Source organism: Nipponia nippon, unplaced genomic scaffold, assembly GCF_047370975.1.
Source record: "Nipponia nippon isolate SJK-2023a ecotype South Korea unplaced genomic scaffold, ASM4737097v1 scaffold_16, whole genome shotgun sequence".
In the NCBI taxonomy this organism is placed as follows: domain Eukaryota; kingdom Metazoa; phylum Chordata; class Aves; order Pelecaniformes; family Threskiornithidae; genus Nipponia; species Nipponia nippon.
This window is the reverse complement of record NW_028262332.1, coordinates 11,675,717-11,819,064: the sequence shown is the minus strand read 5'-3', so window position 1 is coordinate 11,819,064 and position 143,348 is coordinate 11,675,717. Positions and strand designations below refer to the sequence as shown.

At 45.2% G+C, this 143,348-nt stretch overlaps 3 protein-coding genes and 1 long non-coding RNA gene across 16 annotated transcripts in view; 2 read left to right on the top strand and 2 right to left on the bottom strand.

The window, feature by feature from the left end:
- ADGRD2 (adhesion G protein-coupled receptor D2) overlaps positions 1–14,111 on the bottom strand; it is a 30,191-nt gene extending 16,080 nt beyond the window's left edge. For 2 of the 6 annotated variants that reach the window (XM_087753445.1, XM_087753448.1), the window contains exons 1-18: positions 13,233–13,332; positions 11,700–11,777; positions 11,549–11,612; positions 10,602–10,832; positions 9,204–9,857; positions 8,442–8,540; positions 7,908–7,993; positions 7,234–7,515; positions 6,532–6,579; positions 5,805–5,916; positions 5,279–5,413; positions 4,892–5,012; positions 4,004–4,109; positions 3,674–3,729; positions 2,422–2,548; positions 2,206–2,309; positions 1,447–1,549; positions 686–839 (exon numbers count right to left, since the gene is read on the bottom strand). In XM_087753445.1, the coding sequence (XP_087609571.1) occupies positions 686–839; positions 1,447–1,549; positions 2,206–2,309; positions 2,422–2,548; positions 3,674–3,729; positions 4,004–4,109; positions 4,892–5,012; positions 5,279–5,413; positions 5,805–5,916; positions 6,532–6,579; positions 7,234–7,515; positions 7,908–7,993; positions 8,442–8,540; positions 9,204–9,857; positions 10,602–10,832; positions 11,549–11,612; positions 11,700–11,747 (2,530 nt within the window). In that variant the 5' untranslated portion in view covers positions 11,748–11,777; positions 13,233–13,332. Of the gene's footprint in view, positions 1–685; positions 840–1,446; positions 1,550–2,205; positions 2,310–2,421; positions 2,549–3,673; positions 3,730–4,003; positions 4,110–4,891; positions 5,013–5,278; positions 5,414–5,804; positions 5,917–6,531; positions 6,580–7,233; positions 7,516–7,907; positions 7,994–8,441; positions 8,541–9,203; positions 9,858–10,601; positions 10,833–11,548; positions 11,613–11,699; positions 11,778–13,232; positions 13,333–13,645 lie in introns of those variants that run through there. The other 4 variants (XM_087753447.1, XM_087753449.1, XM_087753446.1 and 1 more) reach the window with 3 other exon arrangements.
- A 13,095-nt stretch (positions 14,112–27,206) lies between these two features.
- On the top strand, positions 27,207–54,377 carry PSMB7 (proteasome 20S subunit beta 7). The gene is made up of 8 exons (XM_087753461.1): positions 27,207–27,324; positions 27,455–27,548; positions 27,925–28,022; positions 28,332–28,472; positions 29,755–29,870; positions 37,730–37,788; positions 51,988–52,139; positions 54,144–54,377. Exons 1-8 carry the CDS (start codon positions 27,263–27,265, stop codon positions 54,253–54,255), a joined length of 834 nt encoding a protein of 277 aa, XP_087609587.1. The 5' UTR covers positions 27,207–27,262; the 3' UTR covers positions 54,256–54,377.
- Positions 54,378–54,516: 139 nt separating this feature from the next.
- Positions 54,517–124,277, bottom strand: NEK6 (NIMA related kinase 6). Of its 8 annotated transcripts, none has more exons than XM_087753455.1 (11): positions 123,539–123,666; positions 111,590–111,828; positions 97,816–97,940; positions 88,605–88,745; positions 87,167–87,229; positions 82,792–82,902; positions 79,185–79,293; positions 77,821–77,928; positions 67,630–67,724; positions 61,526–61,639; positions 54,517–57,581 (listed from the first exon to the last, which is right to left on the bottom strand). In XM_087753455.1, exons 3-11 carry the CDS (start codon positions 97,906–97,908, stop codon positions 57,471–57,473), a joined length of 945 nt encoding a protein of 314 aa, XP_087609581.1. In that variant the 5' UTR covers positions 97,909–97,940; positions 111,590–111,828; positions 123,539–123,666; the 3' UTR covers positions 54,517–57,470. The 8 variants fall into 8 exon arrangements, with proteins under 8 accessions (XP_087609581.1, XP_087609580.1, XP_087609584.1 ...); XM_087753454.1 differs by lacking the exon at positions 123,539–123,666 and adding an exon at positions 112,351–112,620; XM_087753458.1 differs by lacking the exon at positions 123,539–123,666 and adding an exon at positions 112,351–112,620 and having other exon boundaries at positions 97,816–97,937.
- LOC148056263 (uncharacterized) lies at positions 61,653–73,991 on the top strand. The gene is made up of 3 exons (XR_015703798.1): positions 61,653–67,436; positions 67,991–68,272; positions 72,509–73,991. It is a non-coding gene; the product is annotated as an uncharacterized LOC148056263 (long non-coding RNA).
- Positions 124,278–143,348: the final 19,071 nt, after the last annotated feature.

Below are 143,348 nucleotides of genomic sequence, written 5' to 3'. Positions count from 1 at the left end.
ATGACCAGACACGCTGCAGCGTGAGCCAGCTTAGCCTCCGAAACCCCATGAGCAACATCAATTTACTGCGGCTGAAATCTGTCCCGGCTCTGCAAGACCAGATTTATACGCTGTCAGCATCACTCTCCTAGGTATAAAGCATTCCAAGTCCTGATCAAAGCAATTTACTCCTCAAATTGCTTTTTTAACAAAATGGACAATCAAAGACATAAACCAATCCAAAATATTTGAACCAGTTGCCCAGTGTCCAACTAGGTGTGTGTTTTGCAAGGCGCACTGACCTAAAGAGGCTCCTCTTTGATATGAAACTCAGCTTATTCAAACGAATTCTATGTCCCTAAAGGGCTCATTCAGAATAAAGAGTGCTTAGTCAGGAACATATTTATATTTTAATTACTATCAGACAGCAGTAATGCTCTCCAAGAACAGGAACTTACCACAAACTTCCTCCTCCATTTTTTTGTATCGAACGCTTGGATTTAGAAAAATAACAGAAATGCTTTTTAACTTATATGCCGACTGGCAATTTGACACAGAAAGGTAAGAAAGCCTCTGCAGAGCAGTGGCACCCGGCTCTCATATTGAATCAAACCAAACATTTGGGCATCTCTCCTATTGAAACTTTTGCTAGACAAAAAACGGACGCATTTTTCTGAGCACCCAGCGCAGAGGAGTCTGTAGATACCCCAGCCTGTCACGTAGTAGAACTTCATTCTCCTGTCTTCACTCATGTTGACTGCTACCACTTTGCTCCAGAGGAGAAGCCCCTCTACCAGCATCCATGAAAAGGCTGCCATGAAGAAGAGATGAAGGCAGGCAGTGACCGTGAAACACACCACCTGGGGAGAGGCGAGATCACACACCGCTTCAGGAGGGAGCCCTCCGGGAGCTTCTGCGTGTGTGTGGTCAGGAAGAAGAGAGCAACCTGCAAACCAGGCTGCAGGACGTGCAGAAATGTATTTAAACATCCACAGGCACTAGGAAGAGTTCTTAAAATTGCAACACATGAACAGTGCAGCTGCTGCAGCTCACACGCATTTCATCTGCGTGACCATCTCAAACCAGAGGGGAGGGAACTGACAGTTCTTGGACTTCCCTTGCAGGTCCCTCATCTCAGAGCTGCTTGATCCAGCCCCGGGATGTGGAAGGGGACACAGAAAGGGACAGAACTGTATGGTGCTGTTTTATAACTACTTAAATTTCCTGAAGGATTTTTTTGTCAGAAACAAACTGTCAGAAGAAAGAGGTGAATTTTCCCGACAGATTGCACAATGTATATATATGTATCTCCAAACACAGAGACACAACTCTTTCCTAGATGCAAGTTACAGGTAATTAATGAACCATTAATAAAAGGGATTACACTTCTTTTCTGTTTGTTCTGACAGTAACGCTTGAGCAGGCCTGCTGCTGCTGGGCAAGCAGGACACGTTCTAGTGAGCTTACCTGGTTGGTCTTGGCCAACTCGCTGAACATGAGCAGAGCTTCTGCTGCAGCTAATGCAAAGATCAGGTTCTTGTGCACAGTTGTTCGTTCGCTCTTGGGGACACTGAGGAAGGCGAAAGGAAACCCTCAGCTGCAGTCAAATGAAGGGGTGCACACGTTCTCACTAGTCCTTGCTGGGCTGTGCAGACCTGCCTGGTGACCTCCTACTCACTGCAGAGATGACAGTCCAAAGAGGCAAGGGACTGCCCCGGCGTGCAAGCTCTTGGTGCCGGGGACGCGCGTGGGTACGGCTGCTCAGACCTGCCTGTTCCTTGGCTCCAAGGAAGAGGCAGCAAGGAGGAGGCGAAGGGAGCCACTGCCGTGCTCACAAGGCAGATCTCTGTGCTTGCCGAGTGACACAGAAGGGTTTACAATTGAAGAAATAGTCTTTGCTCCATTTATTTTGTAAACATTAACTCTAGCAGAGCAGCTTTTATGGTAAACGTTGTCATTGATAAAAAAATGCTTCCATGGGCACTCAGGTGTGTGCACAGCTCACATAAGCATCTCCACAGAAACAACCAGCACTGCACCCCCCAGCCCACGACAACTGCTCTGTCCCTCCCCTCCGCTACCGACGCCAGTGCCGCTCCCCAGCCTCGCCCCGCATACCTGCATCGCCCCACCCTGACCAAGGATACCTTGCTTGGGTACTTGTTCTGAAGCAAAATAGCAAACAAAAAATGCAGAAAAGGCTACAAGCGTCTGGACTTTTCTTACCCAACTGCCAAGAATAAAATGAAGGTAACTATCAAGGCACAGAAGGAAACTCCACATCCAATAAAAGTCAAGGTCTGCAGTGTGAGCTCCTCCTTAGTGGTCCTCTGCTCCAACCATGAAACAACAGAAGACACAAAACCCCCACAAATTAACCGCAGACTGCTCGCAGGTCTGGCATCCACCCCCCCGACGAGCAGAGAAAGGCTCCTCGCTTACCTGCATCTCGTAAACCTGCAGCAGCACAGCAAAATTCGTGGTGTGGTTGCAAAAACAGGCAGTGGAGTCCGGGAGAGATGTTACCACAGAGCAGCCGGCTGTGGACCACATCCCGCCAGCATCTGGGCTAACATGCAGCAAAAACCAGAGAAAACACATGGAAATTACCATCCACTTCAACAGAAAGCCAAGGCGTTAAGGGAATTTTATTCTTCCGGAAGAAGCAGAGCGGAAATGAGGAAAGTATATCAGAGACAGGTCTCCATATGGATTTCCCTTTGGCTTATCCTGCATCTCACCAGATTTGCCTTATCCGTCAGGCAAGCACAAGAAAACAGGTCTAGTATCAATGTGTGTATTAAAAAGCACAGTTCAGCCATCACTGCTTTAAACAGAACTCAGTAGTTGCACAGCTCAGGGAAGAGCTCCTTTTACAGCACATTCACCGAGAGCATCACTGGACCAGACACGTCTAACCCTCTGCATCAGCCTGGCCTGCCGTGTACCCGGTGCAGTTCCACTGGACTCTCGATTCTCAGGACAGGCCAGCGGGTCTCCAGCCAGCCAGCTGCTCTCCGCTGCCGGGCAGCCAGCAAAGCTCCGGACCTGAATTCCCTGTGCAGGGTCCCAGGCTGTGCCGGGTCAGCTCTGTCCTCACCGGCAGCACTGCCCCTCTGAGCCTGCCCCAGCGCCACGGGAAGATCAAATTCAGAGCAGGGTTAGTGGAACTGTTTGTGCAGCAACCATCTGCTTCCAAAACCACCCTCTTCCCACCTTCCCCAAACTGATCCATGCCTGTTACTGAACAGGGACCCTAAGGAGTATTTTTGCACTTGAATGACTTAATTACCAATCCGTGATATATCACAGTCTCAGTGCTCTCACTGCAGTGACATTCAGCAAAAACACTTCTCAATGCCAAGCAGTATTTATGGGGCTGGGAGTCCTGCATATCGGTTGGGCCATATATCTTGGACCAACCCTTCTTTGTTGCAGGCAACGATCATAATTAACTAGGGCTTTCCATTTTAGTTGCACATACCTCATTAAAGGTCACTTGCTTGTGAGTGACTTTTCCAAAGGAAATCTTCCCAGGAGAGCGCTCTACTCCAGCAGACAGAGGATGCCAGCACGCAAAGCAGGCAAAGAATTACAGATCCCTAGTCTTACCGTTACATTTATATTGTTATGTTTGGTTTTCCAGTGGAAATAAAAGCTCATAAATCTGGGGACCCGAACTGAAACAAGGCACCTGAGGCTGAAGTTCCAGAAGGCACAGATGGGCCCCACCAGCTTATCGGGCAGGTCCTGCAGGCAGAGAGAGAGGAGATTGTACAGCCATGCACGTACTGTATGCAGCCCGATGCAGTTCACTCACTAGGCTGCAACAAGGTCTGTCAGCGCAGGACAAACACCTCCCCAGGGAAACCGGAGTCAAGGTGAGAGACCTGGGCACGGGACACCCCTAAGTCCAAGAGCTCTGGGGGCCCTGAGCCAAGGCTGGGCACAGCCTGACGGGTCAGGCTGCGCGATGCTGCCGGCGGGGGAGGCGACTGGGAAGCACAGCCCCTCCTCGGGGTACCTGGACGCGGTGCTGCAGGCGGTAGCGCACAGACGTGCTAATCTCCTGGTAGTCGCTGAGCAGGGCAGATGAGATCACAGCAGTGCCCACCGTGGTGCTCAGGGACCTGTCAGGGAAAGCATGCTGCTCACAGGCACAGGAGCCACAAACTGCGTTTGGAAAACAGGATCTCACGTTATACAGGGCAGCTGGAGAGATCCAGAGCCACTTCTGGAGAGCTTCAGTGCCGCCAGCAAAGGGCCTGGGCATAGGGCAGAAACTCCCTCAGATTATCTGGCAAGCAGAAACCACCACCGCTCCCCCTGCATCTGCAGGAGGTGACCCTACAGATGAGGCACTGGGGCATCCTAAGCGGTTGGCAGCTGAGCGGCGCCATGGCCGAGCCAAGGTCCATGGGCGGTGGGTGCGCTGGATGCGCGGGCTGCCATCCCCACCTAGCGTTCAGCGAGCTCCCGGAGAGCAGCGGGGCTCGGCCTCCCGCCCCGCAGGCACCGGCTCCAGCAGCTGCTGCCCCGGCCAGAGGGGACCCTGCAGCAGCTCCGTCCCCATCGCACCCCAGCAGGGCAGTAACCTCAGGGAACCAGAGGCAGGCAGGACAGACGCCGCGGTGCATCGCGGCACGCAGGCAGCCCCACCGCGCAGCTCAGGGCGAGGTGTGCCGAGGGCCTCTGCCTCCACAAGGCACTGACTCAGGAGCCCCTTTCCATTGCTCGGTCTCCACATGCATATTGGAGAAAGCAGGGACAAGGACAAATGGGATGGGATGGAGCGGGGTGGATGTGGCCCCAAAATAGAGGCACTGAGAGACTTAACGCAGGCTTGGAAATTAATTCTGCTGGGGTGCTAAGAGGGCAGCCCTGGGGCGCGGGGGGGTTCTGTTTCACTCACTTCTGTCCTCCGTCAGAGGCAGCCACGTCCTGGAAGACAGCACCGCTGCCAGCGCTGGACAGGCAGCGCTGCAGGGAGCCATAGCCGAACCACATGTTTTTCACCGTGATGCTGCGGAGACCTGGAGGGACAGAGCATGGCGGGATGGGTGCAAGCACACAGGGCAGCTCTGAGCAGCCCATGCTGCAGCACCGCTGCGCTGCTCTGGGGGTGTGATACTGGGGGTCCGGGGCACCCACAGCTCCAAGCTGTGCCTGTAGAGAGGCTGCAATCATCTCTCCCCCACGGCCCATCTCCCTTTGACCATTCACCTGCCTTGCGCCATTAAGGCAGATGCTGCAGAAGCGCCGAGGGGAGATCCAAGGAAGCACAGGCGTCATAACCTACCTCTGGCTTTCAGCCTTTGCATTTCTTCTGCGGGAACTTCAATGAGGTCGTGCCTGCCTTTCTCGGGGCTCTGGACCAGGTACGCCTCACTGCTCAGCTCCTGCCTGCTCAGCTCCAGCTTCCTGACCTCCATCCCTGTGAAGGGGTAAAATCAGGTACTGAACCAGGGTTCGGCCTTCCTCCAGAGCTACTGCTACAGCAAAGTACCACAAGGACGTTATAACCCCAGCCAAGACCCAGAGCAGCAGCAGACAGATCCCTTTCAGTGCAAACCATGTGCATGTGGGCTCAGTTTGTCTCCTGGGCCCAAAGGTTTCTTGCAATCCTCTTACGATCCACAGTGTGAGAGGTGGCCCCACACTGTGACGCTTCTGCACGGAGGAAACGGGGAGAAGGCTGCAGGGTTAGCAAGAGATGAGCCAGAGGAGGAGAGGTGCCAGGGGTGGGCTTGGACTGGGAACCAGACAGCACGACTAAGCTGGGTCCCGGTGAGATGCCCTCCCCCAGCTCTGCCAGTGCCACTCACCGACATTCCCGTGCTGGATCGTGATCTTTGTCCTCCCTGTGGTCAGCAGTGGGGCTAAGTGTGACACCATTCTGTCGCAGAGCTCAACAACAGCCATGGATCCTCTGATAACCTGCAAACAGGGAGAGAGCAATGGAAATCAGCACCTGCACTGCCTGCTCACACTTCCCACAGTTCACAAGAGTTTTCTTAAATGCTTGGTCCTGGGCAGAAAAAGAGAAGTTGGGACTCAAGGCTTTTGCTTTGCTTTGCTTTCTTCACTAAAGGATGTTCCCTGTTTCTTCAGCAAGGAGATGAGACTGGCAATGAGGGAAACTTGCTAGTCTTTATAAAAAGCCATTAAACCAGCATGGAAATAAATAACTAAATAAGCTTCTGGAAAGAAAGCAGATTTTTAGACCTGACTCCTGATTTTTGCAAAGCTGTAGAACAACGATTCTCTCTTCCTGGAAAAGGTTTCACCCAGAAACAGACTCCGCTGCTGGCTGGGTAGCAGTGACCGGCCCCATCACTCAAGGTCCTGCCCGTGTTGGGCAGCACAAGTGCCTCCCCTGTACTACACAAACTCAAACCCTTTCTCCTTCAGCAGATGGATCTGCTGCACCAGCTACGCTGGGCCGGAGCTGGTTTTATGCCACTATCAAGAAGCTGTGAGTAACTGTGGCCACGGAGACCTAAGCAGCTGTAAGCGACGAGGTAAACCCTGAACTATTCAGCATCCTCTCACCTCAGGAGGTCCCTGGCTTGGTTCCTGGAGCACTGGCCAGGCCAGACGCTGTCACACATTTCCCAGAGACAGGTGGAGAGTGCAGACCATACAACAGACACAAAAGACCCACGTGAGAAGGGAGGAAGCTAATGGAGAAAAACCTAACGGGGGTGGGATGATGGAAATCCCTCACACAAAGCCTGACAGTGTTTTGAACAGCGTGGGGGCTGATGACAGATAGCTCCTTGGCAGCCCACCCATGGAAAATACAACAAACTATAAAGTGAAGAGCATTGCCCTGCCAGAGACAGCAGGATGTGGGAGCAAGGAATCTACAAAGCACCGGGAATCCGCAAACTGTGTGTAATCCTGTAAATCCAGGCTGGCAAAGTGGAGAAGCTTGAAGAGAGCCGAGACAACCACTGGAGGGGTTTGCAAGGAAGGCACCGCTTGACTGCACTTGTTTGCAGAAGAGCTTCTTTGCACCTCCAACAAAGGAGGCAACAGTAAGGCAGCCGGTCCTCATCTCAGCTGGCAGAGAGGCTCCACGCCCACGCTTGCAGCATTTTCACAAGCTCCAGAATACGGCCAGAAAGGCTACGTGTGACCATGCAAGGCCAGGTCCTCAGCCTGTGGTCATACAGCAGGCCGAGGAGCTGCACACACAGCAAGATGAACAGATGTGGCACACAGTGGCCAGACTGCTGGTGACACCGTTACCTGGCTGACTGATGACCACGTTTCAATATTCTGCTCTTCCAAGATTAAGTCAGTCACTTCCAGGTAATACTGGCCCAACTGCTCCAACATCTTCAGCTCCTCTCCCTCCTGGACTTCCACATCAGAAACTTGCTTTAGTAATTGAAGCACCGCAAGGAGGTCAGACGACTCCAGCACGGGTGTCTCTCCTTCCCTCAGAACAGTTGCCAAGACATCAAGAGCACCAACAGCAACAGAGAGGTTCATGTCTTGGACATCACTGGTGAAGACGTTCTCAGGAATCTGCCACGGAAAAGAAGTTTTAGTTCAATGCAGAGCCCTGATTCTGCCTGATCGCCAGCTGCGCCCTGGCAATGCCCTGCATGCCCTCGCTGGCGTGAGGACACCTGCCTGGCCAACCAGGCATATCTCAGGGGACAGCCTTGACATTTTGAACTCTCTTGTCCAGCCCCTCAGCCTCAGTGAGACGAGTCAGCCTGAAGCAACACTGTGTTTGTTTGATCACCGCACGAGGTACAGCCGTATTGGTCAGACTGTCTGACAGCAGCTCAGAAAAGGCCACAGGCATAACTGCTGGCAGTGACCTCCAACACCAGTAGGTGCCAGCAAGTCCACGCCAACAGCTCCTGCCTGCTGCCGGCGTCAGCTGCCGCTGCTGGGGCTGCAGGACTCACCACAGTCCTCTCTGCAAGCGTGTTCACACGGCTGACAAGGGAATGGCTGGATTCCAGCTGAGCTTTTTGCAGTTGCCAGTATGCATCTGAGAATCAAACAAAAGCATAACCATTGCTGTGGTGTGTAGCAGCGTGGTTACCACAAGCCATGTTCAAAGCCTGGGGAATGGTGGATAAGTTGGTAGGACAGTCAGGTCTATTTCTAATACAAGATCCCATCCAGAGAGGCAGACTAACACTTCTTTTCTGCCTCCTCCCCATGTCCCCCTGGCCAACGAGTCTGGAGACGCCTGGACTGGGAGACACTCTACAGCATTGCATCCAGAAGCCGTGTAACATGTACAACCACTGCTTAACTGGAGAACAGCAAAATAAGTGCATGCAACTGAAGCAAAGTCACAGCTACAGCAGGTTTTGCATGCGATTTCTTCAGAGCAGACACGAGGCCGCCCCATCACTGGCCATCATCCTAGCTAGGACCTCCAGGATTGAATGCCATGGAAGTAATGAATAAATAAATAACAGATGCTGTACCCTTTCTGTAGCGACAGATAAAAGGCAAAGACTGCAAACAAGATGCGTAACTGAATCCACTGGTGCCAACTTCAAAAACTCGGCATTCCTCAACAGGCCCTGTGGAAACACACAGAAACAGAAGGCGCGGGTCCCCCAGAGACACGCCATCCCCAGCAGCAATCATGTTTCCTGCAAGCAATCCACGAACCCCGCTGAAGACAAAAGCTGTGGGCTGCTCCTTAAGCAGCCCCAGAGCCAGAGCAGAGCAGGGACTGGGCTCAGAAACCCTCCCGACCCGCCTGGTAAATCCTCTCCAGAAGGACCTCGGAGGAGGCGGCAGTGCCAGGTCCCGAGTTTGTGATTTATCAGTAATGTCACACCAGTCTGGCTGAGGGACTGAATCCCTCCTCCCAGCAGAGCGCCGAAGCACTGGGTGTGCAAACCCCAGGAAACAGCACCACTGAGAAGCAAGCCATTTCCCTCAGCAGCAGAGAAAGCCTGTAACTAGCCCAGGACACCTGAGCAGCTGTCTTTGCCAGGGCCATTGCAGGGGTCTTCAGTGACCGAGGGTTTAGTGATGACCGTGCCTTTAAGTGCGATTTGTAAACTGCCCAGCACAGCTCTGAATGTGCTTCTGCTTTCCTTCCCGAAGGAGAAGGACCATTGCACAAACGGCACCAAATTCCCTCTCTAAGGACGGGACCAGCTTCTCGGACTGTCCCTGCGTGCTGACCCCCCACTGCAGAAGGGACCTGCAGCAGCGAGGGGCACGAGACCTACCCGGGCACAGAAACTGCGCCGTCACTTCCTGAACGCTGCTTTCAACCTCCAGAGCGTTTGAGCTCCACCCAAACACCAGGTCTTGCTCCACCACCCAGCACGACCGAACTTTCTCAATCTGCTCCGCGCTGAGGGTGTTCTGCCAGATGTGCAAGTCGGAGATGTTCCCACTGAAGGACTCTTTCTCCTTGAAGGTGCCCCCCAGGGAATCTTGATCCTGTCCAATTATGAAAGTCCCCTGGCCGTAGATAGCCTGGGGGGCAGACGGCCCCACAGCGCACAAACCGCTGGCAGACGCTCTCCTTTTACCGTCGGCGTAGATGGCCCAGGTCCCGTTTCCCTGCTGCCAGGTCACGCAGAAGTGATGCCACTGTCCATCAGCACGGAACACGGGCAGGTATGGGGAATGGTGCCCGTGGACTATCAGAGCAAACCGAACAAAGCCTTCCTCGTCGACAAAGCCACGGAGCTGGAACTCGTTAATAAAAGCTGGCACAGCATAGGAGAAGATGGTAGCGATCTCCTGGGTCCTGGTGTCCCACTGGAGGTGGGCGCAGGCTGTGACAGCAGGCAGGGCTGGGAAGTCAGATAGCACCTTCACGTACTTTGTGTCTGTTTTGTCTCCGAATACCAGGACTGGTACAACGTGGTCCCCTAGAAGGACAAATTTCAGCCAGGACAAAGGAAGATGCACGGGCCAAAGCCTGCTCATCTGCCACAGGGATGAGACCATCATTTTCATTTGCCTCCTACTCAAGCTAAGAATTCACGGACCCTGCAGGCAAGGCCATCCTGCAAGCGTGCAGCAAGGCTTCTGCCTCCCCGTGCCTGCAGGGCATCAGGAAGGCAGGCAAGCTGCCATTGCGTCATTTCAGCAAGTGTAATTTCCAGAAACTTAGTTTTCTAGCAAAGAGGATTGCAAACAAGGAATATGGAAGGAACAACATGTTCCCAAGCATCCCATGCTATAGCAACCAAGAGCATAGTCAAATAAAACCTTTGAGGCATCTGCTATGAGGTGCCTTGCTGCTGGGGAGCGCCCGTTCTCCTGGTCCTGTCTCTAACATCACTGCTCTCCAGGACCCGCAGGTCAGGAACGGCGAGGCTGGGCAAAGCCAGACCTGCTTCACAGGGAGATGGTGCAGGGGGACAGAGCAGAGGAGCCGTTTGCAACTCCCTTCTCTTCCAATGCATTAAAAAATCTTGACAGCGACCAGCTGATGCCCTGGGATCACTGCTGTTCATGCTGCCAGTTCCAGCTTGTGACGGGGGTCCTGGGTGCTACCACAGTGACAATAAAAAATGACTGGCAACTTTTCCAGCCAGATTAATTTTTCAGAATGAAAAAGATTCAGCAATGAACACGTCTCCAAATAGTCCAAGCCCACTTATACTCACGTCTCCATTTTGGTTTGTGCAGGACACCATCCCTTTCGTTTAGCCAGACAGAACCTCTGATGTGGTGGGACTGCAGCAGTTTGCTAAAGGAAGCTCGCTCACTGTCCTGGGGCTCAAAAAGCAGCTGGGCAAAGCGTTGTTCACAGTATCTGTCTGCATGCCACCAGTCCAAAGCAGTGGCCACATATTCGTACACGTGTCTTGAGGTCTCAATTGTGACAGGAGCAAAGCCTGGAGAAAGACACACACAACGTGGAGCAACAGAAAGGCTCTCCAACCCGCTTCCGCGCCACACAGACCACAGGGTCGGTCTCCTGCAGCATCCCCAGGCGTTTACAAACACTGCCTGGTGCACCCCCGAGGAGCTGAAGGCAGGAGCTCATTTCCATATCCAGCCCTCGGGATGTTCGGTGGGCACAGTGTGATGGAAAAGTCCGGACTATATTGGACATAAACCGAGGGACGTCCGTGAGCCTGCTCACAAACGGAAGGGCCAGCCTAGGGCTGGAGCTGGGCCCGCTTCTGTGGGACACGCAAACCCTCGCCGAGCTCAGTCCACAGAAAAAGCTGGCTGTGGCACGCCCAGGGACTGCCCTCGGGGCAGCCTGCTCAAAGCCCTTACCTACAGGCAAATGTCCTCAGTTTATCCAGCTCCTACCAGCTTCTGCATTTGCAGATGCGATTTGCAAGCACAAAATAACCTGTTTTGTTGGCAGTTACAGCGGCACAAAGACTAGCAGCCGAGCAGTACTCACCTGATTTTAGACAGTAATTTCATAGTTAGCCAAGCAAATACTTAGCTATGCAAATATAATTTCAGGCACAAAACGGGGTATCAGAAAAAGCTTCTTTACCTTTGTTTCTGCCTGGACACCTTTTTATGCGTTGTTTCTCTGTGCTGAATATTGCTTGTAAAAACAGACAGAAGTGCTGATAAAACCACTAACCTTTAGAAGTCTGATTCTTGGCAAGGGCTGCAAAGGCAAAGAGACTCCTGGACAGGCTACCGACCTGTTGGAGAGGATGTTTTGTAACATTCAGATAAAGCATTAATATCATCTCAAATACTCCAATTATAAAAATTACTGTAAAACTCACCAGAAAGCTGAAGAACCAAGAATCAGGTCTCAAGTCTCTCCTAAACATGCTGACCAGCTGGAAAGCTTTCGCCCTTTGCTAGAATAAACAAAACATCATTAGAGATGCATTGCAGAGACAGAAGCATGCTGCAGAAAGCTGGTTCTCAGACAAGGCTGCTGGCCTCCCAAAGTCTCGAATCAAAAAAGAGAAAACGACCCTCTCTGAAATACCTGCTCCGGGTAGTACCCTATCAAAATAATTCTCAGTTCTTAAAGAACTCAAGGTCTCAGTTTAACATTTGTTTCCAGGATACAGAATAATTAATCATAAAACATATACAGATGTGCGATAGTAATAGGCAAGTTAGCAGAGCCTCCTTATCTGCATTAAATACATAAAAAAGCCATCATAAATTGCATTGTTAAACAGTGTCACATCACTGGCAGCTTTTCTCCTTTCTTTTAAAGCCGGCAGGAACACAGCACCAGCACCGATCCTGCAGAGCGGCAAGCGCAGCCTGCGCGACCAGCGCCTGAACGCAGAGCTCAGCACCGCGGAGCTCGGCACCGCAGAGCTCAGCGCCACGAAGCCGTCCCGCAGCGCTGCCCCATGCCGGGACGCTGCGGGGAGCCCCCGCCTCGCCGCCGGACGGAAAGCCTGAGCGTGAGGCCGTATAAAACCTAGCAAAGTCGTAGAAAAGGGTATGTAAAGATACAAACGTGGAAACTGGCAATGAGATCTCCAATGCAAACAAGTCCTAAAGCTGCCTCTCGGCACTGCCACTGCCAGTCACCTCCCTGCTCCCAACGGGACGCTGCGCGCCCAGAACAGCACACGTTGGAGCACTTTGCTGCTAAGGGAGTAAGGGGATCGGTTCTGAAGCCCCGACTCTAAATACATCCACAACCAGTCTTCCAAAGTGCAGCAGTGACTCTCTAAACGCAGAAGGCAGCTCCAGGCCCCCCGGGGAGAAGCACGTTTGGCTCCGCGCTCCTCGGCTCGGTGGGGGACGGGAGCCAGCAGCGCCCCGCCAGCGGACCGGCCCCGGCCCCGGCCCCTCCGCCCCCCGGCCCCGGCCCGTCACCGCTCCAGGGGGGGCCCCGGCGGTGCCACCGCGGGAAAGCTGCAGCGGCCCCGGCAGACAAACACGGCAGCGACCGCCGATGCAGCGGGCGGCGCGGGCGCCGGGGGCCCGGGGCCGGGGCTCGCTGCGGCGCAGCCGCCGGCGGGACGAGCCCGAGGGCCGGGCTGGCAGCGGGGGGGCCGGGCGGCAGCCACGGCCCCGACGGAGAGGGGGTCCCGCGGCCGGGCCGCCCCGCTCTGCTCCGCGGGGCCACCGCGCCCCGCTCCGCACCCCGCGCCCCGCTCGGCTCCCCGCGCCGCGCCGCACCCCGCGCCCCGCTCCGCACGCCCCGTTCCGCACGCCTCGTTCCGCACGCCCCGTTCCGCACACCGCTCGGCTCCCCGCCCCACGCCGCACACCGCGCCCCGCACCCCGCGCTCCGCACCCCGCGCCCCGCTCGGCTCCCCGCCCCGCTCCGCGCTCCGCACCCCGCAGCCGCCCGCAGCCCGCCCCGCCGCCGAGCCTCCTCCGTGCCGGGCGCCTCGCCCCTCGCAGCCCCGCTCGGCTCCGCGGCTCCCCCGCCCCGCAGCGCCGGGCCCGGGCCGCACAAAGGCGCTGCCGTTCCCCGCGCCGGGCCGCCCCCGCGGGCAGGGCCGGGCCGGGCGGCGGCACGGAGGGCGGGGGTCCCGGGGGCCGGGGCTGGACCGGGCCGGGCCGGGCCGGGCCGGGCGGGCGGCGCCTGAACGGCGACACCGAGTCCCAGGGGCGGTGCTGGGCTCGGGGACACCCCCCCCGCAACCCCCCCCCCGCAACCCCCCCCCCCGCTCCCGAATCCCACGACGGCTCCTGCAGCTCGCTCCGCTCCCGACGCCCTCGCCCCGGCTGACAGCAAAGCACTCACAGTCCTCCCCGCTCCGCAACCTGTGCTGGCAGCGCGGGGGATCTTCTTCCCAGGCAATCACTTCTCCGTGGAAGTCCCCGATAAAGCTTCCCGGGAAATCTGGCACGTGCTCTTGGCAGGAAAATCAGGCGGTGGGGGAGTTACCGGGGATCCGCACAGCAGCAAGAGTCTAATACCTGCATGCTCGGGAGCGCAGGTGAAGAAGGTCAGGTCTAGAGGAGATGTCTAGGAGGACAAACGAAACCCCCGGGCTGATACACGAGCAGGGGCAGGGCTGAAAGGCAGAGTCGCACGGGCAGGAGCTCGGCAGGGCACCTCCAGCGCGTCCCCCGCCTGATTTCCTCGCCGAGCGGCCTCAGCGTTCTGGCGTTTCCTCAAGCCCGGGCCCACGGCAGCCGCGGGGAGGACGTGACGGCCACCTCTCCCCGCCTCGCAGGACAGAGCTGCTCTTTTGGTTAATGCCCACTCACTTTTGCTACAGCAACAGGCACGCAGTCCCCACTCCTCCCCTCCCAGTGCATGCTTGAATCACACCATGGATTCACGGGCAACTGGCTTTTGTTCTTCAGGGTCTTCGTCCGGGAATGAAGGCAATTACCGCATCCCAGCGCCTCTGCTCGCTGCAATAAATCTCTCACAGAAGAATGGACCTTGGAGGCAGCTGCTCTGGGCTGCTTAGTCACCGCTGCCACTTGGGAAAGGGCCTGGCACTCAGGACAGCATGGCACAGAGCACCAAAGGCTTGCCAAGCTGCGTGGCCGCACCGGGAGAGGGCTCTGCAACTCACTGCGGTTTGGCCAAAACTGGATCCTGCTCCCCGAGTGATGGAGGGAGCAAAGGGTGCGAGGCAGAGCCCAAGTTCGCACCAAAGATCTTTGGAGGAAAAGCGCAAAGTGTTTTTCAAACTTACGGCTGGATTAGGTTTAATAAGAGTTAGAGTTCCCCAGCAGATAATAAACTATTTTCTTTATGCCCCTGTCTTAGACAGAATTAAACACCTTTTGTAGCAGCACTAAATGCAGTTTTCTGGTAGCATTAGAAACAGAATCCAGCCCGCAGCCTCCCGCATTGCTCCTCTTTTCTGTAGCCATAAAAATCAACCATCCTCTGTGCACATGCAGAGAGCTGAAGACAAGTTTCTTACTGTGCTTACTGAATGCCACCGGAGTTTCTAACCTCACCTACACAAGTTCTTTGGATTTAAACGTGAACTAACTTCCATAATCACACACTGGACTTTCAAATAAGACTTGATGCTCTGGCTGGAATCAAGGACGCCTCTGGAGACTCCGGCAAGAGCGCTTCGCTGGCGTTTCAAAGGAAGGGCGACAGCCAGCACATGGAAGGTAATAATTGGCACCTTGCTGTCCTTCCACCTAAAATCGCAGCTAAAAGGCCCCAAAGAGTGCAGGCTCCTGGGCTGCTGAGCAGGTCCGGAGAGCGGGGCCCAGCGCCTGGCCCGCAGGACGCTTCCTTGGCCCTCGCGGCTCTCCGGAGGATTCCCTGCGGCCGCGCACGCGCGTGGGCGCTGCCATCTGCTCCTTGCCATGGCAGCAGAGCCATCGCCACCAGCGCTGGTAATTCATCATTGTATCGGCACTGATTCCCACAAAGCAAATACTCCAGCCAGGCAGCTGTCTCCTTAGGGCAAAGGCAGCTCCTGAAGTCAGCCTCCATTCATACATCTCAAAATAAATTAGAAATAACAGAGTTCTTTGAGTTAAGAGATGTCCATCCAAGAAGACCTCGGCAAGCAGACATATGACCTTGGGACGGTTAGATGGTAAAATCCCAATGTACTTTAATGCCTGTAAATCTCTCTAATAAGCAGCTGAGCAAAGGGCAAATTGTGTTGTGCAGTTTGGGTGATGCTGTCACTCCGGGTTAGCTTATTTTAAATAGGTTGCAATTCTGTTTACATGCAGTCAATTTAAAAAATCAGCTCAGGTGCATTTTAGGAAGTGTTATCCTTACCAGTTAGTAAACCCTGATCTGCCACCCTCAAGGCACATCTTTCACACAACCCTTGGAAGAGCTTCCCAGCACATGGGCTAGCAACATGTTAATCTTTATAAATCAAATATTTGCCAAGTGGAGTAGAAAGCCATGTGTCTAAGCAAGATGCATTGAGAAATGGAACAAAGCACTGCGTGTGTCAGAGATCACTCGGTCATGTTGCAAGCCTGTCCCTCGCAGAGTTATCCTTCAAAATAACATTTCCCTAGCCCAGCTGTAGATGTTATTCTACTCCAGCATTTGTTTTTTCCCACTTTTTACTGCACAAACCTGACCCTCTCTCTGACCAAGCTCCTCCTCATGGAGTTTAACGTCACCCAGCCTTTCTCTGAACTAGATTGGGATCCGAGCTCAGACAGGGCTTGCCAAGTGTTGACTTAGGAGGCATTGGTAGAAGAGATGCAGGCTTACCTCCCTCCCGCCTCGTAGCGGGGCTGTGAAAGTATCTCACACGCCTGCTGTATCTCAATTATTTTACACTTTCACCCATCTGAAAATTTCACAAGCTGCTGTTTGGTGCTGATGCCTCACACCGATACCAGCCCTGCTTCTGCAGTTCAAAGCTGCCTTGGTACCCTTGTTTATCTGCATATGGATGTTTCTCTGCTTCAGCAAGGGATACTGCTGTTGTCGGGTTTGGGAGGAACAGAAAGCACAGAGTCTCCATCCTAATAAACCATCTTCAACTGTCCAACTACTTATTATTCAGAAAGAAGAGTGAAGCGGCTGCTGCTCCTCTCTCGGCTAATGCTGAGTACCCGAGAAGGGGCAGCGGGCTGCCTGTGAGTGCACAGGTAAGAATTTGAGCCTTCTGCTGCCTCTCACTCGGGCACTTCCCTGCGCAGCGCAGACGGAGCCCAGATGTCTCTCACATGCCGAAACTAAAACTCCAAGCTGCTTCTGTGGGGCCAAAGCACTTCTGCTTTCCAGTTCCACCAACAAAGCCTTCCACCAGATGCCGTCCACCCCAGCACGAGGGCATTGCAAACGGGCCGTCTGTAACTTCCACAGAAGAAAGTCTGTGGCAGACTTAAGGCTGAGAATGGACAGCCTACCAGTGGAACAGGAACAGGACTAATGGATTTCTGAGTGTGTTCTCAGCCTGTAAAGTCAACACATCCCTGGAACAGACACTTCTGTGCTAAAGCTCCTCTCCTTTTCCTTCTCACATCCCTGAGATTCCCGTGTGTAAAGACAAACGGGAGCTTGCTGTCCCATGAAATCCAGCTGGCTGAAAGGCTGCTGGCTTCTGCTCCTGCAGGACCTCCAGGTCAGCTCTCCCAAAAGAAGACTCATCAGTACTCAGGAAGCAATTAACACTGCATTGCGGTGATCCGGTCACGGCACAGCTTCCCGCTGTTCCAGCTGACAGGGAGACGTCAGTCCAGGACATCCCATGTCTGTCACTCCAAGCAAGCTGTTAACACACGTTATCACTCTCACATGGATGAAGCTATCAGAAGCAGCAGTGCCTGGAAAAATCTGGACAACTCTTCCACCTCCTCTGGACAAAGTCACAGCATCACCACCCAACATCCACGCACGCATTGCCCAGAAGACTGGTCCGTAGCTACACAGCAACCACGGACCGGCCAAGCTAGCTAGCAGCAGTCATCAAGTGCACAGTTTGCTCTTCGGACTTTGGATCGTGGATGCAATTTCACATTCACAGCTCTGCAGGAGAGAGACAGGAGGACACGTGTTCAAGCTAATTCTTCAGGTTTCCAAACAAGCGTACTTATTCTGCACACTAAAAGTCTACACTGATTTGCTTTTATGGCCAGACACCTGCATGTTTGGCAATCCCATTATTTGTCCAGTTCTCTCGATTTCCTCTCCCCCTCTCCTTTCAAGTCTGTCACATCAGGGTTGACCAAACTTCTTGATGCTACAAGCTTCACGTCAAGAGCCTGGTACGTCAGGGATATGTCCCTAAGGAAGCCGAGGGGAGAGGCTACAAGCTCCCAAGCAGGAAGAGCAATACCTTCCCAAGGGGACGGAGTGACCCACGCGTGCAGGTCTCAAGAGCCTGTCTGTACCGGCTCGCCTCCTCGCACAGCAAAACGCCCCATTCACCCTGCAGCCCTCACCCCACCATGCCCCCGTTAGCAGCAGCGTGGCCTGCCTTCAGCACATGTCACACCACAACTGCTTGCAAATGGGGAGCTGTGCAAGAGCTCTGCGGTGAGTATCTGTGTCTCCTCTCCCTGTTTTGTGCACTGCTGAAAGTACAGCTTGGGAGCTGTCACTGAAGACATTACTTTGTGGCATATGGGAATCGTAAGTTATATGCCTGGGGAGATGGAACTTACAGCAAGGAAAAGATTTTCCTAATTTACCTCTGTGGCTTCCCTGTTGGAAGATGCCTGCCTGTTGGAAGAACTCCTGCACCAGCAGAAAAAAAGTTTGAGACTTGCTGATCCATTATTTTATTCTAATAGTGTACTCTAAACCAGCTGCGGTGGTTAGCTGCTTCCCTTGCAGGTTCAGTACTGGTCACAAGAAGCGGCTGAGACTCCTTGTGTTGCTGCATTGCTTTCAGGGCCTTTGTAGGGTTAGTAATTTGGGAGACTTTTAAACATTCAGAGTGCCAAGTATGGAGCATTGCCCAGGGCTTAAAACTTGCATTAGTTGGGTAAAAAATCTATTCCACAGATGCCGGTACGTAGTCCTAGCCCTGGCTAAGCAATGCAGAGCTCCCACTGCAGCTTCGGTGCACAGAGCCCCGCTTGGTGCTGATTTCCTATGATACAGCGCTGACAGCAAGGCATCTCAGCTGAGAAGGGAGCATTTCCTCCACAACCCCAGCCTTATATTTCTAAGGCCAATGATCCTATTCCAGTGCTGTTTTGCTTTCTAGACTTGTTTGTAGAGTTAGATTTAACCAGGGTTTTATTTTGTTGTTTTTGTTTCTTAAACGCCCCCAAGTCTCAGTGAGGTTTGTTTTAACAATCTCTTGCGGACATGCCAGCCTTAATCTCACTCTTCCAGGCCCCTCTTATTGTCTGGGATGAAAGCGCAACGCAGAGCCTCCCCTGCTAATTGCCAGCTCTATGTTTCCCAGTGACAGGCGTATTGTCTGGAGGAACAGAGCCAATTGTGTCCCTGCGCAGTGGGGCATCAGCTGCTGATATTAGAGAGCCTTTCAGGGGACCTTGGGCATGGCTGGTTATTTAGTGCCATCATTTATAACAAATCTGTGTAGCCTAGAAACTTTTAATAGAAAAAATAGGACCTGCCTTTATTATTCATCAATCTTTGGCTTTTTTCTCAAGCTGCTAACTACTCCTAAATCTCCCATCCTCCTACCAGCAAGACAGGGCATTTGGTTCCAATCCTCTTTGAAACACTAAATCTCTCTGATACCCTTTTTCCATAGTTTCCTAATAAAGGGGTTTTGCTGGTTTAACCAGATGCCCACTGTGGACCTACTTTAACCTGTAATCACAGCTAGCAAAAAGTTTGCAAGTTGTTATTCCTGTGGGGTGCATTCTGAAGCAACGGGGCTCGTCGATATGGATGGGGTTAGGTTCACAAACATCACGGAGAGGTGGTTTGTGTCCTCTGGAGATCCTGAGTAACAGCCCTGAGGCAGGGAGCTCGCTTCGGGGGACAGTGACTCTGCGCCTGCCTTATCAGGTAAAAAGAGGGGCTCTGGTGCTCAGACGGAGTGAGGAAAGGCAGCAGCAAGAGAGCTCCTGAGAGATGAGAGGAAAAAGGACAAGAACAATATTAGCCCCAGATCGCATCTGTCTTTCCCATTTTTCACATTAAAGGGTAAAGCTTTCCATACGTGACTGTTGCACAACAGCAGAGCTCCAGCCAGCACTGCAGCACCATGCGACCAGAGACGCAACAGACCATTAAGCAGATGGCCCAAGTTCTCGCTGCAGGAACCTGGCAATCGAGAAACCATCTCTTCACTGGATTTAATCACGTCAGTCACAAGACAGGAGGGAGGGCCTACAAACAACCGGCATAAGCAGTTCCACATCAACTTACGGGAATACAGATGTTGAGAAGAGGAAGCGTGTTGTGTCTGGCTGAGCCCTGGGTGCCTTCGCAGTTTTGGAGCAGCGTTTCGGTCAGACTAGCCCTGGCAAGGAGGTTTCCCCTTAGTTCTGCTCTCTCTCACACTGTGCAACATCAATACGTGCATCCAATAACCAGTGCTGGGAGACCTGTGCCGACGTGCAGGTATCACACCAAGGAGCATGAGCAGCCCTGAGGGACACAGTGGTCCCCTGGGGCCACGGTGCCTCCCTGGAGACCCTCCCTGGGCTGGCCGTGGAGTCACAGCATCTCCCTGCAGTACGCACTCTTGCCCAGCAAAGCAGACCCACCCCCACACAGAAGACTCTTTAAAATACCTTATGACTATTTATACAAAGCAACAGTGAGCAGTAAGAAAAGTAATTCTGGCTTTTATAGCTTAAAAAGGATGTGAGGCTTTGCTTCTACCAGGTACAGAGTGAAGCTTTTTCCCAGTGCCAGATAATTAACCCGGTGAGGCTGGAATGATCAGTTCAGCAGTTTATCAGCTGCTGTCAGTATCTGAGCTACTCTCAGTTTTACCTCCAGGATGTTCGGTGGTTCCTGTTGTGATCCCAGGGAAGACAAAAGCATTTTGGGTCCCATGGGATGAAATAGAGACTCGGCTCCAAAGCAGTATTGTGGGTTTATCATCACTTGTCCATTTGAATGAGACAATCGGACACTTCCCTACTCATCAGCTCTTCCCATCTTTGTCAGAATTAGGACATTAAGCTAGATTCCTGTCACAGAGATACCAGTAATAAAGGTTAAACGTGGATATTTAGACCACAGAATTGTAAAATAGGCTCAGGTGTTATAACAGAAGCTCCACATGTTGCTTTGAAGCTCACGGAAGAGAGCCATCTCTTCCAACGCTGCCTTGGTTTTCCCTGCCCAAGGGGGAACGAAGGGGTAGTGCTTGGCAATGAAAGCACAGGGAGAACCGGAGATTCACAGGACGTGTAATTGCTCCCTCAAGGACAAGTCACTGCTCAGATGAGGCTGTCGCTTCCTTCCATCCCTTTTGGGTGCAATCCAGGTGATCGTTTGGATTTTCTAGCCCAGCGTCAACTCTACTGTACTCACCTGCTGTCTGCAGGCAGAGAGGAAAGGCGGCAGCAACCTAGATACAGACCCACCCTGAGATTATGAAGGGACGATCTGCACATACGGCATTCTCAGAGCTAGGAAGACCCCAGTCTAACAGCTTGCCCATTTCTAAGAGGCTTCCTTCACGCTCCCCAGCCATCCCTGGTGTCACTGAGCCCGACTGCAACATTTGGAAGGGGCTGAACCCGCTAGAGGACACCGACACTCTCAGAGAGGAGCAAGCAGAGCCGGGGAAGCTGTGGGCTGTGATCCACACACACCTGCAAGAACAGCAGCATCTGCAGCAGGTTGTTTTTCAAGAGCCAGGCATCGCTCCCTACTTCCCTGCAGTTTTCTTCATGCTGGATTGCAGTACCCCTGGCTGCCCAGCTCCCCATCACCCCAGTTTAAAATTGGGTCCTCACTGCTCAGTATTCCCACTGTATTTTTCTTCCCACCTCACTCACATCTCGTGGTATTCCTCAGTGCCAACGGGAAACACTTTTCCTGCAATACGGCAGGTCACAGCTATAAAATATATACAGCCTCTACCTGCTGCTCCAAATGTGTTCTGCAAATGTGAATGCTTACAGGTTACCAACACCTATTTTTGGAAGTTTAGCCTGTGTCAATAACGACTGTACCTCTGCGGTCATGTTCAGTCGACTCCAATGCATATTCACAGCCCAGATGGAGACCCCCCACTTCACATCCCTTTTAATGACACACAGCAGCATCTCGGAGAGCGGCACGGAGACCTCTTCGTACCTTAAACTCTCTTCCTCCTCTCCCAACTCATGTAGTTTTGCCAGCTTGTTCTGCCAGAACCTAAATAAATCTGAAAACTTATTCCAGGACTACTAACAGAAGGACTTTTGCAATTGTCAACGGAACACCAGAAATTCAGGCACTTCTCCTAACCAGTATTGACAAGTGATAGACAGTAGCATAATGATTCGAGTAGCATAATGCTAGAAAATAGTGTAAGATCAGCACTGGACTCTCGAGTTTCTAGCACCCTGTAGCATTTAGCTGAAAGCAAGCAAAGGGCTCCCCGTGTACTTCATTCGTTCCCCTCCCACGGAGGCAGACAGCCTATTTCTTACGTCTACACCTCTGCCAGCTCCGTTTTCACCATTCAGAAAATGGTTCTTTCAGAAACTCTTGGGAACTTGCTTCACATTTCAGTGCATCATCCCCTTGACTGCAACACTTGTCTGCTCCCAGCTTCAACCTCTTCTTTCAGTTTTCAAAGTAATGAGGACACCCGCTTGGACTCAGGTCAACTCTCTAGTTCCTGTAATGAGTTTAAACACCTCAAACACACCTCCTGCTTTTGGAAGCTACAGTTGCACAACAAAGAAGATCCCTGAGAGGTCACCTTCTGTCCTGACCCGGGCAAGCACTTACTCGATTAGCTTTGTTTTAGCCACAGGTTGGTAAAGTTTTAGTCTATCTAGTTCTGATCTTGTCAGAATTGTATTTAAATTCTTCTGACAGATTCTTGGCCTGCAGCTTGTTAACAGATCGTTGTTGAGGCAAGATGTTTGAAATTAGAGTGGTTTTGAACAGGAGAGACACATGGCGCGTTTATTCTCCAGTTCAGTGATTATCTCTCTGCCTGGCTCCGCTCCTAACACGAGTTCACCCTGGGACGTTACAGGAGTTGCTGGCTAGTTTGGGAGCTAGCGGGTGTGTTGGAATATGCATGAGGCAGCCACGACCGGGGTTCAGGCACAACTGCAACATGCGCTTTCAGGTTCTGGACAATTTGCATTGCCTCTGGCCAGCTCTAATGAAAATCAGTCCCCTGCAGGGCGGGATGGTGCAGGGCCCCAGCGTACTCTCCCACGAGTCCTGCGGACAGGCGTTGAGCATAAGGACAGTCAGCCTTCAGTTAGCCGGACTTCAGGCAGCAGAGATACAAGTGTGGCTACTCACAGCACAAGAAAGCATTTCCTAGGTTTCTCTAATTGACTGTCATTTCACACGCTTGTGCCAGGGGTGATTTGTCACCTTTTCTTTTGAACGGTTGTAGGCATCAGTCCCATAGCCACAAGCTACTGGGCACCACACTCCCACCAGCGCTATACTGGGATCCTTGCTGGCTTTTACCCGACAGAGCTGCAGGCTGCACTGCTGTACTCGGAGCCCTCGAGACTGCCTCAGCGTGTGCCGCTGTTGGGCTGACCGTGGCGATCAGGGCTGTCCGGCTGTCCTTTGAAAACCTTCAACAAACAGGTTTAGGTGCCAAGTTATTCCATCGGAGAGTGCTGGACCAATGGAAACCCTCTGCCCATCACTCTGTCCCGGTACAGAAAACCAATCCTGTCTCTACAGGATCAAAAGCCTCATCTACTAAGACTTTATTTTTTGCAACTCCCTTATTCTAGAGAGCAAAACATTGACTGATGATTTACACTTGTTACCCTGAAGAAACAGCACGTTTGTCTTTCATACTGCAAGAGCAGGTGCAAGCTTCGTAGAGTAAAACTGTACTGAAGATTTTGCTAAACATTCCAAATTACCCAATGTCTCTTTAAATAAAGTCCAAGAATTTAAGATGTCATTTGGCACTCACGCACAAAGCAAGCACTGAAACCAGGCAGGGTATAAATGCAGACACTAAAATACCTGGGAGTTTATACATTACATACACACGCATACTGTAAAGACATAGGCTTCAGCTTGAATGCCCACCTGCTGAGAAAAACACTAACACTCCTTGTATCCCAAGTAAGTTTTTAAAAATGTGTCTGGAGTGCTATTTAACTTCCCTGTCAGATGTCTTGTAGGATGATAAACCTGGATTGCAGCTTTGTTAAGGCTAGAAAAAGATTTCAGGACTGCTTTAAAAAATAAAGAGAAAAGTTTGCATTCTTCAGGCTTCAGCACAGTTCATCATACCAGGTGAAGGTAAGCCCGGAAAGTACATAGCCCTAGATTTTCAAGAGGATATTTCAGACAGTGCAAAGATGACCTTCCTCATGCTAAACAAACCGCTGACAGTCCATCTGCTGTCTGTCAGCGGGCCATGCGAGCACTCCTGTGCATATTGGCCCAGAACCTTAGAAATTCATTTAACTTGACACTCTTCTCCCCAGCGTGCTTTCTTCTAATACTGGTAGGCTTACCACGCTCTTCAGAACAGGACCATCACATCATGTCCCTTCCAACCTAGCCCGGCGGGTACCCAAGGGCAGTGGGTACGCGCAGGACGCCACCCGTTACCCCATCACCTGTTCTGAGGAACAGAGGGCAGTTGTCAGGGCTTGGTGGTCCTGATAACAACCGCACCTGAGGACGCTGAAGGACTGTAGGAAACACAAACAGGACATCTGTGCATGCAGCGGAGGGCATCGACCCAGAAGCAAAGTTTGCAATACAAGGGGTGTGAAAAAGCCCACGTAGGATGTTCAGAAAAGATCTTACTCTTAAGACCATCAGTTGTATCTACATAAATGGGACTGGAAACGGGTATCCTCTAAAGCTGAGAGGGAGAAACAAGCATTTGTCTGAATCTCAGCCAGCCATTAGCCGGCAATAGATGGAGCTAGTGGTGCACTAAGACGGCTTTGAACTAGGGAAGAGATGTACTTGCACATCTGCAAAAGAGCCAGTAACGTACCTGGGAGGACAGGAAAAGACACTATATTACTAGAAGGTAAAACAATAATTGTAGGACATCTGCTTAGTTGTCAAGGACCAAGAGGGAAATAAAGCTGTTGTCCCCTCTAGCTAAAACCTGCTGTTTCTTTTCCCCAGACTCCCAACCACCAACTGCTCTACAGTTTGTATGCCAATCCAATTTTGCGCCTGTAATTCACCCCAGAGACTGTTTATTTTAACTTTATCAAGTGAAGAGAAAAACAACTGTGTTAGAATAAAAAAAAGAGCATCTGGCAGAAGGATATTCTTTCTCTCAGACAGCTTTCCAGCCTAACCAGTGTGCAAGAAAATGGGGTTTTAGTTACTCAAGGGTTGAAAGAAGGGGGAGAAGACAGCACAGAGTGCAGGTTCTCTGTGTGCTCATCTTAAAGATGGTCTTTTGTGGTCTGTTGGAACAAATACTCTCAGTATATCATGCTCCACCTCAAACCAGGCAGCCACGTCTCATCTGGGCCCTACAGGACCCAGCAGCTATGAATCCACACACAGGACACGCTGTCCGATGTAGCCTATGCCAAAAAAGCGACCTCTGGAGCCCCATCAGCTGATCAGTACATCAGTAATGTATCCCCAGGAGCCCCCAGCCTGCGTGGGACAGAGCAACACAGCTTTCTAACAGTTCACAGAAATCAAATGGCATTTAGGAAAACAGACACGTCCATTCCTTTTTCCAGATTTTGAGCATCAGGCACCTTTCCCCCCGCTTCAGCGGCACAGCGACTTTGAGCCACGTCAGCACGTGTCTGAGTTCACCATCTGCAAGGTGTCCTCAGCGAGAGCTTGCCAACCAAAGGATCTCTTGTTTCCCTATCCCAAACATAAACCGATTCTTTCATATTTCATTGCAGGGCTTTCCTAGTCACGGGCAGGGGCTAGTGCACGCTTGGCTCTGCAACTCCTCCAGTCTGAGCACTGCTGGTGGTTTTTTTGCTGCAAGACTGGCACAACCAAGAAAGAGGTTGGGTTTTGGTTTTCTTCCCCGTGGCTGTTTCCGTTCCCTCCCATTGGCAAGTGTTTTTGAGTACCGGAGGAAAAAGCAGAGATTGAGCAACAGCTTTGCCCACCCCCCCCATTTTTGTTTACATACTTTCATCTGAATAACACACTGATGGAGAAGACTCATTTTTAAATAATGCGGAGGGACACTGCAGACATGCAGATTTGGTGTGGACACATGGGACCCTTGTTTCATTTTTAGGCCATCTGCTAACTGGGTACTGTTCAGAGGGAGTCTGCGAGACATCTGACTGGCTTCTGATGCAAGAGCCATCGCTTCTCCTGGACAAGACACAGGCCTGCTCCTCTCAGCAACGCCACCTCCTCTAACCACGTCGTGTTCCGAGCATTAACGGCCTCAAGAAGGAAGGCACTTTACTCGGTAAAATACTTGGAGAAAGTTTCCTTTAGGCAAGAAGCCAATGCACTACTTACCTTCTTGTGTTGTTCTTGAAGAGAGGGGGCCTCATGTCAGTAACATTTAATGTTTGGAACAAATAACATTTTACTTTTTTTTTTTTTTTAAATCCACAAGATTTTTAATTTCAGGCACTTACACATCTAGAAAGCAAATTAGGTATGAGACAGACTTTGGAAAAATCTCACTACATGTCTGCATTGCTTTAAAATGCATCTTTTCTTGAGAAGTTGCCACAAGTTCTTTTCCCTACAGATACATTAGGCCATTCCTCTCAACAGGTCAGTAAGCTGGAGGAAAAGTTAAAATGCAGGTTGGATGTGGTTTACCCAGAAAATACTAAATTAATTTTTACTGACCTCCTTGACATACAGCAGGATTTCCCCAATTTTGAAGATGGGCATTTATCTTTTTTCTTTCACCATATAACCATTAAATTACAGCACAGCAATTTTAGGTAGGTTTGCATTTTCTCATGCAATTATAGGTTCTTTGTAAGATCTAAACATAAAAGCTTGGGATTTTTTTCCCTTTTTGTCCTTCATCCATCCTTTCATTTTCTTTGAAGGTCTCAAAGCTTTTACAAAACCCATTAGAGAAGTCCTGCAACCCAGGAAAAGCAGCGTTACTGCCATTTTAAATACGATGTAACAAAGGCAAAGGCAGGAATAAGAAGACAGCCCCAGTTCACACGCAAAAGCGAGCATCTCGCCGTTCCCTGCTCCGACCCGTCCTGTCCCCAGGGACCAAGGGCACCTTCCTGAGGAGCGATCCCTGGAGCACGTCGGGGCGGGCGGACGAGCAGACGGAGGAACGGGGCTCTGCAGCTCGTTTGGCGGTGCAGGCCGGGCCAGCATCACCGGCTGAGGATAAATTACAGGTCAATGGAGGCTTGCCTGCGCAGGCTTGGCTTTGCCACCGCTCCCTTCGGCCTGGAGCGGCACCGGCACTCGCTGCCCAGGGCTCGGACACCTCCAGCCCCGCACCAGGAACGAATCCCTCCCTCCCCACCGCCCGCGGCTCTGTGCTGAACCGCGCCTCTTCGACCGCCAAGCGACCACCGCGGCCTGCGCACGGCGTCTGCCGCCCCGCGCCTCTGACAAGCCCTCCCCGGCAAAGCTGCCCACTGCCAGAACGCCAGCGGGCCCCGAGCGCGAAGGGCAGCTGCGGACACAAACCAACGCCAGGCGCAGCCCGGGCAGGGATGCCCGAGCCCCCGGTCCCTCCCCAGCGCCGCCGGACCGGTAGCCCTGCAGAGCCCGGCGCTCGCCCCGCCGCCGCCATTTCGCGGGCAGGCAGAGGCGGGCCCGCCTCAGGCCCCGCCCCGGTGCGCGCGCCGGCAGCTGACCCGGAAGCAGTCGGCCGGCGTCGCCCGTCCCTGCCGGAGCGGTAAAATGGCGGCGGTCTCCGTGCTGCAGGCGCCCAGCGGCGGCTTCAGCTTCGACAACTGCGCTCGGTGAGGCGCGGGGCGGCGCGGGCGGGGCACTGGGACCGGGACCGGCACCGGGCGGCAGCAGGACGCGGGGGCTGCGGCTGTGGCCGGGGGAGGCCCCCCGCCCGGGCCCACTTCTCGCCCTGTGTTGCAGGAACTCCCTCCTGGAGGCCGAGCTCGTCCAGAAGGGGCAGCGGCTGCCCGCCGCCCGCAAGACGGGCACCACCATCGCCGGCGTCGTCTTCAAGGTGAGGCGGGCGCCGGGCGCGGCCCTCCGGCGCTTCGCGGCGGGCAGGAGGCCAGGCCAGGCCAGGCCGGGCCGCTCCTGCGCCCCGAGGCCGAGGCGGGCGGGGGCGCGGCCGCCCTTCGCTCCTGAGCTGCGGCCGGGAAAGGCTGCTCGGCCCCGGGGCGGCCTGGTCGGGAAGCGGCGTCCCGGCGCGGTTCGTGGCGGAGGTTCCGCGCTGCTGAGTCACGCTCGGCGGGGGCCGCGGCGCTGCGCCCCGGCCTGTGCGGAGCCGCCTCCTGCGGCCCCCCCGGAGCTGCCCCGGGCCTTGCAGCCGCCGCCGGTGCCGGAGGGTCCCCTGCGGAGATCGGGGCTCCGGGAATAATTGTTGCTTTCTGTAGGATGGCATAGTCCTCGGAGCAGATACAAGAGCAACTGAAGGAATGGTTGTTGCTGACAAGAACTGTTCAAAAATACACTTCATTTCTCCTAATATCTAGTAAGTATGAAGGTTGTTTATTGTGCAATTATATTGGTAGTAATATTGGGATTTTTAGCCATGCTATTTGCTACCAGCCAATATTAAGTTGTACTTTAAAATGATAATTTATTAGCAAGACTTGGGGATTTTTGGTATTTCATCTACACTTAAACAGGCTATCTTCTTTCATGCTCTGACAATATTGACTGTATAAGAACTTAATTTCCTCAATTTTACAACGAGAAAATTTCTACTTGCTGGATAAAGCATAGAGTTATTTGTTTCCTCTGTCCTCCCCACCTTTTCCTAACTCATAATATTTCTCAGTTGTTGTGGTGCCGGAACCGCTGCAGATACTGATATGACTACTCAGCTGATTTCCTCCAATCTGGAGCTCCATTCACTATCTACTGGACGACTGCCAAGAGTTGTCACAGCTAATCGAATGCTAAAGCAAATGCTTTTCAGGTAACTGAAGGGGTTTCTTGTTAACAATGCTGTTAATTAACAATGCTGTTAAAACCACTAGATAATATTTAAACTCCTGTGAAGGAGCATACTTCCTCAGCCTACTTAACCTTCGTAACAAGACTTTAGGAAAGATTTAATAATTGCTCTTTGCTTCATAGGCTTTTGAACTGAGATGGAAGAGAAATCAAGTCTATAGTGTTTAGAGAATTGATGCTACAGTTGTACGATGTTGCTAGCGTTTACACTGCAAAAATAGAATGCCAATAGTTTAATAAACTGTTGGTCACGCCCATGAAAACTGATGTGTGTCTTTGTGGCAAGATGGCTAGGCCAGTAATAATCTTGTAATGTGCAAGCTTGTGAAGTTGAGGCTTTCATATGACTTGTAATAGACTCACAACCTCAAAATGTATTCTATTTTCGAAAGAATAAAGTGTTTAACCGTTTGAAGCCTACAGCTGTTAATATAGAACTCTGCTGGTGGTATAGTGAGGTGAGTGAAATGGTTGGAAGTTGTACTGCAGTTATCTTAAGATTTTATTTGATTGCTTGACTGATCACAGACCATTATTGTATGGCAGTTGAATTTCCTAACTAGCAGCATGACATAGAAAATACCCTTAGATTGAGGGCATACTCTCCAAACTTTTAAGTATTCCAGCACTGTTTAGTACTGTCTTTTGCAGAAGTAAGAAGTGCTGTTTTAAGAGAAGGAAAGAATGAAACGAGTGTATTCAATTAAAGGTATTGTTCAAGCTATTGGAAGGTCTCCAGGAAGGTGAAATAAAGCAATGAAAAGAAAATGCTTTGTGCAACCAAGTGACGTAGATAAATTACAATAATTCAGCTCAGTCGCTTAATGCTGTATTGATGGGCAGTTTGCCTTTTTTTAAGTGTGTCACAAAACAAGAAATTAAAAAGTTAAAGCAGCCAAGAACATCTCATGGGGGAAATGAAGGAATACATTTTCTTTGAAGTCTCTAAATAAAATGTTAAATGGAAATACAGGAATTTCATTTAAGACTTGAAAACTAATCCAAATTCTCTCCCTGTTAGCACAAATGTATCATCCAGCCTGCTTGTTCTGCTTGACACTGAAATATACCATGTTTTAGTAAATTTCTTAATTAAAAGTGGTTGCAGATAGTAAAAGTTGTGTTTCTATTCCATGATTACACCAGGTACGTCTCTGTAAGAGTTCTCAAATGCATATGTTGTGTTAAAAAGAACCATAGCTTTATTGTGGACTTTGAGATTCACGTATAAACATTGCTCCTAGGTATCAAGGCTACATTGGTGCTGCCCTGGTTTTAGGGGGAGTAGATGTCACGGGACCTCACCTTTACAGCATATATCCCCACGGATCGACTGACAAACTGCCTTACGTTACCATGGGTAAGTGGTGCTCCCTCAATATTGTAACACAACTGCCTGGTAAAAGTTCAAATTATTATTTAAAATGTTTTTACTTAAATTCCATTGTTTGCTGGGAGCTGTACAGACCTCAGACTTCAAAGATAAAAGTTGTACCCATATTTGTAAGGCAGGTGCACTGTTCTGTTTTGTTTCTAACACTTGAAAAACATGGGCTATTATACTGCCTAACCTAAGCTGCCAAAAAACTGGTGTTAGGAAAGTTGCTGTGCGTGTTCCCCAGCATACCTTAAAGCAAGAGAATTGTGGGATTCCCAAGAACTTGCTGTAAAAAAAAAAAAAAAAAAAAAAAAAATAAAAAATCCTTAGAAACTTGATTTGCAGATCGTCCTTAACTCATGGTTCGTTTGAAGTCTCACTTAGGGAATTATGTTCTGCCTGGAGTTTTTCTGTAGTTTTATTAAGAAAAAAACGAGCCTGCCCTCTCCTTTGGGACTGTTGTATCTTTATTTCTTGCTAAGTAGCAGCTGTATTTTACTCAAGAAGGTGCTTCATTGTAGTGAAGCAACACCTGGTTTACTTGCTACATGTAATAATTGGTCTTAACTACTGTATGGAGCTTCTCAGGAAAGAAGTTTAATTCTGTCTGTTGTTGGGGTCAACTTGACATCAGTATCTCACCATCAGGTTAAGTGTTAGTAGCCCAACTCTTCTGTCTATGTAACGTTTTCTGTAATAACAATAATTTGAGCTATAAGTATGTGCAGTTCTGTGTATGTCTCATTCAGTTTCGAATTCAGGAGTGTGATCATACTGAAAGCTGAAGCCACAGATTTTTGCATGCTTTTTTGGCATTTAGGTACTACCCCGTCAAGATGAGTTACAAAAGCAATGTTCAGGATATATTGTAAAATACAATCTTGGTAAATATATTCTTACTTGCTGTTTTTCAGCTATAAACAGGAATATGGGATAACTTGGAAATAAATACTTTGTGGTAGCAGAATGCAGATCATAGGCAGCTTTTCTGGAGTCTCTTGTCTTTCTCACTTAAACAGAAACATTGCTCCGTTACTTTCCAGTTCTACAGAAGAGGGTGAAGAATACCTACAGGAGAGAGTTCAACTTTCGAACTCCTCAGTGCTGCTTTGCAGTAGCAATAATTTCAAGTTGTGAAAAATCTTGAGCATTTACCTGTGATCTTGCTAAACAACCCAGTTAGAGGCTTTGCGTATATTCAGGAAGACACTGTGTTACAGAATACAAAATCTTCATTCATCTCTAATCTTGATTTGTGAATTTAACTTGTCATTCCTCCTATGTCTTCTAACTATTCTTTGTCTATGTCCTCTAGATAAAATTGTTTCTTTAGACATCTTGTTCTGTTTCTTAATTATTGAGGGATGCTTGGAGAGTCCCTGTGGTAAGAATCCTGAAGTAATAAGCTATAGTAAGCTTTGCGACTTGCAGGAGAGCCTTAGTGATCACCATCATCCTCGTATTTTTTTTGAGAAGGTAAATAACACATGCACTGTTGAAGGGAAGGAGACACACATCTCAAAATATTACAGAACTTGCGCAGCCTTTGGCAAAGGGAGTATTTTCTATAGTAGTGTTGAGCTTGTTTGATTAGTTCTGAATTCTTTTGTGACTTATAGGCAATAATCTGGGAGTAAAGGGTAAAAAATGGTAAGAAATGTCACTGAGACACCGGTAAGAGATTAAACTAGTGCCTTCTGAGCTAATAATGTTTTTGTGCAGTTTCATCTGTGGCTTTTAAGCGTAATGCCCTACTGAGAATATCATACATCTGGAAAAAGTAAAATTCCAAACATAACGAGGGTTGCAGTTATTTTTGCTCTCTGATCACTCAAGAAGACACTGTATCATTTGAGAGTTGCGTTTCATTTTGAAGACTTGGATGATTTGAAATGAAAGCTTGCTTTCGGTAGAGCTATAGAAGTATAGAGTCCAAATAAGTATATCTGAAAAGAAAATTGATCTGAAAATGAAGCATGTCAGACTAGTAAATGAGATTCAGCCTATGTCTGATGCAGCTTTTATGCCGACTCTGTGATGGGAATATATAATTTTAGTTAATCTTTTTCTGTTCATGGTTGGCATCTCTAGATAAAACACCTACTTACTGTATTCTTGGAAATGTTAAAGGTTTTTCTTTCTTCTGGATCTTTGCACTACTGAAACAGTGCAGCTGTTAAACTGAATCATCTGGTTAACTGTGTAAGGAGAACTGTGATTAACTTGCAGAAATTCTGCAGAGCTGGTATGGGACCAATAGATGGTGCCATTACCTTAGGAACTGGCAAATTACTTGGCAAATAAAATCCATGCAACAGTCATGTGATGTCATTTTTTAGTCTTTGATAGAAAAAAAAGTAAATGTCTGATTCTTATTATTGCCTTATACCCAATATTGTAGTTAGCTGTAAAACTGTAACTGACTCTATACTGATAGCTGCTAGTAGTTGATTGCCTGAATAAAGTCACACAGTTTCCATTACGTACACGTTTACTTTCATGCCTGTGTTTTAAAGGCTTTAAAATGTGGCATTTCTGAAAATCCTGGCCACTCCTCTTTCCCTCCTCAAAAATAACACGGTAGCAGAATAAGCTCAAACAAGCAGGAAGCAGCATATCAATGGATTAGGTTCATTGTCGCTTAAACGTTGATTTGCTGTCAGCTGTACCAGCTCCGTGTCTGGTGATTACGTGTTACTTTTGTCCATGTGGTCAAACAAAGCCCTTCTCAGCATAAGTGTCCTTTACCTTTCTACACCCAGGATGCTGATACTTTCACCAGTGACTAGGATGTATTTTAGTAAAAAGATTTGCTTATGCATATAAATGAAAGATAGAACTGAGACAGCAGAAAAGGTATGAAAGATCAAATCGGAGATAGTAGTTGGAATTTTATTTTGATCTTATTTAGGCTAATCTATTATTTGTTTGGGTTTTTTTTTCCCCAAATGTTCTAAGGGAAGTTTATTAAATCGGGGTAGGTATTTTTGGCCAGTTAATTTCTGGAAATTCAGTATTAAATAGGAAAGGTTGTTGAGGTGTTGGGTTTTTGTTTGTTTTAATGTGCTGGCATGTGTTTGTGGATGGACAGAGTGGTGTCCTCCCTTGCAAGGGAGATTTAAAAGATACTCAGTGCTTACTCAGGAGTGAAAACATCAAAATAAACTGCTGACAAAGGACAAAATTGGATTTCAGCAAACGATGCAAGATTGTCTGATTGCTTGGCTTGTCTAGGAAAGCTTCTGGCCAAGACTTATAATGAAATGCATGCATAAAATTAAAGCACTTGAAGTCTGTAGTTCAGCTTTCGGAAACAGTAAGTATGTTCCAGTCGTCTCTAGTGACTAAAGCTAGTCCCCTGGTACCAGTGTTGCTTCATATTCATAAATCAGCTCTTCATGCATTGGCAATGTCGTCCTGCAGAGCAAGCACTACCACTGCTGAGACTCAGCCCCTCAGCCAGGAACCAGGGTGAAAAATGATCCCAATCGATGGGACTGTGGAGATCACCGGATTTTTACCTAGAATGAACAGCAAATTGAATAACAATGAGTGTGTGTGAATAAATGCCCTGTCAGGGAGCCCTGACACTGATGGATTAGGAAGTGCTAAATGTTGCTCTCTCAAGGCTCTGTACATCCTCCAGTGTGGCAGGCTGAGGTAGCAAACAGGTCCTTGGGTGATGAAAATGGACTGTGCTTAGCAATAAGAAGTTGTCTTCAGTGAATGTTCTGCTAAAAAGATCCAGTTCATCTGGTTTAGAAAAGCTACTGCAGTTGCAAAACACAGTGGAAATTGTCGGCTGGATTTTTTGCTAAGTATCAATAATTACCTTCCACTTTCAATCAATATTGAAGTGGTGCAATTCCTCAAGTAAAGACCAAATGGGATTTTTAAAGTGAGTTTATTACAGTTTAGTCCAGAAAATTTTTGAATAACTTAGTTGTAAAAACTTATGAAATGACCAATGTTTCTGAAGAAGAAAAAAAAAATCTCTTAAGAGCTCAGCTTCGCTGGTTCATGCTCATTATCAGACTGAAAAGCATTTGCCTCAGAATACAGCTCTGCATCTCAGTTTCTTTAGTTCTTTATAATCTGTTTGGCAGTCAATATTTCTAAATATTTAGATGCTAGATTAATACTTTCTGAATATTTGTTTCTACAGTGTAGCTTACTGAAAATGCATGCAAAATAAATTCTTTGGAATTGATACGGCATTTTTTTCTTGATGCTTGTGTTTCCAAGGTTGTTGAAGTGTAACCATTCATAGCAGTTAGTGGTTTTTAAAAACCTACCTGAAAGGGTTTTTTTTTCCCCCCTGAATGTTATGTAATACAAATACGTGATGACTTTACCAATTTACTTTGTTTTAATTATCCTTATTGCTCATACACAGAACAGTTGTAATCTTCCAACATTTAAAAAAAAAATTCCAACAAAGAAAAGTTCCTATTCCACACTGGTGGTGTGTTTCAAGTTTTCAAACTAAAGCTATCTGTCTAAGATAAATATCTGGTTTGGTATGACTTTGAATTGGAGTTCAGTTAATGACACATTATCTCACAGCTTTCCTGAATGTTTTAATAGATTTGAGGTTGAACTGCTGCATCTTAGCGATGTTGAATACTAGCTGGTAGTGACTTAAATCAGTTATTGTGTGTATGAGGCAGGAACACCTATCCCTAATTAAAGAACGGTGTTTTGCAATGTTTGGATTTTATCTTTCTCCAGACATTATGTTTGGGAATTGTTAAGCTTGTTCCTACATAAAGGCAAAGCATGCTTGTTAAAAATGAATTATTGGTGGGCACCGAATACAGGGACAAGAGAACAGCTGTTTCCCCACATACAAACAAGTTCTCCATAGACCCTTAATATCCAAGTTTTCTGTGCTTTTGTAGGTACTGCAATAAGAAAACCATACTTCCAGTGTTTACTTAAGTTCACATATTTTATTGCCAGCTCTCCTGTTACAATGCATAGTGTTCACAAGTCAGCTGAACGACTTGGAACATTGTGGGGTTGTTTGGATCGTATGTGGAATTTGACAAGTAGAGGGAAGGCAGTGTAATTGGATAGTGAAGTTCACAACTGTGCTTGCGAGCAACTGTCCGCTGCTGGTTTTCTGCATTTCTGCATGGACGGTCAAGTGATGGGGTTTCAGTCCACCAGCAGTGCAAACAGGATTGGGGGGTTTTTCTTGGTTAATGTGCTATGGGTGAATATATACACATCGTGAGTATTTTTCGTAACAGTTCATATTGCTGTTGTCAAACAGCAGATGATTTGTTTTGATGCAGGAACTCAGAAGTATACATCTATTGGTGTTACTAAAAACACAGTGTTTACATCTGGTGCTAGTAAGAGTAAAGAATTTTCATTGTGCTATTTAAGATTACAAAAATCTGTTATTTCAGAGAATGCTTAGCTGTGCTGCGAGACTTCTGCTAAGCACTTTTTTAAATGCAAGCTTATAAAACTTATGTTTAGGATTTATAAGCAGTAGAGGAAAAAAAACAAAACCCTGAGTTTATTAAGCTTTTCCAGCTTTACTTCCTGTTCTGTTAGAGCCTCCTTGGGATTGTGGTTTTTAGATGTAAATGTCTGCATGTAGGTTTAAATAAAGACTTTCAACAAATCTCCGAAAACTTACATTATAGGACTGTCCGCATTTATTTATTTAAAGTTGATAGTAAATTCGGCATTTATTTGCATCTTGGTAATGTAGCAAGATAAATAACTAACAGTACAATTCTTTATGTATAAAGGATTTCATGTAATGTAACGTAAGGTTCCCGCCTTGTTCCCCCCTGCCTCTTTCCTTTTTCTTCTTTGTAAGTCTACTGAGTTCTTGCCCATAGGTTCTTTGGGAACTTCTTTTTAAAAGGAGCTGGAGGAATGAATCCAGTCTGAGCCACATATGAAATTATTGCAGTATTTGTGTTATTGATAACTTTTATTTGTTAGTAGAAGTTTTAAGAAATTAAGACTACTTTTTCTTAGCTCAGTAGCTTTAATGTAGTAATTTCTGGCAGATACTACCTTTTATACTTTCATTCTTGCACCTTTTTTTTGTTTTTATACTCTTAATTTTGCCAAAGAACCCTTATCTCCAAGGGTAAGATTGTTTCCTGGTTTTGAGGCTTCCCATTCTGCTTATGGTAGGCCTTCATTTGAGTGTAGTAAGAATGCGGTCTTAGTTTGAGACCATATCTCAGATTTCCTCCCCCCCCCCCATTAGAAATGTTCCTATGTCATTCCACAAGAATTATTATTTTATGGTTCAAGTCCTGTGTTTGTTTTGGAACGCACCTTTTTTTGACCTTGTTTGAAGGATCAGTAAAATTCCTTTTATTTGTGATTTGTTCTATGGTATCAGCTGTTTGTATCAGCGCTTCATTTCTGCTATTAGTTCCTTAAAAAACTTCTTTATTTCCAGTTTCAGCATTTAAAAAATGGAGTCGTGTATTGCTCCAAGGTGTAAATGAATAGTCATTGCCTGTAATACAAGTACACACTTAGAGTGTCCTACTGCTTTTAAATGTGATGTATTTGGTACTGTAAAGGTAATGATCCTCAACCACAGCAATATTCTGTAACAGGAATATCTGTCATATTCATTGGGATTACCATGTTCATTGATTTGTGTCTGTAAATCTGCTGTTTCTACCCTTTAAATTTGATCTATAATTGGACCTCCTTAAATGGTTCAGATAAGGTAGTCTGTATTTTCTCAACAGTGTCACTGTCAGCTTCTCCTTTTTCATTATACATTCAGCAGACTTGATAAAATCAGCAGGACACCTCATTTGAAACTGTTTAATCGCTGCCTTTTTCTTTCAGTAAACCATTGAGGTGGTCAAGCGATATACACAAATCATTTTAAATAGAAAATATGGCTTTCTCTGTGACCCAGCTAAACAGATAGCAGTATGCAAAACAAGTTAAAAAGTAATAACTGCCAAAAAATCTTCTAATTGGAGTAAAAAATTGCAGGTAACTTTATTCACTCCCCAAAAGTAGCATGCTCTGAAATATGGTTGGGGCCGCAGACAGACAAGATATCTTCCTGAAGACTCACTCTTTCTGAACAAAGCTAGTTGACAGTTTCAGATAGTGTCATACTGCTTTTCATATTAATTTACGGAAAGCACATTTATAACACCTTCAGTTACAGTGCTTTGGGTAGAGATGGCTTCTGTTCCATTACTACACTTGCACTGCATCCTTTAAGAGAAGTAACGTTAAACTCATGTTTTCATATCTGTCATCTTGTCTGTTCAGCTCTTATTGTTAAATGTAAAAATAAGAGCACAAACTAAATGCACAATAAACTGTTCTAAAGTAGATATGGGAAATAACCTGATGGCAGCAGCAGCCACCCTATTACCACTGCTAGTTTACTCATCCCCATGCGTAAAGGTGACTGTGCCAGGGCAGCTCGTTAAAGCAATCTATTCATTCCGAGTGTCTTAGCGGAGTGACATAGCCTCTAACGTGGCCAGGCACAAAAGTGGGACAGGAGGAATGGAGGAATAGGAATTACAAACTGTGGCATTCTGTTAACTCTCTTTTTCTAACCTCATTTTTGTATCTTAGTGTTCAAAATAGTAAAAAGAAAAAGGCTGTCAGAATGGGGACCATGACGAGTCTGTGTATACTAGCTATAAATTTAGGATTAAATGAGGTGCTGGACTTAGAGGGTAGACACTTTAGAGTCGGTACTAAGCTAAGGTAGACTTCAGTCTGGTTTGTGCTGCTGATATTTGTTATCTTGCTCTTTAAAAAGTACTGTATCTAAATACACTGGCTAAATAAGTGTCCGAACTTTGTTACTGTAGGTTCTGGATCATTAGCAGCTATGGCAATATTCGAAGATAAATACAAACCGGACATGGAGGTAAGAAATTTTTTTTTTAAAAGCTAAGAAATATTTTTTTTAAAGGCCAGTGTTTCTTCCCTCAATAATTCTCATGATTGTAAGAATGTAAGAGGTTTGAAGCTTTAAAAAAGTTAAATCTGCTTTCATTTCCCTGCCCCTAAAATGTACTAATGTCAGCTTACTGCAAAGCTGTAAAAGTTGATGGGTAAAATTAAATTTAAAGAAATATAGCTTCTTGCAAATTTACGTATGGAAGAACTTGTGTGATTTGAATGTAGCTGAAAGCTTTAAAAACATGCAACTTACTGATTATAGTTGACTTCAGGAATTTAACAGCCCTTGCATATCAGTATTGCTGTTTTTCCCTCAGTAGTCAGTCCTCCTCTCTCTCTGTCTTGAAAAGAGAATGCATGATTGTAAAAGCAACAAAAAATGTTCAACTAGTGTATGAAACCAATTAGATTTCCCGTTGATTGGGTGTGTTCAGAACTAGTAACTGCACTTTTATTTTTAATATCTATTTAGAAGCTGATGATCAGAAGATTTATAAGGTTGTGGGTTGGTTGTGTTTTGCTGATGATCTTGATGAACAACCAATTGTTTTTCAATTTCTATTATAGAGAATCATTCACGAGAGCTAAGAGCTGGAGTGACATGATTAAGATCAGAATAAGCTATTATTTTTTATTTATATATGCAGTACATCACTTTTGTATTATCTATAGTATCTCCTTACACTTAGTTACACCACATTCAGTGCCTGCTGAACTAAACAGTGAAAAATCTAGTTATCTGCAGACAGACTATTGGTGAAAATAAAACTAAAACAATTAAAGGGCTTTCTGTGACCATATTTTGTAAAATGCCTTAGTGATGTCAAGCCCTCTTTTAAACCACATCAGTCTCTTCAGACTTTCTGTGAATGCTCCTTCTCATTCCAATTGATGAATAATTTCACAGTAAAGAAAAAAAAAGAACACAAAATTGAAAATTGAACCCATTAAAAGTGACTTGTAACACTAAGAGTTGCAATCATTTCAGATATAACAGATGTTACAGCTATTTACTATCACTGAATAACGTGGAAAAGGAAGAAGTTGATTTACTTCAGAAAAGGTCTTAAGATGTTCCTCATCTTTGTACTGCAACTGCTGTGGGTCATTTCCTCCCCTTCAAATGTTGGCCTGACTGCAGCGTATCTTCAGGTGATGATCCCATAAGTCCACTGAGTTCCTCTCTAAAATCAATTAATTAAATTTTAAATTTAAGCGATGTGTCATACCCTGTTACATCTCCTGAAGCAATGTGACATGTAATACCAGTTGATTTAAAAAAACCCCTTGTTTTGAGAAGTTTTCCAGTAGTTAAACTCCTTCAGAGTTAGTAATAAGCAGTTTTCCAGTTATTCCTGGAACTGGCTCCTTTTCTGCCAGTTATGCATCAAATAGTTGTAGGTGTGCAAAATCACATAAATGCAGCAAGATCAGGATTCCTGTGTTGCTGCAATGTTTTGGGCAATATCTGAAGACACCGGACCTCTAGTATATTTATAAATACTATCAGAAGTATTGGAATATTTTTAATAGGCGCTGAAGTTGCTTCTGTAAGTAGCATTACACTAGATGACTGAAGGGAAGAACCACTAGATAGAGGTAGACTCTTTTTTTTTTTTTTCCTCTCCCCTCATGCCGCCGTAAGAAGGAGAGAGTCTCTCTCCAGCCTCTTCTTGTGTGACTGTGCACTTGGCATGTGTGCTCTTTGTACTGAAAACGTGGGCTACAAATCCTTGGAATCAATAGCTACAGCATAATAGTCCGCTTTCAAAGATACAAATGTCAGAGCTGTGCTATGAAACTAAAAATTTCATCATATTCTCAGCTAGATTTTTAAGCTTGTATTTTAAGTCATTCTTTGTGTGAGAGCAACCAGAAAAGGCACCAAAAATTGGTAAATCTCCAACTTTTCCTATTTAGAAAGGTCATCCTAATTAAATTGTCTTCATACACAGCCATAAATGGCAGCAGATATTCACTGTTATAACAAGCATGTAGAAATACAGCCTACCAATTTGTTGAAATATTTAGATCTTTGAGACTTGCATGCACCTTAACCCTTCCTTTGTTTTTCCTAGATACTCTGTTCTTTCATAACAACTTAGTGATCATATTAACTAAACCAGCAAAGTTTCAAGTGATAAAGCTCAACTGTACTTTTAAACACTTCATATTCTGTTATGGCTGCCAGCTTAAAATATTTACCTTTTAAGTCAGATGGTTTTTTTTTCTGTTAAAGTAATGAAATAACGAATGATATTGCTATTGAAATGAAAACAAATTAAATCTGAAGTACATTGTGTATTTTACATGAAATTTGCTATGAAATAGCAATGATGATAAAATGAAAATTCCTGGAGATTAATTTAATAAAATGGGTAGAGGATTAATGTTTTTCTGTCAAGATCAATACTGCTTTCTTTTGCACCAATTGTCAGAGTATCTTGCTAGGGCTACTGGAGGGTAGTGGTGTGCTTCAAGACCATCACATCACAGAAAAATGATTCAAAGGCAAACTGTCCTGCACCCTCTGGTATCGACTTGCAAATTAGCATCTGGAATGTAATTAAACAAGCTTAATGAAAGTAGCAGCTGAATACTACTGGAAAAGACAATCAGCTTTTTTGCCTCTGATATATATTCTGTACTATTGAAGCTGATCACCAAATGCATCGTGTGAGCACAGTTAAAAAAAATTAGCATTTATTTGAAGAATAGGAACTGTTTTTCATTCTGTTATGCTTTTGGCATGCGCTGGTGTCCCATGAGAGCCATGCCACAGCAGATAGTGCACAATATTTATAAATCCATGACAGGCAATAATAGCAACTTGAAAAATTTTTTTTGCTAGAATTTCAAGTTGAGAGCTGCCAAAAGCTGAGAGGATCAAATCTGCAGTGGCAGCTGCTGTGCCCTACAGTTAGAATCGTAGACTTTGAAGATGCTCAACTTAAAAAAAAAAAAAAAAAAAAAAAAAAAAGACTGCAGGCTTAGCCAATTTTTGCAGGTTTCTAGAGCCCTGGCTCTCTGCCTTTTGAAGATGAGTTGCTGAAGCTTCTACCACTGCCTGAGGCATGCTAACACCAGCAGGATGTGTTGTTTTTTTTTTTTCCATAGACTTAGTGTGTCTTCAGATTTAAGTAGCACATGCTTTATCAATGCCAACTGTGATGGTCCTTTCCCTGGTTGCAATGCCGGGAGATGATCTTTACCCAACATCCTTCAGAGAAACTGCTCAGATAGATGGTGACGTACACGAGTGCCACTTCTGCAGTCTGATTTATGGAGGCATGTTTCATTATGAAGCAAGTGCTGGCCTCTAGAGGAACCATTATAGATTGCTGAAGATGTGAACACTTTCAGCCCTGAAGGCCTGTAGATGCTTCAAAAATGTAATGCCAAGCACCTAACTACTGTGGAACAATATTAATCTGTCATGTGGGCAGCTATAGATCTACTTTAAAAAAACATAAGTGGAAGAACAGTACATCTAATAGAGTGTTTTGAGCTTAGATCTTTCATTGCAGCCAATTTTTCTTTCAATAGAGTTTCAATAGAGTAGCCACATGGTTTTTAAACCTTACAGTCAGATTTTGCAAATGCATTCATGCCTTCTGGTGTTAAACAATAGTAGAGAAATACTGAGTCAGTGATAGGGAAACCATCGTGATCTGGGGAAAAAAACCTCTGGGTTTGTGTACTGTGGTGGTTGAATTCCTAGGGAGATTGCGGGGGGGTGTTATATATTTTATTCTGGTATTTGACTTCTGTTGTTTGAAAAGTAGAAGCTTTTTGTCTGTAGAAGAATGACTTGATGTACAGCGAGGCTATGTTGTAGCCTTCTGACAAGAGCTTCATGTTTAAGCAAGGAAACAGGCTGTTTGTAACTTCATTTTTTTTCTGTATTTTATCAAAACAGCCAGGCTTAATAAAAAGAGGATTCAAAAGGAAGAGAACCAGTAGAAGCCACAGAAAGCAGAACTACTGCAGGGGAAGGGAAGTAAATCTTTGTGTAATGAGTTCAGGGGCACAGAATAGGTGGGGAAAAAACGGAAGGCGGTAGTCTGGCAGATATTTAGTAACCATTTCTAAAATAGATCACCCAAAAAATGTGAGATTATATATACAGTCATTTATTATACCACTTTTGTAGTATGACAGGTAATCAAGTGGTACTGAATGAAAACAAAAAGGCTCTGTAGGGGTAGGAAGAGATTAAAAATAAGAGGGGGCTGTTGTGACTATATGCCGCTTGGAGCGTAGGCAGCCCTCCTGCAGCTGCTGCGCTGTCCGAAAAACTGCATCTTGCTTTCCTGCCAGAGACTTGCAGTCCTTCACCTGTTGGCCAGGTTTGCTTTTGTGATCATTCTGCAGTGATTGCTTTTTGCTAACTTGTTTGGTTTTGACACACATGGGTTAGGGAGCAATCGTATGAGCCATTCAGCTGGCAGATATGGGTAATCCTCTGTAAAAGGAGAAATGACGGGCAGACAGGAGGAGCTGGAGGTAGTCACCTTTTTCAGTTAATAGTTGCAGCTGTCAGAGTAGGTGCGTTCACAAAGAAATTATAGGAAGGAAGAGGACTGGAAGTTGCAAAATGTGTAGACTCGGGCTCTTCTGGTCCACAGTTTTGTTTCTGGCTTTGCCACTGATTTTTGAGGTACTTTTGAGCAGCCTCATGTCCCCAGAGCGAAGAAGCTGAGGCATAAAGCATGCCTTCCTCCGGATGCTCAATGTGCGCTGAAGGTGCTGTATCAGAGTGGAAAGTAGTCTAAATTGAGCTTTCACTGTGTACCTCTTGTTTCAGTAAAAAATACATCAGGCATAGTACAAGATATTACAAAAACATGTCACTTTCTTCCATTTTTCAACAGCTGACATACAGATCATTCAGTGTTTCTGTGCTCATATTTCCTATGGTCCCTCAATATGATGGTGGGGTTTTTGTTTATTAACTACTGACAATAATACTGAGCTATTTTCGGAAACTGTCAAAACTCTCTAATCTTCAACAATAGTTGTCTCATCAGTCTTATTTAGCCTGCATCTGTGTGATTCAAGGCTCAAGAGCAATGACAAGCTGCATATGAATTCTGTATTCATTAGTGATGGTGATCAAAATGCCTGTGTCCCCGCCATAGGGCTCAGGTGTGGAAGTCTGCAGGCTAATCCCACCAGCTGACATTCGGGGGTTTAATGACTCCGTAGGAAGGTGACCACTTGCTGGGAGGTTTGTTGGCTGAACTCAGACAGCAGACAATAGAGATCAAGCCAGACTATCAGAGTTAAGCTGGAGAGCCTGCCTGAGATACTTGAACCCCTGTTGGTGTCAAACATGGAGATTAAGTAAATGGGGGGGGGGGGAAATCTGATTCTGTGAACAAAAATAAGTACTCGGTATTTATGTGCTCTGTGTATCTGTTTATTTCATTACCCAGTGACAATAACTGAGACTGTTAGGGGCATATCTTCACTGCCTTTTCTGACAGAGCGATACAGATTTCATGCTTTCCTTACATACCCGTATTATTGTCTCCTTCAGAGACTTGAATTTCCATGGGTAAATATCAGGTGTTCGTGCAGACAGTCATCCAGAAAATAAAGGCTTATCGTGATGTCTCTTATTTTTAGATTAGATTAAAATTATTCTGTGGTACCCTGGTTTCTGCTTGACGCGTTGGATGGACAGTCCTGTTCTCTTCTTTCACAGAATTGTGCCTTGGATTGATTTCCTTTGTGGAACTAATGTTAAATGGGAGGTATGAGGCTGATTTAAAATGCGCTGGCTAGATGTGCTCTGGATTACTGGAGAAGTGTTTAGAGCTGTGCTTTTTGAACATATCAAAGCATAATTTCTGTGCAGAAATCAGGTGGGAACCTGCCAACAGTACCAGTCTGAGTTGCCAGTGATACCCAGTAGCACCTTCTCCTAGTTTTCTGTTTACAGACTATATCAAGGGAAATAAATTTTGCCTTAGTTCAATTTGGGCCCTGCTGCATGACAACGATCAACACTTTTTTTTTCACCTTTACGAAAGTATCATTTAAACTTTGTACATAATAATGCAGACAAGCGAGTCGGAAGCAGGGCTCCATGTTAAGAGATGATTTCACTGCCCAGGGTAGATGTAGGACAGGTAATTATTTTTGATGCACTTCTCGGGAGCAGGTGTTTCAGTTTGTATATCTCCCACAACTGCAGAACACGGGCGAAACCCGCACGTTTCGCGTGGCACAGAGCCCGAGTGCCGCCCCTGTGGCGAGGGCTGCGGAGGGCGGCTGCAGTTTGGGCCTGCGCAGGGAAGCGAATGGGCCGGCGTCGCAGGGCGGGAGGCAGCCGGGCTGCGCGGGCAGGCTCCCTCCCAGCCAAGGAGCTTCATGGAGCATCTCGGCGTATTAGGAAGGAAAAACTACCAGCGGGCCCAAGACTTCTTTTTCCAAATGAAATGTTGATCTTCCTTCCCTTCCATCCTTTTTTCAGAATCAAAGTATGTCACGTGAACAGAATTTGCTTTATTTGAAGCCAGACATGTTATTGCTGGATATTCATTTTTTTGATATGCGGTAATAATCTATAGTAATTTTAATTATCTTTTGCATGGTTTACATTCCTGGCTAGTTCCTGGTGGCTAAGGTTCAGCATTACTGCACGGTAACGCAGCTGTACAGAACACTGAGGATGTTGCGCTGTCAGAGTAGAACTAGCAGCCTGGCAGGATTTACAGCTCTGTTACTGTTCAGCGAGTTCATTGCATTTTGAGAGTCAGTTCCCTAAAAAAACCCGTGAACTTCGCCCAGACGTAGGAAGTGATGGATTAAATTAATTTTCATATTCATTCTTAGTTCAAAGTATGGAAATAGCATTAAAAGAAATCCCGTAGTTGTGAGAGGAGCTTGTACTTTAATTCTGTACCATTGGAAATATGTATTGTACTAATCGTCATGTAAAGAATGACATATAGGAACTAATGTTATTGAATAGTAGTTCCGAAGCATATAAGTTTCTTGCCTTGGCAGGTAATTTGGCATAAATTGTTAATGTAAATCCAGGTTAGTGGGGAAGACATTATTTTACTAAAAAAGATAAACTGCTGATTAATTCAGTATAGAGCTCAATTACAAATTGAAAGTGTCTCTGCGGGACGCCAGTACCCTAAAGACAGCAGATGTTGAATTGATACTCCAGCATATTTCACACTGGTATGAAATATTAACGTGGTTTATTGTACTTGTGTGGTGTACGATATCAGAACGGGGGAGGTGGTGATGAGGCTGGGCTTGCAGGCGTCTACCATCGGCACATGAAAAAACTGTAATCCCTGAGAATAATAATTAGGGACTAAGGTGCATTTTATTTGGAAAGTTCTTAGTAGAAAACAGTTAGAAAAATAAACATTTACTAACATATTATTCACAACAAACCCGACATCAAATGCAGTACAGAATTACCTGATCTACGATTCCATGATCTATTAAGGAGTGAATGTAGGCACGTTCGGGTAAAAACCCGAATTGCTGAGTTTCAGCAAGGCTGCTAGGTCAGTGCTATGCTCTGATTTCTTTTGCATAATTTCCTGCCCGTGCCATATTTGTGCTGAAGATGGCTACTTCCTAACAAAACTAGTTTTTCTGTATTTTTTGTGTAACATAGGCAGCACATTAACCCTGATGTGTTCATAATCCAGGGTTTTAAGTAAGTTGGGTTTTTGTTTTCTGGCGTACTGCATTGGTGGTGGTGGCACAGATGGGCTGTGCAGACTTTGCATTTGAGACAGTACCAAGTGATGAACAGACCAGCAGTGTGGTGGCACAAGAAAATACGGGAATGCATGCAACTGCAACTGGTCTGTGCTGCTTTTTGCTTTGTCTTTCTTTTAAACCGAAGTCCAGCTTTGAAAGCTTCAGAGAAGTTGGAATTTAGACAAATGTATTTAAAGTTACCATTCCGAACAGGATGTGTCCTGGGGAGGAAATTCTAATCATATTTAATAGTCTTTGAGTCCTTGACACTGTTTGTTGTGCAAATACTGAGTCATTCACTTGCCTTCCTGCAAGTGAATGAAGGTAATGTTGCAGAATTCGGGGGAGCATTTCAGTTTCTCATTAAATAAGGCTATGGAAACAGAACTGGAAAATACCATGATACATGTTACCTTGATTTAAAATAACTTAGCTGTTTAACACACAAAATAATAGAGTTGTTATTTCACTTTCCCCTGCTCACTTTTGCTTTAGAAACTACAAAATTTCTGTTTACCTTACTCTCTAACAGCTGTTCAGTAAAACTAAACAAACCTGTATATGATACTCGAAGGCATATATTTCTTTAGATTTTTTTTTTTTCTTTAGAGTACACATGATTCCAGAATAGTGTGTGGCTGAAATTCAGCAGAATGGATGTGATGCCATCTTTATACCTATTACAGGGCATAGTTTTAGGCCTAGATATCTTTAGATACCTTAATTTTCCCATCACGTGCTGGGAATATTCTGATCGTTTCTACCCATTCTTCTTGATGCACAAGCTGGTGGCCGTTCCCGGACCCATCTTTGTGTGCTGCTGCTCCATGTCGCCCAGCTGCTGCTGATCTTACAGATTCTGACTGCCATAACCCTTCTGCCTTTGGTGTGCTCGTTGCTTTAATTCTTTCTACTTGCAGCCTCTATCTTGTAAATGGTTCTTTGTGCTGCGGTCATTTGGCATGCCAGTTTAATCCTGTTTGCTGTGATTTGGAATCCTGATCCTACATATTCATCACATCTATCTATTTTAATAGCCTGCTTTGCATTGTTTGGACTGTTAGATCTCAGCACTCTGCTTCTAACTTCTTTGGTGACTTTTCAGAGCACAAACAAAAGATGGTGGAGGAAGAAGGGCGAGGGGAGAGCTAGAAAGACTGGCTACCTTCAAATTTCATTCACCTGATCTAAGATGAAAGAAAATAAAAATATTTTGTAGCATAGGTCTAATAAAAAAAATTATGAAACAAGGTATGTCATTCATCTGCTTATGAGGTAGTACTTGAAATGCATACTTTTTTTTGGTGAAGACTTGTTAAACCTGAGTGGTTTAAAGTACATGTGCCAGCCCCTTTCCAGCTTCAGAAGGTAGCCAAAACAAAGTCATTCTTTCTCACTAATGGCGTCTTTCAGCCTCCCCTTACAAGAAAAACACAGACTACTTTGCCTCTCAGTTTTGTTATCTCTTTGGACTTAGCCAGCAGATTTTAGCGTTGCTTCCAGTTAGATATCGATCTCTGCCACAACTTCTCCCAGCAGGCAGACTTGGACATCCTCTCACAGGTTGTAGCCTGCTGATTACGCTTCCAAAGTCTAATTATGCTTCTGTAGGTGCTTATGTCCTTCAAGAGGTATCACTTCCCTAACCCCAAATTCCCAGCTCTCCTTTATAGATTTATTTTTTTTATTACCATTGTCCTTCCTGAAGCTTCTGATTTTATTTTTCCTCCCCTTCTCTTTCCATGTGAGTCTTGCGGATTCTCACTTTAAGTAGGATCGACTTTTTACATTATATAATCTGAACAAATTTCCTTCTGGTTTAGAAGACCGTTGTGATAAATATTTGAAACTTTTTAATTTTTACAAAAATTGTTACACACTATCATATTCATCCTATACTAATACTCATCGTGCACTATATTTCAAATTCTTGATAAGACTTGTTATTGGAGAACTGCACTATGTCCTGTGTATCTAGCAGGATACCGGTGACCTGCAGAAGGTATTCATTTCACTTTGGTAAGAATTAAAAAAAAAAAAAAAAAGCTTTCTACAGTTTTTAAGTCTGGGAAAGACATCTCCTGTGTAACTTTGCAAGCAAGTTAAAAAATGTTGAGGAAATAATATGCACAGAGCTGTTCCAGCTGCTCCCTTTACTGCTGGAGGCATAATGATAAACGTTATTTAAAAGCTATTAGTAAAGATAGTATTAATACAATGTAGAAATAGCCCCATCTTCTGTAGGAAAGTCTCTTTTCTCTTTTACTGCAGTAGCATTTGAAATCTGGAAATGGCTTAAGTGAGAGGAGAAACTTGATTCAAGTCATATAGAAGAATAATGTGTAAAAGTTCCTTATTGGTGCTGTTTGGGACTTGCACCGTAGCAGCTGTGGAGAGGTAATCTATCAGTTCTTGAGTGTCTACAAAATGCAACTCTCCAGGTAACAGGTTTAAAGTAAAGATTTAATACAGTCTCTATCTACTATGATGTTGCAGTGACAGTTTAAAACTCATTCTCTAAATCTCAGCAGACTTTATAGCCAGCAGTGGGCCCATATAAAGCTTAATGGCATTACAACACATAAATCATCTTTTAAAGATGCTACCAGTAGCTCCAATATTAAATGCAGACAATTGTCTGTGTTATAAATAATTTATCAAACACCATTTCAGATTAGCCTTCCATGCTGAGTTATTTATTTTAGCCTTTACTGTACTATTCCTAAGACACATTTTGAAAGATCCATTACTGGTCACTTTAATGAACTTGGGGGTCTGTTTTTTCCCCCCGCAAGCACTACGGTACATCTGCGGTGACCATTACCCGCCTGATCCGGACCTCTTTGCGCCTTTTACAAGCGCTGCCCATTTGTCATGCGGTGGTAAATGGAGTTGCACATTGGAGTCCTGGGACACATTGCGTGATGTGGTGATGGAGACAAACAGATAGCTCTATAAAGCGCTGCCTGTCACAACCGACTTGTATTACAGTACATCACTCTTGCTGTAATCTCATTTAAGCCGCAGCGTGGACCCGAGAGAATGATATTCCCAGTTAGCTTGGTCTTTGCAACCATAAAGTAGGAAGTGCTCCTTTTATATACTCGGAACTTTTAGGGTTTTTTTAAGATTAATTATTACAGTGACTCATTCCTGCCCCTGTACTTAAGACTATGTCAGCACTTTTCATGATAACCCCCTATTTTCTGATTGTAAAATAGCGGTCCTTGCTAGAACTTCGTGTACAGGGTCTCTGTCAAGGAATGTTGTGGTTTTTTTCTGTGTGGCTATGCTGGTCATCTTTCTAAATTATGAAAAGAGGAGAAGTGAACAGCACCGGAGCAGGGTTTTCTAAAATTAAAATCATTCCAGGTCCATGAACTAGGCTGCACTCTATCAGGCGGAAGAGCCGAGAGAACGTTTTAGGCTTCCTTGGCGTAGCGGATGCCTGTGTGCGGTTACAGCTGAGCTCTACTGGCTGCTGGGTATTTTTAGAGCAGTTTTGATAACAGTAGGTCGAGAGGGTACATTTTAAAAAGTAAATAAAGTGTAAATTAGTGAGAGGACTCTGCGAGATTTACATTGTTGTCTCAAAAAGATTAAATTAAAATTAAACGGGAGAGTGGAACAAACCCCCACTGCTGTGCTTTAGTTTCCCTAAGCTGTGGTACTGTTCTTAGACTAACACTTGCATAATAGCTTAAAATTATTCTGGTTTTGCTATCACTTAATTTTTAAAACATATCTACACATACTTCTTTGTTTTAGTATATTTACTTTCACTGTAGTACTACACTACCCTTAGCATGCAACAAATCAGTGAAAGGCGGCTTCTGTCAGTTGAATGAGGAAATACTTGCTTATCGGAGTTTTATTACCAAAAACACTGAAGAAGGGTACAGGAATTATTTTTTGTAGCGTGGCTGTTTTGTTTTAGTCAGCTTGGTAGAACGTGTAATTCAATTTTTTTTTAAAGAGTAATACTAATAAAACTGGGAGTGAAATAAGAATTTATGCTATTTCTATAGTTTACTGAAGAAAATGCCCACCTCCTGGTCAATCCCTTAATTAAGCTGTTGGAACAGGAATACTGTTATTAACAGGCTCTTTTCTAGAGGGCCATCGGAGAATGCCAGGCCTGCGCTGGGAGCAGAGGCGGTTGTAGCTGAGCTGATTTTGGGCTCCTCTTCAGCTGCACTTGCACACAGGGGCTTGTGCAGCTGCCGTCCGAACCGGAGCGGGCCGTGGGTGCGAGCCGCGTTGCTGTCAGGGGGCAGGGTACTGGCCGCTAAAATGAGGCAAATCTTAAAAAGCTGCATTTATCCAAATCAGCACTGAATAGTTACTCTTTCATTCCTGATGGCTGGTGGCAGAAGATTATTCAAAGGTGTGAAATATCAGCAGAGCGCTGAGGAGCGATGATGGTAAACCTAGCAGTCGGTTACGATCACGCTGGGCTGGCTGAGCAGCAACTGCCATCAATGACCTGAGGATAAAAGCATCCAAATGCCTGCGCTCAGAGATGCGTGTCAGTCTCTCTCTTTCTTTGCTGGAAGAGGCGTGCTCTAGTCAGTCTTCAAGTTCCTTATACACCTTTGAGAAGAATTAAGGGGCCTTGTGTGCTCTGGTGTGTACTCAAGAGGCTTCTGAAAAGATTAGTGTGTGTGTGTATACATGGACACGACCCGTGTTCCTTGCATTCCGACACTGTTGCCAGATGACTGGAGCACCAGCGCTGTGCTCCGGCTTCAGCGGAGCCGGGGGTGCGGGACACGTCCTCGCTGGGTTTGTGCCTCTTGGCAAGTAGGGGAGCGCCGCGGGAGGAGGTGCGGGACAGAGAACGCTGAACCGCAGGGCTGTGGCACGCAGCAGCGTCTCTTTTCTCATAAGGACAGGCACACGTAGGTACCGGGAACAGATGCCCGTACCTCGTTTTTACAAGATTTAAATGGCGCATCAAGAAAGCTGTTTTGCAGCATTTCTTCATGCTCACCATCTTCAGTTACAGTGCAAAACAGGATTTACTGGCTGTATCAGATTATTTCTAATAGTGCTGGATCTGATCTGTGCTTTTTCAATAAGCTGTCTTTGAAATGAGAATAAGCCCTGCCTGGGATCTGTAGAGGGAGCCAGCGCAGCTGTAATAGCCTTCGCTGGACAAGAGGAGGTTATCATCAGGCATATCAAAACCTGTATTTCTGACGCCTTCACCGCAATACCAGTCATGAGTTTTATTGGAGGGGGGAATGGAGATGATTACAGAGCTGTTGTAATATTTTAACAGAGTTGGAGGAATTTGAAATGTTTCCTTGTAAAAGGTGCTCATCTGAATGTTACGTGCGTGCGCGCACCCGACGCGGGCACTGCTGCACCCTGCGTCAGGGGATTTAGACAGCTGCGGAAGAGTGGATTCCTCGCCGGTGCCTGCAGCACGCGTATTTCAGCAGCTGCGCGTTTGCCCTTTTAGAAGAAAGCAGAGATACAAAACCTGTAAGAAAGCAAACATTAGAACCTGGCAGGATTAGTGCATGGTTTCAGAAGCAATAAAAACAGCGAGCTTTATTTCCTGGTCTGGTTTTCTATTCTAGTTTTGTTGCAAATACGGTTCTACTAGTTGTACAAAGTAATTTAGAAATACATGTTTTTGAAACATGGAAGTACAGTATGCATTAAATATATATTTTGGTTTAGTTACCTATGGAATTTCTGAAGTGTACAGCAGAAAACAAACTGTAACAAACTTTCAGTTTTTTCAGTTAAATGCTAAGAACTTAACCACAAATTTTAGTATTTCGATGGAGGTACCTAGTGTGACTGGTATTTTCAGCAGGTTTCTTTAAATTCTCTGCACTTGTGTTCAGGACTGGGATTAAAAATCCTAGCCAGCTACAACTCAGTAGGGCGCTAGGCTGCTTTGCAACAGTTACGATTAAGATGAGCCGAATGAACTTTGCAAACCAAGCTCTGTTACAAAATCACAGAAATTACTTTGGTCCTACAGAGGAGGATTAAATAGTCCCGACCTAGGGAAGTCTTGTAACTAAACTAGAGTGAATCTTTCATTTGTAAGCAGCTGCTACGCAGAGGGCTCAGCAGGGAACTCGTAACGTACAGGTGCACAAAAGCTTGGAAGATAAAAATTGTAAAATTTATGTTATCCATTCATTGAGACAAAAATCTTGATTTTGCTTCCTGGAGTGTCTTTGCTAAGGCTGGGCTGTCGTGGGGTGGTGGATCAGGAGCAGGACGAAGGGCTGTCCCTGTGCAGCAGCCTCTTGCTAATGCTCTGCGGTACTGCGGTGATTAAAAAGGCGCTGGTATCTCACTTATCCTTCCGAGAGCTCACAGCTTCCACTGTCACATGGACAAACGTTTCTGTGAAATGCCAACACTTGTGCAATGACAGCTTTTTTAACTTTTCCAGGAAGAGGAAGCCAAACAGCTTGTGAGAGATGCCATCGCAGCTGGCATATACAATGATCTGGGCTCCGGCAGCAACATAGATATCTGTGTTATAAGCAAGAGCAAGTTGGATTTTCTCCGTCCATACGATGTGGCCAACAGGAAGGGGGACAGGTTAGTAGTCCTGAAGCTGTACATTAACCACGCTCTTCCCAGCTTTTCCTATTTTCTACAATACTAAATTGTGTCAGAGTCATCTCTAGATCTGTATATTGATTTCAGCTAAACAAGGAAACAAAATCAGCAGCTGTACCTGCAGCTGAACAGAGGTGCTGGCGGCAGGTACAGACGTGTGAAGGAAACAAATGCATTTCTTACCTGCCACCACTTTCCCAGGCCAAGCGGCTGCTCCCGAGCTTCAGGCGGTTTGCGGAAGTCAGGAAGTTCCACGGTTGCGGCCGAGCCGATGCCTGCGTTGCTTTTGCTACCAGGTGGCAACGTAGTCTCGTTCTGCTCTGTTCTTGCTGAAATGTGTGCGGTGTGAGCAAGATGAGCGGCATGGCCGTACCCTCTGTAGCGCTGCCTGATCTTAGCGTGGGGATGTGAAAAAGCAGCCTCGGGCAGCACAGCCTGTCCTTAGCCACTACAGCTGAACTCGCTGCAGGGATGAAACCAAAAACCAAGAGGAAACTCCACAACTCTGGCCCGTGACTCCTAGGCTGTGTTTTTTCTATTTCTAGAAGCCCCTTTAGCCAGTGGCTGGAAAACATGCACTAGGCGAGATCAAGAGAGCACAGGCACTGTTTCGATCACTGCAGTTTCCTCAGAATTGTCCGGCAATACGCTGTGGTGTGTTGAAAGGACAGTTCACAGTTAATAGCTAAATATAGCGGTCACAAGAATTTTTTTTTTCTTAGTTGGACTAAACCATTTCATGTGTAAATAATAAGCAGTCATGCCTTCCCAATCAAACAGTCCTCGCTTAACCGTTTCCACTATGTAGAAACTCGTGCTTTTTTTTCCCTAGCTCTTCCCTTTGGCAAGCCACAGCAGAAAGACAGCTCTGGCCAGCCCCCCATTTCACAGCTCTCTTCATTTCCTTAAAGCACAGGGGAAGCCGCACAGCAACCGAAACTACTGTGACTCCTTCACCGAGGTGACACTGTTTCCTGAAGGCACTAATGCTGAATCTCTTAAATTTTGCCTCAAAACATTCCACTGTGCAGCTCTTTGGGAACAAGGTTACATTTAAGCATGTACTGTGCCGTCTTGTAATACTGATAACAGCCAGAGGTGATGAAATTGTAAAGTGAGCAAAATGCGAGCGTTAGAGGAGCTGGCGAATTGCACTGCTAAACCCTGGGAGCTGCCTGGTGAACTGCATTGCCTCATCTGTGAAATCACAGCTCCCAAGGCAGCTCAAGGATTTTGCAATATGTACTGTTATGTTACGGGTAACAAGTTGTGCAACTTTTTCAATCCCCTGCCAAAATAGTAGAGTTTAAAGAAATGGATTTTCCCCTTTTTTCTAAGGCAGACACTATGGCCAAAGCCACAAAGAACTGCTCTGCTCCACTTAAAGGTCTTTTGGCTTTCTTACTGTACAACTTCGCGAGCGTGGCGTGTCACAGCTGTCGGAGGGAGCTAGGAGCAAGCTTTTACTGCGCATCTTTCTGAAGTGAGATTTTGGATCCTGCTGTAGTGGGTGAAAAGGGTCACAACGCCTTTCATCAGATGCAGTTAAGATTTTGGAAGCACAGCTTGATTACAGGCAGTCTTTGTGTTAAATATTAGCTAATTTTAGCACAGCAACCCAAAGCTAATATACTGGTAAAATTATTCCACAGTTGCAAAAAATAAATAAATTGCTTGTTCTTTGAGTGAGGGTACACAGCAAGAATGGCCTAGGCTGTAATGAGATCCCACTTATTTCTATAAAGTAGCCTTTCCAGTTACTTGGTAATTTATTTTTGTTATAGGACTGTGTTTCCTAAAAATGCTAGTTTATCTGAAACTTTATTGCAATCAGTTTATTATTTCCAGTAAGTGCAGTTCCTTTACTTACTTGGACTTTTACAGGAAACTTCCTGAGAAAGCTGATGAGTTCTAAAATTTTAAATGGGACTTCTCCTACCTAGTGCTACCGTCCAGCTTAATTTTCACCTATTTCTTTAACAGGTACGGTAGATACAAGTGTGAAAAAGGAACCACCGCTGTTCTCACAGAAAACGTAGCACTCCTGGAAATCGAGGTGGTGGATGAAACTGTGCAAACCATGGACACTTCCTGAAGCGTCGGGCACAGCCCTTCTGCGCCCCCGCAGCCCAGCGCCAGTTGTGTTTAGCAGCCTTCCAGCACCAGGAGAAACCTGAGGCTGGGCCAGAATAAAGAGGGTTCTCACCATTCTCCTAATTGGTGTTTTTATGTGGTGCCGATTTCTTCTGCTGCTCTTCCCTCTTACAGTGTTGAAACCGCGAGGCTCAGGCAGCACAGAAGTGCAGCGCCTTACCCGCTCTTCTTAGTGGTGTGGCTGTGCAGTAAGTTGGACTTGACCCTGAAAGATCTGCATTAAGCTGAGAGCGAGCCAGGCTCCTGGAGCGGCTCCAAGCGTCGTACTGTCCTGTGGGGCAGAAAACCCACCACGTACAGCAGCTGCTCTCTTCCTTCACTCTAGGAACAAAACAGCAAGGGTAAAACTGCTCTGCGTAAGCCCCATTGGACAGGTTTTAATTTAACAAACTGTTCTGTTCTTGATGGATACGTACCAGATCAAGAAAGGGTATGAAAATAGCGAGCAGGGGAGGTTCTGAACTGCTGACCTTGACCTGCAGCAGGCTGCTTCTACTTACATTGCTGCAGGGAAATAATACTGTTATCATGACATGTTAATATTTATTCTTCCCTGGTTTTTGTAGACACAGACAGGATGCAGAGTAGATCCAGCCTCTGCGCTGGTACATGCATTTTCATTTCTAAATGACATGACTGGAGACAGCCTAATTCAAAGTCTAACGGTCTTGTTACTTGCCTGAATTTTTCTGCAAGCTTCCACTTGGACCTTCCTTGTGCTGAAATCCTGAGCTCGTGCAATTGGAGATAAACTGACTGCAAACTGTTCCTATAGTACCACATAATCCTTATTAAAAAAAAGAAACAAAGAAAAGCTAGCTGGAACTCCAGCTGCCGAATTACCTTCTCATTTAGTCACTAGGGAAGGTGTAGCATCAGAAGGTTAACTGGTACCAGGCCCCAGTCCTAGCATCCTGCAACAAACAGCCACAAACCCAGCTGTAGATGTGCCGCAATGTAGAGGTGAAGACTCGCATGCGTAGTTTTCCATCAGGACAGCTGAGGCAGGTCCCCTAGTCCAGTTGTCCGTTTTCTGATGGCCGTACGGAACAGTTTCGCACAGATTTAGGCCTGTTTTCAAGGGTTTATTTTTTTTTCTTTACTTTTCCCTTAATACTGGACTTTTTTTTTTTTAAACAAAGGTGTTTATTTTGTAAATCATTTTTTTATTTATCTAAAAATGCACAATTGCAAAAAATTACCTTTTGAAATACATTTACTTATAAGCACTAATAAATTCTATGTAGCAAGAAAGTGACCGGGCTTCTCGAGACGCTCAAGTCGAAGCTGGGCTCCCCGGAGCCAGGGATCCTTTTCTGTGTTACAGCGAGAGGCGCAGCACAACCATCCCTCCGAACGCGTAGCTGCCACCGTGCCTTAAAGGAAAGCTGCAGTGCAGAAGCGACGGCCGTCCGTCGTAAGGCTGCGAATTGCTAAAGCAGCTGGGCATAAATTAAAACAACTTCGCAGGGGAGCGGGGGAGCGATCTGGGGCCTCCGCTGCAGTCTCACGCCGATCTGAATTTCCCGACTCTCGTGAGAGCAGCAGGCTCAGCGTTCTGCTGAGAAGACTCAATAAAATGGCACCTTGCATTACCGATACCAACATTATTCACAGGAATTAATAGCTTTTCTTCGCTACCCTATGTAAGTATTTCGAAATTTGATGGGAAGTAGTTGACGATGGCACTGCAGTTTTCCTTTAAGTAGAGCAAATTAGGTTAAAAAACAATCCACTAAAAGCATATATATGTACGTAACCCTCTAACCCTAATCTTATTTCCAAAAAATTAAGGATTGTATGCTTTTCTTAAGAAAAAACCAAACAGGCACAGGCTGCATTTGAACTGTCACACAGGAATCTACACTTTGGCACGAGCCACCGTCACGCAGGGAAGCAGCGCTGCGACAGCGCAGGCTGAGGAGCGTCCCCGCCGTCGTCCTCCAGAACCTCGCCTGCAGCCCCGTTCCTCTGAACGGGCAACTGAAATGGAAACACTTGAACGTGAATCCACGTTTGTTCCTAAAGCAGTGAATAGTTTTCATCGACAGTAATGAAACAAATCATTGATTCAATGAATGAATTTAGTTGGTTGAAAATTTCCATGTAGTTAAAGAAGATGACTCCTTCAAATCAGGTTGAGATTTTATAAAAATTCACATTCTGTAAATTAGCTTTCACAGTTAAATAGACGGGGGCTGATCCTCATGTAGAATTAGATACACAAAGCATTTTACTTCTTTTTTAAAAATTTTCAAAGTGTTTAAAACACTGCTTTGCTTAACTTTTCCCTGTAGTACCTAAGGTACTACCGACCGTGTAAAAGTATCTTCACCAAAATCTAGCTGGCTTAGATAAACACTGGTTTTTAACAAGAACCTGTAGTCTAAAAAGAATCATGCCAAAGGAGGCTAAAGAGAAGCAACGCTTGTTTTGGGTCGGGTTGGCACGTTTTTCTTTTCTCCCCAGGTACCCGCTTACCTCATCGCATTGGCTGAGCCAAGTGAACAGAGAAATGCATCAGCGAAATACTCACTCTAAATTTTCAATTAAAAAAAAAGAAACCTTGAAACAAATGTGTTTCCCACCCCCCAGCCCTTCCCAGTTCCTAAGTCTGAAGAGGAGGGAATTAATAAAAACACATAAATGGCTGCTTTAAAATATACGAAGTAAAAACTGAATTTGCTATTAACCATTTGCAGAAGAGGCGAAGTAGCAGTTATACAAATTACACAAAATCTACTGTAATTTTACATTAGTATAAAGTGATTTCACTGAAGGAATTATTTCAATATTTCACATTACAGTTAAGATAGAAGGGGTGCGTCAAATGCTCGGACACCCTGGTTAATATCTATCCTAGATTACACACGACAGTTTTAAGAAAGGACCCTTAAATGATCTACGTCTGTAACATGTTATTGGCCTTAAAAAAAAAAAAAAAAAAAATCACTTGCAATACCTCACAGAATCTTCACGTTAAAGCATGACCACCTTGTAAGAGTCCTTGTCAAATAACCTGCACAAATAATGGAGCGTCTCGCTACGAGCGCTCAACCCTCTCACTGGGTGACTGGGCACCAGGCGGTTTCATCTGAGAAAAAAATTCAAGTAAGACTGAGCTGTGCTGGCTTCTTGAGAGCGTCCGCAGATGGTTCATGTGCTGGAGGTCCAAACATGCATTTGTTTTGCTATTTGGTGCACGTAACCAATGTCGGGTCTTTGATCTGGATCTGGGTATATGCACATGCTGACCAGCTCCCGCAGCTGAAAGACAGGAAAACAGGCAGGCAAATGTGAACGAATCGGCCGATTTCTTACTGGAAAAGGCTGTGGGAACGGGTGTCCGACCACCGGGGTCCAGGACAGGAGCTGGGGGCCTCTCTTACGCAGACGTTCCTGGGCGGACTGCAGGCACGCGTCCGTCCATCCCGTCCCGTGTCCCCCACGCTACAAAAGGACCAGGAAGAACCTTTCCCACCAAACTTCCCGCACTGAAGACCGACACCTTCCGCACAACCTAGGGGTTCCCTGCTCGGTGGCTTAGCGTGGCTCTAGAGAGTGCAACCACCACCTCTCATCTGCTACTCCTGACACTGGGCCTTTCGAAGCCTTTTTTTTTTTTTTTTTAATTAAAATCTTTTTTCCTGGGGCATTTCTGGCTCACTTCAGAGAACGAGAGCAGGTGACCAGGACCATCAGACGACCAGCAGCTCGCGGTCAGCAGGAGGCTGAAGCAGGGCCTGAAGCAGGGGGGACCCCGCAGAGCACAGCGAGGGCCGGGGAAGCAGCGCGGGGCACAGGGGCGCAATCGGGGGGGTGAAGGAAGGAAGGAAAGAAAAATGAGATCGCTACCAGGAATGTTCCGGAGCAGACAGGCAGGGAGGGCCTTGCCAGCGAAAGCGGACTCCGAGGAAAGGGGCAAGTAGAGGGACGGGTTTAAAAATGTGTCCTGAACAGAGCTCTCCTGTGCAACTGCACTCCCCTTCCCGCCCAGTGCCGGGTCACAAGCCAGTTCAAGGCTTTGCAGGCAAGAAGTCTGAACAGCACTTGTGTATCTTAAGATACTGGAGCACGGCTGTCAACACCAGTGTTTCCTCTGCGAAGAGGAGAGACTGGTCATTGATTATGTTTAATAAATAAAATGCAGAAGGGCTGAAGTCTCCCCACCTCCCAACCCTCTTTATTGTGCACATGAAAGATTGTAGCTTTTAATTACACAGACACTGAAAGCTGTCCGTACCCCCGAGGCACCGGGAGAAACAGCCTTGAGCCTCTGATCTTCTCACATCCTCCCAGTAGCCACAGTGCCAATTATTTTAATGGTAATTAAAAGCATGACCATACAGCTATCAAGCACACGGCTTCAGCTGCATTGCTGAATGAACCCGGTGAGGTTTGCAGCTCGGATGGAGCAAGGCCCCGTGCTTCAAGTCGTCGCTGGGCCCGATGCACGTTTCGGCGGGGATTCCTGCAGGGCGGCACGCGGCCGACGCGCAGGCAGGATGGAGGCAGGGGCACGCAGGCAGCACAAGCGGGAAGGACACGGTGCGATGCGCTCCTGCTAACCACCCTGCCTGTCCTTCTGTGGGTGCACACAGAGCGATCCCAACTCTAGAGTAAACCCAACTCCACTGCCTGGGCCTGGCTCATTCTCTCACAACGGCTACAGTGACTTAATTCATCTGAGCGCAGGGGTTGCTGCCTTTGTCACAGCCGAGACCCCGCAGATGTAACACGTACCTCAGCCCTCCCCAGACAGACCACCACAGAACGCCCACAAGCAAATTAAAATGCTGCTAAAGCTCTGAGCAGAGCCTGTGCTATCAGTACGGTTTGTCCAGCCAGCAGCCGTGCTCCCATGCACATACAGCACGGGGCACAGCCTGGGAAGTTTGGTCCTCTATCGATGGCCAGGGCAGCCCAGGCATTTCACTATCACCTACAAGGAACTGGCGGACCGAGCCTTGATAAGTGCCGCCAACCAGTATCTCCAATTACTAGCAAATTTGTTCCCGATATAGAAAACTAATCCTGGCTGGAGTCCCAGCTCCTCCTCCTCCGGCTACGAGCAGCACGCCCGTTGATCACGGGAGGATTTGGACTGGTTAGCCACAAAAGGCTACAGCGAAGGGGAACATCACTGAAAGGGAACACCATTAAAGCAGGCATTCTTGAATAAATGCTCTGCCTTGTTCATCTAAAACAACGCTGCAACTAAAATATTCATGTGATCAGCAGTCAGCCTGCAGCTGAAGCTTCGCTTTGAGACCACATTACCGAGGTGAAGTCAAGACATGCCGGTGGCTCCAGAGCATCACTGAAAACTTTGGCAGCGTGGCACGGCCTCATCCTCACCCCTGCCCCCGGGCGGGAGGATGCAAAGCCTTTACCGCTTTCCCACATCACTCACAAACCTGCGGCAGTGACAATATCAGAGCAGTTGTAAAGACTCTGCCCTTTCAATCTGAAACGGAGACATGCGCTCTTGAAGGAAGAGGCGTGCATCCAGACCGAGACCCACCCACCCACCGGCCGCGGGAAGCACAAATTCTTTCTGGTGCACCTCGCTGCTGCAGGCAGCTGCCTCTACGTTTCCCAGCCTTTCAGCAGAAAGGATCCCGCCTGCGTGGTTTGTCTAGCCTGGCTGCTGGGAGACACCATCACACCTTCCCCTTTGGCTATCCCCTCCAAAAGCATCCGAAAAATCCAATTTTTAGAAGCATGTACTAAACCAAACATTGGTCATGGTGGAATCATGTTCCAATATTCACAAAATTGCAGCTCTTCACGGTTTCAGTCAGAAGCAGCAGCTACTGCAGCGAGATGAGCTACAGCCAAAGGCACAGCCCTCCTCAGACTTTGTCAAGCATTCTGTTAATAGTGTATGAACACCATCTGGAGCCCAGTTCTCGGGGACCTGGCGCCTCTGAGCTTTAAACCATCCTTCTCACCCCGGATTGTATCACTACACTACACACACTCTTTAGCACTGCCAGAGGGAAGCAAACAGACAGTAATTGCAAAGACAGGAAACACATCTGTCAGCTAACACTAATTCCTGCTGCCAGCAGGCATATCCTGAAACGCGTGCTGCAACAGCATGGCAAACCTGAACGCACAGAGCCGGCATTCGCTGCTACGGCAGCTGGGGGGGGGGGGGGGGGGTTGGTTAAAAAACCCACTTTTCCAGAACAGTTCTCAAATAATCTTTTTGCATGAGTTACTTAGCAAGTAAAAAAAACTAAGCAAAATGTAAAAATGTGTGGTGCAGGGTCCGTCTCAGGGTGGAGACCAGACCGTCTGCTGCCGGCCGCGTACGGTATTTCCCCTGCATCCTGCCCCTTGCTCCTCAGAACTCGGAGGTAGAAGAAAACAAAAGAAAACCCCCAAAGGATATGGTGAACATTTAAAATTATATTAGCCATTTCCTTTCAAATAGAAGGCAACTGTAATTGAATGAGGAGGTAAGGAAAAACAGCTGGATTGTCTAGGTAGGAAAAGAAAATAAAAAAATCCGTCTCAAAAGGCCCTGAACAAAAACAACACGCGTGTTTGCAGCTGAAGTGAAACTAGCGGTGGGCTTGGCAGTGCTGGGTTAACTGTTGGACTCGATGACCTTAAGGGTCTTTTCCAACCTTAACCATTCTATGATCATCGAGCAAGCACGCACAGTGACAATTTTTTTTTAATACACTGGTTCAGCTACTGCTCTCGATCCCTCGCTTTCACAGGCACAAAACCCAGACTTTAAAAAGCCCCTGCACGGCTACTGTATAGATGCTTATTGCATTAAACTAAATAGCTTTGCTCCCCCCCTTTCTCTAAAAAGAACCTTTCCCCGCCTTGTTACACACTGAAGAGTTCACAAACAGACACTGAAGCGCTGTTACGTGGTATGTTATTTCAAGGGAAAGGAAGCGAAGGAGAGGGCTTTCCCACGGTTCGTTGTTTTTTGCTAGTGTCACAGACCTCCAGTTTCAAAATATTTCCCACACTGAGAAATCTTCTTTTCTGTCTTAATTTAGCTTGTCAATATTCCAACATCACGACGACATTCCTTAGCCAGCCCCGAAGGTACCCGGGACACCCTGGCCACCTCCTGTTCTGCCCTGGAGGTCGGGGGGCTTCTCCTCCCGCCTCCCCTCTCCCCGGGCGGGGAGGAGCTCACTGCACCCCACCGCACCCCCTGCGAAAAGCTCCCAGTTTACCTTTTCAGAATAATGTTCAGCTGGAAGAGGCGGGTAGTCACATTGCTCTATTTTTTGGCAAAGAGAGAACAGGTTCATTTTATCTCCATAGAAAGGACTCTGAAGAGCTGCCATCTGGAGAGAAAATATAAATAGACGATATTTCAGTAACGCAGAGGATTTAACAGCCCTCAGTACTGCTGATTTGCAAGAGCAACTTTGTTGGACAGTGAGCAAGTGATGCTGCTGCTCTCCGAGACCGTCCACAGCCAAAGCTGCTCCGAGGCGACGACAGCTCTGCGCGCCGCCGCAGGGCCGGTGCCAGGCTCGCCGCCTGCGATTCTGCCTGAAACGTTTCGGATGTGGGACGCTGGGTGTATACAGGCCATTCTACAGGCACACAGGAAAAAGTACTTTTTAAAAAACAAAAACCAAACAAACAAAAAAGGATGCTCAGACCCTAGGGCAATCGGTTAGAAACCACCTGGCTCACAGATGACTATGAAAACCTCTCAAACACAATCATCGCTCCAAAAAGCAGAAGCTCTTCTGTCTTTGGTAACGTGGCATGGTTTCAGTCTTCCTCAGTTACGACCAAATTCAGTTCATTTGCTCTCTGCCACTGGTAGATTCTTAATAGGCTGCTACAAAGAATAAATGGATTAGTTTTGGACGTTTAGCTACCTAGAATATGAAGAATCTTATAAGCATGAACAACGTATATCAGCCTTTAAAAAAAACCAAAACGACCTCAAAACAAACATCCCCTCCCGCCGGCAATCTGCTATTTAGAAAAGAGTATCCCGGGCAGATTTGGGAACCAAACTACTGAAACTTTTCCTAATCAATCTGGTCTTTTTCCTCTTTCAATTCTATGAATCCAGTATTTGCATCTCCAAAAAGATGACAGACGTCTGAGATAAACAGGCTGTTCACGCAGCACGGAGAGCACGACGGAAGGCTCTGGGTGGGCAAGAATTCCTTCCAGGGCACGTGGAGACTCCTTACAAATGTACGTTTATATTATACTTAAGTCTCAGGAAGGAAACGGCATCTTTGTGCGTGGCAAACCATTTACACTGCAAGTTCTCAACCAGGAGGCCTAAAGCAACACTGAGCGAAGGGCCTCAGAAACGCAGCCACAGCAACACAGGCATTTTTGAACTTCGGAAACGTGGCTGAGTCGTGTCTATTGAAGGCACACACGATGGGCTAAGCGCCTTCCCTCTCGCTTTCCCAGAGCGGGAGCCCAGCCCCGCAGACCCACCCGTGGCCACTGGCCGTGCCGGCCCATCTGCCTGTTAGCCCAGGATGCTACTCAAGTGCTGCTCGTGGCTGTCAGAGGCGGCCCCGCGCAGCACGGCGGTACCGCCGCCTAATGAAGCGCCGCTGGATAATTGTGGATATTATCCACTCTGTTTAGATCTTTTTAAACCATTTTGCTACAAGCCGCATCAAATCGGCAAGCTTTTCATACTGAGGGCAGCCGAAGTTGATGCTTCTCACCACGGCTTTAATAGAGGGTTATTTGATGATTATTAGTCTTTTGCTCATTACCATGCGCTGTGAAAGCCATCTGAAGGATGCTGTCTTGTTGCTGACACGCACAGCAAGCTCCCAGCAGAACTAAAAGAAGTCAATACTAGATCCTCCACTCTATTATCCTGCAGTTAGTAATCAAGATTGATGGATTATTAGTGATTTGGTGACAGACAAGTAGTTTTGATTAGGGCAGGGTTTTGAGATGCTGCGTTTGGGCTGGACCTCCAGCAGTAGGACGTGGTCACCTTGTGCAACACAGCCACGCAGAGGTGAGAGACCCGCTGCAACAAGTTCTGAGCCGTTATGAGAAGTAATAAGATATATTCGGGCCAAATCTCCAAGGTTATCTCCTTATGTACCACCAGACTAAAGTATTTTTCAGGAAGCTCTTCCAGAGGTACTTATCAGATATCCAGCAAGGCTTATAAATGGCAATACAGAATATAGGAAGGTACCCAAATTACACTGAAGGACAATGAACTGAGTACACGGCTCCCAAAAACATCTCGGAAAATTCCAGGCTTCTTCAGTTTTCTGTCTGCAACACTTCATGCAACATAGGTTGAGATATGTGCTGTGCTAGTGACATTTACTGGGCTTTGCTGCAGGCTGAATGAGAAGAGGAATTACACCTTTAACAGCTGCCCAAAACAGCAGGCTGGGGAACGGGCACGCTTTTACCTCTCTGTGGTTTCACCACTATTATCCGTAGCAATGCTAAGCGGTTCCTCGTACCCTTCCAGACCCGAGGCTGAAGGGCCGCCCAACAGGCTTGTGAAGGCAGCCCCACTGGCCGGGCGAGGGCCTTTTGGGAGGCAAAAGGTGAAGTTGTATCGCCGTTACTTCATTACTGTCGTAACAGTAACAGGCAAATCAGTGGGGAAAAAATTACAGACTCCAATAAGAGACACTAATCTCCAATTAGAGATTGATAGCAAACTGCTCTCAATCAGTTAAAACAAAACTGGAGAGCCCAGCACGCAAGACTGTTCCAAGAAAAACACTAATGGGCGCATTAGGGAAGGCACAGAAGGCAACCAAGGGTTAAACTAGGTCTCTGAGATTTCAATACAAACATCGATAATGCCAGTAAGGTTGAAAGGCATTTTTCAATCCCCGTGAACTTTTCTTTCCAAGTCTAGTTAAGCCGTCATGTCAAAAGAGGAGAAACGAAAAGGAAACAACGTGGGGTTTTGGGGTGGTAAATGCAGGGAATTAAAATGGAACGAGATGGCCACACCAGCCAGGCCCGCGGGGTCCGTGACCACAGGCGCTCCAAAGACCTCACTAACAGCAGTCTGTGATGCTGCATCGGGGTTTGCTCCTGACATCTGGATTAGGGCAATTACTGCAGGACAGCCAGATCTCCATTCAAAATGACCACCATGCAGTATGACTGGTTAAAAAATACATATATATAGGAATCACTGTTAGTGTTTAAATTGATCGTCTTGCCAGAACTGTTAAAGTCATTGCTTGTAGCTATATTCTGGGAATTAACAACTTATTTTTATCCCCTCCAAGTTATCTTGCTGACAGATATCTACAGGAAGTGAGGGATGAAGACAGTTCCTACTATATTGATAAGATTTAATAAAAATCACCGTATGATTACCAATGTCAAAGTTAAGTGGTGCTATGTGGCATCACATCCCCAAGCCCTCAGTGTGCCCGAGGTGGATTCCAGTGGACACGCACGTCTCTGAAGGCAATTTGTACATTAAATCTCTCTGCAGCTTATCTACACAATCTATCTGGAGAAATATCAGAAGTGACTCATAACCAAACATCGCTTCCTTACTTTTAAGCCAAATGGAAAAACATTCTTGTTACAAGAAATTAGTGAAGATAAAATACAGCTCTTTCAAAGACATATGAATTTGATTTTTCATTTTCCAAATTCTAAAAAGTTTAAAAAGTCAAGTAGCTGTTTATCCACTGAACACAAAATTGGTAACTGTCCAGTCCTCCTTGGAATTTGCAAGATCTCACAGCTCCTGTTCACAAAGTCAAGGCTTACCTACGTAGGAAGTAAATTTAAAAACGCTTCACAGGCCAAATCTTTCTCATGTTACTATAGTACGGCTACTCCTACCAGAGAATTACGTTTAGTGCGCAATTAAGTCAGCTTCTTGAAATATAAGGAGTACCAAGACTACTGTGCCATAAGGGGACCATATTGCCTGCAACAAAAACATATCTTAGCACAACGCTAAATATTTCTCTCTGCATAAATCTGGAATCCCACCTCCAGCAGAGCTCAGCTCAGCAATGACTCGGAGCAGCCTGACAGGGAAGCTGCACGCTACGGCAGCGGACGCGGAGCGGTGTCCAACTCGGGCGACTCTGACTGTTACTGACAGACTTGGCAAGCCCGCACACCACGGCGGGGCCAAGGTCCTCAATTCCGCAAAGCCTTAAACGGAGAATTCCTCTTTAGGCCTAATACATGAAGTGTACCTGGGATTGTTCAGCGTAATGAATTACTGGGAGCCCAGGCTTCCTTCCCTCTGTTCCCACAGAAGAGTCCCCAAATTCCTTTTCAAATGCCACCAGCAGACCCAGGTACATACAGCTGTACTGCACCATTCCAGTTTTCAGTATCTCATTAGAAGCATTACAAGCAAAACCATCCTTTGTAAAAAATACTGGCTTTTCAACGGTATGCTGCTGCTGCTGCTTCAGGAATTATTAAAAGTCTCTTCAATTCTTTCCTGGAGGTAAAGAGAATTTGAGGATAGACACAAAACCAGTCAATTTAAGCTCACAATTTTCCAAATATTTTTGATCAAGTACTTAGCAGGGTGCCTTACACCCTTTCTCTTCCTCCTATCCCATGGAATTTTACCAATTAATCAGTGACACAACCACGTCGGGCTCCAGTGCCGCCACCAAAGTAGATCTTCCCTTCAGCAGATCTAGTGGCTATTTCCTCTGATACCAGTAAGGCCAATGCTGGGACTTGACACTGCTCGTGACAACTTACGGGGCATTTACACCAGACACCCAGATAAAATCTTTTTCCTTAATTAAACTCTATGCCACGCCAAGTACGGAGGAGAGTCGGCAGCTGTGAGCAGGCTGTCTGAAGAGCCTTTACGTCACGGTGGAAATACAGCCTTTGGAGGACACTGGTAGGAGGATTAAAGGGATGAATAGTTGTGGGGTGTTTCACCCCCAAGAGCATTTTTTGGACCACATTAAAGTCCATAACCGCATGCGGGCCAGCTGTGCTGCTGTCTTACACGCAAGAAGCGAAGGGCTGTTAGAGTCGAGCCCCCAGGACTGCTGGCGTCCCTCTAGCAGGAGTTTATCCATTCGTTTCACCAGGTTTCCAGCACCCATCTCTCTCTCTGAAGATGCACACCACATGGCACGTTCCCACTCCGCCAACAGTAAGTCAGCACCTATCGAACTGCACGACTCCGGGCTTGGCAGCACACCACCGACAGCAGGTTACCTCGCGGACCAAGCGCTGGTTGTATTAGGCGAGTGTTCCTCCCCAAAACACATCAACAGTGACAAGTTACGGGAAAAGTTACTTTTACACCGTCTTGTCCTGAAAGGTTTGTTTAATCAACTAGCTGAAGTACATGCTTAACTATAGTAGTTTTCACATCTGATGTGCTCACAAAATAAATTACATTTCTGTTTATTCTGTAATTCCATGTGGTTACGAGAAGTTGTAGTGAGAAGCAACATGTCATCACTTCACATGATTTGTTACCAAAGAGGATGTGAGCAATAGTCTCATTACTAAATATCCCAGGGATTTTTAATCCTCTGGGCTGGGATAAAAGCTTTCTAAATGTTGACATGCACTTTCACTTGAATTCAAAGATGTATACATTTAAAAAAAGATTTAGGTTAGATTATAAAGGAGTACAAGACTGTTCAATACCCTTTCATCCCTGCTAAAAATGAAATCACAAAAGTCAAAGTACTGTTACAAAAAGCACTTACTTTCAAAATATATGTAGTAGCTTTTTATTAAAAGCTCACACTAAGTGTGCAGTTCATACAAAGTGTGCCTGCTCTGTATCTCTGTGTGTGGCTAGAAGACAACATACAATTAGAAAAAAATCCAGCTATAGTCTAATAAGAGTTGTCTAAGTTAGAGAAACTGATTGCACATTACTAAAAACTGTTTTTCTTTATTGAAAGCTCCCAAAATTAAAACATTCCATTTGGTCAGAATTCAATTTAACAAACCAGAAGCTTACATTCAAATTAATTTGCTGTTTTTAAAACAAATGCAGTATTCAGGAGAAACTATGAATATGCTGCCCTAATAACAGCTCTGCTGGCAGTAGGAAGACAGAATGCGGGAAGCTGGCTTGTTTATGCCGATACCCTCAGCACCGAGTGTGACCTACTGAATTCACTTTGCGTAAGTACCGTGCTGTACGGCACAACCCCGTTGTTGTTCACGCTCAAAAAGCACAGGATGAGCACACAAAGAGTTAACTTTTCATAAGGTTTCTCAACAATTAAGATAAAGTAAGGCTGACCTACTCAATTCCTGTACCATATTGTGTGGTTAAGACAAACCTGGGGAAAAAAAAAGGTTAGAAGATACTTGCCTCATACAATAAACAGCCCAAAGACCAGATATCAGATTTAAAGTTATAGCCGTTTTCATGTATTCTTTCTGGGGACATATAGTATGGAGTTCCCACTGTAAGAAACAAACAAACAAGGAGTTACCATCTTAAAAAGTGACCGTGCAACCAGTATTATGCAGAAGTTTGACTTCGTTAAAGGATTAGGTTTAGCACAAACAGCTAATTAGAAGAGAGCGGCACAAAAATTTGGAAACGAATCATGGTTTTGAAGGCGTAGAACCAAATATATCATCGCATAGAGAGACAGAGGACTGGTGAACATTACTGAAAATGTCTTCTGTATTTTTGAAATTTGAGGAACGTTTTCTTCCCCTTCCAGTCTTCCAAGTACCTTCAGAGCGTCGCAGACGGACGGAGCAATTGTAACGGATCACCCTCCTTTGGTTCACTCCACAGCACTGAAACTGCAAGTCAGATGTCACGAATGTGCTCTGCTAAAACACGAATCCCGTGACAGCGTATCAACTAACGTTCACCTGACGCGCGCCGCACCCGCAGCGCGACAGAGCGGCTCCAGACATGACGGGGGACCCTTCTGAAGGGTTCAGGAGACCGTTCACCGCAGCAGAGAAATGGAAGTAACGAGCCCAGCACCAGACAGGTATTCAAAAACTTTCTGAAAGAACCAAGATAATTGTTCCAAACTTTAAGATACTGCTCCAACTTGCAGTCACGTCAGAAGCTGTGGGATTTCTATGTACTTCCAGAAGTCTGTATTTTATCAAAAGAAATTTACTCCAGCATTTTGGACAGGAGTTACAGGAAATTATTAATAAATTCCTTACCTCAAAAAGGTTCTTTTTTTAAATCCTAAATAAGTTTCAGTTGTGGTACTGAAAATACAAGACATCCTGGCAGTCTCAACTACATCAAATAATCCTCAGATACATCATTTATTAAAACATCCAAGGACTTTATATGCTCTCTTTTCTCCTGCTTCCCCTGCTTGCCCATCCCCTGTCAATTTTTTTTTTTTTTTTGGCGTTCCAGTGTATCCTTCTCCTAATTAAAGACCCTTCCTCACAAGATGGCAAATGTTTAATTTGCCTGAAACATTCAGTTTACGATTTCTCCATTTGAAGTGCTGACTGCAGACAGCTGGAGGACCAATAAATAAGCAGACGAAGGATGGCGTTAGAGGCGGAGGGGGAAGACCAGCCACTACCTTCCCCCGGTGCTCCTAAGGGCTTGGCACACTGTCAGAAACAAATGAGTTCTGGGGCAGAAAGCAACAGCTTCCCAAAAGGCAAAAGTCAACCCCTGCCGAGTGCACAGATGACCCAGCACAAAGCTGCTGTCGTCAGTGCAACACCTGAACAAAATCAGGTGGGGTCCCTCCAGCTTAGACCACGCCATGCTAAGAATACACCCGAGTCCAAGTCTTGACTGCATGCCTCTGTCATCCAGAAAACCCAAACCCGGGCCAGGACCCCTTTGATACAGGCACCATACAAAGCCTGTCCTCACAGGACAAAAAGATGTTTACAGCCCCAAAGAATTTACAACACGCATATAAACCAAGACACAGAGGAAGAGCGAGACGTGGGGCAGCACCCGAGGAGTCAGACAATACCCGATCTCAGTGCATCAGCACCTGAACAGAAGCTGGAAATCAGAGAAATACAGAAATCTTCTCTTAGGTTATGTAGTCAAAACAAAGAGCATCGATTTGAAATTACTCCTGTCAATGCTAGCACCCACTTACCCAATTTACTCCAAAGCATCCCCAACATCCCCCCCCTTACGTACATCTTGCTGGAAGCATGGATGCCCTACGCACCAGATCCTCCCAGCGTACCCCATTACTGAAGTCTCTACCCTATCAGCATTCTGAAGCCCCAAGTTTTCTGTGGGGTAAACTGGGATCATGTTGCACCAGCTACTCCACCTTAAATACTCAAGGCTTTTTCTTTCTCTGGAGTGAAAACTAGGCAGCTTCCCTCAAAACAAAAACATCCACCCCCCACCCCACCACCCTTCAATCTTTATGCTACATTTCTGTCATGCCGTTATAAGCCCAAACCTTGAGTCTACTGCACCTCAACAATTTTTACTCAGAGCTATTCAGAAATGTAGCATAAAATGTGAAATTAATCCTACGGCAACGGTGTGAAACATAAGATGTTACAGGAATACACACATAAAACTCTACTTCCCAAAATAGACCAAGTAACCGAGAAAGGGGACCACTTCCCTGCCTGGCTCATTTATTTGGTCCCCCGGGACTTTCAGTAATCAGCTGCCCTATATGATAAGCTCAGCTTGTGCTTGCAGGTCATTCAAATAAGAAATTACTTCACTTTCAAGGTGAAGAGTACCCTAATGAGAAATTACATTTTTGCCAATTCTACACAAACTACAATACAGGAAAAATAGCACATGGAGATTATTATATTTCCATGGTCAGTAATATCATATCCCGCCTAGGAGCATGCCAGACCGACACTGTCCCAGACCTGGCTGGCTGTGATTGCCAGTGAAAGGCCTCTGTGTATGGATGAGACCAGAGTTCTGTTAATAGTTAATAATTTTTAACAGACTGCACAGAGCAACTTCAGAGAACACCAAAAGCAGACAGGACTCCTTCAAAGAATCCAAGGCAGCTTTCCATGGATCTCTCCCATGTGCATGCAAGATGCACACAATGGACGGAACAGCTCTCCAAGTAATTCCCACACATTTGCCAGATTTCTGTAGAAGAACTGACTTGGTTGGAATAGCACTGATTCATTTTCCTGCTTAAAAATATGCAGCTGCAGAAGGAACGGTGATTCATTATGTGAAATTCTTGAAGGCAGTTTCGGAAGTCCCCACTGAGCACCAGTGTGTAAGACACTTCCCTACCTTCAACTTCTCAGCGCTGCTGCTTTTCCCAAATCCGCCAGGAGAGCTAACAGAGCAGACGAAGCAGAAGAGATGCTAGCCCTTCCCTGCCAGCAAGCACAGGAGCTGAGCACGGGCGGACAGCAGCACGCGACTGGCAGGAGGGAAGGCGAAGACCATGCCCGCTCTTGCTCCCCGAAGTCTCCGTGCTTCAGAGTGCTGGTGCCAGGGGCGGCCCCAGCCGTAGCTGTTCTGGCCATCAGTTATTCTGGGTCACTGCGTGACAAGCTCAGAGCAAACAATAACGTGAGGGCTTTAAAGTTATGGCCTTGCCTTCCACATTAGCAGGGGTCTGTTTGGTAGGCTAAAATTGTCGTTTCAGATAATACCTTAAAATGACCTTCGATCAAAGCAGAATGACAGCGTTTATAATACGGCTGAGTGCATTATAGTCCGTATTTGATTTTCTGTGCGTTAGTCTGTTCCATTACATTAATGGGTCTGTGGAGCAGTCCACGCCTGAGCTGATTTTATGAAGTCTACCTTGCACATTTACCTATCATTACTCTAGTGTTGTCAGCAAATGTACGAACAAGCAGGTCTCTGCGTTTCAAAACTGATGCATTAATTTTTAAATAACTGTCATGATAAAAGACTGACAAGCCCAATTCTCTTTATGGCCTGTCCAACATTACGCAGGAATCTCCTGTAATGAGCATCTTCTAGAAAACCACACAAGGCTTCCAGTGCAATCAGTCAGGGCTCACCATTGCATTACATTAGTCAATTTGACAAGAACAGTCTAATCGGAGACTATTAATCAGAGATTTTCTTTGGTATTTGCCCTGCTGAAAATACAAAATATTGTTCAGATTCAATATTAATCACCAGCTGGTAGAGTAATGCCTTTAAAGTTATAAAGGTCGCGAAACAGTAGAGAGGATTATGACTAAGTAAGCATCTTCCCGTTCTATTCCTGAAAGTCAAAACACTTCACTTGAATATCAGTGTGCTTCAGCAACAGCAGAACAACGTTTCTCCCTGCTCCCCCCAGCACTGCCTGCGTGCACAGCTACAACACCCACACGGACCAGAACGGCTCCGGGGTTTCTGCAACACCCAAGCTCGGGAAATGCTAATTATTCTGAGTTAGATTAAGAGCAGAGTCTCTTGTTTCACCAGGAAAACACAGAGGCAAAGGCAAAGTTATTCCAGAAATAAAATCCAAATTCCTTTCCTCTCATATACAGTTTGAATTAAAAACCCTACCTGTGCGACTACAGCAACCGGCGTGCATAGGCACTCTGAGCCGAGTTCCCACAGCTGCCACAGAAACAGCCAGGTAAAGAGCTTCTGAACTCGGCAAGTCCTTCACTACGCGGGGAAGATCATGCTCACCCGTTTTAAAAACATTTTTCAGCTTCAAGCAGAGGTTTGTTACTGTGAAAGTGACGGTGGCCAGGTTATTAGCACAGGCACACACACGATCGTTATTTTCTATACAGAGCTTCTCCCTGTGCAAACACAGTTCAGCCAGGGATCAATGCTTCCCATGAAACTCATCCTTAGCTGCACATCGGCAGAAACAGGAGAAAATCCGATTCATGCTTTCGGGAGGCTCTACCAAGCGCCTCATTCACTGAATTCAGCGTACCACAGACGAGCCTCTTGCAGCAGCAGCCTCCCACGCCTTTAGGCAGATTGTCATTAGACTGAAATCAGGGCAGAATATTTCCAAATATTTTAATAGGCTCTTTAGGTTCGTTTTTTTAAAATGCTATAAAAAATAAGCATCTCTTGAAATTAAACTCCATAGCCATATTTGGCTGCAAAGTACAAGAAGCAGTGATAAGGAATGCTTTCATTGTTCCACCTTCACCAGCACCTTCCAGCTAATCTTTAATACTGAGCTAACAGTGTTTCTGAATCTATCACTTTTCTTTCTCACAGCAGGGAACAGAGTTCTGAATATGAAAGAACCTAACAAATTCTGACCTTTATCGTATCTTTACAGGAGTATTCCCAGTTTCAGACCACGAGATATCAGAGCACAACGCGGGCCTCAAAGGGGTAATACTGATTAAAGCATTCCTCCCTTCTAGAGATGTTCCGCTCCTGTCAAAACAAACTTTGCAACATTTTGAAATACTTGTGATTTTTGAAACGTGCTCATTACAAATGAAAAAGGCAAAGAACTATGCTCAAAAACCTGAGATGCCATCCATGAGTAATAAACACACACCCAGTTTTTAAAATAATAATAAAGTATTTCCAGAACTACTGGCTCAGCTTTAACATGCAAGATGCACTATTACATATTCCATGCACATACACACAGTGGAGAAAAATATTTTAGTATGTTTTAATAATATTTGGTGGAGCAAACACAGCAGGGAAGCAACTTTACTTGAAAATGCAAGTCCACAACTCTCACCTGTCTCGCCTCTCCAGACAGGCCGGTAGGTTACCAAGACAAGTTTACAGCGTTATTAAAAGAAGTCTAGTTCAGAAGTATGTGTTTCTAAACGTTTGCATTACTGGGGGTGTATTTCCAACAAGAAGGCTGAGTCTTTTCCCAGAAGGAGAATTTGGGAATTAGCTCAACTTTTGGGAATTAGCTAAAGTGAAACAGTGATCAAAGGCACTAAAATATACTTTAAATTCCTTCAAATCTCAGTGTGAGGTACCCCCGCTAATTGTTTCAAGGGGGTGAAAAGGAAAAAAAAGGAAAAAAGATTAAATCTACTTATACTTACAAAAGAGAATAATTATTTTGTGCATAATATTGCTGCTGTTTTTACAAGACCTGTTGCTCTAAGCTCTCTATTTTTTTTTCTTATTAGTGTTTAATTACATACACAACCCTACCAAAGTCCTTACGGTTTTTGGTTGTTTTGTTTTGTTTTTTACATGTAGGTAGTACAATATACCTACAGTAATTCTGCAGCAATCTTTTCTTCCACAAATACTGTACTACGGGCACAGACCAAAAGGCCAGAATTTCTCAGAACGCACAGAATATTGGCTGTTGAAACTTTAAGCAGATTTCTTGTGTCCAGTTTTCCTTAACAAGTACTGCTTACTAGCCCCCTGAAGTACTGTGATTTTGCTTCAGATGGCAAACTGGCTCGGCAAGCAAAAGGAAAAGGAAAAAAAAGAAAAAAGACAAATAGTCCATTTATAAAAGAGCTCTTCTCATGACTGCAGTTACTCCCTGCTCGCTCTCAAATGCAACAAGAAACCAGAAGGAATGTGTAACACCCCACGTACTCCAATTCACGGCTATTTGCATGTTCTAAACTGGGAAGCTTTGACTTACATGCATCCCCAAAAGGAAAATGTGCTCCAAGTTTATTCTTGTCCAAGAATAAATAATAAATCATCTGCTTCAAAACAAGACTGTTCTGTGTAAAATTGGTTTTTGGTTTGGGTTTTTTTTTCTTTTTTCTTCAGAGCCAATCAGAAGCTTTGGAGAACACCAACTTGATTTGGCTAAAGATGGGCATTGTACCAGTTCACAATAAAGATATCCCTTTTAATATTAATGGAAATTCTCTATATTTATTACAGTTCCTAGTAAAACAAAATCTACCAGCTTGCTGTTAAGTTTTCCAAAGTCTATGCAGTTTTAAAATATGCTCTGCTATTTATAATTTTTGTCCTGTAACTAATTAGGTTTTATAGCAAAGTTAATGACTTAAACTTTCTAACAAGCATATTAGAATAGCCTTAACTGACAAGATATTCCTCTGGATGCCCACCTCAGAGATCAACAAAATAAATAATGGACACAATCAAACATTAAAAACAGACAAATAAATACTCCGAGCCCTATTAAATCTTGAATGAAAGAGACGACACCTGGAAGCACATCAGACACCAGCCCAAAGCGCATGGTGTCACACGCCCGAGCTCCGGCATCCAGATGTCATCTCACCATTACTGGGTGCAAAGCCCTGGCTTAAGTATAGTCATTTTCTGAAGTGGAATAGCCTGTCAAACAGGTATCATATGGCTCTCTGGGGAAAAAAATATCCATACAAATGAAAGAAAGAAAAAAAAAACAACCCATAACCTATGAATGTAGTAAAATGCTCGCAGTATAAACTGCAAAAAGAACAGGAGGTGAAAGTTTTTCAAGCAAATAGAAAGCAGTATTGAAAATGAAAATAAAAAAAAAAGGAAAAAAGCATTCCTTCTCACTTCATGCTGAATTGCCCCTGCGTTCCCTCCTACGCCCCCCAATAAAATGAAGTTTCTGTGATCCGCGAGTCCGTCTCCATTAAACTAAATCCTGGAGCTTCTGCTACAAGGGAGCTTAAATTAGGGAAGGAAGGATGGTAAGCCACCATGTTGTAACAATAAGTAGCAAAATTCACCTTAGCTACACTCATTACCTTTAAAACATAGGAGTTTTCTGGTAAAGCTTGTGCATGAAGAGCTCTCCCCTATGGAAAAGTATCTCCTGTCTTCTCTCACAAGTCACACGGGGACAAGGGAAAGCAGCAGAAGAGGTGCCACCTGGTGACTTCACCCAACCCTCCAGCCTCCGGCTGGTTTTGGTGTTTATCACCCATCCCACAATACCGCTGCCTTTCCCAACACAGTTTTGTTACTTAGCGAGACAGGAGGCGTCCACGTTTCCCCTCTCGCCGGGGTTTTCCCTGCCTCACGGTCGCCTGCTGCCCCGGCGATGCTCCTGAGCGGCCGTGCCGCCGGTCAGGCATCCTGCCGTTCCGCTGAGCGAGGCGCTCGCCTGCATCCCACGAGCTGTGTATGGGCAAATCTTTCATTTTTCTTTCATTATCCCGGCATGTACTGTCACTTAATTTTTATGTATGCAATCCTTCCTGACAAATATGATCTGCTGCCTGGTAATTCGTCTGACGTTCATTCTGTTCCTTGCTCTAATTACGGCTCCCATTCCTGACACGGCGGCGGCCGCACTGCCGCAGCCCGGTGGTACACCTGTCAGACGGGTTGTGGTTCTGCCTAATGCCCTTTTATGCCAGTCTGATGCTAGCAAATACAAAGAAAGAAAAAAAATTAGATGAATATATTTGCATAAGCCACGCGTTCAATTCATGGGTCAGCAGCCAGAGAAATGATGGCTCAGGGCGGTTGCCAGGGCAACGCGGCTACGGGAAGTGCCCAGCATCGCAGCCTGGGTCCACGCGGGTACCACGCTCCGGTTTGCAGGGTGTTCATCACTCATGGCTACTTAAACAAATGTCTTAATTAAACCAAAACCAAGACCGGTAGAATCCCTGCTGCTACAAAACCTGTATGTCTGGCAAATTACACACACACAAAAAAAAGCTTAAAGTCTGCATCTTTTTTGATTGTAAAAATGTTTTTTTCTTGGATACAAGAACCACTGGAAATGGTGGCACGTCAATCCCTCCCACAACAGGCTGTCTCCAGCAGCACTCACTGCCACTCCTTTCGCATTCTGCGCCTTATTCACCTGTTTCCAGGATGCTGTTGATCTGAGGAAGGGCAAGGTTCACGCAGAAGAGGCTTAACTCTTCCTACACGAGCTTTCTCAATTAAGAGAGAGCAACCCCGGTAAAGGTCACAAGCTTGACTTGCATGTGCAGCCAGTTTCCAAGTCCCAATTTATTCTTATTAATATAATAAGTGCAGCAGTCAAACTAGATAAGATCATATAATTAGACATGATCGTATTTTTGCCTGTTCAGATAATGTGATTGTAACTTTCTGTGAAGAGGATTGATTTTAATCTATTAAGTATAGTGTGTATATAACCTAGGATAGCTTTTGATGCAAAGGGAAATCTCCTACTATCTTATGAAAGTAAGCTGTAGAAATGCCTCTTTTTTTTTTTTTTTAGCACACATGAAATAAGGCATATATCTTCCTTTCTTGTGCACCGAGAAGCCCCAGTGCTGCTGGCGAGTACTGTCAGTTAAGTTCGTACGCATATAAGGGACAATCGAGCGAGGCTCCCCCTCAGTGGGGCAAACTGCACAAAGAAACAGGGAAACAAACACCTCGTGTTCAACATCAACCGAGAGCGCGCAATGTAAAAGCGCTTACATGCTGCGCTAAAAGCCAAAGTTCCTTCGCTGCTGTACCACAGAAGTACCTTTGTGACCCATTAAGAAAAATGGAAAATCGGCCACCTCTCAAGAGGTTACAGACACAGTTCTGCAATACTTTATACTGTAAGACTTAAAGAAGGAACTGTATATAATGTATACTTTTCTATAGCATTGTAATTAATGCTAACAGTAAAAACGAGGCACAGAGAAACCCACATGCTCTAAACCAGTCAACTTAACTTCAATTCCCAGAAAAATGCTGGAGGTATAACCATATTACTTGTAAAACAGAAAAAAGTGACTGGTCCACAAAACATCATGACAACTGATGTAATTTTTTTCTGTGATAACCTAAGATGCTTCAGAGGGAGGGAAACAGAAGCAACAGATGCAACAGAACTTCCAACGCTTTTATCAAAGGCTTATATAACTTATAAGCAACTGTTAAATCTGTCTAAATGGAACTACTTAATGGTGCAAAATTGGTCGGAAAAACAGTTCCCTGTCAGAGCAGAAGGCTTCAAGCGAAGTCCTGCGAGAGAGCTGACAGCTCTGGTTCTGCCCAACGCACGCATTAACAGGGGGACCGTGGCAACACCACTGCCTCTGCGGGTAACAAGGAGTTGGGGGAAACCAAAGCACGGCAGAGTACGGAATAAAAATTCAGAGCGATCGCAAGTAGGAGAGTCTGGAAACGGGGTACAATTCAGTAAGAATAAAAGCAAGGTACTACGCTTTGGCAAGAATAGTTAGCTGCCCCAACAGAAGAGCAGGAAAACAACCTTGAGATATGTGGAAGACGTTAAGAAAACGTGCATCTTTAAAGCCTAGGCTGAGCTTCAGGTGAAGTCCCTTTTTGGAAGGGATGAACTGTGAGGGCTTTGAACACTTCCCTCCCCTCAGACGACAGTCACAGCCCCTGTTCGGGGTGAGACTGCCGATCAGCATCTGCTGAAGACGGTGGCAGTGCACCTCTAATTCCAGTAAGGCGAGCACAGGCAAACGTGCCATTCAGAGTGGAAAAGCTGCATTTGTTACACTTGCTGTAAATCACACACTTACCAGGCCGGACCTTCCAGAAAAAAATAGCAAGTGGAGTTTTAAACCAAAAAATACCTATTATTTCATATGAAGAGTATTTAAAATACATATCATAGAAAACATAGTACGCATCCACTGAATCAAGCTTCTGTCACAGCAAGAGGACAGACACCACTTCTTTTGAAGATCACAGCTGACAACCGTACAAGTACCAACTTACCTAAGGAATGTGCTGCAGTGGTTTTAGAACTAAAAAACCGGCCTAATCCAAGATCTCCCAGCTTCACCACCCCTGTGGCTGTTATAAACACGTTGGCAGGTTTTATGTCTGCAAGAAGAAAAAGGTAAAAGGTCAAAGCCACAAAAGGTTATTTGGTTCTAATACTGCAATAGAAACATAGCCTGGAGCGCTCTCTGTACAAAAGAGGCTCGAGCAGAACCGTGTTTCTTTATTGCTTTGATAGGCTGAATCTTCCAAGACTTCAAGCTCTGCACATACACAAAAACCAGAGTATACTTCCCAGCACACAAGAAATACCAATGAGGGAAAATGTAGGGAACGGCACAACAGAATAGAGGAAACCTCTTTAACTGATGGAAATCGAAGAAATAAGTCTGCTTCTCTTTGCAAATGATGGTTTTCTACAAGAAACTGTACTGCCCACCATGGTCCCCTCACAGCACGGGCAAATGATTGTCCCACATATACGTGAATTCTGGGCTCTATACAGCCCAGTTTGTTCATGGAGTGTAAAAATTACTAGAAGCCCAGTTGCCCAAGCAGTCACGTCAGGACTGAGCGAGCGAGGCTCTTTCCTCACGTTAAAGCAGACAACATGTGCGAGGCTCCAAATTTCAGTTGCCCATTACAGACCTAATTCAGGTACAACTGATGAACTGCATCAGGGGATGTATAAAGGAGCAAAAATTATATCATGCTGTTGAAAAAAAAAAAAAGTGAAGAATTCACTGCTTCAAAGGAGAGAGGAAATAATAAGCAGCAGGGAGCGGTCGCGGTGCCTTTTGGGATATTTGCATTTCCTGCGTCAAGCCCTTCACAAAGCATTTCATTTATGCTGAAAGAAGCAACATAATTTTTGGATAGAGTTCAAAGTTATGGAAAGTTCTAAGACAAGAGATTCAAAAATAATTAATGAAAAGGGAGAACAGGTTGTAAGAGTGTGGGACACATTGGTATTAATATTTCAGAAAAGCTCGCAAGACAAAAACTCTTCTAAACTCTCTAAGGTCACAGCTAATATAATGAAGACTATTTCTTAGAGTTCACTGTATCCAGTAGTCTCAGCATTTTACTTCTGACACTTTTCTAATGGCAAGTTTGACACTTCTGCTTAATATCAGTGTCTGGAATACAGAGCAGCTCATCTTCCTAATACCACGCTCACTTCGGACTGAATCCTTTAACAATAAGGCAAAGAGACAGAAGGAGAAATCCATCTCGCAGGCTCCAGCCTCTCTAAACATGCATTGGCTGAACATCAGCATAATTGTTTTTGAATGTAGGCGCTTACTAATTGGAACATTATATTATTATTCAGTGAAAAGAGACTGAATTAATGTTACCTCTGTGCATCACCCTGCGGGAGTGCATGTGTTCAACTGCACTGCATAACTGCACAAAATATTTCCACACTGTCCTTTCCGGGATTAACCGTTTCTGCTTTTTAAAATACTGTGGAAGGAAATAAATAAAAGATCAGTGAAAAAGCAACATATTTGACTCGTTCCTGAACTCATGTTAGTCAGCTGCGGGTTGCTCATGTCTTCCAGATCTGCAGCAGCGCGACTTTCCTTCTTATTAGCTTTTAACTCCTTCTCTCTGTATGTAAACTTCAATGCAGTTCACTAATTAACAGCTATTATGAAAAATATGCTTAAATAGGTTTGACATTTTTGAATGGACACCAATTATAATTAGCATTAATCTTCTTAATTACCTTGCAAAACATATTTAATGCCTCAAAACAACAAATGTCTCAAATATTTTGCCTTAAGTAACAAAGGATCATTAAAAAAAAAAATCTTGTAAACATTCGTTATTGTACAGTCTATTAACAACAATAAGGAAATCTGTTTCCCCTTTTTTAAAAGATGGCCAGAATATCAATAAAGTATCCATGTTTCTTCTGTGATCAGGTAGAATAATATATTCTATTTCATGCATAATGGGAATATTAAATTAACTGAACTATCTCCAGTGAGACAGAAAGACACGACTGATCAAGAGACACACAGATCTGGAAAACGACCGTTTTGTGTGCATTTATGCAAAGCCAAGCAAAGCTGAGTCCGGATTCGATGGACCTCTGGGCGCTAATAGCTCTCAAATAAAATAATCGTAAGGATAATGCAGACAATACGAAGGAGCGCAGCGTGGTGATGGTTCTCTGCAATACTCAAGTCTTCTTCCCGAGCAACTTATTACAGGAATAAATAACCACTGCACACTTCAGTGAAGGCTAAACATCACCTATCTTCAACTATTTCTCCATTTCAGACATGCACAACAGCCGCGCACGTGGCACGCAAAGCGTGACCGCCTCCTCCAAGGCATCCCAAAATCGCGCTCCTTCAGCTCACTGGTCCCCGACTTCTCATTGCTTCTGCCTGTGCCAGACACCGAGCCCGATCCTCATCCAGAGCATTAACAAAACACACTTATAATACGCTTCCAGACGTTTAGGATTTATCCTCATCCTTTGATGCACAAGGTGTCACTGGACAACGACTATCTCTGAGACACTCTGCACCCTTCTAGCACACTGCAACTGCATTTCTTTTGCATGGTACCCTTGAGGGTCTCCGTCAGCAGCACGCAAGAGCAAGAATAAAGAAAGGGAATTGGTTGTTGCCCCTTTCTGCATCCTGTGCTTTTTGCTCTTGGTAGAGACATCTCATGTCCGTTGTCACGTTTTATATTTTATGTGAAATGCTGTTACTGGTTCGTGTTTGACTCAAGTAATGGCAAATTTTCTTTTGCAGATCAGCTGTGAAGGGGCACGGCCGTGCAATTCCCCAGGCAGCAAACCTGACAGATTGCAACAGTTTCAAACCAAAACTTGATAGAGAGCACAGCGGAATTACAGAGGGTGAGGGATAAAGTGTTATATACACGACAATATTATTTAATTCTCATTAAAGTATTTAAGAGTAGATATGCAAGACCACAAGTGCTAATTTTCTAAATGTCATGTCCAATAAGATTCGCCTGACATTTACAAGAAAGTCCCAGCTCTCCTGTGGCTTGTCCTGCAGCACTCTCCTACATCAGCTTTACAATACCTCATAAATAATGCAGGCGCCAGGGCGTGACAAAGACAGTCCCTGTTTTTATCACTCTCGCACCTTCAGAGCGTTGTTACTGCTGTTCCTACCACCTCGCCGAAACTGAAAATCCTCACGGAAGCTTGAATTCCCAAGGGACGGGTGGGGCGTGGGGCGACAGAGGGGCAGCAGGCAAGCTCCACTTCTCCAGTTAAAGCTATGTGGAGGACAAGACTTTCATTCTTGTTCTTAAGGGTTTTTTTTTCCCTTTTGTTAAAAATACTGAATTAAAATATTTGCCCCAGTGGAAAAACATCATTAATATGACCTTGAAAAAACCTAGTGCATCTTCTTCATGCCTGCGATAAAGACGTGGGAGAACAGACCGGACTGGGGAGTGCGGGCAGAAAGAACGCAAGTTACAGGGCTGCTCAGGTTATCAGCCCAAGAATCTACAAGTTATGTTTTGGAAAATGTAACTCCTACTTATAATGACATAAAAAGTAATTTTAAGAAAATTAAATAACCAACCAGCATTGATAGATAAGTGAACATATTTATCAGTAGGGAAAGTTTAAACTAAAAACTGTAAATGACAAAAAAATGCAAATATTTTGTATGACGATATCTAACAATTATGTTGGTAAAACTTTTTATAACCTAAGATTTGAAAGTCAAGCAAAACACTCGCACGCCCCATGATGATCACAGCCCTAACTCCCGCTCTCGCAATCCTCACTTTTTTTCCATCTTTAACCGCAACTACAAAAAGCCTGAGATAAACGGCAAGTTTCCCAGGATCTGTTGGGAAAAGGGTAAAACATACAAGAAGCCACAAGAAAATGGTGAAAGATAAAAATACACGAGCTCTCCCCAGGCAGGACAAGCTCTGCCTCCACAACCCTCGGCGACCCCGACCCCCGCGGCAGCAGGAGGCGGCCGCCTTCGGCTTCTATCACGGCCAGCTCGTCCCCAGGGCTTGGGGCAGATCCGACCGTCGCTCCTGCTATCGAGCGGCGGCGGAGCAAGGCCGTATCTGGAATTTTGGGGCTCTCCCCAGGAACGGCTCTGCCAAGTGCCTGTTCCCAGCTCGCTTGCCCAGGGGGACTCTGCTGTGAGAGGGAGCAGATTTTCATGGATACTGTAAATTTAGCCACTGACTATGGACTAAATGGGTAACTTGTTTGACAGCCTTTGGCCTAGTGCCTCATAGCTCTGCTGGCGAAGAAAACAAATCTGTTAATAAGATATTTTAACTGTGACAACGAGGAGGAGAACTTTCCAAACATTCATTTATGATAATTACAGAATAATGATGGCAAAAAAACAGGTAAAACATGGAGAGAAGGTTGAGAGTGCTAACAAACATGATATAACACATCTGTTCTCACAAGGGACGTACGTCTAAAGATTAACATGTCAAAGAAAATATAAAAGCAGGTGGTAACAGCTTAACTAAAGCTGGTTTGCAGCAATACAAGTATTCCTAAGAGCAACATAAGAGAAGAACAAGTACTTGAAACATTTTCTCAAACCCAAATCCCCATTGCAAAGAAAGTCAATACACTTTCTTGAATGTCTTCAGAGTGGCAGACAGGCTATGTGAATAGTGAATCTAACAATAATTAAATGTCCCCATCTATCACGGACTGGATAAATCAACCTTGCAAATAGCACGCACGTCCCACCAAATGATAGAGGCTTGCTCCCTTCCGAAGCAGCGACCAGCAGCCAGCAGCATAGCCTGGCGTATTTAAAATGCCACCAGACACTTCAGTTCAGGCTCTGAAAGCACCATGGGTGTGTCAAGTCGCAAGAGGATAAAAGTGCTTCTAGCACAGATGTGCCTCTGGTGCCTGCCTCATCCTGAAAGTCTGTAGCACCTCTAGGACTGACACGTCCTTACCTTAATCATCTGCGAGAGATCACCAGCGTCGGCCAGTTCCAGGACAATGTTAAGTTCATTGTCTTCAATAAAAGAATCCAAATACTTAATTATATTGGGGTGGTTCAGTTGCTGCAGATAGAGGGAATGCAAAAAGAGAATGTGTAACGCTGCAGTAACGATAACTCCCAGGTACAATACCCATACCGTTTCTGTAATCATTATGCAGAACAGTTCGTAATAGGTGCAACTACAAACTGTGCTCTGGGTTATTATAGCCAAAAATCCTGGAAGGAAGATCATTTATCGCAAGCACAGCATAATAAAATTGTCTTGAGTAAAGAGCAATGCGGCTCAAAATATCCTGAAACCGCCTTCAAATATTTTGTGAGTTTCCAACAGAAAAGGCTATGTCCTGAAAGAAACTTTGTTAAGCAATAACTGATCCCCCCTTAAATATAAACAAAAACCCCAACTGCTGATTACAGTACTGCCCAAGATCTCTTTGCCCCTTAGAATAAGAACAGAATTAAATTAAAACTTTGATGGAGGAAAATAACGCACAAATTGCATACGTCAGCCTATTTTTCTGATTATTTATGCTTGCATCTTCACTAATTACTTTTTTCATTTCTGCATGGCTTTTTCCTATATTCACAACTGGTATTTTAATTTCTTTTTCTCCTCTATGCTTCTTAAAAATTTGCATCTTCTCAGATTGTTACGCTTTACTCACAGGACTGAATTAGGAAACAGGCTCAACAAATTAAACTTTCTGTTTTAATATTTTATGCCTGAATTTCTTAAAAGTGGAAAACTGTAATTGCTTAGAAGATAATACAGCATCTAGATCTCCCTATTCGGTCTCTCTTGCTCATTTTGCATTAGATTGTCTTTCTCTTGTGCTCTTAGAAACGCAGTAAATTTCGAGACTCCTAAAGTGAGCATTTCATCTACTAAACAGCTGTGACTCAACCTGTCTATTCCAGGGGTTACAAAGCCAAAAGAAACACCGCTATGATCCATCATGCTAATCACTCCTTTCTGCATGCACATTAGGGGATAGATTCTCCTTTGCGATGCCTCGACACTAGCGCGCATTAGCATTAATGGGATCCATGTGCAGGCATCAGGAGAAGAACATTCCCCCGGGACCAAGCCTTAAATAAATAAATAAATACCACAGGCCACCATTTCTGGTGAAATTTCTTTTAAATGTCTGCTCTCAGGTACGTCAATCAAGGATCAACTTCCAGCCAAAAAAGCACCAAAATCAGAATAGCCACTGACACCGAACGCACAGCAGGGTGCCCCTCTCCCCCCACGCACTATCACGGCACCCCGACGCCCGGGCACCGCACGCTGCTCTTGCCGATCCGGTTAAGCCTGCTCCTAGGCATCGGGAAGTTCCAGCAGTCAAAGGAGCCTTTTTCCAAGCCTTGGCACCACGTGCCGATAAAACACAACATCAAACTAGACAACTGCAACAAGGCATGAAGACCGCACGCCTCTGGAGAGTTAGAACAAAGCCCAATTTACTCAGACCCAAGCACTGCTTAACTGATACAAAGATTTTAAATGTATTTTTTGTGAGAGTGTACACACTTTTTACTGATGGTTTGTACTGATTTGAAGAAACTCCTTAGCTCTAAAGAGGGATGTTTCTTCTAGTACAATGAAGTTGTACAAAATTAAAAGCAAGCAAGCGAAACACCCACGCCACCACGCTAACGCCTGCGATCCCTCTTTTCCAAGGACTCCCATGCCAGCGGCAGAAGCGGACACCGCCCTCGGCTGCAGCCGAGCAGAGGGACGAGTGCTCCAGCAGCAGCCGTACGCAGCAGACTGCCCGCGACCTCGCTGCGCTGCGAATACAGATGTGTATGGTTTTCCTACAATTTATTTCGTTGACCTTTGAACTCTGTTTTCCCAGAACAGTCAGGCAGACCACTCTGGATAAGCCAAACTTCCATTCTCCACTCTCCCTTTTGTCAAACTTTATTTAAATAAATATACTGACTCCGGGGTTATTTTTATAACTATTGTATTTGTCTGTGGCATGGAAAAGACCATCTGAAATGTCTTTTGTCAGAAGGAAAGTATATTCATTCTCACAAATCCTTAAATGCACGAAAGATTACAAACACTGTCTCTTGGGTTAATGACAATTCATATTTCTTTAATGCATCCTGAAACTTTGCCGGCAGGTAATGCCTGATGTGTATGCACCGCAGCGCTGTCGGCAAGAGGCATGCGGAAGGGTAAGCCACCTCTAGATGAGCGAGCGTGGGTGTTGGCAGCCCAAATGCTGATTACAGCCATATTATCGAGTGCTTTACCTAAACCTTTTGGCCAGAATTACACTGAAAATAACATACAATTTTGTCTGGCTTCTGTTAAATTTTGAATAATTGTAATTCATTTAGAAATCACCCCTTTGTTTCCATGGTCACCCAGAAGTCTTCGATCAAAAACGACAAAGTATTATTTTGTCAGGGATGGACTACAGCAAGTCTGTGTAATTCTTTTGCAAATTCCTCAATGGTCTACATTAGAAATGAAAACAACAAAGAAAGAAAAGCTCTCACAGCAAGTTGTTTTAGTAATAGTCTACAAATACTTCATATTAAACAGCAGTTTAAAAGTAGCAAGAAAGTTTTAAAAATACGAATATTCCATATTACATGGCCAGACACGAGACACAACTGCGAGGCAGACGTACTCCACATCAACAGGGATGAAAAAAGTTAAACTGAGCAAGACTTAAACAGACTCTGAAATCCTGTGCTGAGCTGGGTCCTTACACACTTTACACTTTCTAGACACAAGAACAATTACCTTTATTGATCATTTTAGGAAGTGAAAGGTATTTTATTTTACAAATGGCTCTGACTTGAAAACTAGGAGTCACTTGACAAAGTGAACTATAGGCAAGATAGAAATCTATCCCCTTTGCATCTGTAATACAATGGGATCCATCAAACTGACTGTTTAACATACTCAGACTTCAGATTCCTTCGATGGTGCCACACAACTGTCCAAGCAGGAATATTCGTTGACATTCAACAATAAACAGTAATTAAACTACCAGCACAGTAATGTTTTGAATAACAAACAGCATATTAGACTGTCAGCAACTATTCCTGCTCCTCCCTTCGCCCCCAACTAAATGACTTCACGAGAACGTTTCCTAGTCTTCTATAAAATATTATGCAAAATAATCCAATTTTGTCAACCCTATTTAGCTGAATGTATCATATTCACTTTCACAACTCTACCACTACAGGAGCCACAGTTTGATACCCAGCTTCTCGGTGAGCTTTGCACAAGAAGGTACAATGCTCCGTCATCCCAAGGAGGCGGATGGGAGCTGACCTTCGAGTCTCTCGTCATTGTATTTTATTTCCATCTTCCTCTGATTCTAATCAATTTGCACATTCTGCTCTGAATAAATCCCGTGCAAGTTTATGACACCTTCCATAGCCAGAGTTCAAGACAAAACTGCTTAGATTATCTAGAAACCGCCCCCCCCCAATTCACAAATTCTCTTTTTGAATGCCAACGTTGGCGTTATTTTTCTCCATGACTGTTAAGCAACTGGATCACGTTCACATAAGCTGCTATCTTCATGTTTATCCTGTATGCCTTCGCTACAGTCTAGCAGACTCAAGCTTTGTCTACAACTGCATGAATGTAAATCAACAATTTAAATAGAAATACCTAAAATCACTTCTACAAAATGAATTATTTAATACTTTAAAATTAAATTTGACTAGCTAAACTAAAATTTTAGCCTTCTACAATCTGTTGCATTTACTCAAAATAGGTATTTAAAGTGCAACGCATATATATTCTCTACCAACATTTTGAAATAATTACTGAGATGGAAAAAAAATCACTAGTTGGTTTAACCACTTAAAAAACACTCTCTATTTTCAGAGCCTTTATCTAAACTACCATTTTTTGTGTGTGATATGTGTATATATATATATATATGCATACCCTACACACACATGCAAAACTGTTTTCCCATTTAGCTAGTTCATTAATTAGTCTATTTTGAAGTGACAAATAAATCAAGACACATAAAGGGCAGAATTTACATGCCTCTCTGAAAGAGGAGTACTTGTGGGTTTTTATGACAGATTTTTAATAGATTCCTTAGACTATGGGCTTCTACCTATACAACAACAAAACTCAACAAAATTAAGCTTTAAGACAGAACTCTTGCATCAGGTGGGCATTCTAGCTTGCAAAAGAAAGCACGGTCTATTAAGATCACTGTGTGTGCTATATAAGCTTTATTTGCCATAGAAGGTAAGTAACTGTTGCCAACCTAAAAATGATTTTTTTTCTCAAAACAAGAACCAGAAAAAGTGACTGTAAGAGTTCTTACCTTCAAGAGGTCAATTTCTTTAATGCAATCTTGCCTAGCCTTGGCATCCATCATTTCAAAAATCTTCAAAGACAAAAACATAGAAGATGAAAATGAAGCAACAACAAAAAAGAATTTTATATTTTAAGAAGAAATTGGTCTTTCCTCTCCCAATCTGTACATCCCCTACTGTAATGAGTATACACACAATCCCCAGATCAAAGAAAGATCAATGTTTTCTTTATTTTGAAACCACTAAAGGGTTAGCAATAGGGTAAAATTAATTTTAGAACCTGTAGACAACATTCTAAGCAGCATGAAAAATACAGATAGTAGTTTGTGAATCTGCCACCATGATTTTCAAAAGTTAATTTAGTTACAATTAATTTCACATGGTAAACAAAAGGTAAAATGTTTATTTTTTTCTTTTAAACAGAGATATAGCTTCCACTGGTTTCTCTATAACAATTAACAATAATATTGAACATTACTATTTATTCTGTAATAATCAGAGAGTAAGTCACCAGAAACAAGAGTTTAAAGAATCTGTTGAAGGATTAAAGGCAAACGTCTTCCAGCAAAGTGCTGTTCTGAACACTGCACGACACTTGAAGCCAGGTTGCAAATCTATACTGCTTGCATGAAAGTTTTTCATAAATTCTTCTAAAACTCCATCAGCAAGCGCAGACGTTTCTGCCTTCCATGCCCTTGTGTTCTCATGATTCATCTGCGTTGAGATGGCAGTCTCCCAGCTGTATGACTATGGCCATTAGGGCCTTGTTCTTTCACACACGTTTAATAATAATTTAGTGAAGCCTTTTTATAAAGTAAAAACTGAAATTAAGAATAAATATAAAATTGCACTACTGCTACATAATTTAGAAATATCCCTTGTCATCTTGGAGTGGGTTTAAGACCATGCAGTGCAAACAGACTGCTCAAAATGGAAACAGGGTCCCATATAGGACAGACAGACTACACGGAGAAGACGCCCACAGAGGATCCGACCAAGGGGCAGGCAGGAGCGCAGTGGGGCCGCTTGGCCTCTCATATCCAGATGCAAACTGAGCACCAGGAAACTAACCTGACTTAATACCTGCAAAACTCCTTTGAGACCTTCAGAAGCATTATTCTTTATTCCTTATCTTGAAATAATAAAGTAAAAAAAAAAAAACCAAACAAAACAAAACAAAAAAACCCAAAACCCCCCACCCACACCTCTAAAACCCAACTGAATAAAATAAGAAGGCAGAGTATTGAGTTTTTTTAATGTAAAAATATCAAACCAGATCATCCAGTGCTCTCAAACCTTAAACTCTCAATTTACAAAGCATTTTATTGCATTACTGCTAACAAAAGAATACTGAAAGACGTATCTGACTCAAAGTAATCTGCGTAGACACTTGAAACATTTCCATTCTGCTGGCTAAATAGTAAGACTTTGAACTTCAATGCTCACCTGAACTTTCTTTAATGCCACAGGTTTTCTGTCCAGAAGACAAGTTGCTTTGTAAACTTCACTGAATTGTCCTCGTCCAATCTTTTTCTCTATCTGAAAATCTGCCAGTGTGCAGCGATATGGGTACGATGTTAAATGTCTCTGTTCGGGTCAAAAGAAATTAAATCAATGAACTGGAAAAAGTGATGCAAAAACATGAACTTGCATTCCCGATCTGTCTTCTTTATGACCACAAGCTAGTGGTTTCTATGACTAATCATATTCAGGAGGATAAATTCTCACAGTAAGGATGGCCCAGCAAGAAAGACAAAGAAATTTGGTGTCGATCTGGTGTACGACGGACAACGGAGTGGTCTGGCTTTCCTCTGCCCACCTTCACTTTGCTTTGTCCACTTCAGACAACACTGGGCCAGAGCAGTCGCAACAGAAAAGCGCAGCATACAGCCGCAGGCACCCGCACATGTAACGGCAGAGACTTCCATAAAAATATTAACCAAACCAAAGCATAAAACTAGTAACAGCTACCAAAAACGTATGGAACAGAGTTAACATGGCCAAATGTGCATACCCTCTTGCTCTCATTTCTGATGGCCAAGAACTTAATCGAGGCTGACCAGTCTGTAGATAATTCTGACCATAAATGCATTAATTCCTAGTAAAGGTATTAGTAACATAGGCTGAATTAAGTTATATGACTTTTTTAAAAAGGAAATAGAGTCTTGCCTTCCGTGTAAGTAACTAATTAGTCCCAAACTACTGCCTCCCTAGTTGCACACCCTCTCATCAGCTCCGCCTGCACGGGCCACCTGGGAGGCGCCGAGGCTTGCTTCCGCGCAGTCCCAGGTAACGGCCCAGCCAGGCAGGCGGCACAGCGGAACGAGGATTGCGTACTCCCTGGACTAGGAATCGCTCCCTAGAGCCGTTCGGGTCTCTTCTGTAATCGACATGACTGCTAACCAATGTTTAAAAAAGAGATTAGGAAAATTAATTACTTAAAGTTGCCATGCATGCCAAGTAGAATATTTTTAAGCTTCAGCATCTCGAGCCATTCCAGAGTTCCCAGTGAAAACCACAAAAAGAGAAGTTCACAACAAAAAGGGGGGTTCCCAGGGAGGCAGCCATCGCTCACAGCTGCATCTTTAGCGGACAACGCCAGCACCAGCGCCCAGGGAGAGCAGGCCAGGAGGGCTGGGTGCTGTAAGGAGACGACTATTGCTGCCACTGTCCTTTCCTAACACAGAGCCATGGGGCTGGAAGTAAAATTTAAAATGCAGGGAAAGCTTTCAGTCCAGCATCTTTTGCCAGCACTACATACAAGACAGGGTGAGAATCTCTTACAGGGTGTATTTATTTTGATGAGTAAATAAGTTCGGACTTCTTTGCAACAGAAATAAAAATGACTACTATTCAACAAACAATAAAAAGTATCAATCAGACATTTGAAAAAGCTTCCAGATTTCAAGGTGTCTGTGCAACTCTGAAGTAATCACAATTATTTGGCAGATGTTTTGTAAACAAAGTTGTAAAAGTCAATGTTTTTAAGAAAACTCACCAATAAAGTCCCCTAAATAGTAATTTCTGACCTACAAACTGCATCAATCAACCAAGATAAGCTATTTTGAAAACTGTCACCTTTACAGCATCCTTATCACAACAAACGCAAGAGAAATCCCCACGACAAAAGCTACTCTACTGCAGGCATACTCAAGAAAAATGATTGCATTTTATAAATGCTGATAATAGAGAGACGCAGATATAAATCGCAAACCCGACAGTGAAAAGACCATCAGGTCTTTTTGCTGTCGTCTTCCCGGCAGCGAAAGGCTGTGTGCTGCTGGCGCGTGCCCTGCACCTCTGCACCGCTGCCCTGTGCCAGCCGTCGAGAACTTCGCGAAGGTAAAGCCCTGCAGTTATGGAAAGAGAAGATTGTTGCTAAACTGAAAAGCCTCGACAGTTATGAACTCCAGAGAAGACGAAAATGCAATACCATAACGTCCAGCCAATCCCTCCTAATTCAAGTAGGCACATAACTGGAAATTTAACTCCAGGCCATCACGATCATTAGCTTTCCCAGTTTAGGTTCCCTAAAAGAGCAAACCCACTCTTTTTCAGATGAAACGACACTTCGAGTAATTATTTTTGAAATGCCAAGGCCACAGGTAAGTGTCTCCATCTATCACCATGAGCATTTAAATATTGTCATACCATGGGAAATGGTTTTCATTTCTCTAGGCTAAAGATGACACAATAAAAATGTTAATTCATGAACAATAACCTACACAAATAAGAAGGCTGCACTAGAATTTGCAGTTATTCATGAGGGCAAGTCACACAGAAATAGGAAGCTAATTTCATCAAGTATTTCCTTTAAACCGTTCAGGGAGGGTTTCCCTTTTAAGACCACTTCAGTCTCCCCCACCGGGCTGCAATCCGGGTTGGCGGCAGCCAGCGAAGGAAGGTTACTCTCAGTACTTGCGCTGGGCTTGAAGTTACAGCTTGTAAATGCAGTATAACACAGCAAAACAAAAATTAAAATGAAGATTCAGGATTCATTTCTCTAAGTTTTGCAGTGTATACCATACAATAAAATGGGAGTATCTTTCACTGATGAGGAAAAAGGCAGCCTATGGGTCATCAGATAGACAGCAGAATGTTAAGATAACACTGCTTTATTATTTACATACATCCCCCTTTAAGTTACTAAATTATCAACAAACTAAGGCAACATGGGATGAAACCAGGCAAGCAAATATTCAAAGTAAACAACCCCTGCAGCTTTCTCAGCTTAAATTGGTTGCAATCTCTCTTTGCAGGGATTTGATAAACAGTAATACTTATCAATATACATTACAGCAATACAGGAATACTCACCTCATTCCAGGGAGCGCTAACGAAACGTTAGTCTACGTGCATTTTTCGTGTGCCCAAATCACCAGAAGAATGTCTGAACACAGGCATTTGTTCAACTTGACTGGTAACTAACCAGGAACATCTCCATTCCCTCACCTTTTTACATATAAGCTAATAAGCAAATTAATGGAGCTGTCCAGTCAGATGGCTTTACCCAGCCAAACCAAAGGTGTCAGTATATAAAATTACAAACCACTTTTTCCTAATTGAGAAATAGAAAGGAATCAAAGCATTTCCTTAATTGTGAACGTGTGCCTCCTGAGCCACACTCTTCTTGCATAGTAAGAAAGTTTGAGCAAAAGCTTTTCTAACTTGGAGTTAACATTCACAATAGAGGTAGCAGTTGTAACAAGATTTTATGAAGCAACTACCACAAAACTTTCTTTTTAAGGAAGAAATCCATGCTGCAATCAAGGATGGTATCCATTTGCCCTTCATAAATCATTAAATTGCGTGTTTAAACCAAGAGTGTTTAAGTGTAAATTAATATTTTAAGCATGTGCCAAGAAACATCTAGCAACTTCTTAACTTGAAAATATAAATAAATGTTAGGCAAGCGACAGGGTGTCTGTGTGTGTCCTAACCACTTTCACATGGTTAGCACATAAAGTCTGCTTGCCGTGCTGGAGTTAATGCTGGGTGATGACTGGACACCTTAGCTGATATGTTCTGGCATCCTCCAGGACTACAGCTGCACATTTACATATGCAATGACCTAGATTTGCATTTGCTATCACAACCTATCAGACCTAATTAAAGTAATGGAGCTTTCATACAGGCTAGAAGATGTTTGATTACAGTATAAATCAGAGAGCACGCTCGGGTTAGACCAAACCGCACCAGGAGCTCCCCATTGATTAGGGCAGTCCATTTTCCCACACGTCTGTTTAAAATTAACCTTCTCTTATGCTTTACGGTACTCAAACATAAGCAGGTAACTCTTCTAAATTCTGATACAAGGACACATTTAGAATACCTAAGAAACACCTACCTCCTCCGAATAGCATCCCTACAGCCTGGCCTTACATACATTTCACTTATTTCATGACTTTTGACAAGGGGCACTCCATTTTTTTCAAGTCCTTCCACGTTTAACCACCACAATTTTTCATAAAGCTGTCAAAGAACCAATATCTATTCATTCAAGTAGACCACGATCTTTATTTCTGCAAATCTCAGTTTTCACATACAGATATAAATCGTGTGTAGAATTAGACACCACCATCATCTTCAAACCTGTTCATCAAAAACAGATTTTCTCAATTTCAGGACAGATTCAGGCTCAGTGAAGGGTTCCGGTCTGCATGAATACAGGAAAACCAAGCCACTGTCTCTGCAGAACAGGTTTCGAGGTCAATGATGGAGCTTAAATTTAAAAAAAAAAAAAAAAAAAAAAAAAAGAAAGAAAGAAAGAAGGGAGAAAAAAAATTAAACTCCCCCACCCCAACCACTGGACCTGTAAAGAGACTATGAAAACTGGGCTGCTTGCACACTGCTGTTCCCAGGGCAGCTGTAGGAAGGGGACAGCCTGGGAAGAACTAGCTTTGAGACAAAGGCTGTTCTCTTTATCCACACAATGAAGTCTCATTCTTCTACTACTCCATTAAAAAAAGCCCCAAAGATTAAAGTCAATTAATTCCTCATGCAAATAAAGAGGCTATTCATTTTTAAGAAGAAATGCAGAGATTATTCCAAGAACAAGCTATTCTGGACAACATCTCTGGCATACATGTTCTCTTTTAGATGTAATCACTGGTGCGAGAGCAAAAATTTCAAAGCTGGCAAAAGGATGCAACGACAGCCCTCGTCCCAATACTGAATGGAGAAGTTTGCCAGAACGTTCAGCCTCAAATTTTGAGGTGTTATGAGATTTTCTGCAAAACGGAATTAGTAAGGTTTTATAGTACTAAAAAAACCCAATGAAATAAAAACTTCAGCTATATTGCCTTGTACACACCTGAACAGATATGCTGCAAGGAGAAGAAACTTTAATAAAGATTAACAGGAGTCTCTATATACCAGATGATAAAGCAACCCAGGCAAATAGGGAAGATGACAGTATTAGAAAAGTTCCTTGCTATATATTTGCTCCTGGTGATAGGATGCAGCTTCTACTTACGCTTCCACATGTTCAGGGACGTCTGCTCCAGAGCCACCAGAGGCGACTCTGAGCGTGCAAGAGCACAAACGTGCCAACATTTACAACTGGAGAGCTGATACCATTTCCCCCAAATCCTTCACACACTGCTATAACCACGTGCAGGCAGGACAGCTACAGAACCTGAGCAGAACTTTTGTATTTTTGAATTGAGTAGCTGTACAGCTCAGAATTTGTATTTTGGGATAAGGAAGGATGAGAACATTCTGTTCTGTAGAAAGGCTTTCAATCTCCAGAACAATTAACGTTTGGCCAATAAACTTACCGCTTTAATTATTTAAGAGCTGGGGAAAACCTGACCAGTCCTGGGAAAACCATCCAAGCAGCCTTTCCTGCAGCCTCTAAGGCGACATTTCAGGCAAAGGAGAGTACTGAGAGACTGCAGACAAAAATATCAGTAAAATACTAACACGCTGCAGAGCAATGCCTGTATGACTGCTTCTCCCAGAGGCACAGAAAAAACCCAAGCCTGAATGAGCTGAAAACAGGGGACTGTTCTCTGCTAATTGCACAATATATAAACCCAGAGTGCTAATGTTAATTAAAGTCAGTTGTTTTACTGCTGTCTGATTGGCACGTGGAAAAGCAGCACGAGTCATCATTCTGCACAAATGGCTACAAGGCCACGAGAGGTCTGGATTATTTGTAATCAACCTAAACATTGTTAAAGATTGGTTAAGCAACAGTTAAAAAGTCAGACACTACAATCTTTAGATGCCAATAAAAGCATCTTTCCTGTAGAGCCATGAAATGAAATATTCTTCAGAAGAGTAAAAACATACTTGCCCAATTAATTTTCTGAAATCTCATTAAAAAATTTAGCTCGACTAAGTCATACACTTCTGACCTGAATTTTAATTATCTTTATGCTGGATATAAGGTTTTTTTCTGATATGTGCAACGCATCATTAACTTTAAAGCAATGGTTTCCTTGCTTCTAAAGTGCATACTTCATCTGAATGACATTTACCGTAAACTAATTTCACCTTTAAAAGACATCTGCGGTAGTAGATGGGGAAGCTTCAGTCCCTCCAGTTGAACACGTGTACATTATAAGCAATGATTTACTATCAACATCAGTGTTTCAAACCACTTTATGATGCCCCAAATTATACACCCATCTCCATTCAATAATGCCTACCTGAAAAGAATTTTGCATACTTTGAGGTTGAAATTCCAGTGTGAATTTATGAGAACACATTAGAACAGATTGATTAAAAAAAAAAGAACTTCTAAGCTCACAAGATGAGGAAACTTTTAAAATATGGATTATCCTTCAAACAGGTAGTCAAGTAACTATTGAAGAATACATCAGGTTTTTCAATTTGCAGCTTCAAAACTAGACTACACAGTCATCATAAAATATCCTTAACCTGACCTGTTACCTAGAATTTAAAGTTTGCTGAAGAACTTGGCTTGAATTTCAAAGTTTTAACATCCCTATCGGCAAGTATTTGTACTAGCTTACGACAAGGAAAGAAATACCAGCTTGAAAATCACAGACCAAGGTGATATTCACAAATAAATTAATATTAACATAGAAATAATGTAAGCATTTCATAAAATGATAAATTGAGGTGTCTTTGCTGCTAGATGACGAGTTAAATCTACCTTCCATTCGCAGACCAAAATGAAACTACAACGAACAGCTCTGCTGCTAAGCCGTGTGAGTATATAAAAGGGTTGTTTAAAAGTGAGTTATTACATTTATATAGTACGAAAACTAAGTAAAAAATTATAGCTCTGTATGTTTATATCACTGATTTACTCCTAAATAACTTTTACTGCTTACTGCTATAAACACCAGTAACCTAGAGACTTAAAGAACTGACAGACTCACTCTGGAATGTTACTAGAAAGCGTGCTGTCTCTTGCTGACGAACTTCATCAGGGTAACGCTGGGCAGGTAAGGGGCCAGCAGCTGAACTGTGACTTTACTGGGCCTTTTTTATATTTATATATTCACTTACTCTAATTAGAAAACTTCTAAATATGAAGCATTACTCAAAAGTATCATCTTATTACTAAGCTACAGTAGTTAAAGACAGAAAGAAAAGTCTGATACACTTACCCATAGCTCTACGCTAACTAGTTATAAAACAGAAATAACACCTCTGTCAGAATGAAAAAAAAAAAAAAAAAAAGCTTTAGGAAGCAGCGTAATTATAGCAAGTTTCTACTAGAGGAGCCCAGTGTTGCTCTGGTCTTTCTGGGGGTGACACAGTAGTTGTGAATGAAGGGGCTGGAAGGGAGAGAGGGCCACTCCATACAAAAACCTTCTCATTTGAGACTCTAAAAGCTCAAGTTCTGGTTTTTGTGCTTAAGCTTTTATCCCTGCCATGCATGACATTTCTTGTAAGACAAGTCTGGTCAATTTTTCCTTCCCAAACCTCTGTTTCTTCCACAAGCTATTATATAGCATCTCTGCATTACTTGTATCTTCAGAAGAAAGAAATGATGTAATTCTGGATTCTTCCAGGTAATAGGTAACAGAAAATTGAAAATGATATATAATTATATACCTGCAAAATGGAAAATCAGAAATCTTTAATAAGCAATCATATCGTGCCACCAGTGTAAGGTGGCCTGCCCTCTAAACAGTACAATTTCTGTTAATTTCTAAACTGGGTTTGCTGAGGGGAAGCCTTTTTTTCTAGCCTCTGCTAGACTGTATATTTTTGTTATTCAGCTTTTCTTTTTTTTTAATTTTAACAGCAAAACCAAAAGGAAGTCTTTCTGCAATCCTAATTCCAAACTAGATCATGCTCAGAACAGTTAAGATGCTCAGAGACCTCCATTAGCACAACTTGGATACTAACAGAGTTGAGGGGAGGTTTCACTGAACAATGACCGCACAGCAAAATGAGCCCACTCAGCATCAGCACAACAGCAGAACATAGATTATTAGCTACTAATTACGCTTAACTATGTCATTACAAATTCTAACATGTGCTCCAAGATGCCATGAATGTATCTGCTGCACAGGAACACTTCCTAATCTTGTTCATGAAATAATTACAGGGGCTCTATCCTGCCAAATGAGGCAGTAATTAACCTTAATTGCTCAAAATCCAACTGGCTAATTCTAGGAGATTAATCAAGGGGATTCAATTATTATTAAATGACTTAATATGACAAATTACTACATTAGGAGAGGGGGGCTTTGCTCCATACAACGCTACTTTCCCAGCAGCGCTGCGTAAGACACATTCACCGTTACACTCTATGTGTAGGCAGCTTAGGGTTTTTGCAAACCCTATACTGTGTTTTGATACAGCTTTCCTAACGGCCGCTTCTTGTTCAGGGAACCTCCATCACCCCGGGCTGCACCTCTGGAATGACAAACTGACACCCCCAGCCCCCTCCCCAAGGCAACGTTACACTGCAGTTGCAATAGTCGTCTTTCTGACAGCTTTTCCACAATGCTTTGTTTACTCCTTAAAATACATATAGGTAAACCTTAACTGCTCTGATAAACAGACAAACAGTCGAAAAAAGGCAAGCAGCCAAAATCCACAAAATGCAAGTTTCGTGATTAGTGAAGGTATCGACAGTACTTCGAATACAGGTCTAACCCTAGTTTTAGCCCATGTCTGCAGAAAGGCAGGGAAGAGAGAGAGATATGAGCCACTATAGTGAAACTTGATAATAGTATAGACAAAATACATTACGGGAAAGAGTCCACAGACTCACAGGAAATTAAGTCAGAGAGCCTACAGTTTCATGCAGGATGAACTTTTTCTTGTATTTGGTAACTACCCCTTCAGCATTTATTATAAAAGGAGATAAAATACATTTATTCACTTACACAATCAACTGCTTTTCTTTGGCCTTTTCTTCAAGGACTCAAAGAGAAGAGAATGCCAACACAGTACATGTTTTTATAAGATTATTTAAAAATACTTGCTTTAAGCAAAATTCAAAGTATCTCCTTTCTCTCTTATTATCATCAAAAAACGAGATTCAGGAAACTCTGGCTGGTGGGCAGAATCCCAAACTGGATATACCTTAAAACTGCTATAACTGCACTATTAAAAAAAAAAAGGGGGGGGGGGCGCTAAATGCCAAGAAATCTATAGACCTTTACAAAAGGAAGGGAAGAAAACAGAGCAGGAGAAAGACTGAAGAGATACATGCACTTACCTGAGGATCATGCTGATATTCCTGCCCCGGCAGCTTGCAAAGAGGGTTGTTCTGGTCCCCTAGATGATGCGGGTGGTTATGCTGCCCTTCCATGGTATCATACCAAACTCTGCCTCACAGTCCTGCTGGAGTTAAGAGAGGGGAGAGAGAAGGATCATCACTGTCCATCCAGCGCTGAAAGCAAGAAACTCTTTCTAGGGGTGTGCCTACACGCGGTTGTACATCAAGACAGCAAGCACTGATTCCTCCCCTTTCTTCCCTCGGATTGACTCACACAGACGTTTCTCAAAGAAAGAAACCCCTCATCTACCACCAGTGCCAGGGAGCCCAGCTCGTCAGTGACAGACCAGAACGCGCCCACTGCCACCTGCAAGCTGAAAGGACGCAGCAACAGGTCAAAGCTACCCTGGCTCTCCCGAGATTACAAAACAAAAATATCGATATCACAAATATTACTGGTATCATTTCATAGTAAACAAAATAGCAGAAAAGGGGTTTATTTGGTCAGTGCTACATTATCGACAGAAGGCATCGCTTTTGTCGGCTGTAACAGCAGCTAGCATTACTTCCCCCAGAACTACTGAACCTCGATGATCCCCAATGGTACCAGGTGCTTAGTGGACCATTCAAGAAAGGTTAGCACATTGCTATTTGTAAAACAAAACCAACAAAGTCCCACCAGACAGTTGTAGCTTTCTTTGGCCACGGACAACCTAAAAGTGGAGCTTTACCCACACTCTTTCTTCCCCACCCCCAAACTAAACGTTTTCCTGCAGGTTGGTAAAGCCGCAGGAAGCAGTAGCTAGAAACCGTATTAGATTCAACGAGATCAAAGTATCGTTCTAGGAACAAACAAACAAGGGAAAATTCCACGAATGAATCTGTTCCAGTTTTACCTGCAGCAATTACTAAGCACGGCTGTTCAGCAGAATTTCCTACCAAAGTTACAGAAGTTAAAAGGATGCAGCATTGGAGAAGAGAATCTAGCAAAAGTTATCAGATACAGAGCTCACTGTAAGGAAGCAAAAATAAATGCACCATCACTGTCTGCAATGATCCTTCATTTTCATTCTAAAATTACCCTTCACCCTGTAGAGACCAATTCAGTCTCCACTCTCTTTTTTAGTTCAAAGATCTTGTTTGTGAAGGTCTGAGTCACAACACAAAACAAAATTTAACCTTCATTTATGCCAGCAGCAGAGCTGGTGAAGAGCTACGAAATCCAGCACCTGTAACATAAAAACTTCTACACGCCACATCTTGGGTCTACCTTGAATCAAATTGTTTCACAGTATGACAAGATTAGTTTTATTTTGAGCAGTACTATAAAACCAAGCAAAAGCTTGTGGGTAACAGGAAGGAAGAAGAGATGCGAGTACTTGGGTGAGAGGGCTCAAAAAAGAGGTTATAATCAACCATAACACAAACCAATTAGAAGGAATCGGAAGTGTGGTAGTCAGTTTTCATTTTTTAGAATTTAAAAAAAAGAGAGAGAGAGAGAGAGAAAAAAAAATTGAAAAATTAAATTCCCACATTGGTTGAATAAGGCAGAGGAACTTATTTCCTGAACTGGATGTACCACGCTTGTCATTACTTAAAGAGGATGCTGGATGTTTGGAAACGCCACCCCAGCCCAACACACAGCATGGGTACGACTGCTCTCGGCTGCTCCTCGCCACTCTGCAGAAGTACTGCCTTCCTCCCCGCGCGTGCGTGCAGCCGCTCTGCCTCAGCACCAGGACAAGCCGCCCCGGCCCACGAGCCCCAGCTGTGAGCTGAGACCACCCGAAGCGGTTTCCACGCTCACCTTCTCACCAGGGCCCTCCCTGCAGAGGCAAGGCCCGCTCAGGTGCCGCGGTTCCCAGACCAGCACAACACAGTCACCTGCAGTGACAGTCTGCTCACCTTGAAAAACTGCACCGTCAAGTTGCAAAGAGCTGCCCATCAGGCAGCAGAGACATTCCTAGTGCTGGAGCAACAACGTGATCCCAGACTAACTGACCCTCCTCCGACACAGAGCTGGGCACAGGTTTCAGGAACGCTGCAGTAAACAGTAACGGGGGCAGTTACAGGCTTTTGGCTGAAAGCCTGCCAGATACATCTTCTGTTTGCAGAAGCACAAGAGACCGGGCATATACCTATTTTCTAGCCCTTCTATGGAACAAAAACCATACTTGAACTATTAGCGTCACCATGTCTGGGCCTGACTCGGGGACAAATCCTGGTAATTTTATCATCTCTTCAGGGGCCACTCAGAGTGGATCGCAGCGCTCCTTGCTCCGTGCCAGCTCTGGGGCCAGGCTCTGGCCCCAAGAGCAAAGCCAGTCCTCAAAATACATCCACAGCATAGACAGAACACGCACGATAAATACACTAATGTCCTTTCCCCACAAAGGACTGTATGCATTTTGGGGGCTTATTTAATGATATTATTCATAGCTAGTTATTCCTTATCCACACACGCTCTAGGTAATATGTCATTTAGAGTCGCATTTTTGCTGTCCTTAGCAGCGACTACAAGCGTAACGGTGACAAGGGAAGATTTAATGGCCAGCAAGCATTTTCAGAAACTTGTTTCAAGAGTTTTGGCAAGTATTCACTCAGTGAAAGAGCACAACCTGACCTCATTAGTGTATTAATAGTGCATGCCTGGCACTTGGGCAACGACTAACTCTTAATTTAAAATACAAAGGTATTTTAAATATTTGGGGGAGTGGGGGAGAAAATATGATGCAGAAGAATTTCTGTAGCAAGTTGTGCTGGGTTCTTTTAACAGTTGTCAGCGAACCAAGCCTTTAGCGCTGGCAGATCTTTCCCAACACCAGCTACCATAACACGTGCACACGCAGGATCGGGGAGAAAGCGGAGAAAAGGCTCTTCTTGTTTCTTAAGCAAATGAGCTTTCACTCTAACAAACGCTCACTAGAAAAGAGCTGTGAGAGCTGGAGTACCTGCTGCGTATAAAAAGGCTAACACATGGGTTGTTCTCAATAAAAAAGTTTTTCGAAGTTGGTACTATGAAACTCCAGCAGAAGGATAATCAGTATTAGTACAAAAAAGTTTGATTTTAAGATTCCTTCAATATTGGACATATGTAGGTTTATTAGTAACCAGGTGAATACGTAAAAAATAAAAATACGTCTCTTAGTATCAACATTAAGCTGTCCTACAAAATCTCTACCTTGCATTACACTGCCAGAATGATCTTTATTTTGTTATTCATGATTTGAAGAAAGGCTGTTTACTTGAAGGGAGAACATAACACATGTTCTCTTTCTTTTAAGTCCACAAGCACAGAGAAAACACTGCTAGGGACTGCAGGCTACTGGCAGCCTCGCTTCTTGCCACTTATCTCCAAAGGAATTCAGAAATTTCACATTTACAGCCTCGAGATGAAAGGCGTGTCCAGGCAGTGTCATGGGAAATATCTGTAGCCTAACACTGATCAAACATCGTATCTACTGCGTCCTGCCTTCGGAAAGGGCTAAAGCTCAAAAAGAGAAAAGGGAGTTATTTCTGAATATGAGAACCCGAGTCATCTGATCATGCACAAATGTGGGACGTTCCTAAGAGAACCTTAGCTTTCCAGCTGCCATGAGGAAACGCAAGGTACCATTACTTACTGTGAGGGGCTGGACAACGGGAAGGCGATTAACAGCTCAGAACAGCCTAGCTGCCTGGAGCACGCACGGGGGTGTATTAGGCGGAGTATCTGGGGTTGGTCACTGTTTGTTTAAAGCACTACAGCTGGAAGCAAAGGAAGAAGTAAGAGCAAAATATCAGCTTTGAAAAGAGATACGGCACAGCTCACATGACACCAGCTCCGAGCCCGCTGACACCTACGGGACAGCGTGTCCCGCTCCGAGCTGTCAGCTGGGCTATTCTTGGGCTGCGGGCAAGCACATGTTGTAGGTAGACTGGAAGGGGGATCCCTGGGAAAGGGCTTCACAGAGGGTCTTCAAATAGCAGCCAACACCACAAAGGCACTTCATTATGTCAAAAAAGGTACACAGATTGCACAGAATCGTAATTCTACAAAATTCTACGGTTCTTTTTGAGATTCTCTCTTTTAAAAAGTCTAGCTACAGAACCAATATTGCAATTATCTTTTTTAAACACGAAAATGTTGAGCAAAGAACATGACAGTGTCCAATACAACTGCTTAAAACCAGTGACTTTCACCCCCATTCCAGATACTTGCACTCTCCTGAGGAAGTAACCGCGTTTTGAGCTCCATTTTACTAATCCTGAAGTTAGTTTGGACATTAGCTGCAACACGTTAGATAAGAATTATTTTAGACTACTGAAGAAAACCATAAACACATAAGAAATGTTCAAACCTGTTTAGCCATCCCTTACACCATCACTCCATTCAGGCTACAGGACCTGTGCGTTAAGCTGTCTCATGGAATCCAACAGTTACCATGAAACCCTTCCTTGTAATTAACGTAAGCATTTGAATGAGACCTAGCACACCAAAAGCCTTATCTTCATTCCTTTGAAAAGGAATGATCTCCTCAAAGTTACCTGAATGAGTTACAGCCTCCCACCTCACTCAGGGTATAGGGGTAGGATGGAAGCACCTCGTGCTAAGAGAAGCTGTTTCTACATACAGCATCACGCGAATGTTAACCACACCGCAGCAAAAAGGCTGAACTACATAACATCTCAGCTTAGCATGTAATGCCTCATTAACTGACGTCAATATTAATAGGTAATGAATTTTCCTTTAATAATTTTTTTAAGTAGGAATCTTAAATGCAACACTTCATTCACCAACAGTGGTCACCATGTCTAAACCAAAGTTATGTCTCCCCACCTAATGCAGTCACTGACCTGCATGAGAAGTGGGAGAAAATAAATCTACTATCCTGGTGTATTTTAGGATGTAACTCTACTAGCAACTAGACCAAGATCAACAAATTTATTTTGCACGTCACTTCTTAGCAGCAACAGCATCATTGACACAATACAGCATCAAAGAAATCAAATAGGGAAGAAAAAAACAGCTACCCAACACAAAACCAAGCAGTGACAATAACACTCCAGATTCGGTCTCATTTCCTTATTATCAAATGGGGGGGATGGGAGGGGAGCAGTTGCAGACAAATAATTGAAGATTTTTTCGTCTCTTCAAACAGCCAAGGACAATAGTAGGAAATAAGACAAGCGGCCTTGGAATAAGCTCTCCTAACACTGGCACGTTTTTACTTTACATTGTTGTAGCTCTGCACTTTTACTTCTCAAGTGACAGGCTTTTCTATTTCTGCTTCCAAATTTCCTACGACGCTTTGCAGTGTCAAACACTTTCAGACTGGGTCTTGACCATGACAACAAAAACTAAAATGTTTTTAAATTGCACGAAGCATCACATATCTTTCCAGAAAGTGGACAAAAGAACAGGATCATCATCTGTGAAAGGCATTATAAGAACAACCGAACAGCTTTCTGGAATTACTACGAATACTCAAGTATCTCATACACTTAAGTCCCCAATAACACGTGTTCCTCAAAAATCCACATACACAAAAGGAGGGACTGTGTACAGTTCATAGAATCTCTTGCAGCATTTTCCAGCTTTTGAAGACAGATTTCCACCCTATTTTAATCAAAACTGAAGCATTTACCTCTACCTCCAGAAAAGCAATTATCTACTTTGGGAACTATATATTAAAAAAGAAAACAAATTACAGCAATTGGGCTCCAGTCCTGGAGAGAGGAATGGGCAAGCAGAGCAGATAACCACATTTGTGCCTACTGGTAAATGAAGCGCAGGGAGGAAGATTTCACCGAAGCTCTGTTGATGCAGCATTACTTCCGGGATATTCCAACCAAGTCGTGTTAAGGATGTATCACAATTGTTTTAGTATTTGGGATCAATTTTAATCAGCCAGACAAATTCCAAACTACTTGGCTTGGCTGCCAACCAACGTAGTAACTTCTACAACAGCAAAATTATCAGCAGCTCGATTACTTTCAAATACTGGAGTTCATGATCATTCAACATTAGCAAAATCAATTACCTTGTATATGTGCCATCTCTGTTTTACAATAACAGACACAGGCTCACCTCCCTCTGCACCAAGCACAGAAGTACATTTATCATACCAAAAATCAAAGGGAACTCTCATGAATGCAGAATCCACTGGTATTTCCAATTATTAAAATATCGGTACTTAGCTGCATAGTATAGAGACATATGTTGTCGTTGTAAAGCTTTTAACTTTCTAATACAAGACAGACATCAGGACAGCATAGAGCCACCCACACAAAATGGCAGCCCCCATATAACTGAATGGTGCGGGATTGTTTGCCTGTACCTGATCCACCCACCAAGGCAAACGGTTTCCAAAACCAATGGAAGGAAGTGAAAGATTTCCAATTACATCGGAGGCCAACTCAAAATAAATATTTGAGAAAATATAACTGAACTCAGCATAGAGCTGCTTTACTTCTCCCAGCAAATCTTAAGGTATAAGCTGAGAAATTTTGAAAACAAGGCACTGAAAATACCCAAGGCACCAAAACTTCATTTTCTTCAGGTTCATATCTCAATAGTTTTGCAGGCAATTCAGTTACTCTTTAAGAATTCAGAATTAATTTAACAACGTAAGGGGGAATATGACCAAAGCCCATGTGGTATGAGCAGCTTATTCTCCCAAACTGCACCTCGATGTAGGTTTGTCTGTAACCATGTACCCTCCATTACGTAGTAGAATAATGCAAAAAGGAGAAACACAAACCATATGTCCAGCTATGCCAAAACACCTGAAAAAGAAAAGACGCCATCCCCGCAGTAATGGAAGTGACTGGCATCACAGCCTTTAAGCGTCCTGCCACTTACTGTCCCCCTCTGCAGTACAGTTATTACTGCAGCAGCGCACACAGTGGCAGCATTCACAGGTAACCCGGAGCTCTTACAAAGCAAGGGAAAATAAAAACCCTCTCGTGCGGTCAGCTCCCCTACCACGTCCCCAGCTGTAATTCCTCTTTGGGTACCTACCTGTCCTTGTGCCCCACCCCGTCCCTCTGACGCCTGAATCAGCAGAAAGCAAAACAGAACACAAAACCCCAGCGAAGCCCATGCTACCTTGCAGGTACCCGACAGGTGGGATTCTCGGAGCAGAACAGCCTAGGGCACTTGGTAGCAAAGGCCAAGATCATTAGTTACGAGACACTCATTAAGGAGCAGAACCTCATCAGCATCTTGGCATTCAGTCTCACGCGCCCTACTGCCCCGGGTGCAGCTCCTCTCTAAACCGGCTTGGTGAAACAGCTGTGATCAATCTGATCGGGTATCACCATGTGTCTCTGGATGCCTCAAACCCAACTACAGGCCAAATTATTTGCTCCTAGATGTATAAACCTCTAAAGCAGACAGCAAAGCAGCAGTATGAGCGCTCAGCGTTACAACCGTTTTCTGTACCAACACTCTTCACCTTCCCGCACGACACGCCAGCTGCTTCCATGTGCCCCGCGTTCACCTCTGCTGCTGCCCGCAACACTGGAGGAGCCAGCAAACCCAAACGCTCCAGCCATCGCTAAACCGATCCTCAAGGGTCAGGGATGCAGCAAGGAGCGGCACTGCACAGAGCAGCTCTTTCTATAATCCACATTGGAGACTTCCCAGTGAACAGCTTTGTCAATGCAGAACGAGCCACAGCAATTCCGGCTTTCCCTAGTACTGCCACAAAAAGTATTCTGCAGAATAAACTACGAGGTTTTCTACTTTTGCACCACTTCCTACTGTAAAAGCAACATGACTCCATCTCCAGGAGCCTCAGCATTCCTGGCTGTGAAGTGGGGGCAGCTGTGCCCTTCCTGGAAACGTTACGGGGCTTTTTGTACCTCTGACCTGCTCCAATGCCCTCAAATATCATGCGAGAGATATATATATGCTTTTCCACTCAGTTACTATATCCCTCTCAAATCCTCTTGCTACACAGCGACTTGGGAAAGGGGAGGCAAGCAGGTCTATTTGGGTACCTTGTGTAAAACAAAACAAAAAGGCAAGTCATACCGCTCCAGAAATCCATGCGTTGTTTAAGCACAGTCCACTACATTACTTAAACTACTGCACAAATGGCCATCTTTTAACATACAGAAAGAATTGAGATTAACGGTGACTAAAACCCGCCGGCAGCGGCCGCGCGGCCGGTGGGAGCCCAGGCTCCCCGCCCGCCTCCCTGCGCCATCAGCATGCTGCTCACTGCAGGCTCCCCAAGGCCGGGGCAATGCAAACTGTTTTACAAAATAAACACAGCCACATCAGTAACACTTTCTTCCTCTCTGCCGCCCAATAATATTCTTCCTCTTGCTTGCTCATAAAATAAATCTGTCAGGCTACTATATGAGATTACCTATATATTTAAATTATGATCTTGGCTTATGTTTACATTATCGCTCTGGTTCAGGGTACGTGCCGTGGGGAAGGCAGCCCAATCCTAGGAGAGTATTATTTTCGAGTGACTTTTATTGTCCATTATCTTACACCATTTCTGTCACAGCTATGATGTCTGGTAGGAATAGTTCACAACAGAAATATCTTTGTCGTTAGTATTCTCATAGCAATTTAGTCAGATCAACCTTTAAATCTCATCCATCATACTGAAGAGCTTTGGCAAAGCAAGCACAGTAATATATGCTTCCATGCAAAACCTAATTACAGGCTAGGTTAAAAAGCCTGCCCCGTTCCTTCTGCAGTGCAAGGTGACAGGAAATCCTGAGCATCCCTGGGTTTCTCACTCTCCCTTTTTGCTGGTGAAGTGCGTAACCCGTTCATTACAGCAGACTGATTCTGTCTGGCACATGACAAACTTACTTGAACCTAACAATTAAACTTCTGACAGCGCTTCCAAAGCAGAGAGTATTTACTGTAAATGCTTGACAATTTTTTCCTCTCTGCTCATCTCTCTGAACAGTCACCTTATGATGACTGGAAATTACCATAAGCAAATAGCAGTCTAACATCCAAAAAAACCCTCATGTTAATGTGAAATACACACCTGCCAACACTGAAAAAAAATATGAATATGAATGTTAAAGGAAACAACATGAGGAATGCCACCGAAATGCATGAGACAGGAGAGAATGCTGCAGGAGCAGAGTTAAGCAATACAATTCAGTAAAAAATAGTTCGGAAAGAGCTGCCTACGCCAAGGTACAGCTGGCCGGAGCGCTGCGGTGGCAAGGCTGCCCACAAATACCACCAGCCCCGCGAGCAAGGACTGTACGCTTTCTCTTACCAACAGCTCCAGATGGCAACAAGGGAATTCAAGCAAGAACTGTTCAACAGAGCGCAGATATAGCACCAGTAAATAATTTCAAAATTTTAGGCTTAGCATTAAGATGAAACTGTATCTATAGATATACACAAGCAAATGTGACGCAGCGTGAGTTATACACACCTGCAAAGCCCAAGAAAGCATAAAATACATCGAAGCGTGAACAGATTCTTAAAAACAATAGATTAAGATGGCCCAGTTAAACAACTTTCTTAGATTTAGTAGTGCCACCCATGACCAAAGTGCTAATATATTACCTAATATAACTTTACTCATCCTCATTGACATGACAAATGAAAACTGGCAGAAATCAACTTTCCCAGCCTTTAGTATCAGGGAAGCTTTAAAGGGTAGGCCCTGGATCTGGTACTAAAAGTAATAAAAGCATCAAGTCACCAAACGCCGTTAAAGACGATAGTTGTGTTTCAAAGTCAGATTTTCTTTATCAGTATTTTTAAGCACTAAGGACCCCAGCTGTGTTTTTTAACTCAACCTTTACTTGAATTTAATTTAACAGATGGGTATTTTTGAAAACTTTCAGAAGCATATCCTCATCCAACCTGAAATAACTCGTATTAATAGGAGTTACAAATATTCAAACTATGGAATTGACCTCACAATAATACAAAAATGTACTTATGTATTTATATATTCAAAATTTTACAAGTAGCTGCTGCCCAATCAAAATGCAGAAACCAAGTCACAGCCCTCAGTGAAAATTGCACCTGCAATTTATAAACCCCTAAAAAGGATGAAGATGTTTGTAACAAATTGACCACTGAGCAGAAGAATGGTGTTTTAATCACACCTTCCATTTTATGAGCGTTGGAATTACCCTGAAAGCAGCTGCAGATGGGTTTAAGACCTTGTGCAGACCTTTTGTTAAGACTTTGTGCAAACTGGATTTTCAACAGCCAGTAACAGCAGTGACTTCTCAAAGACCCCAAATCCACTAACTAAGAATGTTTTACTAAAATGGCTGAAAAGCCCTAGAGCTTTTTCATACTATGTCAACAACTGATATTCATTAAACAAACGCTGTGACAGACACCATAATTCACTCTTCCACACCTGGAAGCAAAATGACATTAAGTCAACTATTTAAAGCTATTTGGAGCCATCTCACTGTAGATGTCAATAAAACAAATGCTTCCTGCCAATAATTAAGTATCTCTGTCAAACTTCCCACTCTCTTTCAAATCACTCTACATCCAGCTCAGGTCCATATTCCCATTTTAAGCAAGATCATCACGTCAAATACTCTGTATTCTAGTTTGGGGACAAATCCAGTAAAATGACTTGCAAATAGGAAGGTCTGACATGGTATTCTCCCCTCTCTGACTGTATTACTATGCCTGAAGATGCTACTTGAGTTTATACAATACTTTTGATAGAACGTTTCGTATGCCCATTACTTTTACCAGTTCTCACCACCAACCAGGAACGTAGTTAGCTTACTTCTAATTTTGGTTTAAAAAAGGTTTAATTTGAGTTAAGGGCTGGGTTTTGGTTTTTTCCTATGTTGTAGTATCAGCTCCCTAGAACTTGGTCCCAAATCAAGCCCTAATTGTTTGTAAACATCTTCTGAAGACACTTTAGATGCTATGTAGCTCAATCATAGAATCAAGGGATGGTTTCACACGGCTCCTATTAAACAGTCCTAGGATCAGTGCCAAGAGTACTTGGGGATTTATAGCCATGACTAAGTAATCAATGCGATAAGGTAAATGGTCCTTTTCGCCAGCCTAACTGGACTATTCCTACCTCTTATTTCACTGCACTGAATTTCCTAGCGCAACACCGCATGTAAATATGTATGTACAATGTTTGTGTAAGATGTAGGTAAATATCAAATACATATTCACTTCCAAAATGGAGGATGGAGAGCAGTCAGCAGCATTTAAAGTGACAATAGTTCCTCTGAAGAGAGATGATACTGTAAACACAGTACAGCAACAGCAGGCTGCGTTTTTCCCCACCTAGTTCTCACTTATGTATGTTTCAGATAAAGAAAGAAGCCAACATACCTTAATTTATATTCTTCCTAGTTGCAATTTTGAGCCTTCCAAAAGTATTCACTATATTCGTTTTTACAGCCTTTGAAACATTAGAGATAGACCTCTCAGGCCACTACTGGTGCTAACAAAGCACATGTTAAAAATAAACACATACTAAGTCTACCTGGAATTTTACTGTATTGCTTACTAAGCATGCAACAACATGCTCACCTTTTAATTTATAATGCAATAAAGCTTTCAAGCCTGGAGCCAAATTATTTAAGAATATTTCTGTTATCCTTCTCAGAATTCATTCATTTCTGATGAAGGAAAGATTAAATACAGGCTGGAAATATATTCATAACGTATACATTCACAGAAACTGCCAGACATTTTCACATCATTAAATCATAACTGAAATAAGTAACATGGCATACGGCTATGAAACGCGTGCTGCCTGTACCAGTACCGTCACCTTCGTTATCATGCTGGCTGCACGGTCTCCCTGCCGCATCAAGGGAACCATCAGCCATTTGCACCTAAGGAAGCAAACTTACTGTACTACCAGCGAGTTGACAATCTACATGTGAAATACAGAGTTTCCACTCTCGATCAACATCCGAAGAGCCCTTGTAAAAACGAAGAGCCAAAAATCAAGTAGCGGGGAAGACTGACTGTTCCCAACCTACGGCGAAAACACCCAATTTAAGCCAATCCCTAAAATAAGTTTCTACCACGCGCAACTAAGAATCCAAACTACTTCCACAGCTTGTTCCTATCAAGAAACCTTTAGCAACCAGCCATCTCAAACGAGAGCACAAGCAAACAGATGATCTTAAGCCAGTAAGACAAAACCAGAAGTAACATCCAAAGCACAAAAAAAAATTTTACATAAGCTCTGCTGCTACAGCCCCAAAACCCGAATGTGGGAACTGTTCAGCCTGGTCTGTTTTCAGAAAGCTTAACAAACATAGGACCTTAAATCCTAACAACGTTTTCTATAAATACGTATCTCCATACATGATTAGAAACACCACCACTTAGCACTGATAAATACCGTCTAATTAGCACACTTCCAAGCACTTGACAAAAATTAAGCAAACCTCACAAAGATTCTTCTGAAATATTGCCGTAATTTCTCAAATGTTTAAGGAAATCTTAGGCAGACCAAAGTAAAAGAGCAAGCCCATGTCAGATGGGCTCAAGACCCATGAAACCTGCTGCAGCCACTCTGTTCATGCAGTTCATCTCTAGAGCCATCACTCCGCGTCTTCAATAGCCAACATATCTGTCTCAAATACAGGGAAAGGGAACGGAGGAGGATACAGATATATATAGATATATGTTCACCCAACTTCAAAACATCAGAACAACAGCTTGAAGTATTTACATTTCTCATAATCAGAAGTAAGAGGCAACGATGCCGAGAATTATGCAGCCCAGCCAATCTAAAGATTCATATGATTCAAATCCAAAGGCAACTTCAAAGCCACCTCATAAAACCCTATGCAAAACTTCCAAGCAGCCGGACGCCAGCGTTGCAGGAAGAGCTTTCACAGCATCTGGATCTTGCAAGTAACAGCCAAACGGAAGCAGAAACTTCCCTGTGTAAAAAGATTTAACATTTTCCTATTTACAAAACTAGCTATGTTAGAAATATGTTTGTATTTTTTTCCACCTCAAAATACGCTAACCAAGACTGTGTAATCAATACTGCTACAAGGTGTCTTATCTACACTAAATAAAATAAGTCAGCTTCCCTACCCGTTCCTGTATATCTGGAACTAATGGCACCAGTTTTCCAAAAATTAATGCAACTCTTTAGTTCGTATCCACACTTCCGTATCACTGTACATAACACATCTCCATCTTCCTTCCCACACGGGCACAGTTTTCCTTAAAGAACAAGATTCATTCACCAGTGCCTTGCAGATCAAGGCTACGGAGTAAAACAAAAAAGATCTGTTCTTTATAAAGTCTGCATAGCTACTTTTATTACTTATTTTGATGACAGACAGGGTTAATGAAGTTCTTGCAGAGAACTCTCCCTTTCCTGGGCTAAATGCCCAAATTCTTTCAGGATTCACAAGACTTGTCTATTTAAATTGGGTCCAATTTTTTTTCTCCCTACAGAAAGGCCTGCACAGAATGTTCTGAAGAGAAACTGGGAATTAACCTTTCAAGAAAATTGTAACTAAATGTGCAAGCCCTGTATAAGAGACAAATCACATTTCACACTATATTCTGCCCTCTATTTAACAATTTTCTATTATTCTAATAGGCTTCAATGTTGAAGCATAAACTCAGTACTATCAGATTATTAAAAACCATAAGCTTACTCATGCAAACAAAAATCTTCCATCCTGCCCACCCTGCATTTCTTTCCCAACCTCCCCGACTGCCAAGACACCACATCGATCTCAGATTAATACCATGCTGTTAGATCAGAAAGTCATCTATTTGAGGGAGCTAGAAAAATTATGCTTTACTTACCAAGACAATAGCTCCACAGTTTCACCTCCAGTTTCTTATCGGAAAAATCCCTGCTATATGCCAGAAGCTGCCTTTCAGACATTCCCAGCTCTACAGCGATACACGGATCAGAGGCTGAGCAGCTTCTCACCATACAGGTACGAGAGATCAGCAGTGGAGAAGACTCGCCCTGCCCTGGTCTTTCCTTCTCCCCAAAACTGAGGTCCCTCTCACAGGTGTTTCACAGACACGACACAGTCCTTCAGATAATAATAAAAAAAGCACTTGTGTCAGAGAGCATGAAACCGAAGAATTAACAGACATTTGCAAGGGCCTTTACATTATGTTTCCAAAATGCAGCATCTGCTCTATCCACCACCACGTACCTACCTATCAGCCACAGCCATGATGAGAAGTACTACGGGTTAAAGTGCCAATGCAATGAAAAGAAAGAAACAAAAGTCCAGCTGAGGCACAGAATGCAATTCAGCTTTCAGCAATCCATGAACTAAGTAAAACGTCATTTTCCAACCATCTCAAATTACCAGTTTTTAAGAGCAATTATGCAGAACACAGATGAAAATATCTACCATGGACCAGTTCATCAGCATTCAAAGACACGTGTTTACCGTCAGATACTTGGACAAACACAAACGTTTGTTTCAGAAACAAAACACAAATATTTACAGTATTTCAAAATAAGCTACAATATGGTTTAGCAATATCAATGCAAATTATGTTGACACTTTATTAATACCTGTGAATAACACACTGCTACTCACCAATAGACGTAATTTTTCAAGTCCAGCAAAATCCACGCGCAGCTATCCCCGACCAGCGAGGCAGCAAGCGCAAAAGCAGAAAAATAAAAATTAAAGAGCAGTGACACCAAAGGATCAAATTGAACTAATGTAAAACAAACCAGCTTCAAGAGCTAGTAGAAAAAATATAAATGAATAGTGATGTAGCAATTTATTTGGAAATAACATGAACTGCTGTTTTAAGTGCCCAGTCTTGACTGGAGTCGAAGACAGGGATAAAACACGCCTGTCCTGACTCCAGGCTCTACTTTGCTCTACCCCCTAGACAGCATCACAAAATAAACGTGGATCACCACAGTGATGTCAGCAGGATCCTGCGGGGATTTATAGATATTTGGAAAGCAAAGGGAGTGTGTGGGCAAGGCTTCTATAAAAACAACAAAGCCGTTTCAGTAGCACGCATTCCTGTGAGTGGACAGAGTTCCCACACTACAACCAAGAGCTGCATAACAACTTGTTTTAAAAGAGTAAATGTGTGGAAAAGGGGAACACACAGAAGAAGATATTTAAATAAATAGAAAATATTTATTAATGAATTTGCAACAACTACCACTTGGTTGACAGACACGGACTATTTCAGATCCAAGCAAGGCAGGAGAGAGGTGAATCCAAAGCCCCAGGAAGACGAACCCCCGGTGCAGGGAGGCAAAGGCAGGACTACGCCATCCAGTTCTAGAGGTCAAACCCAACCTGTGAAACACGGGAGATGGCAAGGAGCGTGGCTTCAGCACAGCAGCTGATGTCCCCAGCTCCACTGCACGATGGCTCGCTCCCTGAAGAGTTTACAGTCTGAACCAAGCCAAAAGCCTACTAGTGAAATGATAGTCTATGGAAGAACATAACCGCCACATGCTCTCAGCAAAACGTACAGCCACACGCTTGCAAGCACCAGTATGTCACGCTATGGTAACAGCATGAAGGAAAAACTATGGACAACAGCAACTGAGTGCAGAGGGGAATTAATGCCATATATTGGATGCACGAACAAAAGCTCCCTGGTTATTACTGCTGCCTGATGACTTAAGAGTAGCTATAAATTTAAATATGGTCCTGTATAACAAATTAGAGATAGTCTCCAAAGGGAAACTATATTCCCCACATCATCTAGCTGCTTTTATCAAACTCATTAGTGCTATCTATGTCACAAAAAAAAAAAAAAGAGCAAGCTGGCACTCAGCTGTCCCCAATTTCAGATGAACAACAGGAAAGATAACATGCAACTTCAGCACAGTCTGATAAGACTCATGATGACTGATTCATTTCAAACTTTACTCCCTTCGGAGCACCACATGCAAACAGGTTGTTTAAAAACACTCACAACGCTCATCTCCTGCCAGCCCAGGCTTCACTTTCACTTAAGCTCTTCTAGCTGACCAGCTTCTCACACACCAGCAGAGGACAGGCACTGCCAGCTTCTCCTGCCAGTCCCACCAACGCTGAACTAAAGCTGACAGAAGGCAGGAGGGCACCTCAGAGCCCCGGGCCACGGCCACGCCGTGCGGGAGAGGAGACACCAGCACAAAGCTCCCCCACACAGCCGCCTTTAGGCAAATGTAAACCCAAATACTCCAAAAGGTGTGCCTCGATGTGAATAAGGTGACTAGGAGGGGATGGTCTGAGCAGCGCTGAAATAGTTTTTCATTGCCTTGTTATTGACGGAATGAACAATGCTGAGGCAATAAACATTTGACCTTCCTATTCTGAAAATAAAGTTTTGTTTCCTTCGTTACTCCTTCAACATTGTTCTAATCCGTAACAGAATATTGAGGGGGTTTATAGAAAAAAACCAACAACAACAAACCAGGAACACCATAGTGTGATGTGCTTACAAAACAACCAACTCCAAAAAAACCCTGGCTGAACCTTTTAAAACAATACACACTTCATTGAGAGCAACAATCTACGGTACATTATACCAAAAATGCTACAAGGTCTGTTTGTCCATGAGAATGAATCATGGTTTACCCTGGGAAGAAAGAAAAGTGCAGCTAGACCATAGGCTCCTTTGGGAACTTATTAGATCCTCAACAAGCCATCGTAGATGCCAAAACCTGCTTTTGCAGCAGAAGCTTCATCTTGAAAATACACAACAGAAAAGCGTAAGAGAAGAAAAGCTGGCAGATTACGCTTCAGCATTCACAGGTAACAAAAGGAAGAGACTTCAGCACTAGGCTATTTAGCATCTCTGGCCTTATCTTCCTTAGGCTTTCCAGAAAATGTCCTACCATTCTACTGTTTCCAAGAGCTAATGGCTGCATGAGCAACGATGGATGCTCCCCAAACCCAGGGTTTCCATGTCACCAGCAATTTTCTTGACTAAACACACCTCTCTCCCACCCTATAGCTCCAAACTTACTCTCAATGGGTAAAATGCTACAGAAATGCTACAGCATGCCCCTTTGCTACACAGGGATCACCACCGTCACATCGTACTGCTGTGGTAATGCTGACGGTAGTAAAAGGAGCAAGGGGAAGGGCAATTCCAAGAAGAAAAACCTCCCTCCAGCGCCGAGAGATGGCTTTATTCTCTTTCCATAGGCCAACTGAAACCCCATAGAGTCTGAGCAGATTTTCACTTTAACGTGGACAAATACAGCGAGAACATAAAATCAAGTCAGCCGTCCCTCCCTACTACAGAGCCAAACCCTCCTAGAGGGCTGTGTGCTCACAGCACAGCAAAATGTTTGACTTCCAGTAATCAGTTTCATCAACAGACAATCAAAACTATTTAAACACTATTTGGAGCAATTTTGACTTAAGTAGCTGCAACTTGATTAACAGTCTTTTCTTCAGAGAGAACTGCTCCACGTTTTCCCTCTCCCTGCACTAGTGATGAAGCACAAAAGCTAAAATAAGTCATCACAGTCACTTTAAAGTACAAACCAGGGAGACTGAAAGAAATCCCAATAAATAAGTCACAGAGTAAGTTATTGCATACCTAAATAGAGAGAGAAGAGCAAACACAGGTAAAGAACCGTACCCAACACTGTTTACCCTTGGATGATGAAGTTCTTAAAACTGACATAATGTTATAAATTGAGTAATTGACCCTCAAGGAAGTAAGGAGCTCAAGAGAGTTAAAAATTACCCTATAAATACCATAAAGATTAACAGATTTGTAATACCCACCCAAGAAGCACTTACTCTAAGTAGAATGATTATGAAAACACAGCAAGAATATTTACTACATAGTACTGAGTTCAGTATATACAGACTGCCACAAAAGGCAGCACTGGTTCTTAATATAGTGACAGCTGAAAGTCACCACTTAGATTTCCCAGCTGATTAAAGGGTAGCACACAGACACACAGAGTTGTGACTTATCTGCTCCTTTGGAACACATTCATGTATTTTTTAAAACCTTTTCAAGGTTGTTTGGAGGTTTTTTTGTTCCAGCGTAACATTTTTGAGACTTATGTTTTGCACAACTCTGACAGAAGAGCTAATGAAATACTGACAGCACGAAAGAATGAAAGCAGAACTTCCATGAATGAAAGAGGAGGGAATTTTTGTGTCCATGTTTGTGGGTATCTATTCTACCCTGAGTCCCTACTCTTGGAGGAAAGGAACCTTGAAGTATCTGCAGCTTTTCTCCCTATCTCCTCACCGTAATAACGTATGTATGCCCTGAGAACCAGAACCCACCACAAACTCTCCAAGACAGGCTTGACATTCGGAGTGCTCCTATGCAAGAAGCAAAATGTTCCAAGAAGGAGAAAACCCACTCCTTTTCAGGAAGGCAGAGACAAGCATCCACGAGGTTAAGAACAGGACAGAGACTTAAACCGAAATTCCTGAAAGGAATTGTACTGAATGTGCTGTGAAGTTGCAATCCATCCTGTAGGTCAACATTCCCCAGTTATTGCCCTGTCTGCAGCAATTTTGATCTCCAACTCCACAGTTGAAAAATCACTAGGTTAAGAAAGTTACTCTCCCAAGTAAAAGAGGACAGCTGGCTCTAAGGAAAGAGGAAAAATTGGAACTTGTATTATCCTGTGCCACTTGAGCCAGGAGACAGCGGCTGCCTCGGAAGCGAGCACTACCAAGCAATGAGTACGGGCGGAACAGCTTGGGCTGTGCTACCTCCCAGCACACCGGCTCCGAGAGGGAGCAATCCCAACTATCCAGCACCCATTTCTCCTGTCAGCATGGACTTAAAGCTCTGCTTCATGCACGCCATGAGTTTTCAACAGGCTGGTGGCTATTTCCCGCCTCACAGCAAGCGGGCTTCTCAAAGGCCAAACGACAAAAGTAACTGGAGAACAGTATCTGTCACTGAGCTCTGCAAAATGAAAGACTTGCAAATCCTCCCCAGGGTGTGGAGCAACACCTGCTCCGTCAGCAGGCTGGGCTGGGCACGGGGTCACAGCCCTTATCAGTTCGGTTTTTGACCCCTGAAATACTAGTGCAGTAGGTGAGGCAACTATGATTCACTTGGACATAGCACGTGGAGGAGCAGGATGGCGAAAGCGTCCCCCAAATGGAGAGCATACCCCGTCCTGGGGAATCCCACCCCGATCAAATACCACAGGATGTTCCAGGCCTGAAAGGTGGGATGCTGCATTGAAACGAGACACTGAGACCTCCTCAGGAAGGTCCCTCAGCTGTCTCCTGGCAATGCCGAAATGCGTATCTGGGGATGCACCAGCCATGCTGCTGACAGCCAGTCGTGTTGTAAATAGCTGTGGCAGCGCAAGCCATTATCACCCCCCTCCTCAAAGGGGAATCGCCCTTTCCTCTAGCATTGCCACGCTGGGGTTTATTACCCTTGACTCCTCAGTTCGGTTGGTTTATGAGAGGTTTAAGCTCACCGAACCAGCATTGCCTGAACTGTGCCAGGGAGCTCTCCCACATGTCATTCTGCCACTGGCAACACAAGATCGGGAGCCATCTCTTCTCCCTAACCAGAAGGCTCGTTTCCAAAAGAGGTTTCTGGAACAGCCTCAGCAGTGCCTCCACACTTGGAAAAACAACATTTCAACACAATTTCCAACTGATGTTACACAAATAATCCATGCACTGAATTAAAAAAAAAAAAAAAAACCACGTATTATACATTATACTGAGATAAATCAGTCCAGAGCTGCAGCCACATTTTAGAGACAGGGTGAACTGAAACGTGCACGGACCACTGCAGCTGCCAGCTCCCGACAGAGAAATCAAAATTGCTTCAGAATGAGAACTGCTTGAAATTACGACCAAAACCAGGCAATACTTTCTTAAAATGACAAAATAAACTGCCTTCCTAAAAAGCAAGCACATTGATCTGTCAGGGCTGGTGCCTGAGGTCCGTCCAAAGGCAGGGGATGGCTTGGCACCTACTTGGATTCATCATGTGAAGCACACACAAAGGTTGGAGTCCAGAACTGGAGACCTAAGTTACTCAAAGCAAATAAACACAAAAACTTTAAGAAGTGCCTAGGGATTGTAATATACCTGTTAATAGTCGGAGGGGGGGGGGGGGGGGGGGGGAGATAGCGAGGAAACAACCATAAGGGAAAAAGCTTTATGCCAGCAGCAGCAACTTTTTAATTTAAAAAGAACAATCTTACCATCTTCTGTATTTTGTGATCAGACATGCTGTAACTATTTTAATAAGTTTTATAATTGCCATGGTGTACTAGCTCATAGAATAATAAAACAGCATACCCAATTTACTACCTAAAACTAAACTTATGTAGTTCTGTGCACAAACTCCATTTCTGCTGTTGAGATCTTAGCAGAAAACACTCTAACAAAAATCATTACGCCTTTCACACCTGCCCTCTTTCAGGCTTCATTGCCCTTGGACTCTATTAAAAATACGGATTTGCTACATGCTTCCTTGACAGTTTCTAGTCTACCCAATTTTGTTGTGTAAAACACAGTACCAGAACAGGACAGAGAATACCACCTTATCTTACTGGAACACAGAAGACACTAAAGAAGTAATTCATAAACTACCTGCAAGGTTTTTTGGTTTGGTTTGTTGGGGTTTTTTTTGAGATGTAATAAATAATGCATTCTGACTGCTAAACAAGCATTTGTGAGGTTTCAAGAACGCTTTGGAGTACAAAATTCCTAGAGTCTCATTCCCTTACGCCATTTGGTTTCAAACAGATACGAGTCTGCTGTTGGTTCACTTAAGCGTGTAACAGGAAACTCAAATTTGACTAAAAGGCTGTATTACATTACTACTGGTTTTATATGGGAACCTTTTTAGAAGTAAGAAGCTAAGGGGAAGGTTTTTTTCCTCTCCCATCTGCGACAGACAGCTGTTCACTGCCTGGAATCTATGATAGCAGACACTTAAAGTAGCACCAAGCTGAAGTAAACACTTTAGAAATTTAACTTCTTTAACCGTACTGACCCGTAAAATTATTTGCAATTTATTGCATCGTGCCATGTGATGAGCCGTATCATACGGCTAAACACTGGAAGCTAAATATACTGTTTTAATTGAATAATTTCTTTTTTTTTTCTGAAATATTTTAAAATGTTAAAAAACAATCCAAGAGACTTCTCACACACGTACAGCAATGGCGCTTACAGCAAGTCCAGATGTTTAAATACTTAGCACAGGTTAGAACTTGAAGTAATCTTGATCCAATCCAATATGCATATAAAAAATAAGCCAAGATAGAAAAAGACCTATCTAACCATAAAAAGATTTGACAGCTTTACAGACTTCTGCATTCAAACCACTATTAAAAATAACTCCCTGTGGTTTTCTGTTTTTAAACAAAAATTAGCTTACAAGCTGTAGAACTGCCCACTTTGTCACACACTCACCCAGAACCTCGGTTCTCCCTGTCCTACATTTCAGCCAACTAAAGACAGCAGCTTCCAATCTCGCTTTAAAAGCTAACACGCATCCCTCCACACGCACCCCCCCAAACCTGTAAGAAATTTTCAAACAAGTATTTTATACAGCTTAATTTTATATGTAATTTAGACACACTGCAACAATTTCAACCTGCTGGAAAAAAAGGCTATGATTTTAAAGTCATTTTTAAATCTAGATTTTGCATGCAAATTTTTTGGCTTCTGTTTTTTTTTCTTCAGAAAGAAAAATGTTGTCTGGGCCAACATTACCTCTCAGTTTGAACACATTCTTCCTCTATCTTCCTAGATACTACTTTTTTTTCTCCTTTTTACTTTAACACGGCTCTACAGTGAAACACGAAATTCAGAAGTGGAAGAGACCTATTGCATCACATCCCATCCAATGTGCTCTGCGGCCCACAGACCACTGCTCCCGTAGGAGCACCAGGCCAGAGGGTCCGACCTGCTTTCCCCGGCGAACACCCGAGTCCCGCCGGTGCAGCGGTCCTTTGGTCCCTCGGTGGGTCACCTACTCTCTGGGAAAAGGCAAGGACACAGCTAGGGAAAACAAACCGCCCTTTCAGCAGCCACAAAGGGTAGAGCGGATCAACTCTCTTATTTAATCAAACTTGGTTTTTTCCCCTCCTTCTTTTTTGGTTCCTTAGTTTTACACCAATTTGCTCAGCTGAGCCAACTCACCAACATTCAGAATGCCAGCCCTGGCACAGGGGAACAGAGAACAGGAGGGAAGCCACCCAGTTTGGTAGCACCAAGCTGGCGTTAGCTCAGCCATCCAGGGACTCTGCCTGATGCTGAGACATACCAAACCTTCCCAGTTCTGTTATCCTCAGCTTTCAGATAAACTGCACTTTTCTAGGGCACCCAGAGATCTACCCATGAAAAAGCACAAGGAACTCACCGAGTACTCGCATGTGCTCATACTAAAAGCTTTACAAAGGGAAGGGTGAGTACAGCAAACACGGCGTCAACAGGACTTGCCTCTGCCTTTAACTGGACAAAGCGTTAATCCTGTCCATTTTAGACAACCTTTAACTTTTAATTTTATACTGGGAACGGCCATTTTGTTTGGTCCACAGAGCGTAGCACAGATGCACGTGAGCTTCCCCTGCTGCCATGCCCGTCCTGTACCAGTAGCAGAGCCAGTCACCGTTTTCTTGCCAAAAGCCACATTTTCAGGGTCTTCAGTGATGAGTGGTATCAAGGCAATCGCGAACTATATTTCAACTGCATGAATATTTAGTGTTTGCTTTCAAAATTGCAAGAATGTTTTTCTTGCATCTTGCATTCATACTGGATACAAAGACATATATCACATAATTTCCTACAAACAACCCGGTCAAGCACCGGGATAGGTGTATGCTGAATTAGTCACCATCACTCCCGTGAAAGGTAAAACAGACTGGTTAAGTGAGTTTACAAGACAAATGCAGGAGTGCGTGTCGCAGGTAGAACAGCTACTCACGACTTCCTTAACCACAATTCTGTACGCAGACCACACAGAGCATCATGGCCACTGTCCATCTAGATGAGCGTTGAATTGTAGCAATACTGAGGAAGTTGCAATTAAAAACACGTTCACACAACGGTAAAGAGGAGCCCAACTTCTAAAATAAGCTTCCACGTATTTATTGTTCTTATTTGCTGGAGATGACCGTGAACAACCTCTTCTATAAACAAGACCATCTAAGAAAAGCAAATTAGAATGACAAAAGCTAAAACGCAAGTTGGGCTATTAAACTCGTTTTCTGTAAGGACTGTATCCCAACTAGGCTTTCATTTAGGACAGAGCAAAAGTCAAGCCCCAGAGGTCATACTGATGCCCACCTTCATCATTTTGTTTTTGAAATCTTCCTCTAGTACTTCCTCTGCTCCTCCAGCAATGTACGATCAATTTTCTTGCTTTAAATTCAGGATGAATACATTCAATTTCTACCGCCTGCCCCACTTGTTGGCTGCTGCAGCTCACACGGTCTAGTCTGTACGGCCACGTTGTCTGTGGCATACACATTTTTCACAGCCTTAAGGTTAAATGTATCTGGCACCACGTAAAGTAGTCAGAGGTGTTGAAGTACATCCACTAACTCGTCTTCTACACACCTAGAAAGTGCGTTCTGAAGGTGCGCAGGAGGTGGGCTTGTCGGTAACTATCCTCATTTTACAGCTAAGAAAGCAGAGGCAGAGCAGGAGAAAAACCCACACAGGTATTTCTGGCTTCTATCCCCGTACAAAAAAAAAAAAACCAACTCATTTTACCCCAAGTAAACAATCACTGATAGATCATTCAGCATGCAAAAAACTTGAAAGCCATTGAAAAAGGCCTTCAGACCAACAGGTAGGTCTGAATAAAGCCAAAAAGCACGCTGTAAGACAAATCTCAGAATCTCCCGCTATTTTCTCTAGTACAGCCTCGATTACTACGAGAAATGAGAAAAGCCAGTGTAGGCTCAATATTTTCAAGGTACACTGAAGTATTATATACTGACATAAAACTTTTCAGGTAGGATCATAGAAGGCAAATACTCAAAAAAAAAAAAAAATCTGTTTCCCAGTGTGGGCTTGGAGTCCAAGTTATTCATCTTCACCTGCTTTTCTCCCAACAAAGCGAATACTGAAGAATCTGAAAAGGTATATTAAAACTCATATTGAAATTACATGTCTGTCCTCTCTCATAAAACACGTATTTGTCAAGAAACACAATTCCAGAGGAAGGAAGGAAAACAAAACAAGCAGAAGTGTTTTATACGTCGCAGGTGTTAAGAAACCAAAAGGGCGATTCTGTTCTGACAAGTTCCTTTGGGGTGACAGCAGTCACTCACACTCCGTTCAGAAACCTCACGTCCCACAGAAGATGCTTTTTTTCCACCATAATAGAAGTTCCTCCCAGTCCCCATTTTTTTTAGGTCTCTAAGGCACAGAGCCATAGGAAACAGAGGCAGCAACATTCTTACCTAAAAGTAGTTCCTTTTTTTTTTTTTTCTTCCCGCCCCCCTTTTTTTTGTCCTCTGTTATTGCTTAAAAGAATATGACTGCCACAAAGAATGTTGACAGGAAAAAAATAACAGTGGAAAGAGTTTGATTCAATGTCAAGAGCTGTCTCAAAATGTAAAAACTGTAGAAATGCTGCAGAAGTTAAATGGCTGCTTACAGTGATTCACAAAAAATGAACTTTTAAAGAAGACACAGAAATGACAGCAAGACAGTCATAAGGTGTCAGGAACTTGCATCACTGGACTTCTAACTGCTACAATATTTCCTATCAAACTACTTTTACTGCAATAATGCCATAGGCAATCACCACTGGCAGAAATATTCCATGTGTTTGAACAGACAGACAAACAGATGGAGCTCAGAAATCCACCATTATTCTAAACAAGCATAAATCACACTTTGGAGGGAGTAACATGTTGAGGGGAAAAAAAAAAAAAAACGGTATTTCATCGTTCAGCTCGAGCATGTGCTCTCCCCAAAGCAATGTGGTAATCCCTGAAGCGCTGGTTTTATCTCAGAGGTCCTGTCGTCTGAGACAGCACAAGAGAGCGCCCCGGGAGCAGGCAGGCTCCCCCGCAGGAGGGGACGGGGGACGCCGCAGCTGCCGCCCCCGGAGGCCGCGAGGGAGCAGCAGCGGGGGGGGGGGGGGCCTCCCGGCGCCCCGGGCCCCCCCCACCAGCCACGGGAGCTCCTGGAGCCTCCCGGCGAGGAGACGAACGCAGGAAAGCGCAGAGCGGGCGCCGGCGGGGGCAGCGGCGCTCAGCGGGGCGGGCGCGGGGGCTCCGCTCCGCGGGGCACGGGCGCTTGGCAGCACCGCTGCTTTTAACGTAAAAAATAAAACCACCCCCAAAAATCCCCTGCGACGACACCAAACCCCACAAACGCTCGTATTTTTAGAACAGTTTTAACTTCGCTCAAATCTTAACGCTGCCAGACGACAGCTCCCGGCAGGAGCCGGTGACGCCCCGCCAGCCCCCGCCGCTGGGGACGTTCCCGCTCGCCTCCCGCTCCCGCCCGGGCACGTGCCGGCCCCGGGGCCGCCGGCGCGGCCGCCGCGGCAGGACGGGAGGCCACGAGGCGCCGCGGCCCGGACCCCGCACCCGGCCGCCCGCGCGCCCCTCGGCGGCCCCGGCACCGCGGCCGCACGCCGCCCCCCCCCCCCCCCGCCCGCTCGACCTGCGGCCCGGGCCGGCCGGGGCTGCCCGGGGGAGCGGCGGAGGCGCGGCAGCACCGCCTGAGGGGCCGCGCGGCGCAGGGGCCCGCGGCGGGCACACCCCCGGCACGGCGCGGCGCGGCCCGTCCGCGGCCCTCGGCGGCGGGGCCCTGTGGTGCTCACCTGCGGCCGGCGAGGCGGCGGAGAGGCGCCGGCGCCCGTCCCGGAGGAGGCGCGGAGGGGAGGGGGGGGAAGGCGGGCAGGCGGCCGCGGCCCCCGCAGCGAGCGGGCGAGCGAGCGAGCGGCGCCGCGTCCCGCAGACAACTTCGCCGCGCGCGCGCGCACGCCGCCCCGCGCACGCGCTGCCCGCCGCCGCTCGGGCGCGCGCCCCGCCGGCTGCCACGCAGGCCGGGCGGGCCGGGAGCGCGCGGCGGGCCGGGGCCGGGGCCGAGCGGGGCCGGAGCGGAGCGGGGCCGCGGCCGCTCTGCCCACCCGCCGTCCCGCCCGGCGGAGCCGCCAGCACCCGCGGCGCCGCGTACCTGGGCCGCTCCCGCTCCCGCTCCTCGCGGCGGGGGTGGGTGTTTTTTCCACGTCCCGCGGTGCGTCAGCGCCGAAGCCCGGCGGCCCCTGTGGAGCAGAGCCCGAGCGAAGCCCTCCCACCACCGCCGCCGCGGCCTTTCCTCCCCCGGAAAGCGACGGTTTCCCCGCGCCCCGGGTGTCGGAAGAAATGCCCGCGGCTCCCCCCGCCCTGAAAAACGACACGGCGCCTGCCTGCGGGGATTCCCGTTTTTAGCTGCAGCTCGCGATCCCGGGATTAGCTCCTTCCGCCGCCGCCCGTGCGAGCCCGGCCCGGCGGAGGGCGGCTGCACAACGGCGGAGCCGCCGCCGCTCCCGCGGCCTGCGCGCAGAGCGGGGCCCGGGGCCGCTCCCGGCGGGGCTCGGGGTGCGGGGCCGCTCCCGGCGGGTGCGCGGCGCTGCACAGCCCCGGCACGGCCCCGAGGGGAAGCGCCTCGGTGGTTTTGCAGGAACGGGGCTCTAAAACACACGCGACGCTCGCGATGGAAAATCCTTAATTCACAAACTGCTGGGTTTTGCAGATGAAGACAAATGTTAGGACTCGGTACGCTTAAGTTGAATTTGAACTTGAAATTCAACAGGACTTTTTACAAGTGAACAAAAACCTGAAAGCGAACTTAAATAAAAACGAAACTCGCAAGTCTCATCTAATGGTCTAAACTGGGCAAAAGGCGCAGGGTAGCAGCGTATCTGGTGAGAAACGTGATTGCTCATATTTTGTCAGCTTTCGTACTCCAAGGCCTAGCTCCATCAGAAGGTGTTTGCTGGCGCGGCTGGGAAACTCCTAGCGCTGTCACAGCAGAAAGTGCTACTGCCGGCATGACTTAGAGCAGTTCAGCAAATGGAAGACGCTATGCAAGCAAAAGCACCTTTTGCCAGTATATCTTCATTTCTACTCAGCCCTTTGCCAGTTAAAAATAATACAGGTTGGGTTTATTTTACATCAATCTTCTAAGCAAGACTAGCTGAAGTGCTGTAAGCAGTTAGCGTGGAGCTGATCCCAGCTGCCACCTCAGCTGGGAGGGGATGCGCAGGTACGAGCGAGGGAGTTCAGGTGAGCCCGGTTCAGTAATTAACACCAGGCACCTGGAACGAAACCGCGCGCACACAGGGAGCCCCGTTCTTTGGGGCGCGACGGGCGGTTTCAGCCCGTTTCTCCTGTGCCTTGGCCTTTACGTATTTCCAAATTCCTTCAGGTGTCCTGGTGCCGCACTTCGCTGTCTAGAGAAGGCAGTCGGACACCGCGACGCCCTGCCCAACAGCACCGAGTACTCGTTATTCCCATTCCCTGGGAGCAGCGGGGAAAGGCCCCCTTCTGCATTCTGTGCGTCACAGTCGCAAACACGCAACTTCCAGGGAAATGCTTGCCGCCCGCGTGCGGCGTAATGCTCGGCTGCTGCGTCTCCTCTCTCTCGACTGATTGCATCACCTACACCTACACCAGCGCTGCGGGGAACCTGCTACTGAAGACATTTTGGTTCAAATAAGTCACTTTTTCCAGCAGGCTCCACTCACATAGTTTAAGCTCCAAAGTAAGTCTCTGTATTGCAGAACCTGAAAAATCGTGGCACGTCTTTGCTCAAACGGCATTGTTCATGCATCAAAACTGCTACTTTGAGGAAAACGTGCCTGCTAAAGCAGTGCCACCTGTGGCAACCAGAGAGGCAAGAAACTGTGGCAAATGTTTGCGAGATATTCAGGTGGTTCTGTAAGATGTGAACTGTTCTGAAAATGTCACTAGGTTTTGTTTTTGTTGTAAAGCCGTTTCCACAAAGCTAATATAAATTCAGTGCATTCAGTTTGGGTGAATATAAACATGATCATTCCAGGGGCTCAAGTTTCTGATACGTCTCACATTTAAGACACTGTAAGACTAGATTCTCTCTCCCTGAGCATTTCTGATAGCGTAAAGAGTTTTCTCTCAAGGGTACAGATGCCTGCACAGCTATGCAATGCTTCTCACTAGAGACAGAGCAATAGACACAACAGATGGAAACTAAGAGGCCACCTGGTTTTAAAGCAAATCATATCATCAATCTATCAGTACAAAATCTGAAACATGGGAAAGTGCTTAGAGAAACAAAATGAATTCAATTTTTTTCTCCAAACTCAATTTTCCCAAGGTCTGTTGATGTACCATTTGCAAAAATGCATTTCTTTCTCTTAAAAAGAGAGTGTCAGCGCATTGAGGTATAAGAACGTGTTTTACACCAAAACAACGACAAAAAAAGAGATCTTTTGTTACGCTGCCATGAGTTACCGTCTTTCTATTCAGAAAAGCTGTTTTTAAAAATCTGCTACATTCTTGTGCACAGCTTCAAGATCCAGGTTTTTCATTGCTAAATTAGACAGACCAGACAGAATTACTTTAGATTATCAACAGCAATTCAGTTAGGAAAGAAAATTAAATTTCCTCAATTAAGTCTTGACAGAAATAGACTGTCTTTCATATTCTATGCTACGGTTCTGTGTGAAATTCTCTTTTAAACAACCCCCAAAGTGAGAACTTTCAGAAGATGTTTACTTTACTTCTTCCGTGTGTTGATCCCTGCAAGAGCAGCCCGGAGTGGATCCCGCGGCCTGGCTCGCCCTGGAGTGCGTCACGCCAGGCCCCGGTCCCCTCCCTGGCAGCGACAGCTCCCTTTGAGCACGGCGGTCGGTGCCCAGGGACGGCAAGGTTAGGCTTTGTGTCTCCAGCTCCGGTCTCCTGAGGTGTAAGAAGTGTATTTTATACACCTCCATCCAAATGAGGGTTGCACCATTCACAGAGCTCAGCTGACCTTTTTCATTTAATCAATTTAATTATTTTATGCAGTTCAGGGATGGGTTGATGTACATTTTAATCTGCAATATTTAAAATCCCACTGATACAACTGTCAAAAGGAACCTTAGTAGCTAGTATAAGCCTGAAGATCAGCCTGTAAGGAATGGAGAACTACATAAATAAAAGTATTTTAAATAATTTAATTTTTAACCTAAAATATGAGGAAATAGTCTTTTATGTCTCTAAAGCTTTTATGGCTAATGCTCACATAGTTGTAGAGCAACCACCACCTCCTCATTATTTACAGCCCCAATGTTTCAGCACTGACCCATGGCTAGTGAGGCCACTTTATTTTAATTGTTCAAACAGAACCAAGCACGGCAAGTACGCACACGCGATCAGTGGAGGCTGAGAAAATTAAACAGGAAAATTTCTATATTACTTGCGGGTATGAAGATTCCCGGTAACAAGTCTGTTTCGGAAAAACTAGAATGATCTTGACCCAAATCTTTAAGGATTTTAAATCAACATACAGTCAATTTGATTGATTTACTTTATTCTGAGTGCTAAATGCAACTGTCACCGTATCCTTCATCCTCAGTCCATTATTGATAAAATCCTGGCCTTACTGACTTAATATATGCCTATTGACTTATTTGTTATTTTCCATTCTTAATAGCATACACTGAGGAGACTTCTGCCAGAAGTTATTTTCAGAAAAAAACCCCAAAGCCTTCTTCCTCAAACGAAAATGACAGCGTTTAAAGAGATTCCACTTTCCAGCAGCAGCTATTGAAGCTAGGCTGTGAATTCTCTTTCCACAGGCATAGCTGCAGCGTGTCTTCTCCACACACACGCTACATGCAGGCTGGCTTGCGCAGCGTGTCTGCAGCCTGCATGCTCGGTTCTCATATTTCTGTAAGGTTCGAGTCCCAGAGGAAGCATTAATGCTAAAGGAATGCATACCAGTGTGGAACTAGTCTAAAAGTCAGTACAAAATCTCTCCAACAGATTGCTCAGAGAAACACCTCTTTTTTACCATATTTAAGATCTGTAGATTGATCTCATGAGCATTTGTGCAGCAGTTTAGTTTCAAACTGATAAGAGTGCTGCAAAAAGAGAGAAATCAAATCGAAGGAGATTAAAAAGCGCTGGTCTTCAGGAAGATAAGGCAACCTAGAGCCGCCACGTGACCCAGCGAACGCTCCAGCTCAGCCGCCTGCGGATCTCATCAGGGAACCAGATGTGACCAGTGGCAGAATATCCTTCGCAGCGTGAGATCTGGAGTGTGTGATTGCCATCCAGGAAAGGGGAGATGGGAAAGTATGATGGAGAAAATGTCCTTTTTTTTATAGTTTAATTGCTTAGAAGAAAGACACGTTTTCTTTTAAAGAAGAAGGGATGCTAGAAAGCAGGCTCAGGAAGGTGTCTGGAGGAAGGAGCAGAAGGATTTTTCACATGGACAGAAAATTTAACATTGCTTCCTCTCTTCTGGCAGTTGTGTAGTTTAAATGATGAAGTGGCAGTGGACACTTCTCATTCATTTCTCTGGTTAGTTGCAAACAGGGCGGGGCCGTGGAGAAAAAATAAAAGAGGCCTGTTGTCCCCTCTTAGCAGGGCAGGAAATCGTGAGTTTTCATTCACGGATTTGCTCCTCCCGCGAGGAGAGGAGAGCCAGGGAGAGGCGTTAGAGCCCAGCAGAGCTGCCCGGCACAGCTAAGGGGCAGAGGGAATGCCCCAGGGTTGGCCATAGCATCCTCTCCTTGTGACATCCAGGCTGGCCAGAGGGCCGTCCCTGTCCAGCTCTCGGGATGGTACCTGCCACCACCCAAACTGCACGGAGAGCTCGTGCCACAAGCCCCGCATTGCCGAGCAGGGGCTGTGGGATGGCTGTTTCTGTTGCTCTTAGTGGAAGGGCAAGTGGAAGATGGAGCTTTTCAGGCAGACAGGCTTGTGGTTGCTGCTTATTTGGGGGAGAGAGGAAGGAGGAAGAGGTCTGCTGTATAGAGCTGGAGCTGGGGCACAGAGAAAGCCATGTGTCCTGCACACACAGGTCTCACTCATGTGCTCTTGAGAGAGGAGTTGTGGATGCCTTGTCTCAGCCCCTAGCAAAGGATTTGGAGATGAAGCCTGAGCCCTTGAATTTGTATTCAAACAAAGAACAGAGACGTAGTGCAGGGAGCAGAGCGCTGGGGCGAGGCCCCCAGCAGCCAGTGTTGGCAAGCAGATGGGCTGCCGTGTTCTCAATCAACTGCAGTTTTTAAGGTCATGCCTAGATAATGAGCATCACAGCATTCGAGCCTACAGATCATGAATATATGGATGAATATTGACTCATGCATTTTCCTTTCTGCAGCTCTGTTCATATAACTTCCCCTCTGCTCCGAAGCCAGCACATCTCCCTTTTGGTGTCTCTGCACCACCCTCTGCCCGCTCACGACTCCCTGGCTTTTCCAGCACCTCAGCTCTTGACAGCATGTGGTCGCTAGGATCTCCCCTGCAGCCAGCATCTCCCATGGCCTCTTTTGGGAACTTTATAATATGGAGGGAGAAGGCAGCTAGGTCAAAGAATGCCAAGCAGTAAAAGATTTCTTTGAGTTAGATTTCAAAGAGAAAGTCACACAAGTAATCCCCAGCTGCAGCACCTGCTCCTTAGAAGTCCTCCATCACCACCAGAAAGTTGTAGCTACTGGTGAAATGCAGGTGTGGCTGCCTTTGCCGATACAGCAGGACCTGAGCAACAGGCTGAACAACCAGCAGTCACGCTGCACTGCGAGCAGCAGCCTGCATCAGTGTAAGAACAACACAAGAGGGGTCAAAGAAGAAGCAAATATCCAAACTTCACATCACCACACACAGGCCAGCTGGTTGCTGCTGCTGCCACCACCCTGAGAGACTCCAACAGGGCAGAGAGAAGGAGGGACAGCGGTGGGAAGGAACACAAAGGGGAGACCTGAACCGTGTCCTGCGCCGTTGCTGCAGACTGCAGCTAGACCCAGAGCCAATCGATGTAATAGGGAGAAGGAGCCCCACAGACATCTCGCTAAGCAAATGTCTAGTGAGGAGTAACTAGAAGGTTGGAACTGGAAAATTACCCAACCTCCTGTGATCAGAGGGTCACAAATCTGAAACAGGCTGTATGGGACAGAGCACAGGGAGACAGAGGCACGGCACTTCAGTACCTTCTCTGATACATCCCATGGTGTGCTAGCTGTTGCACTGGTTTGCTTCTCTTAACCGTCTTGTTGGCAGAAGTGTCCAAGGTATCTAAGGCTTGCTTTGAGAAGCAAGGCTGGCCACACCACATATGGAGCAAGAAAAATCAGAAGCAGTGCTATTCTGTTGCTGTTTGGGCTCTAAGCTGCATGCCACGCTACTTGCGTTACAGCTTACACTGCCATTTGTGCTGAGTTTGAAGCACCTTAATTCAGACAGGTTGCCTCCCTCCTGCTTCTCTGGGTGGGGTTTGAATGTGGCTCGCTGGGCTGGAGCCACGGAGCACACTGATGCACAGGCCGCGTGGGTAACTGGAGAGCTCGGGCTCAGGTGTGAACTCAAACCATATGTTAAGCTGATTGTAAAGATACACCATTCTAACTGCTTCATTATCGTGTTAGTGAAGGCCCAAGCTTTACTGCTCTGTCTCCCCTCTTTTCTTGATGAACTGTCTTAAGTTGGTCACTGTTTATATAGTGTCTCTGGTCGTTAGCGATGCCCGAATGCCTTCCCTTACTCAGCCATGCTGGAGTTCTCTTTTATTTTTGCAGAGATTTGCTTTCTTACAGTTCCATGAGTGGATTTCTTGAAAAAGGAAGAGGAAAAGGAAGAAAGGAAAGGGAAAGAGAATGGGAAAGGGAAAGGGAAAGGGAACAGGAAAGGGAAAGGGAACAGGAAAGGGAAAGGGAAAGGGAAAGGGAAAGGGAAAAGGAAGAGGGAAGGGAAGGGAAGGGAAGGGAAGGGAAGGGAAGGGAAGGGAAGGGAAGGGAAGGGAAGGGAAGGGAAGGGAAGGGAAGGGAAGGGAAGGGAAAGGAAAAGATAAAAGAAAAGAGAAATGGAAAGGAAAGAAAAAAAGAGAAAAGAAAAGGAAAAGAAAAGAAAAGAGAAAAGACGAGAAGAGAAGAGAAGAGAAGAGAAGAGAAGAGAAGAGAAGAGAAGAGAAGAGAAGAGAAGAGAAGAGAAGAGAAGAGAAGAGAAGAGAAGAGAAGAGGAAAAGAGGAGAAGAGAAGCAATTGAAGCCAGATTGAGCAGCTCTGGCTTTAACAGTCCGAGGCCCTTCCCCTATTTTCCCTGACATTCCTCCTCGTGACCCCTTCCAAGTGTTCTGGGCGAGTTTCGCAGGAATGCACAGTTAGGCTCAGGCTCCGTGAGCACGGCCTGTTATTCAAAAGGAGCTGGCAGAGCTTTCCAGCTTTCACAGCCAGATGTTACAAGTGTGACCCTGCCAGAAGCTGCGTGCATGCACCTTCCCGTCTCAGCCCCCTTTCACGGGGGATAGTTTCTGAAGAATCTATTCTGGGTAATATTTTTCTTTTGTGATTTGTTCTCTTCTTCACTTCTAAGATCTGTTCATAGCACCAGTGCTATATAATTTCACAGCTAGAGAAAGTGGGGTAACTTTTGCCATAAACTTCAACAGGAGCAGGACAGATTAGCAACATGGTGGGACTTCTGGGTCCTACTCACAAGTCAGAAACCAAACTGTGCTTGGTGTTGTGCAAAAAATACAGGACAAAAGAAGACTCCTGCCCAGAAAAAGCCTGCAGGTAAGTTTTACATTTCAGACTAACAATATGGACGCACAGAGACAAAAGAATGCAAAAGAAAAATGAGACAGTGTTGGTTAGCGTAACACGCTGGGATCATACAATACCAACAGCTCTTCTTCCATCTTTTTTCACGTCTTCGATATATTCCTCTAGCTTATTAACAGTTATGGTGATACACATACCGAGATGCGCAGCCAGGATCCAGTTCTTTAGAAGTGCAGCAATGTATCACTGCACACTGAATGACAGCACTCCAATTTTATGATTCTAACTTCACGTCCCAGGTGATGTACGCTTACAGGAGATGTAAACAGTCACGACTGGTCTTTTCCAACCTCCTTCTTTCTCTTCTACTGCTTTTCTTAGCTTTGAACTAAACTATAAATTCTGTGGGACAAAAACTTTGTCCTTTGTAGCAGCACATGGGATTCCTGACCACTGTTAGGCTCTGTAAGAGCTACCACACTACAAATACTCAACATACGCCTCAGAACTACTGACTTGTCACTTCATTTAATTTATCAAGATGTAAAATGGAGATTATACCTTACCTCAAACTGAGCAGAGGTGGAGGTGGAAATCACGACGTTTAAATTTAAGACCATTTTGTGATCCAGGAAACTAATTACAAATTTGACCTTTAAAATAATATTTTGAAAGGAAGTTAAAATAATTGCATAGCATAGTTCTTAATGTTAAAGTGCTTTCTGTCCCTCCAGTGAAAGGTGCTGCAGAAATGCAGAGCATTATGTTTATTTATTAATAATCCCGCAAAGAAATTTTCATGATCGCCACTGGGGACTGTCTGACAGGTGACACAGGCGACCTCCTGCCAGGAGTGACATCTCTCCCCTACAATTTACATTCTCTAAATGATTTGTGATCAAATTACTTACAGCAGAGATTAGCTTCTCCCCCTGCTACACAGCACCATATTCAACTGTTTGTTCCATAGGGCCATAAAAATAATAATATGGAAAGTCAGCGCCTCTGCTTCCAGGGTATTCCAACATGGAAACAGCGCATTGGCCAGGAGATCGATTCCTGCACTCATTTTCTCAGGCACTGGGATTTGCGTCTGGGGGAGATGCGGGTCGTTGCCTTGAAAAGAGCATTCTGAGTTCACATTTTGATTGCACAACCAGATAAACAAACGAAGTGTCCCAATTAGAGGGAAGAAAATAATCAGCCTGTGGTTTGGCGGTACAGGAACTGAGAGGACTGAGGAACAAACAGATTTGGAACAGTCAAAGGACAAATCCCAGGCGTTTATTGGATGTTGGGGAGACTGTAACCATCAGTGGCATGGAAATGGTTAAGAGAATATATTAAAGGTGCAAAGGGTCTCCCGACCTCTGCCACTGTCAGTTCTGTCAATGGGTCTACGGACGCCAGTGGAATAATTATGGCCTATATTTAGATTATGGATGCATCGGGCAGGGTGAAGGTTGAACATGGGGAACATGGTTGTTTGCAGTTCATTAGCGATAGGAGCAGCCGAGGGTGGGAGGAGGGCACTGAACTGGATTCATCCCACCTGGAGTGCTTGTGCTGAGCTGCATAATGTCAGGGAAAGGGATGTGATTATATGTGGAAACAAAAGCAATAAACAACTGCATTCAGACTGTCACACCCAGGGGCCGAAGAAAGGAAGGAAGGAAAGAGAGGAGAAAGCAAGACCAGCCTCTGGCTCTCAGCCACACTGTTTCTGTACCAATGAATGCAACGGCCGCTGAGAAACTGGCGGGGTGGAAGATGCAGAAGGGCCGATGAGAGCTCTGTGCATGTGATTTTTTTTGTGTGGTGTTTGCACGTGTGCATGTGTAAGACAGAAGAATCATGCGATGCATAAAAAGTCGTCTCTAGCTGTATCCGGGGCTCACGGTACAAACCTGTGTGTCTGACACACAGCTGAGGGGAGGGCGCGCGTGGGCTGGGCTGCCCGCGCGTGCTGAGGGGTGTCGTACTGCGAGCTGGACGTGTGGATGCGCAGCAATGAGACGTAGAAGGGCTGCGTAAGCAGGAGCTAGGGTTCAGGGAAAAGGCGTGACTAGTGAGCTCGAAAATGTGCACTGTGCAATGCCTGGAAAGGAAAACATCGAGGCTGTCACTGAGAAATAATCTCGGGTGCCTGTTGTGCTAAGGCCTGTAGAAAAAAATCATTGACACGAAGTAAAGATGAGAAAATGAAGTGTCAATGCAAAAAGGATGGCCATGGCTGATTGCAATGTGATGGAGTCCTTCTCCATAGCCTCTATTTGAGCTTGTCAATGATTAAGCGAAGCTAGGGGAGCTATTATCACGAATACAGCTCAGGTTAGAAGATTATGAATTTTCCTTTTGCTAACTACTGCACCTCAAAACCAGAAGGAAGCTGAGCCCCAAATGAATTAAAGCCCAGAGCACTCACTGGAGAGCCCACTGTTGCTTATTTAGGGAAGAGGAACCTGCGTGCTCGTGTTCTGCATTTCCCTGCTGTTCTGGCAGTTCCTTTTTGACTTGGAAAGCAATCCTTAAAACCTTGTCCTGAAACTTTCCCAAGTTCAAACTCACCCCTATTGCTCCAGGCCATGCCATCAAGGTCTGTTGTGAAAGGCAGGGGCTTTACTGTTCTAGTCCTTTATTCGCATCACCATGTTGTTTTGTTAAGGTCCTAGGTCTTTCTAAAAGAGCCAGCAAACAACACCAAGGAATGCTGTGTTGCAAAGTAAAAAAATCCAGCTCAAATCTAAAGCATGTTCTCTTTAGAGGAAGAGGAGAGAAGGAATGAGATCGAAATGGTTTTGTGGCATGCAACACCACTGCGTGTGACCATGCCAACGCTGAAAGTCCTTGCGGGTGCTGCTACGCAGGTCTTCAGCTACTGATCTGTTGACACCGCTATTAGTAAATAGCAAGTCAGTAAAGAAGAGGTTGTAGAGAATGTAAAATGGAAACCAGATGCCACAGCATCACATTATTTCTTCAACGCAGACTAAAAATGACTGACAGTTTCCCATCATACTGACTACACAGGGCCCCAATCAAATGGCTGGCAAAATTTCTTTACTCCAAGACACTGGGGATAATGAATTCAGAAGTTTCTGAACAGCTGCTTTTCATGGATCATTTAGAATTTGTGATGCAAATATGAAAAATCCATGTTAAATGCCCTCAACTAATTGAGTGGAGTACAGTGAATACAAAAGAATAGATCGCTGACCTTGGTAAAAACAGCACAAAGGCCTTAACCTGCCCAGAGAGACCAAGAAGGTAACTGAGGAGCAGAAGAGAGCAGAAGCCTGCATACTCTCGCTCAGAGTCTTAATTCTGCTTGCCAAGAGATAAATACAAGACTTTGCTTTGGGGAATATGCAACAGCCCCTCACTCCCTTCCTTACAAACCACAGCAATGGAGAAAGAGGTGGGTGGGGACGGGGATTCTGCCAAATTGCCAGTGTCAAGCTTGACAGTTCAAGGCAGAATTTGACACTGTGGGAGAAGAGATAACAGTTAAGGGTATCTTTTAGGAAAGGTGGGGAGATGTCTTTTAATAGCTTAGAAGGCACAAGATGAAAGGAGAAGAAAGGCAGGGATGGGTGGGAGCGGGGCGGGCGGGAAGCAGGACTGCTTGGACCACTGGGGTTGCAACACCGATGCTCACATGCAAGTGAGAGATGGAAGATGCAGTACTGGGAAAACTGAAAACCAGGGATAACTGTGGCTTTCCAGGCTGATGTGGCAGAGCCGTTCTCCTTGGAAAAACAAGGAGTTCATGTTGCCGGGCTGTATATTGCAAATCCCTAACAGTTTTCCTTAGCTAGGTGTATGCTCCAAAGGTATTAATTGTTAACCATCAGCTGCCTGGATGAGGGGCTGTTATTGCTGAGTAGGCCAGAGAGATAAGACATTGCTCTCCCAAGGCTCCCTGTATGGAAAACAGCAGCAAGGTCCAGCAAGCGAGCAAGTCTCCTCAGTTGTAGTTTTCTAAAATTGGAACGTCGCGTCCGCTGGGCTGCACATACCAGCTCTGGTCCTGTCAGCTGTTCCTCACTTTATCATCGGGTTCCTTCGACGGAGACCAGATAACTGCTCTCTTGTTGCTACAGGCACCACCACACCTTTCCCAGGTTGTGTCTGTGAGGAGCAGCAAAACAGAAACACTGGAAACAGTAGAGGCCAATCTATTATTTATACTCAGCTACTCCCTTTGGGTCTGAACAAGCAAAAAGCTCTCCTTAAAGGCTTATAATTCTTGGTCAGATTCCAAGAGAGACAAAGGGATGTTGTAAAAAGAGTTTCATGCGAGCTTGGTAAAACACTCTCCTAGGGAAGAGGCAGCAGGTTCCCTTTGTGTGGGAAGGCAGGAGGTATACGATTTTGTTTAAATTTACATTCACAATGTAGGATTTTCCTATATGTGTTTCAATGGCACTCATTCAAATTTACATTTCTTTGAGCAGTTTTCTGCAGTTGTACAGTTTTGGTGCCATTTCTAAAGCAGCAGCCCTGTTTCATGCCCTCTTGAGTCTCTGTCACTCAGGAAGTTGAAAGTGCTGACTCAGCTCTGCAGAGAGCCCCTGAAGCATCTCTGTCCTCGCCGTTTGCAGTTCTCAGTTGTGAATAACCACAGAACAAAAATGTTTTGATGCCCCTGGCTCAAATGCTGGCCAGATATGGGGCTTTCTTTTAAACAGGAAGGAAACAGGGAGGTACCACAGTGGTGCCATTGTTGTCAGAAATAAGAGCAAAGACAACCAAAGCGACCAAGTATCGGGAGGAAAGCAGGGTCGCAGTCAGCTGTTGTGCTGGAGGCCTGGGAAAACACTTGGAACGGGCTTTTGCTCCACTAGTTTCAGCCGAGTTTTAAATGCCCAGAAAGGATCTGGAAGGTTGCCAAGACAACAGCGTTTTGAAAACCACAATGTTCAGGTTTGGGTGGGGATGAGGAACGTGTTCAAGTTATTCTGCAGCATCTGGAGTCACAAACCAGCAAGAGAGCACACGCGGTCGGTAATGCCCAGCAGGAACTGACACAGCCGTCACAAAGTTCCATTATTCCTTTTACTCAGCACAAACCACATGTTTTTCATTAGGTCCAAATTGTAAAAGAAAATATATACATATTAAACAAAAATACCAGAGTTCTGTGAACGTGTGTTTGGCAGTTTGCATTCAGGTTACAAATACTCACACTGTGTATTTTAGAAAAAAGCTGTTTTACAAGGTTGTGATCCGCAGTCAAATAATGCGAGACATGCCATATTCTCAGACATGATTTCGGCCCACACGTCCTCAAAAAGCAAATAAACAAAACCAAGTAAACTAAATCATCCTGCGCTTCAACAGCTTGGTTGATTTGGGTAGATTAGTGCCTCGGAACAAAGGGGTTTATGGATCAGAGACCTCTTCAGTTTTCTGAATGTTTTAAGCCTGGTTTCCTAAGGATGCAAGACTTCTGCATTCACACCGTCCATCTGTCATCTCCCCCTACCTCCTCCACCCCCTATCTTTTTAACTCTCTGGCCAATTTTAAATAATTTTATGTAATTTGGCAGGCAGTTGAAGGAGGCTCCAACACAGATTTCAGTTTGACAAAGTTTGTGAAAAATCAGTGGACTAGAAAGTGATCAAATGAGCGTCCTTGCTGAGGAAAGAAGCCCGGCAGCTACCTCTGCCTGTCCTGCTGGCCAGCGGCACGCACAGCCGGGAGGGCACGGTCCCTTGCCCTGTCCAGCCAGGGAACACGAGGGGGCCTGTCATGCCCCCGCGGGGCTGTGCCACGTGCACACGTCAATGCACTTGTCACCGTCACTGCAGCTCACGCCACTGGGGTTTGGATGTAAAATTCTGCCGCCCCTTTCTACCAGCACATTGGTCACTGGCATTGTGCACGGGCCTGGATTTCACTGTTGAGAAATCTGCGAGAACAAGCAGTAACTGTTCAGCAGCAATATAAGTTAAGGTGGTGTTTACGCCATAAAAGTATGCTGTGCTGGTGAAACATGTATAGAAGGAAGCAGTATCTGAGAAGGGATTGTTTTATGAGGGGCTGACTTTAAAATGACTCATTTAGCACAGAGCAGCAATTGTGACTTTATTAAAAATCACCATGTTCTGGAGTGAACTCCTTGGCTCGGCTACATGTCCTGCCAACTTCGACTTCATCAGAAAATAGGTCTTGCTGAATTCCCATGGAAAAGTTCTGGAGTGGGTCCCAACGCCGTCTCCCTCCCCGGGACGCTGCTGGCACCCCGTCTGCGGCTCGTTTCCTGCGTGCGCGGCGGGGCTGGAGCCCGATCCGGCCGTGGTGCAGATCACATCTGCTGCCTTTGTAACAGCTTCCTGTTGTTATTTTTGTCCCCCCGCATTCATTAGGTACATTTTGTGCAGTGCTCAGACACTGCAATGTGCTGGTATTAAATTAAGCAAAAATGCTCACTTGAGATAAAAATCAGGCTTTTCACAAAAGATTTGCAAACCGCAGCCCCTGAGCAGCCTCTGCCAGCGGAGCAGGTACCAACAACTGCGGCACACTCGGGGGCAGGATGTTTGGTGGAAAGAGCACATAACCAAGGAACAGCAAGTGTGGGAAAAATGGGACTTCTTGTATTTAACTTTCCATAGCCTTTAAGAGGATCCAACAAATTCAGATATAAAACAGATTGCTTCATATTTTAACTTTTAAGTGTACAGACTTTACATGGCCAATTTAAACCTCTGCACCAAACTGCTTTCTTCTCTCCCTTCCCCCGAAAACAGGTTTTGGGGATGGAAATACTGATCTAAACTAAATCCCAGGAGCCTGACAATCCTTCTGGAGAACTTCCCTGAGACCCTGGGACATTGCCAGCTCTAAGCGATGGAAAGGAAGACTGCCAGGTCACAGGGCATGCCACAGATGGGATTTGACTTCTAAGCAGTCATTTAATTTAGGCCTGGAACAAGATTTATGGGAGTCGATCTGAAATCACAGAGAAAGAAAAAGACAGGGCTGGGGCGAAGAGGCAGGTAGATGTGAATTCAGATGAGACAAACTCCATTTGAAGGGTGCAGAATATCCCTGTGAGGCTCCTAGTTTCCATCTCTGTTTTACAGATGGGGAAACTAATGCTTCAAGTAAAAAGACCCATGCTAGCAGAGTGAATAATAGCAGAGGGAAGAAGGGCATACGAGTCCTGCCGTCCAGCTTCATGATCTAACCCTCCTCCTTCCCCGCACACTCCCTGGGGCGAAAAGGCAGAAATTTTGTGTTATTTTCTGCTCGCACCAAACAAGGTGCATCCACAACTGGAGATTTAAAATCGGGTTGGTCTTGTGGACACATTAGGCAGATGTCCAGCCAGCAGCCACAGAGAAGCTCCCCCAGCACGATCCTGTCTTGCATGTGGTCCCAAGGCAAATGAGGCCTCAGCACAGCGAGAGGCACAGGTATTTCAGTCACGTTCCCTGGAACAGTTTCACCAGCTACCTCTAAGGCATTTTTTGTGGCTCCTACTGTGCAGCACCTGGCCCACAACCAAGCTGGTCCTCCCGAGCGCTTGTCATTTTCTCTCTTCCCTCTCCTCCCCTCTTAGAAGGAAAACAAAAAAAAAAAGGAAAAAAAGAAAACAAAACTGTTTCCCCACAGGCTGCAGACATAAGTGAGATGCAGGTGCAGGCTGCACAAAGCTAATGAGTTCAAATCCCAGCTCCCCGCACACTCTCATACAAGATGCCCAGCCCTTTGAAGAGTAAAAATGGAAAGAGAACAAGCACAAGTGCGTGCACCTGTAGGAGACGGCGGGCTGCTCCTGCTCCGGTCGGCGGTGCAGGTGGACAGGACCCCGCTCCAGGATGCCACGCTCACTTCATAGTAATGCCTTTTCCTAAAGAGCTTAAAACCATGACGTAAATATCAGCCTTTGTAGCACTGCAGTGAAGCTAGTCATTATTATCCCCATTTTATACATGTAGAAACCAAGGGGCTGGGTAGAGCAGGGAACTCGTTTGTCCAGATCATGCAGTTTGTCAGGGCAAAGACACAGGGTGGCTGTGCCCACCCTGGTGTGCCAGCCCCTTCCGCATCAGCTTTGGTCCTTGAGGTTTCAAAGCTCAGCCAAGGAACTCGGTTCCCTCCTTCTGTTTGTGGCAGTGACTAGCCACCGTGGCAAATTTAACATAGAGGGAGGAAATGAAAACTGCTCCTTTCCATTTTGGAATAGCAGGAGCCAGGTGAGACTCCAGATTAGGCCAGGTGTAGCAACGTGCCCCCACCTGTCCCGTGTACTGCGCAGCTCACAGGTGCTTTCCAAACCAGGACCCACAAACCTCCCTGCAGGAGAGAAGCCCGGGTGAGGACCAACTGAGGATAGAAACGGGGACCAACGCCTCCTCTTCTATCTCGCTTCACATCATTGTGAAGTCCTGTACCTCACCCTGTCCCACAGGGAAGCCACCTAATAGCAGCTTTACTGAGGAATCCTGGCAGTGATGTGTGCCTTAATCACTGCAAAGCTTTGAAAGTCAGTGGGAGGAGAAACGTGTTCCTACAGCTTTAGCCGGTGCTTTCCAGAATAGTCTCTTGCTTTTCTGCTGGCAGCTTAGGTTCCTGCTATTATTTTGCCTCTTTGCTACATATGGAGAGAAAGGGAAGCTGACTCCTTCCCCTGCCCTCAACCGGCCGAGCTGCTGCCGAGCCCTTGCCGCAGAGCAAGGTCCCTCCAGGCCTGCAGCATTACGTTGCTTGCACTGCCTTGCACATCACTGCACTAACCAGAAAGACAGGCTTCAGCCCTGCCCTTGCAGAGACCCAGCTCCATGTCTGTGGCATTCAGCTGTCCTCCCTCCCCTCCTAAGGGTCCACCTTTCCTGCTGCCTCTGCCCAGCATCGCCTCTGCTCCTCCGGGCAGAGCTGTGAGCAGTCAGCCCTTCCCTGCGCTGCGTTCCAGTCCTGGACCCCATGGCAGATCCTGACTCCGTGCCTGTTTGGCAAGTCTGGTCTCACCCTCCTCCCCACTCTCCGGCCACCAGCCCTACACATGTCACACTGCAACACAGCAAACTTTACTTAATCCTAGAACACCTCTCCTGTACCCCCAGCTGACGGACACACGGCCTTTCGCTACGTGACATTCATGTTCATGTGCCTGCCCACTCATGGGCAGTCCCACAGAGCTGTGCTGTTGCGATGCTTTGTATCCAGAGACTGTAAATGTGCAAACCCCAGGAACAAGGACGCAATGCCCACACCCACGCCCACATGCTAGTGCCTGGATTAAGACAGAAGCCATTAGATCCTGCAGTCAAGAGCGGATGGGCACTGAGATTCTCCAGAGCCCTGCACGCACACCACCTAACAGGAGAAGAGCAGCTCCCAGCACCCTTGCTCGCTCTGACACACGGCTCTGCAGGGCCACGTCAGCACACTTTGCTGTGCAGACCCAAGGCCAGTGGAAAGCCTGCCTGCCTGGCCGGAGGTCTGAGCTGCTCTGCAGTCAACCAGGATCACGCCTGGGTTTGCACGTCGCTCGTGGCAGCTCCTGCTGGTGTGTGGAGCTCCAGCACACGAGGCAGGGCAGGGCAGGGCTGTGCTGCCAGGCTGCTGGAGAAGCCCAGAGTGCCCAGGCCGATGGCAGCACCCAGCCTGGGGGTGCTGGGGGGAGAGACTCAGACCTCCTCCCCTCCCACAGATCCATCTCCTGCCTCCTCCCATCCTGTGTTAGATGGTGGAGACTTTTCTTTCTCTGTGGTGTTTTTTTTCTTTCGCTAAGCCCTGGTTTATTTAAAGCATGTGGTCCCACAGCAGGCTGCATGGAGGGAGTGGAGGGAAACGTGCTGGAACCAGGGAGCGGGCTCTGCCGTGGCAGGTGACAGCGGGGTGGCAGCACGCGGAGGGGCCCTGAATCCTGTCCGGTTCCCCAGAAACTCAGCTCTAACAGCCCTGGGGGTTGGGAGATCCAGTTACCCACTGGACAGATTCCCCTTGGCCGGTCTGCACCGAGGGCAGGACACTGCTCCTTGCTTCTTGCTGGGAGCAGCTGGTACTGGTGGAAGTTAACCCTTTCACCTGCATCCCATTTCGCGTCACACTCTGCAGCTGTCTGGGCAGGTGGCGTCCCGCAGGCTGGGGCTCTCGGTGCGGCTGGCAGGCTGGGGAAGCCCCTGCCGCGCGTCAGCCAAGCGGCGCTTCTCTGCAGCGTTCCTGCCTGAGCAGCTTTCCTCACCTTGGCTGCTTTGCCATTTACTCACCAGGAAATGTTTCAGCTTCGCAGAGAGCTGCAAAGCACTTTCTGCCTCTGGTTATTAACCTGCATGCAGGGCTGCGAGAGGTGGCAGAAAATAGGACAGGAAGCCAGGGGTGTGCTCAGCCCCAGTTCAGGCGGTCCCGTGCCCACCCAGCCACAGCGTCGCAGCTGGTGACAAGGGGCTAAATCCATTCTCGGCGCAAACAAGTGTGACTCGCAGCTCAGCCCCGAGAGCCAGCATAAAACCAGGCCTGAGGTTTACCCCGTGGGGTGGCACTACGCAGAGCTCCGAGCAGAGACCAGCTGCCTGTTTCCTCAGGGAGCGGAGCCGGAGCTCTGGCCAACGTGCCTGATTTCCCTCTCATTTATTTTAGACTTTCAGCAAGACATTTCCACAGCTACTCCCGATTTACACCAGTGGGAATAAGCGATGGTCCAGGCCCCTCCTCCCAGAAGCCTGGCTTTGGTTCCTCAGATTTCTTCCTCGCAGAGAGCATTGAGAGTCCATTTTTTCCCTGTTAAATCATCTGATTTTTTTGGCTCCCCTTTCGATAGGAATTCTTTCTTTCTTTTGCATTAATTTTGCCCAGTTCCAGCAGTGACCCATGTTTATGAAAGGGGCTTATGAGCTGTAATGTTAACTAGCCTCAGTTTGCTGATTCAGCAGCAGAATAAATAGGTAATTACACTCTGCCATATGTGTCTCTAATTCCAAATAGATGGTGTCCAAAAGGCGCTGTGCATTACCAGCGGATGACTGGAGTTGGGACTGTAAAAATGAGTAAATTGGTCCCCAAGGCCAGAAAAAGCTCTGTCAAATCCCACTGTTTATATCATACTGAGTGGCTGACTTGTGGTTATTTTGTAATTTAATACTGCTAAATGTCAACGGGAAATCCTTTCAACTACAGTTTGATACCTAGTGACAGAAAATCATTCAAGACTTAGACAAAGCAGCTAGCTCAGAGAGGTGCATTTTTTTCTTTTAATCGTTGCATAAAGAGTGATCTTGCAGCAGCTGCCCTGCCCCGGAGGGGAGAGGGCAAACACACTGCTTGCGTCTTCTTCCCCCAAAGGTGCACCCTTCCTCTGCCACACCGGAGGCACTGTCAGGCGCCGGGCAGGGCTGCCTGTTCCTCTCTTTCCTAGAGCAGGAGTCGCTGGGCTCCGCATTCCCTGTGCCTTCCCAGTCAAGCCCAGCTGGGCAAGTTCTTTTACTCCTTGTCCTGCACAGCCCAGCATATGAGACCAACTCTTTTGCCTGCATTTTTGTTTATAAGAAAACAGAAACCCCAGAATGGCCACATTCTCCAAATGCTTCCTGTAAACAAATCCGAATACTCACGCAGATGCAAAGGCTGCTCGAGCTACACTGGGGAAGGAGCTACAGAGAAGAGATTGCAAGTGACTGGCAACGTGTCTCTTTCAAACGATGAACTGAATCTCGTATGTGGTGTTAAATAAATATGTCTAAACTCGCCCAAAGCAGCCTACCGCACTGCATTCAAGGTGCTGTCCTGCCCACCCAAAGAGCTGCTTGAAGGGCTGCTGCTGGGGAGCCATCGAGACAGCAAACAGGAGTCATCTCTTCTGGTGCTTCCAGCTGCTGGCTGCCTCCTCGGGCAGGGACAGTCATACCCTTTTCCCTGGGATCAGAGCATCGCAGTGGTGCGTGTGGCAAG

Coding starts and splice junctions, on each gene's coding strand:
- PSMB7 (XM_087753461.1), top strand. CDS start 27,263: ATGGCGGCGGTCTCCGTGCTGCAGGCGCCCAGCGGCGGCTTCAGCTTC. Junction 28,023..28,331: donor TTCATTTCTCCTAATATCTA/GTAAGTATGAAG, acceptor AATATTTCTCAG/TTGTTGTGGTGCCGGAACCG. Junction 28,473..29,754: donor CTAAAGCAAATGCTTTTCAG/GTAACTGAAGGG, acceptor CATTGCTCCTAG/GTATCAAGGCTACATTGGTG.
- NEK6 (XM_087753460.1), bottom strand. CDS start 97,908: ATGGAAGGGCAGCATAACCACCCGCATCATCTAGGGGACCAGAACAAC. Junction 61,640..67,629: donor TGGGCTGTTTATTGTATGAG/GCAAGTATCTTC, acceptor TTTTCTCTCCAG/ATGGCAGCTCTTCAGAGTCC. Junction 57,582..61,525: donor CTGAACATTATTCTGAAAAG/GTAAACTGGGAG, acceptor CCTGTCTTTCAG/CTGCGGGAGCTGGTCAGCAT.